The sequence below is a fragment of the Hylobates moloch genome, unplaced genomic scaffold (assembly GCF_009828535.3).
Source record: "Hylobates moloch isolate HMO894 unplaced genomic scaffold, HMol_V3 SCAFFOLD_15, whole genome shotgun sequence".
In the NCBI taxonomy this organism is placed as follows: Eukaryota; Metazoa; Chordata; class Mammalia; order Primates; family Hylobatidae; genus Hylobates; species Hylobates moloch.
In genome coordinates, this window is record NW_026652290.1 from 7,980,257 (window position 1) to 8,109,778 (window position 129,522).

At 56.8% G+C, this 129,522-nt stretch overlaps 6 protein-coding genes and 1 long non-coding RNA gene across 19 annotated transcripts in view; 1 reads left to right on the top strand and 6 right to left on the bottom strand.

The window, feature by feature from the left end:
• Positions 1-819: 819 nt before the first annotated feature.
• On the bottom strand, positions 820-16,944 carry LOC116483793 (coiled-coil domain-containing protein 57-like). Of its 5 annotated transcripts, none has more exons than XM_058428271.1 (4): positions 15,743-15,806; positions 10,755-10,897; positions 4,267-4,681; positions 820-1,329 (listed from the first exon to the last, which is right to left on the bottom strand). In XM_058428271.1, the coding sequence occupies exons 3-4, from the start codon at positions 4,671-4,673 to the stop codon at positions 942-944; spliced, it is 795 nt and encodes a 264-aa protein (XP_058284254.1). In that variant the 5' UTR covers positions 4,674-4,681; positions 10,755-10,897; positions 15,743-15,806; the 3' UTR covers positions 820-941. The 5 variants fall into 5 exon arrangements, with proteins under 5 accessions (XP_058284254.1, XP_058284252.1, XP_058284250.1 ...); XM_058428269.1 differs by having other exon boundaries at positions 10,715-10,897; XM_058428267.1 differs by lacking the exons at positions 10,755-10,897; positions 15,743-15,806 and adding an exon at positions 16,770-16,944.
• Positions 16,945-32,577: 15,633 nt separating this feature from the next.
• On the top strand, positions 32,578-43,006 carry SLC16A3 (solute carrier family 16 member 3). Of its 4 annotated transcripts, none has more exons than XM_032178401.2 (5): positions 32,578-32,876; positions 39,982-40,230; positions 40,738-40,881; positions 41,149-41,904; positions 42,729-43,006. In XM_032178401.2, exons 2-5 carry the CDS (start codon positions 40,008-40,010, stop codon positions 43,001-43,003), a joined length of 1,398 nt encoding a protein of 465 aa, XP_032034292.1. In that variant the 5' UTR covers positions 32,578-32,876; positions 39,982-40,007; the 3' UTR covers positions 43,004-43,006. The 4 variants fall into 4 exon arrangements, with proteins under 4 accessions (XP_032034292.1, XP_032034291.1, XP_032034290.1 ...); XM_032178400.2 differs by having other exon boundaries at positions 32,578-32,860; XM_032178399.3 differs by lacking the exon at positions 32,578-32,876 and adding an exon at positions 33,246-33,431.
• A 73-nt stretch (positions 43,007-43,079) lies between these two features.
• Positions 43,080-75,263, bottom strand: CSNK1D (casein kinase 1 delta). Of its 6 annotated transcripts, none has more exons than XR_004252396.2 (10): positions 74,869-75,255; positions 67,269-67,379; positions 57,866-58,014; positions 56,986-57,214; positions 56,351-56,521; positions 55,283-55,431; positions 53,384-53,555; positions 52,826-52,965; positions 43,939-44,087; positions 43,080-43,195 (listed from the first exon to the last, which is right to left on the bottom strand). XR_004252396.2 is itself a non-coding variant. In XM_032178408.2 (10 exons), the coding sequence occupies exons 1-9, from the start codon at positions 74,942-74,944 to the stop codon at positions 49,960-49,962; spliced, it is 1,230 nt and encodes a 409-aa protein (XP_032034299.1). In that variant the 5' UTR covers positions 74,945-75,255; the 3' UTR covers positions 46,631-48,787; positions 49,929-49,959. The 6 variants fall into 6 exon arrangements, 4 of the variants coding, with proteins under 4 accessions (XP_032034295.1, XP_032034299.1, XP_032034297.1 ...); XR_004252395.2 differs by lacking the exon at positions 43,080-43,195 and adding an exon at positions 43,479-43,612; XM_032178408.2 differs by lacking the exons at positions 43,080-43,195; positions 43,939-44,087 and adding exons at positions 46,631-48,787; positions 49,929-49,992.
• A 17,513-nt stretch (positions 75,264-92,776) lies between these two features.
• Positions 92,777-95,432, bottom strand: LOC131381348 (uncharacterized). The gene is made up of 2 exons (XR_009210025.1): positions 95,256-95,432; positions 92,777-93,162 (listed from the first exon to the last, which is right to left on the bottom strand). It is a non-coding gene; the product is annotated as an uncharacterized LOC131381348 (long non-coding RNA).
• Positions 95,433-116,265: 20,833 nt separating this feature from the next.
• CD7 (CD7 molecule) lies at positions 116,266-118,917 on the bottom strand. Its single transcript, XM_032177440.2, has 4 exons — positions 118,723-118,917; positions 117,985-118,299; positions 117,513-117,727; positions 116,266-116,824 (listed from the first exon to the last, which is right to left on the bottom strand). Exons 1-4 carry the CDS (start codon positions 118,802-118,804, stop codon positions 116,714-116,716), a joined length of 723 nt encoding a protein of 240 aa, XP_032033331.1. The 5' UTR covers positions 118,805-118,917; the 3' UTR covers positions 116,266-116,713.
• Positions 118,918-121,638: 2,721 nt separating this feature from the next.
• SECTM1 (secreted and transmembrane 1) lies at positions 121,639-127,223 on the bottom strand. Its single transcript, XM_032177441.2, is given in 5 exon segments — positions 121,639-122,359; positions 122,361-122,404; positions 122,916-123,049; positions 124,627-124,935; positions 127,075-127,223. Coding segments are annotated over 5 exon segments (834 nt in total). The 5' UTR covers positions 127,169-127,223; the 3' UTR covers positions 121,639-122,106.
• Positions 127,190-129,522, bottom strand: part of OGFOD3 (2-oxoglutarate and iron dependent oxygenase domain containing 3) — a 71,994-nt gene continuing 69,661 nt past the window's right edge. The window contains exon 8 of the mRNA XM_032178073.2: positions 127,190-127,230. Coding sequence (XP_032033964.1) covers positions 127,190-127,230 — 41 coding nt within the window. The remainder of the gene's footprint in view (positions 127,231-129,522) is intronic.

Consider the following 129,522-nt stretch of genomic DNA (forward strand, 5'->3'; position numbering starts at 1 on the left):
CCTGCAGAGATGCAGCCCCTCGTGACTCCTGCACCTGCAGAGATGCATCCCCTCGTGACTCCTGCAGAGATGTAGCCCCTCGTGACTCCTGCACCTGCAGAGATGCAGCCTCTCGTGACTCCTGCACGTGCAGAGATGCAGCCCTTTGTGACTCCTGCAGAGATGCAGCCCCTCATGACACCTGCACCTGCACAGCCCCTCATCACACGTAAACCTGCAGAGACGCAGCCCCTTGTCACATATGCACATAGTGGCAGTATCTCCGACTGTGGTCTCTGGATATAAATCTATAGGATATCTTTCAACAAAACCCCAGCACGGCTGAGTCTCTTGGAGGTGTAGGCTGAGTTTCAAGAACCCCGAGGAGAAATTTGGTGACTGCCACTTTTCAGTTGAAGCATCTGTTTTTAAACTTACCATAATTGAATTCCAAATTCTTTTCTATAGTAAATAATTCATGTTTTTAAAATTGTACTTTTCTAAAAACAAATTTAAAAGTTTCATCATTTCTGAGGTGTGCTGGTTAATTCCATGTGTCAAACGACTGGGCTACGGGCTGCCCAGATAGCTGGTAAAAAATTATTTCTGGGAGTGTCTGCAAGGGTGTTTCCAGAAGAGACTAGCCCTCCTACTGTGGATGGGCGTCATTCAATCCACTGAGGGCCTGAATAGAACGAAATGCAAGGAGGGGTGAACTCGCTCTCTCTGCTTGAGCTGAAACATTCGCCTTCTCCTGCCCTTGGACATTGGGCTTCTGCATCTCGGGCCTTCAGAACTGGACCAGGACTCACATCAGTGGCTCCCTGGTGCTCAGGCCTTTGCCCCTAGGCTGAATTACACCACTAGCTTCCCAGGTTTTCCAGCTTGCAGATGACAAACTGTGGGACTTCATGGCCTCCTTAACTGCATGAGTGAATTCCTACAATTTATCTCCTATATATCTACACATCTCCTATTGCCTGTTTCCCTGGAGAACCCTGACTGATCCATGAGGAAAGGAAATAAGCACACACTGTGGAGGTGGCTGCATGTAGACATCCCAGCCTGTTTCCCTGCAGACCACCCCAGAGTGGCATCTGTCCCAATGACCCCGTTTTACTCCCAAGGAGAATGCAGGCAATGAACCACATGGTTGTCTTTTCCTCAGCCCTATATGATTTCAGTTTCACAGTGGGCAGGCAGGGAAAGCACCCAGGAAGGGGCCGACCCAGAGGCTCTACCTGTCTCTGCAGAGCAAGCTCACCGTCGAGCTCCTCAAGTTTTCTCTCCAGTGTCCATTTTAGATTTTCATATTGTTCCCGGTGGTGGTCGATCTCACCATTCTTGTCACTATGGTAATAAAACAGCATTAAGAAAAGCCATACCAAATACTCAGCAAAGGTAATATATTTTCAAGGTGTACTTGACATGTGAAAGTTGGTGCTTTGCTTTTATGAAGGGGTGGCTTCAGCAGGACCCACAGGGTAGCAGAACTTCCAGCCCCACCTGGACCAGCATGCTACACCATCTATAAAAGAGGAAATTAAACAGGGCCCAGAGTCTCACAACATAAAACCCAAAATGTCCAGGATACAATAAAAAAAAAACACCTGACAACCAACAACCAGAAAGATCTGACCAGGCGCAGTGGCTCACACCTGTAATCCCAGCACCTTGGGAGGCTGAGGTGGGCGGATCACGAGGTCAGGAGATCGAGAGCATCCTGGCTCACACGGTGAAACCCTGTCTCTACTAAAAAAAATACAAAAAAAATTAGCCAGGCATGCTGGCGGGCGCCTGTAGTCCCAGCTACTCGGGAGGCTGAGGCAGGAGAATGGCGTGAACCCGGGGGACGGAGCTTGCAGCCAGCCGAGATCGCGCCACTGCACTCCAGCATGGGTGACAGAGCGAGACTCCGTCTCAAAAAAACAAAAACAAAAACGGTGTGAGACTGAAAAAGTACCTGAACATGGCTGAAAACATCCCAGGCTTGGAGAGAAGAATGAGCAAAAGACTTGAAGAGACACCTCACAACATAACGTAAAGCACTTTCCAAAGGATGCTCTAAACACTCTGGCAAACAGCTATGAGAAAGTCAGCACCCGCACGGAGGGCAAGTGGGCCTCAGCTGTCCAAGCACTGCATGCACCCGCATGGACTCGGCGCCCGGACGAGGTGCAGCCTGAGCGCCAGCCTTCATGCTGGGGACGGGAGCTTCTAGACACCGTCCCTCCACTCAGGGAGAAGCTGACCTCCAGCTCAACTCTCTAGCTCTTTCCCTGGACCCTGGGAAGGTGGCAGATGGGAGTCTACCACATTACCAAGCAGCGCTGCTTGGGTCAAATGACTGCTGACTGGCACTTTTTATCCACGCTGGGAGATGCGATAGAGGAACCATAAATACTGTGGGCTTCCCGGAAGACAGTGACTCTCAGGGTACATCTGTTCCAGGGACGGCAGACGCGATCCCTGTGGGCTGCTACAGGAGATACTGGCTGCAGAATACTGGTTGGGGCTTCTGAGCCAGAGTGGCACCGCACCCACCGATGTGGGTCTCCTCTCCTTGCACCTGACCTGCCGCAGAAGGTCTCTCTGCTGGACAGGAGCACCTGGTGTGGTCCTGTTGGCCCGTCCACACCCATCTGAGACCCTTCTGAGCAAACCAGCCCAACACACACAATAGAGGGTAGCTGGTCAGTTAAAAGGGCGCGGCAGAACCCAGTGCACTGACACAAGGGACAGACACCACAAATCAATCAGGAAGTGCTGGACGCACATTTCGGAGCAGTGTGCATGGGTGGCTCTATCTGGGGCCTGGAGACGACACAACAGATTGTCCGCGGTGGCTTTCACTTCGCCATTCCACCACAGCATCTTCTCTGAGAAATGACTTTCTATGATAAGAATAGTTTACTCCTGTGGCTTTAAAAAGCTGCTTATGGGCCGGGCGCGGTGGCTCACGCCTGTAATCCCAGCACTTTGGGAGGCCGAGGCGGGCGGATCACGAGGTCAGGAGATCGAGACTATGGTGAAACCCCATCTCTACTAAAAAATACAAAAAATTAGCCGGGCGTGGTGGCGGGCGCCTGTAGTCCCAGCTACTCGGAGAGGCTGAGGCAGGAGAATGGCGTGAACCCGGGAGGTGGAGCTTGCAGTGAGCCGAGATTGCACCACCGCACTCCAGCCTGGGAGACAGAGCAAGACTCCGTCTCAAAAAAAAAAAAAAAAAGCTGCTTATGGCCAGGCTTGGTGGCTCACGTCTATAATCCCAGCACTTTAGGAGGCCAAGGCCAGTGGATCACCTGAGGTCAGGAGTTCAAGATAAGCCTGGGCAACATGGCAAAACCCCGTCTCTACTAAAAATACAAAAGAAAAAAAAAATTAGCCGGGCATAGCGGTGGGCACCTATAGTCCCAGCTACGTGGGAGGCTGAGGCGGGAGAATCACTTGAACCCGGGAGACGGAGGTTGCAGCGAGCCGAGATCACACCACTGCAATCCAGCCTGGGCAACAGAGCGAAACTCCGTCTCAAAAAAAAAAAAAAAAGAAAAAAAAAATGCTGCTTACGTTAGAAGAATACATAAAACATAAAAAAAAGTACCCAGGATCCTGTTAAGTGTAAACGGAGCACGCAGCCGGCTCTCCTGACGTCTGTACACACGCATCACACAGGAACGGCCTCTAGCCGTTAATGTGCGATGATGAACCTGCGGTGCTTCTGAAGTGGGGGATGGAAGATCTTGTCAGAGACGTCTGTCCTCCTTCCTTCCTTCCTGTCTCCTCAAACTCTCCACAGCATGGCTGGGTGAGTGGAGCTGAGGGGAGACCAGGCATGTGGGTGAGTTCCAGGGGCCCCACCACAGGCCCCACAACAAAGACTTTAGGTTTTTATGTCGACTTGCCTTAAGTCAGCTCATTTAGTTTTGAAATTACTACAGACTTCATATTAAAATCATTATAAATTCAAATATGTATTAATATAGATTTATAATTAATGAAATAAATTCCAAATATTTAAACCAATCTCCATTAATTTCAGAGTTATATCAGAACCCAGAAAAAGACAGTCAGGGCATTCCTGGATCCATCCACATTCACTCAACAAACACATGTTCAGAGGCCACGAGGCACTCGGCCACTCAGACAGACCAGCTCCCGTGGCCTGGAATCAGCAGCGGGAGGAGGGGCAGTGAGAGTGGGCAGTGCTCGGGCAGCACAGCGGAGCAGGAGGTGTGTGGGGGCCTCTGCCAGGCGCTGCGCGGGAGGGCGCGACGGTTGGTGGCTCACCTGTGGACGCGCTCCAGCTCCAGGCGATGCTCCTGGCACGCCAGCTGCTGCTGCTGCTGCAGCTCCTCCACCTTCCTGGCCTCTTTGGCTAGCGCCTGCCTCAGCTTAGCCGCCTCTATCTTGAGCTCGCTCACCTCTGCCCGCCTGGCCTCCTCCCATTCCCTGGCCTGGGCGAAGGCAGCGTCATAGCGCTCCAGCTCGAGGTCCCGCTCCTCCAGCACCTGAAGGTTGTAGATAAAGTCCTCCTGCAGGCACCGCAGTTTCCCCTGCGCCTCCTCCAGCTGGCTCCGTGTATCCTGCAGAGCCGCCTCCTGCAGCTGGGTGCGGTGGGCCTGCAGCGCCCTCCACTCCTCCTCCTTGCGAAGCAGCAGCTCATTCAGGGCCGGCTCTGAGCCCAGTGGCAGCATGGTAGCCGCTGCAGTAAAGAGAAATCAGGTTCGGGGTGCACCGTGAGGGGCCCTAATTTTCCTACCATAGTACCCACCTCACATTCCCTATCAACAGTTACCACGGCCGGGCACAGTGGCTCACACCTGTAATCCCAGCCCTTTGGGAGGCCGAGGCAGGTGGATCACCTGAGGTAAGGAGTTCAAGATCAGCCTGGCCAACATGGCAAAAACCTGTCTCTACTAAAAATACAAAAATTAGGCCTGGGGCGGTGGCTCACACCTGTAACCCTAGCACTTTGGGAGGCCAAGGTGGATGGATCACTTGAGGTCAGGAGATCGAGACCAGCCTGGCTAACATGGTGAAACCCCGTCTCTACTAAAAATACAAAAAATTAGCCTGGTGTGGTGGCACATGCCTGTAGTCCCAGCTACTCGGGAGGCTGAGGCAGGAGAATCGCTTGAACCCAGGAGGTGAACCCAGGAACTCCTTGAACCCAGGAGAATCGCTTGAACCCAGGAGGCACTCCAGCCTGGGTGACAGAGCAAGATGCTCTCTCTCTCAAAAAAAAAAAAAAAAAAAAAAAAAAGGCCAGGCGCAGTGGCTCACTCTTGTAATCCCAGCCCCTTGGGAGGCCGAAGAGGGTGGGTCACCTGAGGTCACGAGTTTGAGACTGGCCTGGCCAACATGGTGAAACCCCTTCTCTACTAAAAATATAAAAATTAGCCACGCATGGTGGTGCATGCCTGTGATCTCAGCTACTCCGGAGGCTGAGGCAGGAGGATCACTTGAACCCAGGAGGTGGAGGTTGCAGTGAGCAGAGATCGCACCATTGCACTCCAGCCTGGGTGACACTAAGACTCTTTTCTCCAAAAATTAAAAAATTAAATAAAAAAAAGAAATCCAGAGGAAGTAAAGGAAGGAAAGATGGGAAACATGGTTTGTCCAGCTATAAGAGCTAGGTTCTATAAAATAGCTTCAACGCAGCACTCTGTCTATTTCGCGACTGAGAAAACTAAGGCTGTTAAGTGGCTACGTGAGGACTGACACCAGGTCAGTCCCTCAGAACCAACACCCCTTCCCACCCAACGCCCTGCTCCTGGAAGATTCACCACCTGATATGGTTTGGATATTTATCCCTGCCCAAACCTTGTGTGGAATTGTAATCCCCAACGCGGGAGCTGGGGCCTGGTGGGAGGTGTTTGGATCATGTGGGCGGACCCCTCGTGGCTTGGTGCCGTCTTCATGACAGTGAGTTCTGCGGAGATTTGGTCATTTCAAAGTGTGTGGTGACAATGAGTTCTGGTGAGACGTGGCATCTCTCCACCACTCACACTCCCCTCTTGCTTCGTGCCTGCTCCCCCTTCACCTTGCGCCATGAGTAAAAGTCTCCTGAGGCCTCCCCAGAAGCTGGTGCCAACGTTATGCTTCCTGTACAGCCGGGAGAACCGTGAGCCAATTAATCTCCTTTCTTTATAAATTACCCAGCATCAGGTACTTCTTTCTAGCAATGTAAGAATGGTCTAATATACCATCCAAGAGTACATTCCTTTGTTCTTTTATTTGTTCATCATGGACTGATATTTTGGTAAAACCATAAAAATAAAGTGCTACAAAAAATAAAATTTAAAAACAAAAATCACAAAACCAACAAGCTGGGCACAGTAGCTCTCGCCTGTAATCCCAAGATTTTCGGAGGCTGAGGTGGGTGGGTCATTCAAACTCAGGAGTTCCACGCTGCAGTGAGTGGTCTATTAAAAAATAAAGTTTCTTCTGGCTGGTCCTAGCTGCCCCCAACCCTTTAGGGGTCCAAGTTTGAGCTCAATTTGGACACAGAAATCCCCCACAACTCTTCTCTGGTGTCCACACAGGGGCACTGCATGGCCTAAAAGGGCCACACCCAGTTGGGGGACAAACACAAACTTCCAGCCTGGTGGGACATGGCCCGGGCGCTGCTGCCAGAGCAGCAAGAAGCCCCAGCCTGTCTCAGGGTGCCTCTGCATCTCCAGGCGCCTCTGCATCTCGGGGCGCCTCTGTATCTCGGGGCGCTTCTGCATCTCTGGGCGCCTCTGCATCTTCGGGCACCTCTGCATCTTGGGGCACCTCTGCATCTCAGGGCACAGCAATGGTTGTACAAAGTCCTAACTCCCAGAGGGAGCAGGTACAAGGGCACAGCCAGGCTGAGCACCGGCCGTGACGAAGCACAAGGAAGAGGTGAGTAAGGGGCTGCAAGACCCATGGACCCCTCCAGAAAGGGCTGGTCAGCAGAGCACACCCACTGGGGGCATGAGGGCTCCCTGGGGGTCCTGTGACGGCGCTTCTCTGACAAGGCACTGGAGCAAAGACGGTCTCCTCCAACCCACACGCTTCCCGCGACACAACCCCCCCGCCCAGACCTGCCCAGCACCCTAGGCCCATCATGCCACCTGGACCACCTCGGCCTGGCTTCTCCAAGCTGCTGCGTGCCCACCCATTGCCGGAGCTAACGGGGTCGCTACCGACCATCTCAGCACACTCCCACACTCCTGTTCCTCATCTCCCTCAGCTCCTACAGCGGCCCCAACGTCCACCCCGTGTAATGATCCTTGACCTCTCGCTGTCTCCCACCTTGTGCCCACACCTCAGCCACCACAGTGTCTTACCACAAGAGACCTCAACTGGCCTCTGCTGTGCACTCCCACTTTTTTGGCTGCCAAAGGAATCTTTTCAAAAATGCTTAACCAGGGCCGGGCGCGGTGGCTCACACCTGTAATCCCAGCACTTTGGGAGGCCAAGGCGGGTGGATCACGAGGTCAGGAGATCAAGACCATCCTGGCTAACACGGTGAAACCCCGTCTCTACTAAAAATACAAAAAATTAGCCAGGCGTGGTGGCGGCACCTGTAGTCCCAGCTACTTGGGAGGCTGAGGCAGGCGAGTGGCGTGAACTCGGGAGGCGAAGCTTGCAGTCAGCCAAGATAGCACCACTGCAGTACAGCCTGGGCAACAGAGAGAGACTCCATCTCAAAAAAAAAAAAAAAAAATGCTTAACCAGGCTTCCCATTCCACTGAGGACATCTGGACCCCAGGCTCTTGCCTGCTGCTGCCACGTGCCCTCAGAGCCTGGGATGTGTGGCAGGTGCCCCTCTGCCTGCAAGGTTCCTCCTAACCACAGGGCAGGCTCCTCCTGCCACTGGGACCTCAACCTGAACATCACTGCAGGGAAGCTTTCCTAACTTCCATCTCACATTGGCACAACGCCATCACCCCAGTGTTGGGTGTAGTGAGTCCCACTGTCTGGCACAGTCTTGGCGACTGAAACATTTTGTACATAGAGGCCATGCACACACCTGTGCATACACAGGGAAAGAACTGGAATATCAGCAAATACACATTAAATGATGGAACATCACTGTGATCTCTGATGACTCAGAACCTTTCACACAGTGCCTGTGAGTCATGACAACGGTTCTCTGCAGAGCCTGGGGTCTGCGAGGTCTACGGGCCTCTTCTCTGAGGGACTGCCTATGGCCCCCATCCTGTACCAGGTGCCCTGCCACTGGGCTTGCCTCTTTAACTCATCGATCACAGCCACCCATGGGGGTTGCTCTTCTGAGAATCTGATCATGCAATCTTATCTGGCCTCAAATCTGCCTGAGACTCCTGACCATTTTCAAAATAAAGTCCGATTTCCTTGGCACAGCGTATGAAGACAGACCGAGGACGCGGCCCAGCCTGCGTGGCTCCAGCTGCTCCCTGCAGGCCCAGAGCAGCCTTTATCTGCCAGTTCCTGCGCACGTGCTACTCCAGGCCCCCATGCCCCCATTTCCCCATTGAGTGAGGTTCCTTCCCACCAGGTCTCAGGACTCAGTGGGTCACCCTCTGTTTTCAAAAGCTTCAGGCAGCCAGGACAGGCAGATGGCATGTACCACCCCCTCTATGTGAGATGGGTGCTCCCAGGCCTCTGTGCTCTGCACAGAAGAGCAGCCTGAAAAATCCACACAGCAAGTGACTTGGTGCAGCACCCGGTGAGAGCCCAGCGTCTCCAGCGCTTTATCCATCACACTCAGGACCCACGAGAAGCCCCACGCACCAAGGGCCTGTAAGTCAGCCGGCTTCGGCTCGCCTTTCCTTCTGACCTCATCATAGAATGGCTTGCTCTGCTTCTGTACAAATCCCATCTCGGGATGATCCCCAAAGCCCCAATTAGCTTTCAAAAGCACGGATTCAGCATCTGGACGCAATCTGCCTGTTGGCCAGCAGGCGTCCCCAGCAAGCACCTGGTTTCAAGAAGGACCACACGAAGCTTCCGGGTTGGGGAGCGGCAAGAGAAGCCTCCGGGGAGGGGAGGGATCCACTGCCAAGCAGGCCTCGCCCTGCGTTCACCCTCTTTTAGGAGAACCAGTGGGGTCGGGAGGCCGGCTCCCAGCAGGGGCTGGAACAGCACGGGTGGGCATCCCATCACTTTGATTTTCTCATTTAAAAAATACTGAGCTGATCTAACGGTGATGTTGTAGGTTTACCTGTTGTGGTATAATGACACATCATGGTTTTCTTGCACAGTTCCTGGCTCATAACTCTCACACGTCACAGTCTTTTGTTGCAATGTTGGGCGTGTCAGGCCTCAGGAAACAGAATCCTTCCAGGTCTCCACTCTCACCTGACTTTCCACTGTAGGTCATAAGACCCTCCCCAGAGCTCCCACCCTCTACCCTGGGGGAAGGAATGCTGACTTCAGGAAGCCTCCCTAAAAACCCAAGAGGGCAGGGTGTGGAGAGGTTCCTGGGGAGTGGTGGGTGGGGTGTGGGGGGTCCTCCAGGAAGCCCCTTCCCCCATATCTCCCCTTACGCATCTCCTCATCTGAATCCTCTGTAATACCCTTTGTAATAACTGTTACACGTAAGTGTTTCCCTGGGTTCTGTGAGTCACTCCAGCAAATCAATCGAACCCAAAGAGGGTGTTGTGGGAACCCCAACTTGAAGCCAGTGGTCAGTCAGAAGTTCCGGAGGCCAGGACTCATGACTGGTGTCAGAAGCGGGGCAGTCTTTGAACCACCATTGCAAAATTATAACTGAGACAGTGAAAGAGATCTGACCTAACCAATTCCATCTTGCTTCTAACCTCCAAGCTCTCCTTGTTCATTCCTGGGTGTAGGCCGAACTAAGTTTGGGAGGAACTTAGTTTATAGTTTGAAACAAAGACAGTAACAGCCCTTTCCCGAAACAAACCCCCTTTTTGCCTGGGGACTAGACTGCCTTTGTAGGACTAACAAATTAGCCAAAAGATTAGAAATTATGGTTTAGGGCCAGGTGCAGTGACTGGCCCCTGTTGTCCCAGCACTTTGGGAGGTTGAGGCTGGATCACTTGAGCCCAGGAGTTCGAGATCAGCCTGGGCAACACGGCAAAATGCTGCCTCTACCAAAAATACAAAAATTAACTGGGGCGTGATGGTGCACGCTTGTAGTCTCAGCTACCAGGGAGGCTGAGGTGGGAGGATCGCTTGAGCCTATGAGGTTGAGGCTGCAGTGAGCCGTGATTGCATCACTGCACTCCAGCCTAGGTGACAGAGTGAGACCTTGTCTCAAAAATAACAATAAAAATAAAAAAAGAAATTATGGTTTAGGAGTCATGCAGCTACAGGCTACAAGATTCTGACCTTCCCCAAATTGTTCCTGGGGTAACATCACTATTGTAAAACCTAAGATCAATCAGTGCTTGAGATATTTTGCAGACCCTGTACTCCATGGATCAGCTGGCACCCCCCAGATTGATAAACTGGCTCATCCGACCTTGTGGCCCCCACCCAGGAACTGACTCGGCTCAAGAGGACACCTTCGACTCCCTACACTTTCATCTCCAACTCACTGGCCCCCTACACACCAGGTTATCCTTAAAAACTCTGATCCCCGAATGCTCGGGGAGACTGATTTGAGTTCATAATAAAACTCCGTTCTCCCGCACAGCTGGCTCTGTGTGACTCACTCTTTCTCTATCCTAATTCCCGTCTTGGTGAATCGGCTCTGCCTGGGCAGCAGGCGGGGTGGACTTGTTGGCTGGTTATGTCTTGGGGACTGAGCCCTCACCCTGTGGTGTGACCTCTCTCCAGGCAGGCAGGACACCCACCGAGTCTGCGGCAGAACTGACTGCTCACGTGCTGGTGAAAAACTCCCTCTCCCGCCACATTTGATCACAGAAGTATTCCTCTGTGCTGATGATTCTTGTGGTATGACAGTAGAGGAAAAGCAGTTTGAGTTTTCCAGAGATATCTGTGAATAAAATACACATAAAATAAAATCTACTAAAAATACACAGAGATGGGGTTTCTCCATGTTGGTCAGGCTGGTCTGGAACTCCCAAACTCAGGTGATCCACCTGCCTCAGCCTCCCAAAGGGCCAGGCGCAGGTGTGAGCCACTGCGCCCGGCCCAAATATATATATTTTTATGACCTCCATGTGTAAATATATTTAATACCCTTAACTTATTATTATTATTTTAGACAGTCTTGCTTTCTTGCCCAGGCTGGAATGCAGTGGCACAATCTTGGCTCACTGCAACCTCCGCTTCCTGGGTTCAAGCAATTTTCCTGCCTCAGCCTCCCAAGTAGCTGGGACTACAGGCGCCTGCCACCATGCCCAGCTAATTTTTGTACTTTTAGTAAAGATGGGGTTTCACCATCTTGGCCAGGCTGGTCTTAAAACTCCTGACCTCGTGATTCACCTGCCTCAGCCTCCCAAAGTGCTGGGATTACAGGCGTGAGCCACCGTGCCCAGACTAATACCCTTAACTTATAAGACACTTCCTGGGACTGGAAGGCAGGTCCAGTGTGGCTCACTCACTTTGTACTCAGGACAGAGGACTCAAACTCAGCATCTTGAGTAGCTGGGACTACAGGCAGGCACCACCATGCCCAGTTAATTTTTTTTTTTTTAATTTCTCCTAGAGATGGGGTTCCACTATGTTGTCCAGGCTGGTCTTGAACTCCTGGCCTCAAATGATCCTCTCACCTTTAAATGTATGGAATTTAGCTCTTAGGGCCCCTGTTGGATTCCAGAGAGCGCTGCTCAGCCCTCTGGGAGGCCAAATTCAGTAATCCACTCTTTTGTTTTGAAACAGAGTCTGACTCTGTCGCCCAGGATGGAGTGCAGTGGCACAATCACAGCTCACTGCAGCCTCGAATGCCCATCTAAAAGCTACAACTCAAGCGATCTTCCCACGTACTTATAGGTGTGAACCACTGCACCTGGCTTCTCATCTACTCTTTAAATAGGTCCAGGGGACAAAAACTATGTACCTGTGACCCCATGTTTTTTTTCACTTCCTCCACTGACTGCCGAAGAGTAGCCACAACCATTTTTAAAACCGAAATAAGAGAGATTGGCAGTAGGTCTTAATTCTGTCACTGGCACTTGCTGGAGAAGAGGGGCACCATCACCACGAAGGAACATGAAGGACTGTTTTCTTTGAATGTGCACTTGCCAAAAAAAAGTGAGTAAGTGAGAAATAGAAGTTGAAGTCGAAGTCTTGTAGTTGAGTTTAGACTTTGCGGACTTTTAGAACCATGTACATGTTTCATGTGCCAAAAACAAAGCACAACAAAAAACAAAAAAACTTAAAATCAGTAAGGACTCAAAATGAAGTAGAAACAGGTGAACCTAACTTGATTACAAGTGGGTAACTTGTAATAAACTCACAGGTTTTTTTGTGTTTGTTGTTTGTTGAGATGGGATCTCACTCTGTCACCCAAGCTGGAGTGCAGTGGCACGATGATAGCTCACTGCAGCCTCAAACTCCTGAGCTCAGATGGTCCTCCTACCTCAGCCTCCAGAGCAGCTGGGACTACAGGCACACGCCACCATGCCTGGCTAATTTATTTTATAATTTTTTATAGAGATGGGTGTCTCACCTTGTTGGCCAGGCTGGTTTCCAACTCCTCACCTCAAGCGATTTTCCCCCCTCAGCTTCCCAAAGTGGTGGGATTACAGGCGTGAGCCACTGTACCCAGCCGCAGTTTTTAATACATACAGAGACACAGATACACTGAAATAGATTTATATGTGTAAAGTGTATAGAAACACACGTTTCCTAGCTCTATCCATTAAGAAAGCCAAGAAGAAATGGCATCCCGGTAGCAATATGTCTATCTGGTACTGGGATCTTGGTTTCTACACACTACCTTCTAAACTAAAAGGAACCAAGGCTCCTTGGAGAAATGACTGATTCTGGGATATGTCAAGGCAAGCATAAGATGAGCCTGAATTCTGTGGTGCCAGAAAGAAAGAAAATGCTCCAGAAGGTTGGAACGTGCTATAAGGACAGAGAGGCCAACTTGAAGGGGCTCCTAACACCTCAATCTGGATAATGTAAGCAACAAAGTACGTGATAGCAATGGGTTAGAATCCATGGAATAAAAAGATGCACTAACACCGAGACCACGCCCCTGCACTCCAGCCTGGGCGACAGAGTGAGACTTGTACTAACACCGAGATCGCACCACTGCACGCCAGCCTGGGCAACAGAGTGAGACTCCATCACAAAAAAAAAAAAAAATATATATATATATATATATATATACACACACACACACACACACACACAAATGAAAATCAATAACTGAATAGAAATGATGAGAAGAGATGGTTCTTTCTTTCTTTCTTATAGGAAAATCCCAACTAATAAATGTAGGAGTAATGGAAACAGAAAAATCATTTAACAAATAGCACATTAACAGTTATTTTGGGGAAACACTCATGGGTGCTAAAATTAGTGACAGAAGTATGGTTAGAAACAAGATCTTGCTGGGCATTGTGGCTCAGACCTGTAATCCCAGCACTTTGGGAGGCCAAGGCGGGAGGATCACTTGGGGTCAGCAGTTCGAGACCAGCCTGAGCAACATGGTGAAACCCTGTCTCTACTAAAAATAGGAAAAAAAAAAAAATTAGCCGGTCATGGTGGCAGGCGCTGGTAATCCCAGCTGCTCAGGAAGCTGAGGCAGGAGAATTGCTTGAACCTGGGAGGCAGAGGTTGCAGTGAGCCGAGATCAAGCCACTGCATTCCAGCTTGGGAGAGAGAGAGAGAGACTCAGTCTCAAAAAAATAAAATTAATTAAAAAAAAAAAAAGGCCAGGTGCGGTGGCTCACACCTGTAATCCTAGCACTTTGGGAGGCCAAGGTGGTGGATCACCTGAGGTCAGAAGTTTGAGACCAGCCTGGCCAACATGACAAAACCTCGTCTCTACTAAAAATACACAGATTAGCCGGGGGTGGTGGTGAGCGGCTGTAATCCCAGCTACTTGGGAGCCTGAGGCAGGAGAATCACTTCAACCAACGAGGTGGAGGTTGCAGTGGGCCGAGATTGCACCACTGCGCTCCAGCCTGGGCGACAGAGCGAGATTCCGTCTCAAAAAAAAAAGTAGCAAAATATTTCCCCACAAAATATTTATTATTTACAAAGGGAAGGACCCTAACTTTATGGACATACTTGGCAGACACCACCTCAGCCCCCGGGACCTGACTAGCACCAACAGCCAGGGGCATCCTGTGGCTCGTAAGACGCTGGGAAGGAAACAATTTCCCTGTTGAAGTTTTCTTGCCAAAAATGAGTAATATGAAATCAATTACGATAAAACATCAGATAAACCTGAACTGGGGGGCATTTTATAAAATAGTGGACTTATCATTGGATCCTGGACCACGGTGAAGTCTCCATGAGGTAGCTGCTAAGCGAGAATAAATACTGGAGACCACCAGATCATGGGATGATACTAACATGAACGCCAGCCAGCGTCTGCATGTTGCTGAATGAACTGTGGTTCTGTAAGAGGTCAGCATTCTAGGGCCTCTGGGCAAAAGGCACACGGGAAATCTTTGTGCTCCTTTTGTATCCTTTTTCTAAGTTACAGATAATTTTTTTTTTTTTGAGACGGAGTTTCACTCTTGTCTCCCAGACTGGAGTGCAATGGCGCGATCTCGGCTCACCTCAACCTCCGCCTCTCGGTGTGATACCCTACCTTGTTTTAACCTGACTGGCTCTTAGCTGAGAGGGCTGGACAGACTCCATTTTGGTTTCTTCGCTTGCGGCCCCTTGTCCCCCTTCCTTAAGGACATAACTGGGGCAAGCTGACTCCAAGCACATCCAGGAATGCGCTTACTGAAAAGACACTGATACGAAACTGGAACAAGCTGTACCAGCAGCTCCTGGGAACGTGCTCGGTTGATGGTACCCAAAGCCCCTGCGTTTATCACTTTGTGATAATTTAAGCCCCTGCACCTGGAACTGTTTATTTTCCTGTAACTGTTTCTGTAATCATTTATCTTTTAACTTTTTGCCTATTTTGCTTCTGTAAAAAAATTGCTTCAGCTAGACTCCCCCTCCTCTATTTGGACCAAGGTATAAAAAGAAATCTAGCCCCTTCTTCGGGGCCGAGGGAATTTCCAGCTGTAGCAGTCTCTCCGTCGCTGGCAATAAAGGACTCCTGAGTTAGTCTCAGAGTGTGGCGTTCTCTCTATAACTTGCTCGGTTACAACATCGGGTTCAAGCGATTCTCCTGTTTCAGTCTTCCGAGTATCTGGGATTACAGGCGCGCACCACTACGCCCAATAATTTTTGTATTTTTAGTAGAGACGAGGTTTCACTATTTTGGCCAGGCTGGTCTTGAACTCCTGGCCTCACGCAATCTGCCCGCCTCTGCCTCCCAAAGTGCTGGGATTACAGGCGCAAGCCACCGCGCCCGGCCTTTTTTTTCCTCTTTTTTTTTTTTTTTTTAAAACTCAGATACAGTAAGGCTGCCTGGGCGCGGAGCCGTCCTTGCAGGCGGCGAAACCCGAGGAATTCTCCCGGGGCTGCGGGGCCCTGGTCGGCAGCGCCCACCGCCCCAGGTCACCCAGGGGCGACCGAGGGAACGCTCCCGCCCCACGCGGCCGCCCCGCCCCGCCGCAGCCTCCGCGAGGGGATCCCCGGTCCGGGCCTGGCCGAGCTCTGAGGGTCGACCTCGCGCTCCAGGTCCCCACCAAAGCGCTGCGTCCGACAGGACGGCAACTCCCGGGGTTTTCTACAGGAAGAGTGGTCGGAGCGGCGCCCCCCACCCCTCCCACGCAGCCCGCCGGCACCTCACCCGAACTCCCGCCTGCAGCGCAGCCCGGTCCCGCCGCGTTGCCACAGCGACCGGGTCAGTCGAGCGCGTCCGGCTGCGCTCGGTGCAGCGCTCCGGTCCCGCCGACAGGAAACGGTGTCCCTGGCGTTAGGTTCCGGCCCCTCCCGCCCCGCCGGGTTCCGCGCTGCGCCCAGGCCCGAGGGGCGCCCCGGCCGACCCGACCGCCGCCGCAGATCGAGGGAGGGAGCCCGGCCTCCTCACCGGTCAGCGGGGCGACTCCGGACGGGTCTCCGGGCTATGGGGACGGCGGGTTCCGCCGCGCGAGGCGCCCCTACCTTCGCCGCCCCCGGCCCGGCCGAGGGTCCCCAGGCGCCCGCTCCCTGAGGCCGCCCGGCTCGCGGTCCCGAAGGGTTGACTTGAGCTTTTTCCCTGAGATGAGGGGAGCACGGGGGCGGGGGAGGCCGAGGCTGCCTGTGGGGGTCTGTTCGGGCCGGGGGCGCCACGAAGTCCTGCCTGAGGGTCGGCTGCGGCCACCGGGGCACGAGTTCCCGGCGCTGCCCACGGGCTCAGAGACCGGTGGGGCCCCCGGGCCGTGCGCGCGGCCGCCTAAACCCTGATTAGGGAACTGGGGGAAGGAGGGGGGTCGGGACCGACCGAGGCCCGGAGTCGCCCCCACCATCCTGTGGGAACAACATCCTCAGGCACAGCCATTCTCAACCATTCACATTCTCAAAAAAAGGCACCTGTTCTTATCTATCTGCGGATGGATGCACAGAGCCCGGCCCCGGGACAGAGCAGCCTGATTCACCCGAACCCTCAGCCCGCAATTCTGCGTGGGAGTGGAGGGGGTGTCTGGTGTCTGGGAATTCCCCTGGTGGGGCAATAAGCCAGGGGTCTGGTGTCATCCTCCACCCACACTGTTAACACTGGATCACTCCTCTCCGTGCCGTGCCGGCAGCCCAGGCACCCTGCAGCCCGTCCTCCCCGACCTATGCGTCCCGGTGGAGCCGTCTCCCTCACCCACTGCCCTCAGTCCCGTCTCACCCACCAAACCGTCTTCTGCCTCGGGTCCTTTGCGCCAGTTGCTTCTGCCTAGACTTGGTTCCCTGGATGCCGCCTCCCCACCCCATGTGTGTTTCCGGCCCCCTGGACCCACCGCCCACCCTGTGTGTCCGGCTCCCTGGACCCACCCCCCACCCTGTGTGTCCGGCCCCCTGGACCCACCCCCCCCCCCGCGCGCCCCCCCCCCTCCGCCCCCCCCCCCCCCTCCCTGGACCCCCCACCTGGCCCATGTGTCCAACTCCCAGAACCCCCCCCACCGTGTGTCCAGCTCCCTGGTTTCCCCCACCACCCCGTGTGTTTGGCTCCCTGTCCTGCCGCCTTCTCAGTGCCTGTGCACCCCCAGCCTTATCAGACTTGTCACTCTATTAGAACAGGATGTAGGGCCTGGACTGTTGGCTCCCTGCTACCCCCACCCACAGGGCAGTGCTGGGGTCGACCCGACCTCGGCTGCACATTTGACCCCTGGATCAGCTCTAGGACTAGATGTACCCAAAAGGCTGCCCACATCCCTGCCTCAGCTCCTGCCTCTGCCCACCCAGAGAGCTGCCTTGCCCCCATGTCCACGATGCAGCCACCAGGCCTGGGTAAGCGTGGGTGTCCCAGACGGGCTGGGACACCCAGAAGAGGAGCCAGGACTTGCTGGGTCTGTATCCCGGCTCTGCGTGCCTCAGTGTACCTGCCTGTAAAGTGGGATCTATAGGAACCCACATGTGGGCCGGGCGCAGTGCTCACACCTGTAAACCCAGCACCTTGGGAGGCCAAAGGGAGGATCCTTTGAGCTCGGGAGACAGGGTCTCGCTCTGTTGCCCAGGCTGCAGTGCAGTGGCGTGAGCTCAGCTCACTGCAGCTTCTGCCTCCCAGGTTCAAGCGATTCTCCTGCCTCAGCTTTCTGAGTAACTGGGATTACAGGCACTTGCCACCATGCCCGGCTAATTTTTGTATTTTTAGTAGAGATGGGGTTTTGCCATGTTGGCCAGGCTGCTCTCGAACTCCTGACCTCAGGTGACCCGCCCTCCTCGGCCTCCCAAAGTGCTGGGATTACAGGTGTGAGCCATCATGCCTGGCCAAAAAAAATTTTTTTTTAATTAACTGGGTGTGATGGCACGTGCCTGTGGTCCCAGCTACCTGAGGCCAAGGTGGGAAGATCACTTGAACACAGCAGTTCGAGGCTGCATTGAACTATGATCACACCACTGCACTCCAGCCTGGGTGACAGAGCAAGACCCTGTCTCCAAAAAAACCCCCCTAAACCCATGTGTTATGGATAGGGCCTCTAAGAAGGTAATTAAGGTTACGTGAGTCCTAAGAGTGGGACCCTGAACTGTTGTCCTTAAACGAAGATGAAGAGACACCAGCAGTGAGCACACAGAGGAGAGGCCACCGTCTGCAAGCCATGGAGAGGCCTCAGGAGGAGCCCACCCTGCCGGCAGCCTGATCTCTGACATCCAGACTCTAGAAGTGAGACAATAAATGTCGTTGAAGCCGCCCAGGCTGTGGCGTTGAGTTATGTGGCCCTAGCAGGTCATTCGTCACGTCATGGGTATCTGGACCTAGAATCGTGTGCTGGCCCAAGTCAGCAGCATGGCACCCATGGTCACCCCTTCAGCTGAGCCACATGCCCGGGTGCCCCGGGGACAGAGCAGGGTTGCCACGGGCACTGCCTGGTTCCTGAAGCTGTGGTCCAGGCCAGTCTGGTCCCACCCGGGGCCCTCACAGCCTGTGCTCTGATTCGAGGGCCGTTCAGTTGGGTTGAGCTCCACCGTCCCAGAGTGCCCGCCATCAGCTCAGGCCCGAGGCTACACCTCACTGAATCCCCCCAGCAGCAGGTGCCTGCGTACCCCTAGATTCTCCCAAACCAAAGTGAAGGTGCTGCCCCTGGCCACACCCTTGGCCTCTGGGGACGCTTTGCCCTGCCCTGCAGCACTTCCTTTGGGGCAGAAAGATGTTTTGGAGCCCTGGACCCCCCAGCCTGAAGAAGACGGCCCCCCAGCACTGCAGCACCCCTCCCCCTCCTTCCCTGCCCCCCACACTGCAGCACCCATCCTCCCTCCCCTACAGCACCCCTCCCCCCTTCCATGCCCCCCAGCACTGCAGCACCCCTCCCCCCTTCCCTGCCTCCCAGCACTGCAGCACCCCTCCCCGTCCTTCCCTGCCCCCAGGCACTGCAGCACCCCTCCCCCTCCTTCCCTGTCCCCCATCACTGCAGCACCCCTCCCCCTCCTTCCCTGCCCAGCTCCCCAGCTGGGCTCTACCTGGGCACCCTCAGTGCGGGTGGCCAGGAGTTGGCTGAAGGAGACCACATTCACCTCACTCCTGGCCTCCAGCACCCAGCAGGACTCACAGGTGGAAGGCAGACAGGGTGTGTGCCAGGGCCTGGGGCCACCAAAACAAGGAACCCCAAACTGGTCCTTTCTTCTTTCCCAGTTCAGGAGAGCTGAGGATGTCGGCCGGGCCGTGGCCCCTCCAGAAGGCCTACGGGAGAATCCTTCCCACCTTGGCCTCAGGTAGTGGGACCACAGGCACCTAAGCCTTCCAGCCTCGGTGTCCTTGGCTGCAGCCACATAGCTCCCTCCCGCCCCCACATCCACCATCACGTGGCTTCTCCTGTGTCTTTGTCTGCGTGTGCTGCCCTTCTTAGGACGCCATCACGTTGGAGCGAGACCACCCAGCCAATTACATCCGCAATGACCCTATTCCCAAGCTGCATTCTAATGGACCAGCGGCTACGACTGGATCCTATCTCTCTGGGGACCACCATTCAGCCCTGGACCTGTGTGGGCCCAACAGCCCCCAGTGCTGGCTCCCCCAGGCCACCCTGCAACCACCCTCATAATAGATGCCACGACAGTGGAGGCCGAGAGCCCTTCCTGGTGCCCCAGTGAGTGACACGGCCAGGACCTGACCCTCCCCTGCCTCTGTGGCAGAGCAAGGTGGGTGGGGAACTGGCTGTCCTGCTCCCAGCGGCGTTCCTGGCACCTATGCCCCGCCCAGCCCACAGCAGATGTCAACACACATCTGGGTGTCAGGCAGCCCCATGTCACTGAGTGGGGTAAACAAGGGAGGGTGAGAGGAAGGTCAGAAGGCCATGGCTGAGGACGCAGGTGTGGGCTGAGGCTCTTGCTTCCCAAAACACAGACTGACCTTGGTGGCAGACCTCACCATGGGAGCCCCCAAAAGCTGCTTGCCTGAGGTCTCCAGGCCCCTTGCGGGGCCCTAAAAGTACAGGGATCCAGGACAAGAGGTGCGGGGGCCCCCGCCTGGGCACCAGCCTACATGGGCCAGAGCAAGCCACTTCCCCTCAGGTTTGGGGAATGCCCACGTCAGACTCGCAGAGGCAACTTCTCCATCTGTCTGGCTCCCAGACCCTGTGGCAGGAGAGGAGCCAAGAAATGAAAGGGCCCGGTGGATGTGGGCGGGCCCTGCTCCGATCTGGACCTGGCCAGTGCCTGTGGCACGCCCTGCTCTGTCCCTGGGGCACCCGGGTGTGTGGCTCAGCTGAAAGGGTGACCATGGGCACCATCTGCCTGGCTCCCAGGTCCTGAGGCCAGAGAGGAGCCAAGAAATGAAAGGGCCTGGTGGGTGTGGGTGGGCCCCAGTGTCTGGCTGCTCCACGAGGAGGGGGGTGGGCACTGACTCCTGGCTGACACTTGCGGGCAGGGAGGCTCCTCTGGACAGGAAGACCCTCCAGGAACAGACCAGCAAGACTGGCACCGTCCAGATGGGATCAGGAGCCGGACAGCGGTGTCAGACATGCCCCACAGCGGCCGTGACCACAGCCACTTCCCAGAGGTCAAGACCTGGAGGCAGGGCCGGTGCTGCCAGGGATCCTGGTGTGGACACGGGCAGGACCAGGGGATGCTCCCTCGAGGCTGACGTGGAACAGGCCGTGCTGCCCAGTGGGTGGGCACCCAAGGGGGTTCCAAGCCGGGCTGCCCTCCCAAGGCCAGCTTCGTCCAGAAGGAGAGGAGCCGAGGTGCCCGGGCATCCACCTTCCTCGGCTGCCCTGTCCACCGCGGGGACGGCAGCCTGTGAGCAGGAGGTGCTTTGAGGGAGCCAGGGGGGACCCTGGGGGACGCACGGCATTTCCACACTGTAACCATGTCACGTAGAGACCACAAAGTCCTCCTGTCTTGGGGTAAAAGTGAGGAAGCTGAAGCTGGGGAAGCTAAGGGGCTCATGTGGCCTCTGGAAGGGACGGGGCCAGACCCCGGCCACCGACAGTGTGGAAACGGCGGTTCCTTTGCCAGTGTTGCGGCAAGGGGCAAGGGACGGGTGCTGTCAGAAGCCCCATGCCCCTCCCCAACCCCCCAGGAAGTTCCACTGAGTTCTCAGTGCTGAGTCACTGGCTGCGGGGCCTGCGGTCCTGGCCGGACAGGAAAGTTGGGCAAGGCCTTGCCCTCCCCCTCAGGCAAGAGGCACAGATCGTGGCACATAGCCCGGCCCCCCTCCCCAGGCCCCCGGCCCCATAGGCCTCCAGCCACAGCCTGGCTGCTGTCCTCATGTCCTTGGCTCTGGCCTGGTGAAGGCCAAGGGCACTTCAGAACCTCCCTGTGCCTCCATGTGCCAGGCTGGGGCTGGGCATGAGGTCACAGCAGGGGCTGGCAGGTGGCGACCTCTGCCCCTTGACCTGGGATGCTCCAGGTTGAGACGTAGGGTAGCTGCAGTCCCAGCAATGACAAGCTCTGGGTAACCCTGGTGAGTGGACGGCCAAGGGGAGCCCAGCCTCGGTTACTGGGGGGTGGACAGCCTTGACAAACCCAGGAGGTCACTGGAGGAGGAGAAATGCAGGAAGAAGGCAGCTCTCGACAGCGCAGGGGTGCACAGAGCCCTGAAGGAGCCATGTGTAAGGTGCCGAGGGTGTGTGCAGGTGGAGCCTGGTCAGGGAGGCCGCACCAGGACCACCAAAGCAGGTGATACCTGAATGACGTTCCAGGCCAAGGAAGAGAGGACAGAGGCCCGGCCAGGGCTAGACCATAAACCAGGCTGGTGCTGACCACGGCAGAAGGGCAGAAGGTACCCTCCGGCTGTGCGTGGAGAATGGGCAGCAGGGATGAGGGCCTGGGGCCAGGCTGGTGGCACCGGCTGTTCCTGAAGCCTGTCACTCACCTGCATCTGTTCCATCCAGGCGCTGTGGTGGGCAGGACACCAGGATGCCAATGGCTCACTGAGCCGCCAGGGGCACCACTAGGGCTTGGGGACCACGGGACTTGCCGCTGGACATGGGGGTTGAGGATAAGGGAGAGAGAGGCTGAGGCAGCCCTGCATGAGCCCAGCAGGACTGAGGGTCTCGGAGGGTCTGGGCTCTAGGACATGTCCGGGTTACCGTGAGAGGAAGCTCCTTAGGACTGTGAGAGTGGATGGGGCCACCCCAGGCAGGTGTGGGCAGGGAGGAGAGGAGCAGGGATGGGGCCCATACATTGGGCTCAGGAGACGCAGGGAAGCCCCCAAGCTGCAGAAGAGGAGGACACCCAGGACCAGGCAGGGCCTGGAGGCCGGGGCAGCGATGGAGCCTTGCTGGGCCTGCAGGTCCTTGGGGGTTGGCCTGGAGGCCTAGGGAGGGGTTGTGGGGCAGCAGCACACTTTGCTGGTGCCACCTGGGAAGGTGCCCACCCATCTCCAAGGGGCGGGGGAGGAGCTAGTCTGTGCAGTGAGGGTGACACTGTCCCAGTCACCCTCCCCTAGAGAGCAGGGAAGGTCCCGTCACCCCCAGGCACTTGTAGGCCGTGGGGGCTCCCTAGGAGCCGGTGGCCGCCAGTAGGGTCTCACAGGCCAGAGGCCTTTCTCCCTTGCTCCCTGGGCCTGCTCTGTCTCTGGAGGCCCCAGCTGGCAGGGGGACCAATGGGGCCCTCCCTCACCAGCCTCCCAGGTGCTGGTGGCCACCCCTGAGCAGGGGGTTCTGGGGCCCCTGCCTGGGCTGCTCCCCCACTGCTTGGCCCTGCCTCTCAATCTTGGACTTGGGGAGGAGCAGCCAGGACAAAGGGTGCAAAGAGGGGGCTGGGGGGCTGCACTGAAAGGCGGGGGGGCTGCGCTGAGAAGGTGGGCTACAGGTGAGCACGGGCTGCGCTGTTCCCACCCAGCCTTGAGTTCCATCCTTGACTCCTCTCCTTCTACATTCCAGTCCTGCCTCCATGGCAGACCCAGGGCTGACGTGGGCTCCAAGGAGGGCAGAGGAAACCCTGACCCCCCAGCCTCCAGCTCAAGAGGAGGCAGCGGTGGGACACAGGGCAGGAGGCGTGCAGAAAGGGGAAAAACCGCACTCCAGGATGCTGGACGCTGAGGGCCGGGGGTGCTGCCTTTCACAGCAGGTTGGAGGGAACTCTCAGGGCCACACTTTGTCCAGCCTCCAAAAGGCTGAGCCGAGAGGAAAGGGCAGTGTCCCCACCCATCCAGCCACCTGCCACCCCGATCCTGGGACAGAGTTGTCTCTGTTGGCCCAGCCTGGCTTGGATGCCCTAGGCTGGGCTCCATGGCCACCAAGGCTCGGACACCCCAAAACCTTCTTGCCAAGGAAGGCTGTTCCTCCCCCAGTGCCCAGGAGAACTGCCTCCTGCTCCATGCCTACCACTGAGGCCTCCAGCTGATGACCTCCTGGCCTGCTGAGGCCTGAATGTTGGGGCCAAGGGGCTGGGGTAGGGCTCCACTCCACCCCAGGAGTGGGAAGGGGAGACCCAGAGCAACCTCTGGCTTCACAGACAGCCCCTGCCTGGCACACCCACTCCAGCTTAAACATGGAAGCAGGCTGATCACACTGATTTTTGTCCTTAGGAAAGTAACAGATTCCGGCCAGGCATGGTGGCTCATGCCTGTAATCCCAGCACTTTGGGAGGCCAAGGCAGGAGAATCACCTGAGCTCAGGAGTTCAAGACCAGCCTGGCGAATACAGTGAGATCCTGTCTCTATCTAAAAAAAAAAAAAATTTTTTAAGTAAATAAAAAAAGAAAGTAAAGATCTCTTCAACAAATTTGCTGGGACAACTGGATATCCACCTGCAAAAGAATAATGCTGGATCCCTATCTCACACCGTTTATAAGTATTAATGCAAAATAGATCAACAAACTAAACATAAGAGCTAATATCATAAAACTCAGAAGAAAGCATAATTTATTTTATTTATTTATTTATTTATTTATTTATTTATTTATCTATTTATTTATTTATCTATTTATTTACTTTTAGACAGAGTCTCACTCGGTCGCCCACCCAGGCTGGCGTGCAGTGGCGCAATCCCAGCTCATAGCAACCTTTGCCTCCCGGGTTCAAGCAATTCTCGTGCCTCGGCTTCCTGAGTAGCTGGGATTACAAGCGTGCACCACCACACCGGGCTAATTTTTGTATTTTTAGTAGAGACAGGTTTCTACTGGCCAGGCTGGTCTCAAACTCCTGGCCTCAAGTGATTTGCCCACCTTAACCTCCCAAAGTGCTGGGATTACAGGTGTGAGCCACTGTACCCGGCCCAGATTTTTGATATGATACCAAAAACACAAGCAACATAAGAAACAAAGATACAATTTTGTGCATCAAAGGAGAGTGAAGGCAGCCCACAGAATGGGGGAAAATACATATCTGCAGACCATATATCTGTTAAGAGTTTAATACCCAGAACATGTAAAACTCAACAAAGGGCCGGGCACGACAGCTCACACCTGTAATCCCAGCACTTTGGGAGGCTGAGGCAGGCGAATCACTTCAGCTCAGGAGTTCAAAGACCAGCCTGGGCAACATGGTGAAACCCTGTCTGTACAAAAACATACAAAAACATTAGCTGGGTGTGGTGGTGGTGGTGCTCGCCAGTCATCCCAGCTACTTGGGAGGCTGAGGCGGGGGAGGCTCGTGTGAGCCCGGGAGGTGAAGGCTGCAGTGAGCTGAGAATGCACCACTGCACTCCAGCCTGGGCAACAGAGTGAGACCTGTTCCAAACATAAAAGAGAATAAAACTAAATAACAACAACAACAAAAAAGACAACCCAATACCAAAGAAGATACAGAACGGCCAACGGGCTCATGAAAAGATGCTCAACGTCATCAGTCATTAGAGAAATGCAAATCCAACCCATCATGAGATACTACTTCACACCCATGAGCACGGCTTTCACGAAAAACAAACAGGCCTGGTGTGGCAGCACGGGCCTGGAGTCTCACCCAGGCAGGAGGCGGAGGCAGGAGGATCACTTGAGCCCAGGAGGTCCTGCCTGGGCAACATAAGAAGACCCTGGTCTCTGAAAAACAAACACCTCCCAGAAAACCTCCACAGAAAATAACAGGCGCTGGTGCGGATGTGGAGAGACTGGAACCCTTGAACACCCTGCTGAGAATGGAAATGGCCACAGCCTCCGTAGAGAGCAGTGTGGTGGCTCTTCATGGAGAGGAGCGTCGCCCTGGGGCCCCCAACTCCGCTCCTACGTTCATGGAGAGGAGCGTCGCCCTGGGGCCCCCAACTCCGCTCCTACGTTCATGGAGAGGAGCGTCGGCCTGGGACCCCCAACTCTGCTCCTACGTTCACACCAAAGAGAAACGAAGACATCTGTTCACACAAATGCTGGCCCCTGAATGTCCGTGGCACCACTGTTCACAACAGCCAAAAGGTGGAGACGACCCAAATGTCCGTCAACAGGTGAGTGAAGAAACGAAACATGGTCCATCCACACGAGGAAACATTATTGAGCCGTAAAAATGAATGAAGAGGCCGGGTGCGGTGGCTCACTCCTGTTATCCCAGCATTTTGAGAGGTCGAGGCAGGCGGCTCACCTGAGGTCAGGAGTTCGAGACCAGCCTGACCAACACGGTGAAACCCTGTCGCTACTAAAAATACAAAAATTAGCCAGGCGTGGTGGTGGGCACCTGTAATCCAGCTGCTCGGGAGGCTGAGGCAGGAGAATCACTTGAACCGGGGAGGCGGAGGTTGCAATGAGCTGAGATTCAAGCTACCGCACTCCAGCCTGGGCGACAAGAGCGAGACTCCGTCTCAAAAAAAAAAAAAAAGGAATGAAGCACTGATAGACCTCTCGCATGGATGAACGTGGAAGGAAGACATGATGCTCATAAAGAAGCCGGTCACAAAGGCCACACCCTGCAGGGCTCCATTCACATGAAATGTCCAGGACAGGCCAGTCCACAGACACAGAAAGCAGATGGGTGGATACCAGGGAAGGGGGGCGCTGTGGGAAGGAGGATGGGGAGCAATTACTGAGTGCAGGGTGTTTTTAAGGGGTGATGAAAGTTTTGAAACTAGACAGCTGGTGGTGGGCAACAACGTGAGCATGTCCAGTGCTGCTGAGCTGCCCTCCACAGTAACCGTGTGCTACGAGAGCTCTACCCGAATTAATTAATTATTATTATTATTATTTTTGAGACGGAGTTTCGCTCTTTGTCACCCAGGCTGGAGTACAGTGTCACGATCTCGGCTCACTGCAACCTCCGCCTCCCAGGTTCAAGCGATTTTCCTGTCTCAGTCTCCCGAGTAGCTGGGATTACAGGCGCGTGCCATGATGCCTGGCTAATTTTTATATTTTTGGTAGAGATGGGGTTTCACCCTATTGGCCAGGCTGGTCTCGAACTCCTGACCTCAGGTGATCTGCCCGCCTTGGCCTCTCAAAGTGCTAGGATTACAGGCGTGAGCCACTGTGCCTGGCCTATTTATTTATTTATTTACTTATTTATTTTTTCTTTTTTAGACAGAGTCTTGGTCTGTCACCCAGGCTGGAGTGCAGTGGTATGATCTAGGCTCACTACAGCCTCCACCTCCTGGGTTCAAGTGATTCTCCTGCCCTCCTGCCTCAGCCTCCCGAGTAGTTGGGATTACAGGTGCGCACCACCACGCCTGGCTAATTTTTTGCATTTTTTGGTAGAAATTCGGTTTCACCATGTTGGCCAGGCTGGTCTCAAACTTCTGGCCTCAAGTCATCTGCCAGCCTCAACCTCCCAAAGTGCTGAGATTACCGGTGTGAGCCACCACGCCCAGCCCAATTTATTGATTTTTGTTTTTTGAGACAGGGTCTCACTCTGTCCCAGGCTGGAGGACAGTGGCACGATCTTGGCTCACTGCAGCCTCAAAATCTCGGCCTCAAGCAATTGTCCCACCTCAGCCTCCCAAGTAGCTGGGACTACAGGTGTGCACTGTCATGCCTGGCTAATTTTTCTGTTTTTTGTTTTTGTTTTTTTTTTTTGTAGAGACAGGATTTTAATATGTTGCCCAGGCTGGCCTTGAACTCCTGGGCCCGTGTGATCCACCTGCGTTAGCTCATGAGATCCACCTGCTGAAGTGCTGGGATTACAGACATGAGCCACCGCACCCAGTCCCACCTTGATCTTTAAAAGGAGTGAACAAGTAATACAAAGTCCCTGCTGGTAAAATGGGAAATTTAGGGAAGTGTAAAGGAGGAGATCGAATACAGCCCTACCTGACCCCAGGTGGGTGTGTCCTGGTCTCTGTGCACATGTGTGTTGCCCAGGCTGGTCTCGAACTCCTGGCATCCCAAAGAGATCCTCCTGCCTTGGCCTCCCAACCTGCTGAGATTGCCAGCATGAGTTACTGTGCCAGACCTGGGGGTGATTTTGTAGGCAGCAGTAGAGGATTAACACAGTTTGCAAGTCTGTGGGGAAGGTGGGACTTTGACACCAGAACCTTTTGTCTCCAGGTACAGTAGGGGCCTCCCAGCCCAGTGTCTCCCCCAGAGCCGAGGCTTCACCTCTGCAGATCAGGGTGGGGGTGGCGGGACCTTCCGACACCACTGCCTTGGGAGAGTCCATGCGTAAGCGATAGCCGTGGCTCAGGACCTGCCCAGAATCCTCTGGCATGCTTTTGCTCCTGGCAGCCAGGTCCCACCCCCACCTGGTTACCCCATCTGGATAACAGAAGGTCCTGGAACTACACACAGATGCACCAGCCTCCCCTGGGGTCTGCAGCCCACAGGCAAATCCCTCTGTGCCCCAAGTACCCAGGGAGAGGGTACAGCCCACGCCAAGGCTTGGAGACTGAAGGAGAGCCGAGAGGAGCCACCCGGGAGTATTGTGGTCTGGACAGGCCAGGGCCCCCAGGCCGCTCTCTGGCCCTCCCTGGTCTCTTACCCGCTGTGGCTCTGCAGTCCACACCTGGGACCAGTGCTGGGGTGGCACCTCCTCCCCGTGCACCCTGTCCCTTGCTCCCCCGCCCACCCCACCCACCCTGCCCCTCACCCCCACCCACCCTGCCCACCCTGACCCTGGCCCTCCCTGGCCCACCCTGCCCCTGCCCCCCCCACCCCTGCCCCCCCGGCCCACCCTGCCCCTGCCCTCCCCCACCCACCCTGCCCCTGCCCTCCCCCACCCACCCTGCCCCTCACCCTCCCCCGCCCACCCTGACCCTGGCCCCCCTTGCCCACCCTGCCCCTGGACCTCCCCCCCACCCACCCTGCCCTTCGCCCTGCCCCAAATAGGGAAGGCCAGAGCCAAGCGTGATTGGCTGCTGAGTCTGACCTCTCTGAGGCTTCATCCTCTCATTTATGAAGAGGCAAAGGAGAGCTCCCCAAGAGTGGTCCCACGGTGTGGTGGCGGACGAGCACGGATGTGTCCCTGGTGGAGCAGTGACTCCTAGGCAGAGGCTGCCTGTCCTCAGAGCCTGTGTCCCTAAGAATTTCCCCATGGGCTGGAACCTCAGAGTCCCCACACCACACAGCCCCACACTTGCTGGCACCCACACATGGCTGTCCTGGCAGAGCTCAGTTGAGGGCACCAGGGAAGACGTCAGGAAGACAACAGAGGCCACGCCACCCGGCCCCAGGACACAGCCCACGCCTGACCCGTGGACAGCCAGGGCGTGGGGTAGAGGGAGCATGAACCTGAAGTCTAACACGAGAGCCTGGCCAGTGCTGACAGGACGACAGGAGCAGAACATGGAAGAAAATATGGTTTCTCAATGGGGTTCTGGAAGGACTCTGGGAGGTTTTCAGGGGTGCCCAGGAGGGGAGGATGCACCTAACAGGTGAGAAGGGCTAGAGTTTAAACCCTCCCAAGAGCCACCAGGTGAGCTTTGCTGCACCCACTTTACAGAGCAAGAGACTGAGGTCCGGAGAGGTCCCCACACTTCTTTCCCCACTTGATCACATTCTTGGAATGACCGCCCAGGATCCAATGAGCATTAGTTCTGAATGTTCCAGCAGCATTGACCCTGCCTCAGTTCTGTCTCCCAGTGACAGAGCGAGAGGTCACTGAGGACATCAAGAAGACCTGGCCAGCCCACGACAGCTGCTCTCATCAGACCATGCACACCTACACCCCAACACCTGTGCAGACACCCCTACACCTGTGCAGACGCACCCCTACACCTGTGCACAGACACCTGTGCAGACGCACCCCTACACCCGTGCACAGACACCTGTGCAGACACACCTCTACACCCGTGCACAGATGCACCCCAACACCTGTGCACAGACACACCCTCACTCCCCTGTACATCCCCAACCCCACATCCCGGCACACTCATAACCCTACACCATGCATCATACCCAAACCCCATGACCAACACCCACCATGGGCAGCAGTGTGGTGGGTCAGGCCCCACTGGGCGACGGTGTGGCTTCTCCTGCCCTTTTCACCTCTGCCCCCTGCCTGGGCTGCCACACCCTGGGAAGGCCCAGCAGCAGCCAGGTTAATATGTATTTTTCTGACTTTGGGAGGCCGAGGCAGGTGAATCACAGGGTCAGGAGTTCAAGACCAGCCTGGTCAACATGGTGAAACCCTGTCTCTAGTAAAAATACAAAACATTAGCTGGGCGTAGTGGCAGGTGCCGGTAATCCCAGCTACTCAGGAGGCTGAGGCAGGAGAATCGCTTGAACCTGGAAGGCAGAGGTTGCGGTGACCCAAGAGTGCGTCACTGTACTCCAGCCCGGTGACAGAGTGAGACTCTGTCAAAAAAAAAAAAAAAAAATGTATTTTTCTGTGAGCCTGGACAGGTTCTCTGGGGCGAGTGAAGGGAGGGCGCAGATTTGGGCCATGGTCCTGGGTCTAGGCTGCGTGTGGTGGAGGGCACCAGCCTCCCCTGGCACCATCCTGGCTGCATCCCCCATCCAGCCTGGGCACGTCCCACCACACGCCCCGCATGGGTCTGGAGTCTGGGGAAGGTGTGGCCACAGGTGTGGATTGACAGGCTGTGACAGTTGCGTCAACGGATCCTCTGGGAAGGGAGCTGTAAGGCAGGCAGGGTTAGGAGCTGGGCAGCCCAGGACCCCAGGGAGGCGGGGCTGTGGCTCGGCCGGAATGTCCTTCCCCGTGACTCGGCTTTCTTCCCCTGACCTGGCCAGTCCCGGCCCCAGTCCTGTCCATGGGGCGGCAACTGGTGCTGGGTGGTACGGCCAAGACTGGGGCAGGACAGGGTGGCCCTGCTGGGATCTGGAAAATGGTGTGCGGGGTTCCCAAGGACGCAGGATGTGGGCTCTGTGTGGCTCCCCCGATCCTGAAAGGTTCCCTGGGACCTGAGATCTGGCCCTGATAGGTCCGGGGGCCTGTTCTGCCACCCTCCCTGGGGCAGCGGCTGTGGTGACCCTCAGAAAAAAGCCTCTCCGAATTTCCTAGGTCATTTCAGGACACAGAGGTAGGGACCCTCGGGGCAGCCCATGGGGGAGGAAGCAGATCCCAGCTTCCCCTTCATGTCCGCCCCCTCCCACAAAGGTTGCTCTTGGAAAAGGTGGGACCATGTCCCCCAGGGAGCTTAAGCCTGCCAGGGAGCAGCGTGGGAAGGACCTGGGGGCCAGGCCCCTAGGAGGACATTCCAGGGCCTAGAGGGCCCTGTAGCTGGAAGTGGGAACAAAAGGAAGTTGGGGTAGCTAGGAGCAGGTGGGGACACCTGGGGCTGGGGGAGAAGTCAAGACTGGGGGCTGTGGGGTCACAGGGAGGCGCCCTGTGAAGCTGCTCATTGGCCAGGGTTGGTGCCACCTGTCCACAACCCCACCTCCTTTCCTGCACAAAAGCGCGGCCTGGGCCTGGGGGCTGACCCAGGGCCACTGTGGGGAGCAAGCATTGGAGCCAGGTCTGGGGTGGGTGCTCCCAACACCACCCAGAGTGGAGCTGCAGAGATGCGGACACACGTGGCCTTTCCCACCCCTTCCCGCAGCTCCAGACCCCCAGCGGGCCAGGCGATCGCACCACGGCCAGAGGTGCCTCTCCCCTGCTGCACCACCGCTGTCTCGGACACATCCAGGGTTGTTGAGGGAGGGGCACGCCCCCTCAGAAGGCACCTTACCCGAAACCTGAGTGGTATTCAGTGCCCAGGTGCCCGTGGAGCCCTGTGTCAGATGGAGCCTGGCCACCTGGGCCCTGGTGCCTGGCCTGGAATGCCCCCCGCCACCAACTGTTGGGCCTTTCTAAAAGCTGAGCACTTGGAGGTCAGGGGCACCTCATGCTACCAGAGTGCCAGAATCCTCGGAGAGGGGTCCAGGGTCTCGGAGGCTCTGGCCCCACCCCACAGCGCCCTGTTCTGTCCAGGCCCGGGGTGAGCTGTGCCAGGTGGCCTGCTTGCTAGCTGTGCTGCGCCTTTCCTCTGGGTAACAACCTGGCAGGCCCCCAGCCCCAGCCCCCAGCGGCCATCACATCACCGTGACCACTCTGTGGTCCTACAGTCCTCCCAGTCGAAGTCCACAGACTTGACCTCTCTGCTGGGAGCCAGTGCTGATGAGCCTGCCTGCTCCCCTCCCCTCTGAGGGCACGGAGGCTCCACCCCAGCTCTGGGTGGACAGTCCTGGGGCCCACACCCAGGGGAAGCCATGCCTAAGACGGGGCCAGGCCTCGGGGTCAGAGCCAAACCGCAGGTGCTCCCTGGGACCCCTGGAGGGATGAGTGGGCATCTTCCCAGCTGGGAGAAAACCTGGCCCTGGCAGGGGCGCCCCTTGTTCCTTCAGGAGGCAGGAGGGGGCAGTGAGGTCCCAGGCTCTCCGGCTCTGTCTCCCTCCCCCTGTTGCTGCTCTACGGTGGGGGTTCAGGATTCAGTGATCAGGGCCAAGCTGTAGGCAGACGTGGAAGATGTCTCGGTGGCTTCAGTGGGGGCCCCAAGCTCAGCCGGCAGGCCTGGTGACTCAACAATCCGGATGGGGAGCGCGGTGCCCTCCCTTCCCTGGCAGGCAATACCCCATGGGGGATCCATTCCTGCAGCTGTCCACGGTGCCCCGCACCCCTCTGCTGCTCTCCCTCGCCAGAAACTGACGAATCGCCTGGTGCGGGAAGATGGGAGCACCACCTGCGTCACCCAAGGTGGCTCCACCACCTGCCCTGGGCGGGAACACAGGCCAACTAAGTGCAATCTTTATCCACGAAGTCTGAGGCCCCTCACCACTTGCCGCAGGCCTGTGTTCTGCGCACAGGCGCATGCTCTCATCTTGATGTTTGGGGATGGGGGTGGTTGGGCCCCAGGTGGGGGTGAGGGCCAGACCCAGCCTCTGTGAGTGCCAGTGGGCTCGTAACATTACACAGAAAAAACAGGCGGCCTTACTGGACTTGATGTCCCGGAAGGCTGGGCTGCAGATGGAGAGCCAAGGCCCACACGGCCTCACTGCCAGGGGTGGGCCTCCCCTTGCCCTCTGGAGGGGTCCTCCACCGATACCCACTGCCTCCTTTGTGCAAAGGCACGGGCTTACCAGTGCCTCGGCCTCCTAAGCCCCTGGGTCCAGGAGGGGCCAGTTAAAGCGTTCCTGTGGCCCTGGCGGGGTGGCCCTGATTACTAGACTCCTTGGTCCAGGCCAACAAAGGCCTTACTCCCTGGAGCCATCTCAAACCTCAGCACCCAAAGCGGCCCGTTATTTCCATATTGCAAATGAGAGAAACAGGCTGGGAGAAGCGCCTCACGAGGTCCAGCGGGTGGACAGACCTCGCCTCCCCGAAGGTGGGAGCCGCCCCGGCCTCCACGTCCGGGTTCTGGGCCGCGAGAGGGGCGGGGCAGGGGCGCAGGGCTGGAGTGGGTGGCTTTGTAGGGCCCCGCAGGGCGCGGAGACACTTGGGGAAACGGAAGTTCAGGGAGGGCGAGGCCGTGCCCCAAACCCAGGCAGCGCAGGCCGCGGGCCGCTCCCCGAGCCAGGAAGAGCCGCCGTCCGCACCGGGACCGGGGAGGAAGCGGAGGTCTGAACGGGGACAGGTCGGACGTGGTCTCGGAGAGGGAGGATGCGGGCCCCGGAGCTGAGCCAGGCGGCCGGAACCCCACGGGACCCGTGCGCACCTCCCCACCAAAGGGGCCCCGGCGTTGGGGGGCGAGGGATCGCTGCCCTGGAGGACGTTGGGACCTGCCGCGCTGCGCTCCGAGGCGGGGAAAAGGAGGGAAGGAGCGGCGGGGGGGCGCGAAGCGAGCCTGGACTCCGGGGGAGGCGAGGCCGGGAGGACCCAGTCCCGAGGAGCAGAGGGGGCGGGCCAGCTCCGGGCCGGGGGCGCCGACGGGACTGATTCCGGTTGGGGGGGGGTCCCTGGGCCCGGCGGGGTTGCGGGACGCGCCGTCGGGGAGCTGCGGCCCGGGAGCCCGTCCGGAGGCGGCGCGGGGTCCGGGCGGGGCGCGCAGGGGCGGCGCCAGGCGGTGACGTGCGCGGGGGACGTGCCGCGCCAGCGACCCGAGCACTTAAAGTCGCCCCCGGCGCGGCGCCGGCCAGCAGAGGCGGGCAGAGGCAGCGAGAGGCGGGCTGAGGCGGCCCAGCCGCAGCAGGTAGGCGCGGCCGCGATGCTCGCGCGCGGGCCGGGGCCCAGGAGCTTCCCCGTGCCGGGCAAGGGGGCGGCCTCGGGGTCCGCGCTCTCACCCCCACCCCGCCCACTTTGTCCATCAGGTCCAGGGGCGCCCGTGGCATGGACTAGCTCTCTCGCCACCCGCGCGGGCCCCACCGAGGGCTCCCGAGAGCCAGCCGCGCCCCTCCGCGCCCTCGCATACCTGGCTGCCCAGTCTCCTCTCCCCCAGTCTGGCCCGGCGCCCACCCGTCGGGCTGCCCTCAGGGGCTGGGATCCGGCCAGGAGGTGGCTGCGCCGGCGGCCAAGCCCGGTCCGGCTATAAATAGCTCGGTCCGCGGCGGCGGGGGGCGCCGGCTATATTTGGTGGGGCTGTTCTAGCCCTCTATGGGTGGCCTCCCCGAGGGAGTGGGGAGCACGTGCGTTCGGGCCGTGGCGCTTTCTCCTGTTTGCACCACCCTGAACACTCCCCCGACCCATACCCGCCCTTGGGCAATGACTAACAGCCTGGGACCGTGCAGGGAAGTGGGGGACCCGCTCCAGAGCCAGGCTGGGCTCCCTGGGTTCGCCCTACCTCCACCCCTGGCCCCCAGCCCCAGCTCGTGGGAAAACCAGGCGCAGCCTTTGGTAGCCTCCTACTTCCTAACCCACGCCTCAGTTTCCCTATACGAAAAGTGGGTTGGTCAGGAGCCTCCCTGGGTGTTGGGCCAGTCAAGAGACAGGGGCCGCAGAGTGGAAGGGAAGCCCTTAGCTCCGGCCGGGGCCACCAGGGGTGGCTGGAGTCGGTAAGGGATGATGGGGGGAGCTGAGGGCCCGCTGTCTTCCTCTGTCCCAGAAGCACCGAGCTTCGTGGCCAGAAGGCCTGGGCTGAAAGGGTCCCTCTCCTGGTGATAGCCAGAGTCAGGCCTGCTGGGCGGGAAATGGCAGTTGGCCCACCCCAAGGCCCAAGGGCTTGTCCATGCTGAGTACAAGGGTGGGAGGTCTTGTGTCTGTTGGGGCCAGGGAGTCCAAGATCCCAGCTTCACTGCACAGGCCTGGGAGTCAGGTGGGTGCTGGCCTGCCCGTGCTGGAGGAGGGTCTATTCCGCCAGCGTGGTGTGGAGGAGGCTGGGCTGGACTCCCTCATGGCGGGCAGGAACTGAGGAGGTGCTAGGAGGCCGTGGGGCGGGGGGGGGGTGTCTGCCCCCAGAGAGGCTTTGAGTGCATGGGGGCTCTGCCGTGGCAGGTGCAGAGTCTTTCCTCCAGGGCTCCGTGGTGTGGACAGAGTCTGGGGTGGGCATCTGGAGGCCTGGTCTCAAGGCAGGCTTGGTAATGACCCCATGTGACCTTGGGCAGGGCCCGCCATCCAGGCCACCCAGAAAGCCATGTGGCCTGCACGATCAGGCCAGACCCCACTGACTGGAGCGGGGCACTTTACTTTGGAGGGGCAGCTACCAGAGGGCTCTATGGATCCCAGCCCAGCCATCAGGCCTGACGGGTTCCCCCCCACTGGCCTGCAGTGACCCTTATGCCAGGCTCAGCTGGCTCAGCGGTGGGTCCTGGGGGGACCTGGCAACGTGGGACAGAAGGGCCAGTGCCGCCCCCTCCAGTGAGGTGCCAAATGTGGGCTACACTCTAGGCCCCAGCGGGGGCCTTCCGGGCGGTGGCACAGAGCCATTGGAGGTGCCCGGGTCCTGGCGCAGGGGCGGGGCGGGAGCAGACAGGGCTCGGGGCGTCCTCCCAGCGTCACCTGCCTGAGTCAGTCCCATCTGTGAAATGGGCCACGCCAGGCAGCCGCACGCAACGGAACCGCCGGGCTCCTGCCCCGAGACCCGCAGTTCACGAGTCGACGCCCCCGACCCCCGAGCCGCGCCCACTCATCCCACCTCTGCAGCAAGTGGAGTCGGCCCCGCCCTGTGGCTTCGAGGCGCGGACGCCTGGCGCGGCTCCCGGGCTCCGCTGACCCCGGTGGACCCGCGCGCCGGCAATTACGGTAGCGTCCAGTAGGGCGCCTACTGCGGGCAATACGGGGGCTCCTCCCATGGCGCGGTCACGTCCCCCACGTCCCGCGGCCGGCGGGGCGGGGCGGGGCCGGGCGGAGCATCCTTCCCTCCTCCTCCCCCGGGTGGGCCCCGCCCAGCCCCGACCACCTGCGCCGACCCCCGCCCGCAGAGCCGGGACGCCGGAACCTGCAGGCGCCCTCCAGGCCTCCCTCCGGCCTGGGCGGGGGTTGCGCCGAGGAGGGGCCTCTCCTGGCGAGGGTGGAGTTTTGGGTTCCCCCCCTCCGCCCCCCACCTCCCCCTTTCCTGCCTTCTCCAGGTCTCCACCTTCCCCCCGGGTCCGCTGGGCGGCGGTGGCGCAGGGGGCGCCTCCTGACCCGAGTCCCCTTTCAGCCTTGGCCTTCGGGCACTGGCTTTAGGGTGGAGGGGCGGCCTTGCGGGGTCCAGGAGGCCTCGGAGGTGCGGGACGGCGGCTCTGGTCCAGCTCCAGCCCCCACCACCTCCCGGCCCCAGGGCGGTGATAGCCTTGCGGAGAAGGGGTCTTCAAAGCTCTGAGACCCCGCAGTGCCAGCTCAGGGCTGAAGCCTGCGGCGGCACATGCAGCCTTCCTTTCCCAAGGGGGACTTGCGCCCAGCCCCTCTTGGGGCACCAGTGGGGGCTTCTGGCCCTGGCCCTGGGTGGAAGTGGCCAATCCGCAAATAAGGCCTGTGTCTGCCCCGCCGGCCCCTGCCGTCATGATGTAAGCGGACACAGAGCGGCAGGGCACGGTCGTGCGCGGCGGTCCTGCGGGTGTCAGAGGTGGAGTGCAGGGCCCAGGCTTGGGGCAGCCCCTTGCGCAGCGTCCACCCCCTGCAAGCTCGGCCCCGACACCTTTGCAGGCGCCTGGGGCGGGGCTGCCGGGAGTTGCTCACTGCGCCTTCCTTGTTTGCACAACAGGGACTGCGGGGGAAGAAGGGAACTCAGGGAGGCCCCTCCCCCAGTGCAGCGCCCTCCCGCCCTCGGCACCCCTTGGCAGTCAGGCGCTAGCCACAGAGGGGCCGCTTTCTTGGTCCTCAGGCAGCTCCCTGGGATCTAGGAAGGAAAGGAATTATCCTTTTCCTGCCCCGCCTCCTTCTTGGGCCACAAAGGCAGGGCCAAGGCCCATCCTTCAAGGGCTGGAGTCAATTGGGTAACAGGCCAGGGGCCTGGGGCTCAGGCCACTGCACGGACCCAGGGAACGGGCTGACAGTCCAGCGGAGGCCTCAGCGAGGCGGCGGCGCTGCGCACAAACCTGAGGACCTAGGCGGGTGAGGGGTCTGCAGGTACAGACGCCCGAGGGGAAGCATACGAGGGTGTCCAGTGCCCCCCAAGGAGGTGCGCGAGGTTTCTGGAGAGGTCCCAGAGGAGCAGGCTTGGGCAGCAGGGGTCAGGTTGGGGATCCTCTGTGCATGAGTCCAGGTTGACTCTGCAGGACGGCATTTCGAGCCACCTGGCATGGCGTTCCAAGCCTGTGACGCGGCAGTGCAGGGGTCCGAACTGGCAGGCACCCAGGTCCTGAGGACTTCATGGTCGAGTCCTGGCCTAAAGCCAGGGGTCCTTGCAGACCCCTGCGCCCTGCACCCTTGAGGGAACTGCTGGCAGGAGCCCCTGGCTTGGGAGGGCACATGGCTGTGGGATGCAGGGTCTTCTGCAAGGGACTTCCCCACCCACCTGTGCCCCAGGCCTCCCGCTCAGCTTCCAGCAGCCTGGGGTCGTAGAGCCTTTGGGGGACCTGCTCTCTGGGCAGCCCCCACCTGGGAGATAAGCTTCCTCATCCCAGAGGCCAGGTTATTTCTGGGCGGGTTGGCATGCTTCCTGGGGGGTGGCGGGGGGGGGGGTTGGTAAATGTCAGGGGAAGGCCAGCCTGTGGCGTGTGCCCACGGAGAAGCCAATGCTTGGTGGCTGTGGCGTGTGCTTCAGGCAGGACAGCCCCAGGGTTGTCCCTGGAATACCAGGCAGCCTGTACCGAGTGTGGGCTGTTATTTTGTGCCCCTTCCCCGTACTCCACCTCCCGTGGAATCCCCTGCCCCAAGCTATGTGGGCAGACAGCTGGCTCCAAGTCAGCCCCTGGACACCAGGCTGGAGTGGGAACTCCTGGAGCCATTTCAGCATGGCTGGCACCCCAGGCTGGGTGAGGACAGACGATGGTGCCAGGCTGTGGTCTGGGGGCTTGTCCAAATGCCTCATCTTGACACAGAAGATGGCTCTCCCCACGTGAGCGTCATGCGGAATCCACAAGCACCTCAGGTCTCAGAACATGCTGTACCCTCCTGGCCAGTGAATCCTGGCACCGCCCCAACCCTCTGCCAGCCCTCCTTGACCCTAGTTCAGGGGCGCCGCATCTCCTGAGGGTGGCCACCGTGCCCTGCCTCCCCACACGCCCTCGCCTGTCTCTTGACCCTGGCAGGCTTCAAACGCTGGGTCTGCCTGTGTCTCCGCTCCCCCCCCGCCCCCGTGCAGCCAGGGGGACTCAGAGGCCTTAGTGCTTCTTTGTGTTTTGGAAGGGGAGCCTGGGGTACGCGAAATCTGGCTATTCCTGTTTGTTGTATACACATTTCCTTCCTTGGCCTTGCATGGCCTTTTATTTTAAAAAGTGTAAACCCACAGTCCCAAACCAGCTGGGACCCTGAGGCCGTCAACCCCTCCAGTCTCCCCTGTGACCCGCAGTCTGCGTCCTGTTCCCAGTTTCATTCCTCAAGTGCATATATTTTTAATATCTTGTAATTACCCTGCTGTATACTGTCATCTTAGGGACCTTTTAAACAATACCAGTATGAGCAGGACCTACCCTGCTGCTCAGTGACCCCAGGCAGTGTGTCCTAAGGTGGTATGTCCTCAGGCGTGCCACACTCCTCTGTCCTTCCTGTCCCAGGCACTATGGTGGGGGCATCCGGTGTCCAGGTGCATAGGCAAAAGCTGCTCCCGGGCTTCCCAGAAATGGTTCCGAGGCCTTGGCCCCAGAGAGCCAGTGCAGGTTGGGGGGGTGGACCTCTGGCTCTGTGGGGGGAGGGTCTGTTCTGCTCCAGTGGGCCGCATCTGCCTTGTCATCATCCAGACAGCCACAGCTGGCTCCTGGGTCCCCTCATCAAGCAGCATTTCCCAGTAACAATGACTTCGTGGAACACTTAGGAAGCCCTTAAAAACCATCCTCGGATCTCTGAGGTAGGGACTCCAGGGGGCACAGCACCTGTGGTGGGGATAGTCAGGCTGGATGCGGGGAAGGCCTGGGAGGAGGAGTGAGGAGCCACGCACGGAACTCCTCAGACTCTCCCTGCAAAGGTCCTGGCCCTTGGGCGTGCATTTAGTTACGTGTCTGCCTTAGAGGCAAAGATGAGCCATCGTGGGGGAGCCTCCAGGTCAGGGGTCTGCGGACACGCTTGCAGGAGGAACCCAAGGGGGCGGGGGTGGAGCCCCACAGATTGCATCGTGGGTGGGTGTGCAGCTTGCGCAGCAGGCCTGCTGCTGCCTGCCAGGGCGCTGGTTCACAGCACGGTCCCAGCAGGGAGAGGCTGAGCCGGCTGGACTAGACCACCCAAGATCTCAGGTTGCAATTCCTTGGTGAGGAGAGGACAAGGTGACTTCTGAGTTGGGTGGGGCATGAAGATGGAAGTCTGACTTCGGGTTCCAACTTGACTCAAAACGAGCCGAGCTCCTGGAGTTTACAAAAGGGACGCCAGCTTCAGACATCGTGGGGGCTGGCATGGTTTGCTCTGGTGGGCTGGATGGGAGCCTCCCCAGCCCCTCCTGATTTCAGGCTGCAGCCTGTGGGGTCACTCCAGGCACAGGTGGGGTGAGTCTCTTCTCACTGGAGGAGTCACTGAGCAAACGGGCCGGTGGGAGGCAAGGGGGCAACCAGGGACAAGGGGCCAGCTCTGCCCCCACCCCCACCCCACCCACTCTAATACTGCAGCCCCTGTGCTTCCAACTGCTCCCTCCAGCCTGGTGCCCAGCCCCTCACTGCCAGAGACTGCCCACCGCCTCTTGTGCAAGCTCCTGGCGGGCTCCACTGAAGCCAAAGTGGGCCCTTGGGGGCAGGGGAGCCAGAGCAAGGCACACTCCACCTAGGTTTAGACAGGGAGAGACCTGGAGGACGCCACCCCCAGAGGTCCCGGGGCGAGCTCAGTGCTGGGGACCGGAGGTGGAGTCTGCTGCCAGAATCATGGTGTGCGTGGTCCCTGCCCAGCACTGGTCAGCCAGAGCAAGCCAGGGCAGAAATGACGGCCAGGCCGATGTTCCTGCCGGGGGCTGCTTGTCCCAGGAGGTAATCTGAGTCCTGGCCGAGCCCAAAAAAGCCACTGCCCTTTAGAGCCAGCTGTGTGGGTGCAGGAGGCAGTGTGGAGGGAGTGGGACCCACAGCTGCTAGTCTCCCTCCAAATCCTCCTGCCTCCACCAAGCACCAGGTCAGGGGGCCTCAAGTGCGGGCGCCGGGCAGCTGCCCCTCAGCTGAGCTGCCGGGCCACCCAGCTCGTGTCCCTCCCCTGCCGGGCTGCAGCTGGAATGGTCACCCGGGCAGTCTGAGTCAGCCTGCTTCCTCTCACAGGTGAGGCGGAACCAACCCTCCTGGCCATGGGAGGGGCCGTGGTGGACGAGGGCCCCACAGGCGTCAAGGCCCCCGATGGCGGCTGGGGCTGGGCCGTGCTCTTCGGCTGCTTCATCATCACCGGCTTCTCCTATGCCTTCCCCAAGGCCGTCAGTGTCTTCTTCAAGGAGCTCATGCAGGAGTTTGGGATCGGCTACAGCGACACAGCCTGGATCTCCTCCATCCTGCTGGCCATGCTCTACGGGACAGGTGAGGGTGGCCTCACACCGGGCCCCCTGTCCGGGGCTCTGCCGGCGGATCCTACTGGGTGCAGGAGCCCATGTGTGACTGGGCTCAGCAACAGGGCCTTCCGCCTGCTCCCCAGGGAACCCTGGAGGGAAGCCCTTGGGGCCGGGATCCTGCTGGGCAGCAACATGCTCTCCACCAGGCCAACCCGGGCAGGGCGCGAAGTCCATCCTGGCCCCTGTCCAAACGGGTCGGCTGTATTTATAGACAGTCCCAGAGGACACGGCTCCGGACAGCCGTTCCTGAAAAGATGGCTGTTCCTGAGCTGCAGGGACCCACGGGGCCCAGCAGGCGGCGCTCGCGTGTCATTATGTCCTGCGCTCGGGAGCCTGCCCACAGGGTGCCTCTGGTGCCCCGCGGAGGGAGGGGTGGTGTGGGAAGGGGAGGCCGGCTCCAGGCTGTGAGCTCAGTGGGCTGGCCGGGGCAGAGCTGGCTGCAGGCCCCGCTCCTCTCAGCTGCTGCCCTCCCCAGGTCCGCTCTGCAGCGTGTGCGTGAACCGCTTTGGCTGCCGGCCCGTCATGCTTGTGGGGGGCCTCTTTGCGTCGCTGGGCATGGTGGCTGCGTCCTTTTGCCGGAGCATCATCCAGGTCTACCTCACCACTGGGGTCATCACTGGTGAGTGGGGCCGGCCGGTGGGCTGCAGATGCCAGGAAGGGCAGGGGCCGTGCACTTCTGCTCCTGGGTCCGGGCCTCTGGAGGACAGCAGGATGGGTGGCTGCGGGGTGTCCCGGCCCCACCTCGTTGTCCCCCTCTCGAGTGGGTGGGTGGCAGGGACTCTGCACACTGGGAGCCCGAGCCTGTGGGAACCTGGGGGGCAGAGACGAGGGTCTCGGGCTTTGGGGGCAGCCTTGGGGGGCTCTCACCACATTCCCTTTCCTCCAGGGTTGGGTTTGGCGCTTAACTTCCAGCCCTCGCTTATCATGCTGAACCGCTACTTCAGCAAGCGGCGCCCCATGGCCAACGGGCTGGCGGCAGCAGGTAGCCCCGTCTTCCTGTGTGCCCTGAGCCCGCTGGGGCAGCTGCTGCAGGACCTCTACGGCTGGCGGGGCGGCTTCCTCATTCTGGGCGGCCTGCTGCTCAACTGCTGCGTGTGTGCCGCACTCATGAGGCCCCTGGTGGCCGTGGCCCAGCCGGGCTCGGGGCTGCCGCGATCCTCCCGGCGCCTGCTAGACCTGAGTGTCTTCCGGGACCGCGGCTTCGTGCTGTACGCCGTGGCCGCCTCGGTGATGGTGCTGGGGCTCTTCGTCCCGCCCGTGTTCGTGGTGAGCTACGCCAAGGACCTGGGCGTGCCCGACACCAAGGCCGCCTTCCTGCTCACCGTCCTGGGCTTCATCGACATCTTTGCGCGGCCGGCTGCGGGCTTCGTGGCGGGGCTTGGGAAGGTGCGGCCCTACTCCGTCTACCTCTTCAGCTTCTCCATGTTCTTCAACGGCCTCGCGGACCTGGCGGGCTCTACAGCGGGCGACTACGGCGGCCTCGTGGTCTTCTGCATCTTCTTCGGCATCTCCTACGGCATGGTGGGTGCCCTGCAGTTCGAGGTGCTTATGGCTATTGTGGGCACCCACAAGTTCTCCAGTGCCATAGGTCTGGTGCTGCTGATGGAAGCGGTGGCCGTGCTCATCGGGCCCCCGTCGGGAGGTGAGCGCTGCGCCCCCAGGCAGTTCCCCAAGCCTGCCCTTCCCGTCAAACGCCCGCTTTGCGAGGCAGGGACGCGCACCCCTTGGCAGCCATCCACAGTGTGGGACTCGGAGCTGTAGGGGTGTGCACTGTGCTGGACTGACCCTGATTGTGCTGGGGCCAGCGGGTCTCCATTAGGAGTGGGGTGCTCGGCCGGCACAGTGTGCCCCAGATAGGCAGGGGGCAGCTAGGGGCTGGACCCAGGAGATGGGCAGCTCCTCCAGGCTCTGCCTGGGCACCACGTGGCAGCTCCGGGCAACCCCACAGCCGGTTTTTGTATTTTGGGGCTTCTCCTTTTTGAAGGTTGAGCTAACACGTGAGGGAAATTTCTGATTGGAGCAGCCTTGCCCAGGCTCTGGCTGTCTGGCGAGGGTGTCCTGGGCTTGGGGAGGGCTCCTGTCTTGGAGTCCGCGGTGGCCAGGGCACAGGGCTGGTGCTGAACACAGTAGGGCTTCTGGGGCTGCCAACTGAAAGCCTCAGGGGGACTCTGTGGGGACCAGCGTGACTACTGCCACCAACCAAAGCCCAAACTCCGCAAAGCCACTGCTATTTTTAGCCTCTTAAGTCTTGGTTCCCCTAGGGAGGAGGGAGGGGAGGCTGAGGAGGGAGGATGCCCCCAGCTGGAACACATGGAGGGGAGAGAACACCTCCCAGCCCCACAAGCTCAGAGGCAGACAGGGTGACCCTTGTGTGCTGAGACACGGAGGAGACACAGGCTTGGGTGGAACCCTGGGCCCTGGGGGCAGCCTGCATGAGCGGCTGAGACTGATGGGGTCTTCCTGCAGGCAAGCTCCTGGATGCGACCCACGTCTACAAGTACGTGTTCATCCTGGCGGGGGCCGAGGTGCTCACCTCCTCCCTGATTTTGCTGCTGGGCAACTTCTTCTGCATTAGGAAGAAGCCCAAAGAGCCACAGCCCGAGGTGGCGGCCTCAGAGGAGGAGAAGCTCCACAAGCCTCCTGCAGACTCGGGGGTGGACTTGCGGGAGGTGGAACATTTCCTGAAGGCTGAGCCTGAGAAAAACGGGGAGTTGGTTCACACCCCGGAAACGAGTGTCTGAGTGGCTGGGCGGGGCCAACAGGCACAGGGAGGAGTTACGGAAGCCGGCAACGCTTGCTATTTATTTTACAAACTGGAGTGGCTCAGGCATGGCCACGGCTGGGCTCCAGCTGCCGGCCCAGCGGATCGTCGCCCGATCAGTGTTTTGGGGGGGAAGGTGGTGGGGTGGGAACCGTGTCATTCCAGAGTGGATCTGCGGTGAAGCCAAGCCGCAAGGTTACAAGGCATCCTCACTAGGGGCCCCGCCTGCTGCTCCCAAGCGGCCTGCGGCCACTGCTATGCTCAAGGACCTGGAAACTCATGCCGCGAGATGTGACTTTAATGGGAGGGTGGGTGGGCCTGGGACAGGCTGGCAGGGCAGGTGCTGCGTGGGGCCCTCTCCAGCCCGTCCTACCCTGGGCTCACATGGGGCCTGTGCCCACCCCTCTGAGTGTCTTGGGGACAGCTCCTTCCACCCCTGGAAGATGGAAATAAACCTGTGTGTGGCTGGAGCATCAGGACCAACGGTTTCCTAGGAGTATGTGGTTTTGCTGTGTGGCCTGTGTCCTGACTCTCACGTCTGCTGATGGCCTGGCTGTTCCTACGGTGGCTCCGTCCTCGCCAGCTTTCCCTGCAGTGGCAGCGCATTCGTAGCAGGGGCAGGCACTGCATGGAGGGGGGTGCAGGGCGGGTGCCTGGAGGCTGCTGTGCCAGGGTGGCCTCTGCAATATGCCAGGGAGCCCCTAAGTGGTGGTTAGATGGGAGCTGAGGTGGAACAAGCCACTTTATTCACTACTGTGTGTTTAAGAAACAGGACCTTCCTGCCTTCCCTTTTTCGCCCCTCTGGCTGGCTGGCAGCGTGCGCGGTGTGATCAGTGCCCAGGGCTGGTCTTTGTGCCCTGTCTTCCATCCAGCCCGGCCCAGTGCTTGGGCTTGTCCTGGACACCTAACACCCACCTGCCCTCGTGGCCAGCAGTGGCCTGCGTGGCTGGGAGCCCGGTCAGAGGCCGCCGGGGCCCTCAGTAGGTGCGTCGTGGGCGCTGGGGACGGCAGCGGGTGCCCTGGCGGGCCGCGTGCAGCCGGAGAGACGCCATGTCCCTGCTCCTCTGCAATGAAAAGCAAGCGAAAAGTGCACATCTCAGGTCCAGCTGCCCCCATCTGCCCCTGGCCTTGCCCCAGCTGGGCTTGAGCTCTTGCAGCCCAGGCTCCTGCCTGCAGCCTCAGGGCTGTGGAGGCCTCTAGCAGGGCTCAGGCTGGTGGGCAGTGCCAGCAGCTGCAAGGATCAAGGTCAAACTCTGCACAGCCACGCCCATGTGTCTTGTCAGAGTCCACCAGTCCCACCCAAGCAGCTGAAGAGAGAAGGACGAGGAGGTGGGGAGCAGGCAGCCTGGGCCTCAGAGGACACATGGCCTTCCCCCGCCGGCACCCCCACATCAGGGCCACCTGGAGACTGCTCAGACCCAGGGGTTGCTGCCTCTGGACCTGGCTATCCCTGGTTCTGCTGACCTCAGGAGTGACCTGGGCTTACAGAGGTACTGGCAGGGAGGTCATGGGCCAGGTGAGAGGTGCTCGCTCCTGGAACCCTGTTTCCAGGTATCTCGGGCCCTCACCCTCCCCTAGGCAGGAAGCAGGCCCTCTAACTCAACTGTCACCCCTCGTCTGCCCCACTCTGGTCTCCACACCCACAGCACACAGCAGAGGCCCAACACAAAGTAGCCAGGCAGTGCTGCTCCTGGACAGACATGCCTGAGGGACCGTGCTCAGTGATTTAGAAGTGGTCCAGATGTGGGAAGGTGGCCACGCTTGGTTGGGGGCACAGGATGCCTGGGGGCTGTGGTCTCTGTGCCGCAGGGTGGGCGTGAGTTCGCGTTGAGTTCTACCACCCCCTCCCTCAGCTGGTGCCTTTAAAGGACAGAAACCATGGGGTCGTGGGTCTGCTCTGACCCGACAGGCAGCAGTGAAGGGGAAGGAAGGGGAAGCTTGGAGCCCACTGGAGGAAGCTGGGGGCCGAGGTCTGGTGCGTGGGCTGCACAGAGCTATTCCCCAACCCCAGCGACAGATTCTGGTGCCAAAAGTGGTTCAGGTCTACCGTGTTGTGAAGACCAGAGACATGTCCGTCCAGAACCCACTGCTACTTGGAGTTAGGGTGGGGGGCAGAGGGCGCACAGACTTCTTTACATGATCCCAGATCAGAGGGAGAAGGGAGGTGTCCACCCGGCCTGGGCCTTCCCAGAGAACAGCCCTGGAACAGATGTGTGCAAGGCCTCTGCTGGGGGAGGTGGCGAGGGAGGCGCAGGGGACCCAGAAAGGGCCTGGTGGCCCCGGACGCTGCCGTCCCTCAGCCTTCCGAGGGGTCTATGGTGAAGCTCCCGGGAAGCGCTGCCCAGTACCTGGAGGGCCTGCTCTTTTCAGCGTCTAAACCATGTCTGAGGACACAGACCCAGCCAGACTCAGGTTCAGAGAACAAGCCCTCTAACTCTGTCCGCTCATGCCCTTGCAGGTGAGATGCAGCAGGCCCTGAGGACATGTAGCCCCTGCTCCCTCTCAGGGCAGGGAACCCCAGGAGGGAGGCTGCAGGCCTGGGAACATCACACAGGAACTGGAACTTCAGTCTTGCCATTTTCTGGCTGGGGCCGGTAAGCGGGAGAGGGGCTCGGTGTCTCAGTCTGGGGCAGCAAGAGGGAACCATGTGAGGCGGCCTGGAGATGGGGAAGGCCCGGAAGCCAGCTCAGATGCCCAGGGCACAGCCAGAATGGCTGAGAGGAAGGGCCTGGGAAGAGGCAAAGTCTGGGCAGGAGGGGCTGGCAGAGCTCCAGGCCGTGGGCATCCCCAGGGTCAGGGCAGGAGTGCGTCACAGGCAGAGTCGGCAGGACAGCCCCAGAACCCCCTCAGCACATACCCACGTGGGGCTCAGAAAGCTACACCATTCTTAGAGCAACCTCCAGGCAAGTGACCCGAAGTCCTTGTGCTTTTTCACTACAAACAAAAATATCCTCATCTTAGGCAGCATGACCCTGGCCAAGGGGCCAAGGGAGTGGCCTGGAGTGGGGAGTGGAGAGTATGGGGTGGAGGTGGGGGTGGGAGGGGAGGCGGCCTAGCCAGGCTGAGCTCACCCACACACAAGCACAGGTCAGGAGTTGGTGCAGACCTCCCTGCTCCGGCAGCCTGACAGCCCCTGCAGGCCTTGGATAGGGGCTGCTGCTATGTGCTCTGGAGGGGAAGAGGAACCCTATCTCCTTGTGCCTGTGCAGGGCCATCAGGGGCAGCTCCTGGGCTTCAACAGCTCAAGCAACGGGGATCCCTGAGCACCACGGCCCTATGGCGGGGGGAAGGGACATGTGCTCACCCCAGGCGGCTGGAGTGCGGCTGCCGGTTCCACCCCAGAGGGCAGGGACTCTCCAGAACCGTCACACAGAACATGCGTGGACTTCTGTGTGCATAACAGAGCCCAAGGGCGAGGAGTAGTTGCCACCCCTCCCTGCCCAGCAGGAGGCCCAGGGGGCAGCTCTCCTTCTGCTCTGCCAGCTCCCAGACACCCACAGGCTGAGAAAGAACAAACAGCCATCTTGAAAAAGTATTTTCACATAGTTCACCTTAACACATCAAAAACTCTCAAGCTGATGAAATAAAGACCACATGGAAAGAGGAGGGAAGAAAGGTAGAAGTCATTGTGAATTTATTATTTACACAATTGTTAAAGTACACAAATACAGTGGCGATACAAACGCACAGCTCAGAGACTGGCCGCCAGTGCACAGCTGACACGACGTCCTACCTACGTTTCCTGCACGGGGCGACGGGGACTAGATACTGGGCAAGGACTGTCACAAGCACACTCCAAAGATGCAACCCGGCAAGGCTCGGGCTGGAACCCGGGCGCAGAGCTGCCTCGCACAAACGTTCTGGGCACTACATCGGGACCACGGGTATTTACAAAGCAAGCTTGCGTCACTTCAGGCCACAGCCTCAACATCTCTCCGGGCGGGGGACGTCTGCCTTCAAGAAAGGGTCCAGCAACAAAGAAAATCTCTTAACTCGGCTCTGACCCACCCCGACCTCCCTTTGTACTTCAACACACAGCTCCCACCCGCTCAAGGCCCCGTACTCCAAAATGCTTACACAGCAACCAGCCTAGATTCAGAAAGCATCAACAGGCTCGGGCAGACGGTCAGCCAGCTGCGGGGTTAACAACTGTGTTCTGGGACGCCAGCCAGCTATGGCGTCCGGGGAACTCTGGGGAGAAAGAAGAACCAGGGTGCACACCTTCGGAGCCCTAGAGTCCAAAGGGAACATCGCCCATCGTGATGGGGTCCAGCCGAAGTGCCCACGAACACAGACTGCACTGCGCATCGGGGTTGGGAGCACGTGGCCACTGGCTGCCGCCCAAGTGCTGCAGAGTGAGAGGCGAGAAGGCATCTTGGGAACCTCAGGGCACAGCAGCATGGAGTCTCGGGCAGCACCAGCTCACGGAGGCCACCTGCCTTCTGGTGGGACTCGGCCCGACGCACGCTGCTTCACTTCTGACCAACAGACACGCACCCAACAAAGTCACAGAGCGCAGACTCTACTTCCTGGCCATGAAGGTTCTGGGTTGGGAGAGTCACCTGCTCCTTGGCACCTCAGCGTGGGTCCTTCTGGCCTGCCGGCTTTTCTGAGCTAGTCTTGGCACCTGGCAAGGACAGCCCCGCTCCTGGTTTTAAGCACAGCATTCACACAGACCGAGTGCCAATCCGCACAGGAGCATTGAGTGTTGAGAAAATGGACCGAGTGCAAAGGCAGCAAGGCAACAAACACTATAGTAACCACTTCTCGGTTCACAATCCTCTCCCAAAGGTCCAGAAACGCATCTTCCACCTTGAATCCTGGGACTCCCAATTGTCCTGCTAGGGTCTCAAAGCCTCTGCTTCCAAGCTCTCAGCTGCCTGCCCACCTCCTGGGGAAGAAGCACGCAGTGCTTTGCCTGGTAACACCCACTGCACCCCTGCCCCGCGGCAGCCTGCGGTCCCTAACTGCTCTCCGAGGGCCTCAAGAGTTCCTGACAGCAGGCATGTCAGTTACGGGAGGAGGGAGGGTGAGACGCCAAAATCAGGTTGAAGAGGTCCCACCACACACGGGCACGCACACACACCACAGACTTCTGATGAGAAATCTCCTCTCCAAAGTGGACAATAAAACACTGCAAAACAAACACAGCACACAACCTTGAGATCCGCCTGCACCCTCTCCCTGCCTGACTCCACCTCGTACACAAACTCCAAGCCAGCATCTGTCTCAGAATTCCTTAGAGTCAACATTTTTTTGTAAGACCGCAAAAACAGACAAGAAACAATAAAAAGATTTTCTTTACACAGATTTAAGCCAATAATTTTTAGCAAAATGATACAAAACTGTCTTAACCAAGTAGAAGATTGGTAGTTACAGTGGAATCGTCAGGGAGTACAGGGCGGCCACCACTGGAGGGAGCTGAGGCCCTGGAAAGGGAGTCTGATTCCTGCAACTCTCTCCCTGCTTTTCTTCCCAGCCCCGTTACAACCGAGTTCACGTGGGGGGCCGCAGTGCAGCCCCAGCGGTGGCAGCTCTTGGAGTCTGTCCGTTTAGTATGTTTCCCCCATGAGCGTCGCTGGGTGAGTGGCCTGGAGAGCTCCCGGTGTTAACATTCAGATCCTAGACCGGGGGACGCGTCACTAGTAAAGCCATTGGTAACAGAGTAGATCAGCCATGCATTGTCTGCCCTTCACAGCAATAAGGAGAGTTCTCATCGGTGCACGACAGACTGAAGACCACTGGAAGCCACCCGACCAGGAATCTGTCAGAGCCAAACCACAGGAGAAGGTCAGCATGGGGCTGGGGGAGCCAGCCAGGCAGATACCACAGTGACGGTGCTGGGCAGGGAGGGGACGCACCGCCACCGCCTAGCCCCAGTCTAGACGCCTGCGTCCCTCGCCACGCACAGGGGCCTCTGTGGCCGGGACACGTGCTCAGCAGAACGAGTGACAGGAAGACGGCAAGGAGGAAGAGGCATGCAAGCAAGGTGCCCGCGGAGCCGGGCTCAGCAGGGTCGGAGGATCCAAGTGGAGCGGAGACAGGTGCTCCTGCCTCCCTTCCTGGAAAGGAACCTGGTGTTTGAAAATGGGTACCCCTCTCGGGGAAGACGTGAAAAGCAGTTCCTGTCAACACATTTCCAGAGTGTGCACAGTGTGAAAACTGCAGCGGGTCTCCCAGCGGCACAGACCCGACAGAAGCGCAAGCCCCTGCTGGAAGGAGCTGCCGAGCGCACGTGGCCGCCGAGGAGGGAGCACAGCGTGGACGCCGGCCATGCACCGACGGCAGGGAGTGAGTGGGCTGCGGCTGGAGGAGTTAATACAGACGAAGCTGCGTGGACAAGACGGCTGGGCAGAGACCAAGTGTGAAAAGAAACACAAAACAAGGACAGAGATAAATGAGACAGGAAGAGAGAGGCGACTAGAAAAGCCGGCATGGCAGAGACCGCCAGGAGTGTGGCGCAGCAAGAGCTTAGGAGCCCCCAACACCAAGCGTGGAGCCACTCAGCTGAGCAGGACACAGACGCCCCTCCAGGCACGGCCGACCCCAGACAAGGCAACTCAAGTGCTCGGGGCACCCGCCTTGCCGCTCCTGCCTCACGGGTGGGCACCCAGGACAGGAGGGGAGCAACGGCACACGGAACGCAGTCACGGGGAGGCCACAGGCCAACAGGATGGTCTCCTGGGGTCACTCTGTTCCAAAGCTCTCTGTGGACAGCCTCCCCCCAAGACTGGGCAGCGGACTGCCGCCACTCTGCACCCCACAAGAACAGAGCAGAAGAAGCCTCACTCTACCTCCAGCACCTGGCATGCAAGCCCAGCCCACCTGCAAGCTCCCATGGGCGGGGCATGGTGGCTCCCACCCACCTGGCGCTGCTGCCTGGCGCCCGCCACGCACACACTCACCCAGTGCTGCCTTCCGATGGGAGACGAGCAGCTACTTGCCGTGGTGTTCGAAAGGAATGCTATTCTGAGGTGGGGAAAAGACAGCTGTTGGTAAGCGTCCCGCCGGCCCCCTGACTACCTGTGTCGGCTCCATGTCCAGATGGGTGTCCTTGCCTCAGCCAGGTCCACAGACCGACAGGTGCCGCCTGGGGGAGCCCAGGCACGGAGCACAGCCTCACTTGCCTCTCAGGACGAGCCTCTGGGTGAGAGTGGCGCCCACTCCTCTTCTGGTATCACTTGCTCTTAAGGCCAACAAGGGTACGGGACAGGCCCTCCTGAGTCTTCTCAAGCACTAAGAAAACCTGACTCCCAGCAGGATGGCAGGTGCTGGGCAGCCCCACAACTGGGTCCCAGGGCACAGCCTGCAAGCAGGGGAGACGCACATCCTCGCCGGTACGACGACAGGGCTCAGGCCTAGTCCTGGGCAGGGGTTGATCAAAGCGAGTCATGGACTGTTGGAATGACGAAGCCTTCTTCTCACAAAGTAAAAACCCCACACAGACTCAGCAACTAGATGGCCTTTAGGGCCCAGGCTACTGTGGCCAAAGAGCCCTGGCCGAACACCAACAGCCGAGAAGAGGGGGCGAAGAGGGAACAGACCCAGGCAGAGTCCAGGCCGGGGCGGGGTCCTACCACTGTGGGGACCTGTGTGACCCACAGACAGGCTGCCACGGGGTCCTCCACCCATCCACACCCAGCCATGGCCAGCAAGCCCTGAGAGACCTTCCTGCTGCCTCCTCCCATCTCCACGGGGCGCAAGGTCTCCGCAAGGTCTCCTGAGAGGAGCAGAAAGAATAGGGAAGAGCGATGGCCCGAGGAGGAAGACTGGCCGGGGATGAGTCACTGCCCACGGTGACTGTCTCTCCAGCTCACCTGAGCGAACAGGTGAGACGCTCAGAGCAATTGAGCCTCCTGTATTCCCCCTTGGGATTCAAAACGGGGGCTGCCGGTCACAGCCACCACGTGTCCTGGTGCTGGCAGAGTCTGGCAGGAAGCGGACACAGCCAAAGCCTTCCAGTGAGATGGTGATGAAGGAGGGGGCCCGCCCTGGAGGTGGGGAGCCCTCAACATGCCTCTCAGGAAGGCCCCCCAGGGTGTCCAGGAGCAGAGGCCAAGAGGCTTCTTTTGGAGAGAACACACCCCCAAACCAGCTCTCTCTGGAGACTCCTCCCTGCTGTTAGAGCCCATATGGTATTTCCTCATATGGAAAACGAGGGCCTAAGAGCCAGCTGTGGGTTCCTGCCACAGCTCACCATGGAAGGAAACACTACTCACGGCCACCTTGGGGGCTGGTGGCTACAACGGCCACACCCAGGTGCCGCCAGGGCCGTGTACCGAGAAGAGGCAGCTGGACTCAGGGCTGTGGCTGCTCAGCCCGATCAGGACACCTTCACTGCCCACAAAGATCCCAAACCACTAGACACTTTACTTTCTTTAAAACAAACAAGAAGCACTCAGGCCCCTTCCCTAGTCTTTGTTGGCCAAGCGCTGGGGCCGAGGCCGTCCAAGTCCAGTCAGCGCCCAGCACAGGGAGCACTCTTGGCTCCCGCACCATGGTTCAGGGGCTACAGAGCCAGCCGCGTGTCAGACACGAGGGCATGGGCAGACCCTCCTGGGACCTGCTCACGGTAACTGATGCACAAGTGCCAGGCTCGTGGAAAGAAGCCAGTTAAACCCTTTCTGTGTCTGGAAGTGACAGCAGGGCTGTGCACACACACGTAAGGGACCCACTCTCGTGACACAGCCCAGACCCCTCGAGCCCAATTCATATAACCACAAAGTCAAAATAACCGCGAAGTCAAAATAACCACGAAGCCAAAATCCTTGCATCTTTGGTCTCTTTGAAAGGTCCGTTTCTAGTGAAATTATTAGTGAATTAGAAACGTGCAGTAACCCCAATCATTAAAAGACGGCAAGTGGTCAAGAGTGCTCCCCACTCCGGCATGTTCCTGGCTAGCCAGCTACATCCAGTCCCGATCGCGGCAGCAGGCCTGGCTCCATCCTGTGACCCCAACAAACACCTCCCCACAAGCCCAGAGCCAGGCTCCAGGGCGTTTCTGAACTGAGTTCCTGCTCATCCGGAAGACCCGTGGGGGATCTGGACACGCCCCAGGATGCCTGCTGGTGAAACCCTGCCCCTGTTGGCAAACAACCCAGAAAACTATTTGAAGAAATACAATGGATCCATATGGAGAAAGCTGTTCTGGTTCAAAGAGCACATTAGCAAATGCAAAAGACAACAGAAGCCAGAGCGAGGAGAGGAGAGGCCGCTGCAGGATGCTGAAGAGGCGGCGGCCGTGGCCAGGCCTGGGCTGCGCAACAGGGTACTTCAGTCGTCCAAGGGAAGACAGGCGAGTCCGTCAAAAGAAGGGAAGCCTCGTCGCAGGGCATGCCACTGCGGGGGGGGTCTCACAGGAAGCCCGTGGAGGTCCCTACGGGCCTCCATCCCTGGCCAGTGGCAAGAATAAGGAAGAATGAGGAAGGTTCCCTTAGGCGGGGGCACCCACGATGGGGCGCAAGCAGGCGAGTGGTGTCAGCTGCCTGGGGATGGCTGCGGGCAGCGGGCAGCGGGGCACTCAAACAGCAGGAGAAAGCCCCCACGGCTTGCTGGCCTCAGGCACCTGAGACTGGTCACCTGCGACCAGGAGACAAGCCCCGTGATGGCCTAGCTTATCTCCCAGGCCCTCCCGAGAAGCCTCATCTGCAACCAAGACACCACACCCTGGCGAGATTAAAAACTCTCAAAAATGGGGGGAAGAAAGGAAAGAAGGAAAGAAGCCCTGGAGAAACCACAACCCGCTCTTGGCTCGGACGGGGTAGCCTGAGGCCCAGCGCCCGCCTAGGAGCTCTGCACTTACCTGTGAGGTGGACATGCGAGAGGTATCTTGTCGGCCTGTGAGGTCGGACGAGGAGATGTTGACGGGGGCCCCGCGGTGCAACCGCATACTCACTTTCCGCTCTCTCTCCATGCCAGAGACGGGCCGGGGGGAGGTGTTAGCTGAGGACAGGGAGAGAAACGGAGTGGGCCGCCCCCATCTGCTGCCTCCCGCTTGGGGCTTCCTGTGAGAGGCTGTGGCCGGAGAGGACCCTGGGCTGCCTGGACGGTCAGGACCTGGCTGCGGCCGATGGCCACCAACACTCAGATCCGGCCGGACAGACACAAAGGGACATGGGAGCGAGGTCGAGGGGCTCACAGGGGAGGAATGTGAGATGCGGGAGGAATCACGCACACCAGCAGGTGCCTGCATTTCTAAAGGCGCCTAGGCAGCCTGGCTCATCCACCCTCGGGAGCGAGCATCACCTGACACAGGGCACTTACAGCGTCCACCACCAAGTGCCCTGTTGTCCCCACCAACCCCGAGACACAGGAAGTCACCCCAGAGCCAGCCCCAGAGCGCTGGGAGGGGGGTACTCACCTGTGTGTGAGGTAGGGGTGAGGGGTGTGGGGGGAGCCACTTCCTGCGTCCCCCGCAGGCGGCCAGAGGCTGTGGAAGGGAGGCCTCGGGTAGCCGGGTTCCGCGAGTGTCTCAGCCGCTCCTCTCGGTCCCTGCGCTCCCGCTCGGCGTCGTCGGCGGCCCGGCTGGCACCCTGAGGAGGCAGGAGGTGAGGGAGGAATGGAACCAGCTTTGGCAGAAAGCAACCCTAGGTCTTAGGCTGCCCTGGCCACATGAGAAAATACCTACCAAAGGGCCCTGGGACGAGACCGCCTGCGAAGCCCCCCACACGGGGTCGGAGCCAGGCCTCTCAGCTCCCCCAACAATCGAAAAAACCCCACTCGCCACGGCATTTCCCTGTGGGCTCAGAACTTCCTTAAACTTCAAAACGGGCAGTAGCTGGCCCCCTGCTCCTCTGTGAACATGCTCATTGACACGTGCAGGGAGAGGAGAGGGACAGGAACCATCGGAGGCCAAAGACAGGCCCCAAATGGTGACAGCTGGGGAGGAAAGCGGGGTGGGGATGAGAGTGTTTGGTTGGACGAGGAGTCCACTCAGGGTCCAGACCCTGCGGCCTCCAACAGCCTGTGCAGGTGTGGTGGCGCGGTCGGCAGCCGGGTCTGTGCTGCACTATCCAGATGCATGGGGGTGGGGAGGTCAGATTTTAAGCCGAGACAGCAGCCTATGAAAGAGCAGATTCTAACTGCCAATGCTGTGCAGCAGGAGCCTGCAAACTACAGCCCGGGGCCAAACCCAGGTGCCATCTCTTCCTGCAAGTACAGCTCACTGGACACAGCCACGTTCACCAGGCAACACACAGCCCGACACGCCTGTGGCTGCAGCACCGTGTGGCCAGCACCGCCCAGACTCCTCATGCTGTCACTTATGGAAAACGCTGGCCTAGCCTGCTCTGAGGGCCAGGTGACTCCAACGCCGCAGGAGAGTCGCTCTGATGCCTCCCAAGGCAGCACAGCCCCGGCAGAGGGACTGATCTGCCCTGCTGAGCGCACCTCTCCCGGCAACTGGGGCCCCATGGCTCGGGCCTGCCTCGCCTGCCATCTCTCCAGGGCCTCCAAGTACTCCCCATGCTGATGGGCACTTGGCAAGTAAGTCAAGATGAACAGTGCACCCCTCCCAGCACCTGGAGACCCCGCCCCTCCCTGGCCCCTGCATGACTATTGAACAAGGCCATTTTTGTTCCCTCCCAAGAGGCAGTTCTGCTCTCCATCAGACTGCCACCTGGAAAGGCTCCAAATTCTATTTAAAACTGACAACTAAACAGTAAGTTTTTAATGAAAGAACACAAGAGTTCCACAGGAGCTTCAATTCTGACAGCGGTGTCTGAATAGTAATTCAGCTCAGACATAGACCCAGGGCTGGGCTGCCTGTTTTAGAGGCTCCACAGCATGCTCAAACTGCATCAAGAAAGCCACAGGGAAAACCAGCTCACGACAGGGTCAGTCAGGCTGGACGGGTAGCACCTCACCAGGCCCCAACCCCACTCATCTCGTGGGCACCACGACCATCTGGCACAGTGAATGGGAATGCGAACCCCCAGCCCCCAGCCCCCACCCTCTGCCCCCAGGGCATGCTCTGGGCCCTAGCTCCGCTTGGTTACAGGGAGGGAGGGGGCCTCCTGCTGTCCACACCTGGGAATTCCACAGACCCCTCTGCGTTCCCTAATGGGGTCTTACTTCTTGGCACCTCTTTCTGGCAGGTAGACACCCACTCAGTCCAGGTCCTGCCCACTACACACTCGCCCTTTACAACCAGAGACACTCCCTATATGGTACAGCCCCTCAACAAGACGGCCGCCGGCCTCTCACTGACAAGTCATCCCCGCACACCACATTAAGCGAATGTGCTGGCAGTGCGACTTACAAATTTGAGCATGTTCCAGTCGAACACGTAGTCATAGGAGAAGCCCTGGCGATGGAACAGATTCCGGAAAAGCTGCCTCAGGTACGAGTAGTCAGGCTTGTCGTCAAAACGCAAGGAACGGCAGAAATTCAGATATGTGGCAAATTCAGCTACAAAACAAGAAACTCAAAGCTAAATCACGAAACCCAACTGCGACTCAAGGTGTCTCTGCCAACATTGCTGTCTGCCTCCCACTGCTGCACACTCAAGGGGAGAAGGACAGATGCAAAACACCTGTCAGATTTTTAAGACTCGAAGCCTTAAGAAAACATTGAAAAGCATTCAAGTCATGGCCGGGCGCTGTGGCTCACGCCTGTAATCCCAGCACTTTGGGAGGCTGAGGAGGGCGGATCACGAGGTCAGGAGATCAAGACCATCCTGGCTAACACAGTGAAACCCCATCTCCACTAAAAATAAAAAAAAATTAGCTGGGCATGGTGGCTGGCGCCTATAGTTCCAGCTACTGGGGAGGCTGAGACAGGAGAATGGTATGAACCTGGGTGGCGGAGTTTGCAGTGAGCCGAGATCGCGCCACTGCACTCCAGCCTGGGTGACAGAGCGAGACTCTGTCTTAGAAAAGAAAAAGAATTGAAGTCATAAAGCACAATTTAGTTTCATTTGAGGTGTGTATCCTGGGGCAATCCTACAAATGCAAAGGAAATCTCCCGAGCTCCTGGAAGGGGCCAGAGAGGGCAGCCAGTGCAGAGAGAGGCCCCACCACTGCCTGTCCATCCCTTTCCAGCCACTTGGGGCCCCGAGGCTCGGGCCTGCCTCGCCTGCCATCTCTCCAGGGCCTCCAAGTACTCCCCACGCTGATGGGCACTTGGCAAGTAAGTCAAGATGAACAGGAGGGCAGGCTGTTACCTCCATAAACAAAAGCACCCCTCTTTCCTGCCACCACCCCTTTGGAAGGTGAGCAACTCTTCTGACAAAACCCAGGCTGAGCCGTCTCAGCACACCCAAGGCGGGCCCGACGCACGTGCAACCCCCGTGAGCAGCTCCACTAAGAAGAGGCCTCTGGACACTTACAAGGGTAGCCTTTACACAACACTTCGATGGGGGTGGACATTTTCTTCTCGCTAATCCTTTCATATTTCTGTCTCTTGGTGGCGGCCTTCAGCCCCTGCCAGGGGAGAGAGCCCAGGTTGAAGTACATTAGCACGTAGCCCAGAGACTCCAAGTCATCTCTTCGGGACTGTTCTGAAAAGAAAAGGGAAAGGCGTGAAGAACGGCACTTGCGTGCTCACATCAAAGCAAAAGACCCGGCTGGCCCTTCCAGTGGAGACAAGCCTCAGACACACATGCCCGGATCACTCCAGCTGGCACTTCCAGTGGAGACAAGCCTCAGACACACATGCCCGGATCGCTCCAGCTGGCACTTCCAGTGGAGACAAACCTCAGACACACATGCCCGGATCACTCTCACCCAGAGCTGCCCCTCATGCATACTAAGGAAATTCCCAAACACATCACAGGTGACTCAGAAATGTCCCAGCATCCACCTGCCCCCATACACCTGGCAGTCACGAGCCAGCCTGTCTGCTGCAAAGGTCTGATGACACGCTCGTGCCCCCAGCTCTCCGAGAGGCTGGCCTCTCCCTGGGCTGAGGCATGGACACGCCCAAAGGCACCCCCGGTCAGTGACCTCACGCCCAGGGGCTCACCAATTCCAAGGTGCGTGTTGATGGAGGCGTACCGCGCCGTCCCTGTGAGGTTCTTGTTCTCACGATAGGGGATGTGCTGGTGGGTGCGTGCGTCCCGGTACTTCTTGGCCAGCCCGAAGTCGATGATGTATACCAGGTTGCCCTTCTTCCCTAGGCCCATGAGGAAGTTGTCTGGCTTCACATCCCGGTGGATGAAGTTCTTTGAATGAATGTATTCGATGCGACTGATCTGCGAGCAGAGTAAGGGCGCGAGATGGCACCCCAGGGCAGTCTTGGGGAGGGACTGCTCAGCTGTGGGACACCACGCTGGTGGCTGCGTTGTTCCTACCCCTCAGCCACAGCAGAGTAGTTTAACAATTAGCGAGGGGGATGCCGAACTGACCAAATTGTTCCCCAGGTGCCTGCAGCAACCCTCCACCCTCCACAGGCCTAGGCGCTTTGCCTTCAGCTCCCACAAAACAGACAGATGAGGCGACAGAGAGGGGACAACCAGCCACTAGACATTGGTCTCTCCCAGCACTGTTCTCTGCACAGACCACACACCAGGATTAGCAGAGGAACTGCACGGAGGTGCTTAGGAATCACGTGTGTTCCTGAGAGACTGAGGGGCCCACCGAATGGAAATGTGCTATGCTGGTACCGAGACGGTGGCCTCCAAGCCAGTGAGCTGAGCCACCAGAGCCTCGAGAAGCCAGTGAGCTGAGCCGCCGGAGCCTCGAGAAGCCAGTGAGCTGAGCCGCCAGAGCCTCAAGGCTGAGGCTCAGCACATTTCCATTTCCTCTGTGAATTAACGGCCATAATAATGGCAAGAACAGCACAAGCGAGTGGCTGATTCTATCAGACGGCAAGTGTGTGCCAACTGTCAGGAAACAGTCCTTACCATTTGGTCAGCAAGCAGCAGGACGGTTTTGAGGCTGAATTTCCTGGAGCAGAAGTTGAAGAGGTCCTCCAGGCTTGGCCCCAGCAGCTCCATCACCATGACGTTGTAGTCCCCCTCTGCCCCGCACCATCTGATGGTGGGGATGCCCACTAGGTGAGGAAATCAGACACAGTGTTTCAGTCCAGGCCCTGCCTCAGCTCCACACTAAGTCTGCACTGTGCACACCAAGGGGTCATGGTGACAACCCTGAACGAGAGAGGGGTGGCGGAGGCAGAAGACCCCGGCAACGCCGCCCCTCAGGGACCCATCCTTGAGATTAGGCCCCATCTGTTAGCAAATGGCCTGAGGCAGACATTGGATGAGGGCCAAGCAGGCAGGAGCTGTAAGGGGGACAAGGAGGGGATCGAAGCCCCACCTTCCTGACTCCCACCTTCTACGGCAGGGGGGCAGGAGACGCAGGAAGCAGCCACGATGCGGGAAAGAAAGAGCTCAGGCAGAAAGGACCAGCAGAGCCCGCCAGAGATGTCACACTGGAGAGGGGAGGAGGAGAGAAAGCAGCTATCGTGGGTTAGGTCAGAGAAGAAAATATGTTCAATTACTCTGATGTTGGTAGAAGTATTTGACTGGATAAGAGAAAAGCAAAAGCGATGAAAACTTTTTGGGGATTTACACAGTAACCCAGGCTTGAAATATACAAATCAGGGAAGTGAAAATAAAGACACAATAGATTCAACAGGAAGAATTTAAAGATGGCTGCATAGTATCAGTGCTGAAGGCATAATCAACACTATAAAGGCACACGGGCCGGGTGCAGTAGCTCATGCCTGTAATCCTAGCACTTTGGGAGGCTGAAACGGGAGGACTGCTTGAGCTCAGAAGTTCGACACCAGCCTGGATAACGTAGGGAGACCCTTGTCTCTGCAAAAAAATTCTGGAAATGAGGTGGGTGTGGTGGCACACTTCTGTGGTCCCAGCTACTTGGGAGGCTGAGGCAGGAGGATCACTTGAGCCCAGCAAATGGAGGCTGCAGTGAGCCGTGATGGCACCACTGCACTCCAGCCTGGGCCACAGAGCAAGACCCTGTCTTAAAACAAACAAACAAACAAAATCCACTTTAGAAAAAATGGGTGAAAGACCTGGACACTTCACCTAAGACGTTACGTATGAAAAGTTAACAACCACAAGAAGATGCTCGGAGAGACGGAAAACACATGCTGGTAAAAACGTGCGCAGGAACGCGCACCGCAGCCTCACGCCAGAGTCAAATTCAAACGCTGCAGCAACAGGCGGGTTTCTCAAAATGCCACCCCCAAAACACGTCCTTTGGTCCTATTTTTTTTTTTCTCATAACCACAAGAACGTGTTTTTTCGGTATGTTTTCACAGCACTGGATCCTTAACTATACACATGGCTCTACACACATACGGCTTGTGAACAGCCTGGATAAACCTTTTATGTCCTTCCATGGCAAGACAGATTTTTAGTTTAGTCTTAAAGCAAGTTTTGGTACCAATAGGGAAATTCACTTATTTAAAAAATAGTTTCATTATTTTATTGTTTTGAGGCGAGGTCTCGCTGTCACTCAGGCTGGAGTGCAGTGGTGCCATCTCGGCTCACGGCAACCTCCGCCTCCTGGGTTCAAGTAATTCTCCTGCCTCAGCCTCCTGAGTAGGTGGGACTACAGGTGGGTGCCACTGTGCCCAGCTCATTTTACTGGCCACATGTATCTCCTCTCCTCTGAAGGCATGTATTTTTTTTTTGGCTAAGTTTTTCTGTCATGGTATCTTTTTCCTATTTATAGTTCTTTATAACTTCTAGATACTAAACCATTGCAGGTTTTTTGTGAGGCAAGTATCTCTCAGTTAATGGCACGTTTTTTATTTTCTTCTGGAGTTTCTTGATGAAAAGACTTCTCATGAATATGAATGCCTCAATCTTTTGCTTTATGAGTGCTTTCAGTATCTTATATTAAAAAATAGTTTCTGCCCTCAGCATCAAAAAGAGATGCTATTGTTTTTTTTTTAAAGTGTAAAAGTTACTCCTACTTCTAACAAAAACAGTAATAGGGGACTGATTCGCCCTCACACCTTAAGTAACTAAGGGAAAAAACAAAACACACAGCCTCACACATCACAGGGTGGTTTCCACAATGCTAGGCCCGGCCAATGACTGACAGCCATGCCAGCCAATGACAGCCATGCCTGAGGGCGGGAAGGAGCGTGAGAGGGCGCCCTGGGCTGTCCCCTGCACTGCTGGGAGCATAAGCACAAACACCAGACTGAACAGATCCACGGAACCCAACCTTATCCCAGAAGAGAGCTGAGGAGGAGCCTGCAGAACGTGGAAGAGCACGCATGCATGACATTCTCAATATCCGGCATCCAAAGTGGAAAACAAACCTGGAGTAAGAGGTCAACTGAGCGGACCCGGATGTTCAAATCAGCAGAGAAAGCCATGAAAGGTTACTACAGATTTTGACTGTATTCCACACGTCGAAAAGTTTTTTAACTGGCCAGGCTCAGGCCTATAATCCCAGCACGTTGGAGGTGGAAGTGGGAGGATCACTTAAGTCCAAATTTGAGACCAGAAAGAAACATAGTGAGACCGCCCTCTACAAAAAAATTTTAAAAATTAGCTAGGCATGGTGCTGTGTGCCTACAGTCCCAGCTACTCGGGAGGCTAAGGTGCGAGGATAGCTTAGGCCCAGGATGTCGAGACTGCAGTGAGCCATGATTGCACCACTGCACTCTAGCCTGGGTGACAGAATGAGACTGCCTCAAAAAAAAAAAAAAAAAAAAGGTTAAAGGCAGGAGGCATATACAAATATATGTGCATTTGTTTCTCGGTCTTTTATATATATGTATATATTTATATAAAAAACATAAATGAATATATAAACCTGAAAATATGTATGAGACATATATATATATATGCAAATACATATCTACTTCGAGATTTTGGAGTAGTTGCATTCTACGTCACCGCTGAGCATCCTTAATCTGAAAATCCGAACTGCCCCCATTAGCATCTCCTTTGAGCATCATGTTAGCACTCATAAAACTTCCGATTTTGGGTGTTTCAGATACTCAAACTTATTACGGATTTGTGAATTCTTTTCTCTCCCTAGATGCAGCATTACGGATTCCCAAATTCCCTTTCTCCACTCCAATGAGTCACAGTTCCTTCTTCTTAATACTCATTTTGAAGTTTTCACTGTCCCAAATTTAGGCAACAGATAACCTTTCAAGTTTTTTCCCGTACTCTCACAACAAATGCCTGTCGTTCTTTTCTTTCTGCCATGTGTTCCAGATTCACTTTCCTTCTTCCTGCCCCAGCCCTGGAATCAGCTGCTTCTCCAAGCACTCAGGACTCCTCTTAACAGAGAGCGATAAATACTTAGAAACCCCTGAGGCCTGGTGTGCTCACTGTTCTAGGCTGTCCTCCTTCTAAGCCCTTCTCGTGGCCAGAACTACACAAAGTTTCATCGCGACAGCTTGATAGTAAGTGCTGGTGTTTGCAGGGCAAATGGCCCTCTTCTTCACAAGTGTTTTAATTAATCCTGGCCTTGCACCCTTCTCAGTGAATTCTAGTCACCTTGTCAGGAAAGAGAAGTGGCTGGATGTCAATGGGAACGTCAATGAATGTTAAGAGCAACTTTGGGAGACCTGACTGACACCTGGCATCTTCCTTTCTCTGAACATAGAGGAGAATTAGGCAAATCTTACTTAAATGTCCTTCAATAAAGTTTATATATTTTCTGCATACAGATCTTATCTGTCTTAAAATTTATCCCTAGATACCTTTTTGCTACTGTAAGCAGTACTTTTTAAATTACATTTTGTAACCAATTAAATTGTTGGTTTAACAAAATGAATTGATTTTATATTTTGATCTTAAATTTGCTAAACTCTCTAATCTGTTCTGAGATCCCTATGTAGGAAATTACATCACATCATATGCCAGTAACAGCAGTTTTATTTCTGCCTTTTTCACCCTCTGCCCTGCTGAAAACAGTGTTGTCAGGCTGAGGATGATGTGGGTTACACAAAACTTGGCTGCACTGCAGGGGGGAATGGAAATCTGCATAACCACCTTGGAAAAATCGATACGTATCAATATGCGGACGTCTGCGTTACCTCGCAGAACTGGACGTTTGCACATGCCAAGCGACAGCCACTGCACTTTCAGACATAGGTGCTGGCACGTGTGCCCCAGACACATGGACAAGATGTGCACAAAAGCACTGTCCCTAAGAGCAAATGTTAGAAGCTCCCCAGGGCTCAACGCAGAATGAGTAAGAGGAAGCTACTTTATACAGCTACGTGGATGATCCAACAATGAAAATCAATTACCTAGAGCTGCAATCGATGGGGAAGAATCTCAGGAATACTCTGGGTCAAAGAAAGGTACAGAATACAGACTGCATCACGTAACACTAAAACTTTCATGTATTCAAAAGACTATGTGGCATGGACTCATGATCCATCTGAACTGATGGTGTACTGACTGATGTGACTGATGGTGTACTGACTGATGGTGTTGATGGTGTACCGACTGATGTGACTGATGATGTATTTACTATTTACTGACACCATCTTTCTTTAACAGGGGTCCTGCTATCACCCAGGCTGGAAGGCAGTGGCACCATCACAGCTCACTGCAGCCTTAACCTCCCGAACTCAAGCCATCCTCCTGCCTCAGCCTCCAGAGTAGCTGAGACTACAGGTGTAGGCCACTGCACCTGGCCTGTTTCTTTTTCCTCCCTACCCTCCAAATGTCTCAGCAGAATCACCCCTTTTGTTAGCTGTAACAATGTGCCCCATCATCCATGGCATTAGAGAATGGATAAAATATAGTAAAAGCACACGCTCTTGCCTCTCGATGCACTTGTGCTCAATGGACTTACTGCTACTGGTGTTTTTGCAGAACAGGTGAAGCCAATGGGTTTGAAAAGAGACCCAAGGCTGCCTGCGCCCAAGTGTGCCAGTCATCCACGGCCACCCTGCTGCCCTGCCCAGGTGCTGTCATGGTGGGAAGCGGCCACTCATGCTGCTATTTGTCGTCTCAACACTTTTCCCTCATGGTGCCCAAAGGTAGCTAAACATATGCGTAGGGATAAAAAACCGGGGGGACAAGGCCAGATACATGAAGACATGCTCCACTCTGATCTGTGAAAAGTTTCAATATAAATGTGGGGACTGAGCATTAATGCAAATAGAAATTTTCATGAAGTTTTTAGCAATTCAACCCTAAAATGATTTATATAACTAAAATGTTTCTAGATAATTTCATTATTTGGATTTTGAAAAAAGTTTCTTGTAGGATGACAAAGAAACAAAAACTTACAAACACGTGAGCGAGGGCCTGGCACAGACATGGGGCTGGGCGGGCGAATGGGCTCCACAGGGAGTGCTCCCTCTCAGGTGGGCAGGGCAGGGTCCTGGGTGTTGATTTTAAAGTCCTCGATACCATACGTGTTACATACATTCTTTGGTGTTGTACAGTATTTCACAATAAAAAGATGATGGCAGACAGTCGCCCACCCTCAGCCACAGAACCTTCACCCACTGGCCCGGGTTCTACACACGCACTCCCCTCTTCCCTCCCCCAAACCATGCCTACCATCTCAGCCTTGACCAAAAGCAGCTGTGAACTAAGTAAATGTCCTTTGCTGAGGGGTTCCCTAAAGAGGGAGTGAGCTAAAGCTGCTTTTGGGGGATGTTAGGATTGGAAAGAGCAGTTACAACTGTCCCCGGGTTTTGTCCACTGATCCAGTCGGTTTTGATAAAAACTAGGTGTCTATCCAAGTCTTCCACCAACATAGCTACTTTTAGTTTCTACTATTTCAGGTATTGAATCTATTGTCCCAACCAGATTTGGGACAGGTGGGAGCATCTGGGGCACATTCCTGACAGCTGAAGGCCACGTAGGGTGGCCATTTCCTTCTCTGGGAGCAGACAGCTGCTTCAGCAGTAGCCTGGGGGGCTAGAACGCCCAAGTTCAAGTCTGTCCTCTGTGAAGTTACAAAGCCTTCTAAACCCAGTTTCCTCATTTGCAACATAAGGCTGAAGAGCTCAGTACCCACTGCCCAGAGCTGCTATGGGCAGTGACTGGTGTGTTTTTAAGGCTCATTCTTCCCAAGCTGCAGAGAACAGAATGGACTCGCCGTGGAGCTTTCTCCTGGAAGGCAGCCTCCATCAAGCAAACGTAAAGATCAGAACCTGGCACCACCACTTGACACTCACGTGAAAGGAAGGAAAACTGCAATGAGTGGTGCTTGCTGCCCCTTTTTTCAGAGATAGCAGGATAATCTGGACCACCCACAGCAGACACAGCACAAGGGGACAATCTGTACCACCCATTAACAGGACAATCTGCACAAAGGGACAATCTGCATCACCCATAGCAGACACTGCACAAGAACGGCAGCAGCAAGATCTGGTGGCTTCTGCATGAAACAATTTCTTCCCATTATTTGTCAACTCCCTGGTTTAGTCTCAAAGTGAATTCAAGAACCACCACCAGAATTAGGTCTTTTGCCTTCCCGGACTCCATTTGTTTTCTAAAATGCAGATCTTTAGGTCTTTACAGCATCTGGATGGGCGCAGTGGCTCACGCCTATAATCCCAGCACTTTGGGAGGCCAAGGTGGGCAGATCGCCTGAGATCAGGAGTTCAAAACCAGCCTGGCCAATGTGGTGAAGCCCTGTCTCTACTAAAAATACAAAAATGAGCCAGGCGAGGTGGCTCACGCCTGTAATCCCAGCTACTCCAGAGGCTGAGGCAGGAGAATGGCCTGAACTCAGGAGGCGGAGGTTGCAGTGGGCCAAGATTGCGCCATTGCACTCCAGCCTGGGCAGGGGAGTGAGGCTCTGTCTCCAAAAAAAAAACCTTGACAGTATCCACCAGGTGTGTGTGCATTTAACACAGAAGACCTCACCTACATTTTGGAATGGTCAGGACATGGCAATGCGCTCAAAGCCCAAATGGGAGAAAATCCATTTCTGAAATCCTATTTGGTTTCCAGGATCCTAGAGAAGGTGCATGGGCAGGAACAGTAAGGTGCAGGCTTCTTTACTCTCTTAAGCCAGCGGCCACAGGGGAAGCAACTTTCCCTGCCAGGCGCCTTCAGCACTGTCTGAAAAAAGTTTTGAGTATGACAACTGGGGGCAGGGGTGCTGCCAACATCTACCATGCAGAGAACGCACCACTACAAATGGCACTAGTGCCAGGTGCAGAAGTCCTGTTCGGGAACCACGTAGCTACTTTTTAGTTCAGGGCTGGCTTCCCCAGTGACCATGCCGGGCTTCTAAGGACTGGCTTTCTCCCCTTTGCCCTTGTGTACCCCTGGCTTGCAAGTTCTCCTGGAGACATCTCTCGTAAAAACTTAAGGTGTTTTTTAAGCTTGCAGGTTTTACTCGACCCCAGCACCAGGCTCCCGCAGGCCAAGGCCACACCCCGCATGACCCTGCTCCATTGGCTCGTCACACCTTCAAGGCAATGCAGGCTCCAGGCCCTTGAGAAGCCAGTCTACCACCAAGGGCCGCCAGACAGGCTCCCAGGGCGGAGTCTCTGCTGAGCTTTCCCTGGGTTGGTGATGGGATTTTTCATTCCTGTGGGCTCCTCTGGTCATGTGAGGCCCGTGATGGGACACACTGGATGCCCCTCTCTGTAACGGCTTCCCCAGGACCACAGGTGCTGCCAAAGATATTGTGTCACAGAAACCTAGAAACGTCGGTTTCTTGTAGTAGCACAGATTACGCTGCTTGTGCTGAGAAAAGATGTCAAAGAATCAAATCAACAGTCCTCCCTTTCCCGTGACAAAAGGGCTAACAGAGGCCCTGAACAGGTTTTCCTTTGGCCAGTTGCCCAAGGGGACTCACCCAACCATCCACCTACAAATGTGCCGTGGAGGCTTCTGACTGGGAGGGCTCCACAGACGTGGCACAGCCACTCTTCAGGAAAAAAAGCCCTGTTCCCAAAGAGGGCTCCTGCCAGACGAAGCTCCGCTGCTGAGACGCACGCTTCATGGCCCTGAAACCCCCGCATAGAATGCCCTCCTGCTCCATCAGCCGAACCGTCTAAAAGTCCAGGGAACTCGCAAGAACTGGACTCTGAAGTCAGGACGGGAGCGCTCTGCTCCATACCTGGCCCACCGTGGAACACCAGGTACCTAAGGCCCTGGGCTGAGGGCTCGCAGAACTGGGACAGTAACTGAACTGCAAGAGGTCATGATGGTCGCCAAGTTCAAAACCCTTGTTTTCCTCAGGAGAAAACGAGCCCAGAGAGTGTGAAGGGACGTCCCCCAAGCTATAAGCAAAGCATGCGAAGGAGCAGAGGCCTCACCCAGGGATCACACATCAGGAAGGCCCCATTGCGCAACACACGTGCCACTAGCAACAACTCCAGCGACCACTGAGGGGCACACGACACCATGGGGAGCATGCATTAAAATTCACACAAGCTCCTTTTTTTGAGACGGAGTCTCGCTCTTTTGTACAGGCCAGACTGCAGTGGGCTCTGCCTCCCGGGTTCACGCCATTCTCCTGCCTCAGCCTCCCAAGTAGCTGGGACTACAGGCGCCCACCACCACGACCGGCTAATTGTTTTTGTATTTTTAGTAGAGACCGGGTTTCACCGTGTTAGCCAGGATGGTCTCGAGCTCCTGACCTCGTGATCCGCCCGCCCCGGCCTCCCACAGTGCTGGGACTGCAGGCGTGAGCCACCGTGCCCAGCCGGTCTTGATCTCCTGACTTTGGGATCCGCCTGCCTCGGCCTCCCACAGTGCTGGGATTGCAGGCGTGAGCCACCGCACCCGGCCTATTCACACAAACTCTTGATTTCGGACACCATGACCCAATATGAAGCAAAATTTAAACAAACAGACAAGGTGGTTTGTTTCCTTTTTTTTTTTTGGGACAGGGTCTCACTCTGTCGCCCAGGCTGGAGTGCAGTGGCGCGATCTCAGCTCACTGCAACCTCCGCCTCCCAAGCTCAGGCGATTCTCCTGCCTCAGCCTCCCAAATAGCTGGGATTACAGGCACCTGCCACCACACTCGGCTGATTTTTGTATTTTTAGTAGAGACGGGGTTTCGCTACGTTGGCCAGGCTAGTCTCAAACTGCTGAACTCAAATGATCCACCTGTCTTGGCCTCCCAGAGTGCGGGGATTCCAGGCGTGAGCCACCACGCCCGGCCCGTAAGATGTTCTTTGTGTTGAGGGAGGGTCTCTGGACCCGAGACTGTCTGAAGGAGGCTGTGGCCGCCTCGTCAGGGTGTGGGGAACACTTCCCTCCCTTCTGCCCAGAACCAGTTTTGGGTTTATTTTAACCAGCGATGCTGAGTTGCTGTTCTCCCTTATCAGACAGAACCCTGGTGTTCCTCTGCGACTGGTAAAGGACCTACCTCCTCCCTGCATCATCTTGTAGATTTTGCTCTCAATGTGGAGCTGAGGGTGTTTGGTTTTGACACATTCAAGCTTGATGGCAACCTCTTCTCCTGCAGCAATGTCCGTACCTTGGCAAAGAAAGAAAACCACAACAGGAATTACCTGGTGTCCACCAAATAACCCAACATGCTGGAGAAACGACAAGCACTATGTGAGTTTTCCACGAAAGACCAAGTGAGGGATGTGTTCTCCTTCCTAGCATAGTAAGGCGGGCTCATCGGCAGACACATCTCTGGGGGAAGTTATCCTTATTCCCATTTTCACAACGGGACGAATTTGAACTGCACAGAAAGTTGATGTGGCTTCCATCACCCGCCTACCAGTCTCCAGGTGCTGCAGCTCCCTCTCCACAGTGGCCCTTCTGGTCTGCATCCTCCCATCAGCCCTGCCCAGGGCCCCTGCACTTGCCCGCCCCAGACAGCCCGTGGTGGAGCTCCAGGGTGCCACTCCCTTTTCTCCATGCTGCCTGATAGGCCTCTGAGGGGGTGTTTGAATTTCCCCCTGAGGAAGGGCTAGGTTTTTACCCAATAGCCACAGCCCCAGTCCACCCAGGCCTGGCATCGCAGGCAGCGGGAGTCATCTCCAGCCAACCTATTGCAGGCAAACACCCTCCACCAGGCGAAGGGAGGCCCTTCTCCCTTCCTGGGGACACAAAGCCAGAAGAATCGCCTGTTTTCAAAGCCCTAAACGTACCATCTACCAACACGCACCGGTCACACATCTTTCATCAGTCTACGGCTAAAACCAGTGACACATCTAATACCATGACAATTGGACTATGAGTTTGGAGGCAAAATTACACTTTTTATCTAGAAATGTTCCATCTCTGCTTTACTCCAATAAATGACAAATGTGACAACCACCATCCCTCTCAGGTTCACCCACAAATGCTCCTGAGTTTGAATCTGGCCCAAAGCCTTCCCCAAATCTACTGCATGAGGCATCCAAGAAGCTTTAACCGAAGAGAGAAAAAGAAGCTGCACATAGCACATACCCAGCTCTCTCCTCTTCCCTCACAGGTCCCTTCAGAGTATAAGACCCTGGAATCGGCTGGGCACGGTGGCTCATGCCTGTAATCCCAGCACTTTGGGAGGCCGAGGCGGGCGGATCACAAGGTCAGGAGATCGAGACTATCCTGGCTAACACAGTTAAACCCCATCTCTACTAAAAATACAAAAAATTAGCTGGGCATGGTGGTGGGCGCCTGTAGTTCCAGCTACTTGGGAGGCTGAGGCAGGAGAATGGCGTGAACCCGGGAGGCGGAGCTTGCAGTGAGCCGAGATCGTGCCACTTCACTCCAGCCTGGGTGAGAGCGAGACTCCGTCTCAAAAAAAAAAAAAAAAAAAAAGACACTGGAATCCTTCCCAACAGCGTGGCTATGTGCAAAAGAATTCACACTAGCTTCAGCAGCCCAGACAGAGCCCTGGGAGACTTCCTTCTCTGAGAGACTGTGGTGCTGGGCAAAGCAACCTGGCTAGTTCTTAGTAACTCAGTTTCTCTTGTCAATGGAGATCAGTGGTGAGGTCTGACGTTTGTTTCCTGAGAGTTGTGGAGATGAATGGGTTAACAGTTTCTCATACCGCTCTTTAAGATTCCCTGATGAAAAGCAGAGTCAGGTCAAGTGAGCACTAGAGCAGTCTGCTGAGATCCACACACATCCACTGAACACCCAGGAACCCCCTCGTCTGCCCCAATGGTGGCATGAGATGTGCCCCTTCCAGCCTGGGCCCCAAACCCCTTGCCACTGCTGCGTTCCACAGGAATCGCCACCATCAGGTCACTGCCAGTGACCATTCTAGATTTAAGAACGTCACTTACTATCAACAGACGCTCTTCAGAGTACTCGAGGTAACAAATTTTGTTCTTGCTGCCTACAGTTGGGACAGTCTATTCAATTACAAGAGAAATGACTTCATCGAAAAATGGACTGTGCAAATGAAAAACGAACTCTGAGTTCTTTTAAGGACCTGGACTCTGAACTCAACTCGCCAGCCGGGAGGGAGGGTGACTCATCCCACCAGTTACGTCAGCAGCTCCCTGCACCCCCAAGCAGGCGCAGTGCAGCCTCGGACAGCACCGCCACCCTCGCCAGCTGGCAGCCCAGTGACCCCATGGCCTGGGGCCGATGGCTTGGGGCCACACAGTCTGCTGACTAGCACCTCTCACTCCACTTCCCTGGAGCTGATAAAGCTAACGTGTGCCAGTCACACCTGCAACACTGACTGTCGTGGGGCAAAGGTCATCACCAGCCACTCTGGCACACAACACAAATCACACCCTACCATGGGGCCGGGACCTCTCGCCGTGCAAGCCCACAGATGTGCAAGCACACAGAGCCAACCCTCCTGTGGAACCGACACCAAGGTCGCCCCGAGTCTCTACAGGGGAGCAGCTGGATGCAGGCCCTGTACACAGATGTGAGGATGGCAACTCTCTGGGGCCTGCAGCAGGGACCTCGTCACCTACTGGGCAGAAGCATCAAGCAGCAGAACACCAAGGTCTGTCCATTCCACGGGCACCACCTGCCTCAAGGTCGCTGAGCACTGCTCAGATCCCCTGGCCTGCAGCCCTGTCCCACCTCGCCCACCGGGGGCACCCCCACACTCTACCAGCCGTGCTGCTCAAAGTCAGGTCCTCAAGCTGCCATCAGTCCACAAGGCAGCACGGAGGCGCTAAGTAACTGTGGTGGCAATCTAGCATTGCTGCAGCATTTTGACCTTAATATACACAAGTTTTGGTGTGCAACAGGTTGAAAATTACAAGCCTGGTTCTTCACCACAGGTTAAACCTGAGAAGCACTACTAAAAGGGGAATGAGAATTTGAAAGACCCTGAGCCCTGGGTGTCAGATTGAAAACAAACCAAAACCTGGTGACACGCAGATCACCAGGTTGTCTGGGTTGTGTTTATACAAAGGACATTCTATCAACAAAACAACCTCAACTCTTCCCTGCAGCTCAACAATCCTGGTCTGCTGTGAGATAGGGCTTTCCTCAGTCCATGTTTGGGTATCAGTTAATGTTAGTCCTACAAAAACAAAATTATGTCCCTCAAGTTCAGCAGCCAAAAGCAGATGGTGGCCGGGTGTGGTGGTTCACGACTGTAATCCCAGCACTTTGGGAGGCTGAGGCTGATGGATCACTTGAGGTCAGGCATTCAAGACCAGCCTGGCCCACATGGTGAAACTCCGTCTCTACTATAAATACAAAAAAATTAGCCAGGCGTGGTGGTGTGCGCCTGTAACCCCAGCTACTCAGGAGGTTGAGGCAGAAGAACTGCTTGAACCCAGGAGGCAGGGGTTGCGGTGAGCTGAGATCGCGCCACTGCATCCCAGCCTGGGCAATGGAATGATACTTTGTCTTAAAAAAAAAAAAAAAAAAGCAGATGGTGAATTAACTGAACCTAACCAGAGTGTGGCCCTGTCCTGGCACAGGAGGGTAATTCTGAATTACCAGCCTGGATGCTGGCAACTCCCATTAAGGATTGTCTTGTCAACAAAAAAAACAGGGAGACGCCTTGAGCAGCAGGACAAAGGTCACCTCACCTCGCCAGGCAGCGATCAGCAGTACCACTTCTCATTACAGATGCTTGAGTTAAGCAGAGTCCAAGGTCAACAGAGGCCACAGCCCTCAACACTGCAGTGAGGAGACCCCGGAAGCTACAGCAAGAACAGGTGGTTGCTCTCCTCTCACAGCTGGTCAGCATCTTGGGACCCTACTGCATGCCAGGCACCCTGCAGGCTGCCTCTTGAGAAATCAGTCAGTGAGGGGAAAAACGTGTGCTTCAGAGATGAAGCAGTTAGCTCCCGAAAGATGCTTGTGCACATTATGAAGTCCGTCCATCCAGGTAACAGGTGGACAAATGGAAGCCCTGACATGGTGCGATGGGATCAAGTCCAGATGCCAACAGATGCATCTGTCCAGCCCACCAGCCAGGTAATCCAGTCCTGCCACTAACCTCCAGAACATACTACGGGCGAGAACAGAGGCAGAACCAGCTGGGCTCTCACTGCCTCTCTGCATGGGCCTCCTGCAGGGTGAACACACCAGGCCTCTCCCTCTAGCCTGGCCCAGCTGAACACTCTTCTTCTCCCAGGCACCCCTGTGGTTCTGGGGCTGGGAACTCATGGTCCACATTAAGGACACTGGCTGTTTTCAAATGTTATCAAGTTTATTTTCAGTGGTACTCTGCCAGCATAAGTGAAAGAACTTCTGGTTTATGGCCACACCACATGGACATGGATGCGGAGGGCGGCACAGGGCCAGGGCCAGGTCACACAACAGGCTGCCAAGGTGTGCACTCCACAGGTGTGTGTGGGCTGTGGTGCCTCCCAGCCTGCCCTCCTGAAGGGCCTTGCGGATCTGGCAATCTCAGACTGAAGACAGATTGTTCTTTTTGGGTCCCACTTTCCAAAGCCTGGGCATTCAAGAAATAGCCCCAAAATACTGCCCCCTTTGAAGGGGCAATTTTGGAACACGACAACCTGGCGGCGCCCTGCAGTGAGCACCTGCCCTCCAACTGTCACAGCAGGGTCAGGACAGGCAGGCCCACACCACGCTTCTAGCCCACAGGCACTCCACTGAAGCACAGCCTTCCCCCCTTCCTGGTCTCAAACATCTGAAAGCACAGAAAGTCCCCAGTAGAAAAACAAAAACCCAAAAGCCAGGCTCAAAGCAAAGTGAACCCCACCTGGAGGATACCAGTGACAACAGTAGGAATGGTCTTAACGATACTCATACGAGAATACACACGACGCGCAAAGGTCAAGATGAAGACCTAGTTCCTCGATTTATGTGTAACTGGCTGCCCAAACAAAACTATGGTGGGGATGACCGATTCATCTCATGGTCTTCAGATCAGCCATCTTTGACTCTGCAATTCTGCTCAGACTCACGCTTCTTCCAAACTGCCTTAGTCCGGCTAACATGACCACCTCGCCTTTCCTCAGTGGGGTCGTCTGAAAGGACCACAGTGTAGGCCAGGAGCCAATGCTGATGGGAAAAAAAAAATCAGCTGTGCCCAACCCCACTCAAGTAACTGGACGTGTACCCTGATGGGTGGCTGTCTGGGACGGCTGTCTGGGGGCTCTAACCCCAGGGTGTCAGAGCCACAGCCGCCCAAAATCCCGTATCCGGCAAGACTGTATGCCCAGCGCAAGGTGAGGCCTGCAGGGTGGAACGCTGAGTGAGGAGACAGCCTTCCACACTCCACCTCTGGAATTACTTGGTGACAACCACACCAAAATTTGTCTGAATCTATCTTCGGAAAGCACAAAGTTGTTTGACAAGGTCTCAGAGGAGAGAACAGATAGTTTCAAAGTACTTTTTTTTTTTTGAGACAGTGTCTCACTCCGTCGCCCAGGCTGGAGTGCAGTGGTGTGATCTTGGCTCACTGCAACCTCTGCCTCCCAGGTTCAAGCAATTCTCGTGCCTCAGCCTCCTAAGTAGCTGGAATTACAGGCAGCCACCACCACGCCTGGCCAATTTTTGTATTTTTAGTAGAGACGGGGTTTCGCCACGTTGGCCAGGCTGGTCTGGAACTCCTGACCTCAAGTGACCCGCCCGCCTCAGCTTCCCAAAGTGCTGGGATTACAGACGTGAGCCAACCACACCCAGCCCAAAATACTCCTTTTTGATGCCTGCCTAAAGGTGGTTAATGGACTGGCTTTGCAGTGTAACTCAGATCCTGGGGTTAAAACTTTCGCCAAAATCTATTGTTCTATAAATAAGCCAAACGACTTCCACTGACCAAGCACTCTGACTTCCCAAACACTGCCAAGAACACATCCAGCTGACCACCTGGTATAAATGTTTAATAGTCAAACCCAAATGTCTAAAGCCTGCTTACTCAGCAGGCCACTAAGACATATGTACAGGTTCAAAAGCAACAATATGGCATGTAACAGGGTTACCTGGCAGGTTAGCCAGGCACCGAAAGTATGAGCCACCCATATGTGTGGATTCTTCCTAACACTGTCAGCCCACCGGGTCCTGAGTCCTCTCTCTGGTGACAAGTGGGAAGAGTGTGAGAACAGGGGACTTGTCCACATGTGGCTTCATCTAAAAGGTATGACCAGAGGCATTACTGACATCTCAGGGGATTCCTGACCCTGGCTGACAGGTGCCTCAGTTAAAACACACCCCAAAGCTAGGACTGCTGGAACAGAAAACAGCTCCCCTCAAAGGTCTGCAGCAGCCCCTCTGCATGCATACCGCCTCAGGCTACATACCCTCAAATTCAGGGGGTCTTGGAATAACTCGTGCATTGCACAATCCCACTGACAAGTGCGGAAAATTAAGTTACTTTAAAATTACAAACTTGGGCCAGGCGCGGTGGCTTCCCAGCACTTTGGGAGGCCGAAGTGGGAGGATCACTTGAGGTCGGGAGTTCGAGACCCGCCTGACCAACATGAAGAAACTCCGTCTCTACTAAAAATACAAAATTAGCCAGGCGTGGTGGCATGCGCCTGTAATCCCAGCTTTTCGGGAGGCTGAGGCAGGAGAATCGCTTGAACTTGGGAGGCGGAGGTTGCGGTGAGCCGAGATCGCACCATTGCACTCCAACCTGGGCAACAAGAGCAAAACCCCGTCTCAGAAAAGAAAAAAAAAATTACAAACTTGAAGATTTAAGCCAACCTTTCATCACACTTGTGTTCACGTGCATATTTTTCCATTGTAAATATGACACAACCCAGAACGTTCTAATCCCATTGTTTTTGAAATCTACCTTGAGACTGTTACAGTCTAAAGGACACCTCATGAGTACAACTACTTCATCTGCCTCTCATTTTGCCAGCAACTTAACCCTGTGTGACTTTCTCTACATTCACCTAAACTTAACCCTTGCTCATTTGCACTCAGTCACCGCTCCAAGGCCAAGGGGCACAGTTCAGAGAGAACTCCCAACGGGAGGGCAAGCCCCGCTCCTAGCCGGCCACTCCTCCCCCCCCATCCACACGGCATTTGGGTCTTTCTGACATTTTCCCCCACGAATGCAAGACGCAGGAGCAGCCTCTAAGGAGCGAGACAGACAGCCCCGGACCGGGCTGCGGAAGAAAGAGCGTGGCCTTTATTTACTGCGGTGACCTTAGGCGTGGAGGAAGCCGACGCCCGCTCCGCGGCACCAGCCCTGCCCCCTCCCCTCCCACGGCCCACTGCCCCCACCCCCGCCCTGCCCCTCCCCCAGGCCCGCCTCTCCACGCCCCACCCAGCCCTTCCCGAGTCCGCTCCCCACGACCCTACCCCTACCCGGGTCGGCTCCCCAGAGACCATGCCCCACCCCGGGTCAGCTCCCCTATCCCCTCCTCCGCCAACCCTCCCCTCTCCAGACCCTGCTCTTCCAACCTGGCCCTGCCCCTCCCCCACGGCCGCTCCTCACTGCCCTCCCCACCCCTGGCCGCGCTAGCCTAGTGGCTGTTGGGTTCTGGCCACGACCCGGCGGTGCCGGGACTTGCACGGAGACCCCGCGGGGACCACCACTTCCTTCCGTGGTCGCGCTTGGTCTTGGCAGCCGCAGGGCCTGGGTCTTCGAACGGCAGGCGGGGGCGGCGGGGCCTCACCGAGATAGATGTCTCCGAAGGAGCCGCTGCCGATCTTCCGGCCCAGCCGGTACCTGTTCCCGACTCTCAGCTCCATGGCGGCAGCGGCCCGATTCGCTCCTGCCCTCCCGGCCGCTTCCTGGGTCTGAACTCCGGGAGGCGGCGCCGCTGCTGCCGCTACTGCGGGTCCGGCTGCCGGCTCCGCCCCCCTCACGGCCCCGATTTCACCATCGCTTTCCCGCCGCCCCGCCACTCCCAGCGCCTCAATACGGGGCGGATGGGACAGTCCGAGCGCCGCCGCCGCTGCTCCGGCCCCTGCCGGTCCCGCTTGCCCTCTCCCCGCCGCGGATGGACTCGGATCTTCCGGGCCTGAATCCCCTTTCAGCTGCCTAAAGGAGGCGCCGCCATCGCGCTGTGACGTCACTTCCCCTAGCAACCCGGCGGGGCGGGGCCGCGGCGCTCCAGGGGCGGGGCCTGGCCCTCGGGGGCGGGGCCGGGCGGGGCGAGCGCTCCAGGCCTCCTCCCGACCCTGCGCCGTGCCCAGCCCCTCTGCCCTCCCATTACCCCCGGACCTCGGGCCACCAGCCGCTTCCACGTGCAGGCTCCTACTGCTCTCGCGGGGGCTTTTCGTGTGTCCCCCGAGATGTCGAGGAAGCCAGGTGAGTTCCTCGCGACAGGCGGTGCCCTTTGCAGGAGGGGACAGGTAGCTGAGGCGTGGACAGAGTGACAGGCCAGGCTCAGGGGACACAGGTGAGACCCCCTCACTGGGCTGCCAGTTCCGGGGCTTGGGGCATCCCAGGACGTTAGCATCTGCGGCCTTACCTCCTGACACCTAAGGCCAGAGACAGAGCAGGCCCGCGCCCTGGGAGGTCCTGATGTCCAGCCTGAAGGTTGAGGGCAAAGCCACCACCTTTCACAAAACGAGGCCAGACCACCTGCCTCCCTCCAGTCCCTGCGGCCTGGAGACCGAGTCAACATTCTTATCTGTGTTGGATCTGAATGTTCCTCCTTGCAAAAGAAAACAAGGAGTGGACGTTCAGGCTGATGGCCAGCTTCAAAGATCGGGGCCTTTGATTCCCACCACTGGGAAGAAAGCCCTTTAGACAAGCCCCCCCCCAGGCTGCAGGTGCATGCGGACCTTGAAGAACCTGTTCCTATGGTCCCACGTCCATGTGTCTCGAGACCTGTCACATCCTCGCTGAAACTCAAGAACGTGAAACAGGTGAAGGTGTGTTTTGACGCATTAGCATACCTGGGCTGTGGTGTGGGCACCGCAGCGTGAGTGAGACAGCAGCCTCGTCGAGGTCACTGCAGAAGAGGAAAACAGGCCCCACAGTGGTGTCCGCCTTTCTCCACCCCCAAGTCTTTCCTCTCCACCCCTCAGCTCCAAACAGCTGGAGGTCAGGTCGGGGAGGCGGGCATCCATTCCCGAAATTACATAGCAGGGCCTGGAGACAGGAGATGCCGCCGGTCAGACCACCATCAGTCACTAATGAGGGACGGGCAGTCAGAACTGCCCAGTTTCTGAGTTACAGAAGCCGGGGGTGGGGGGCTGCCAGACGAATAAAACTGACCTTGTTGGCGGAATCGCTCATGGCTTTTCTGTTGATGAACAGAGTCCAGCTCTCCCACAGGTGGCTGTGATCCTTCTTCCTGGGGAGTCCTGCTGTCCCTGACCAGGGGCACCTGCCCACCTGTCAGCTGCTCCTCCCTTGGCGGGTCCTCCTGGGCTCTGATGGCCCCAACATTTCTAGCTCTTTTCACCCATAGTGCCCCAAGCTTCATGCAGCTGCAGCAGATACTGTGCCCGTCTGCCTGGCTGTTGTGTGTTTGTGTCTTGACTCTATAACCCGTGCACACGGACAGGGCTGTGGTGTAGTGGGGATGGCAAGGAGCCCTGGGAACATACGGGTTGGGCAAGGTGAGGCAGGCTGATTGCTGTGGCTCCCCCACCACCAGCCCCAGCCACAACAAACTGACAAAGGAAGAGGACAATGGTGCCCTGGAGCCCCAGTGTCAAAGAGAGGAGGACAAAGCAGGTGTGTAGCCCAGGGTATGACACCACCCCTTCCGAGAAGACAGAGAGGGCGCAGACATGGCATGAACAGGACATCCTGCAGCCAGAGCCAGGTTCTGAGCTAGAAAACTGTCAGCAGGGGGCTGAAGCCAAGGATGGTCATTGCCAAGGAACAGCCTCCGTCACAGAGGAGACACTTGCACAGATGTGGTGACGAGGGAGGGATGAGGGGCTGTTGACTGCTGGGAACAGGCGTGTGAGGCAGAGTCCCCAGGCATGATCTGTGGGGTGGTTTGATGATACCAGGACATCTCGGCGTAGAAGGGCGTCCTGACCTGCAGACTAGAAAGTCCCCTGAGCTTCCGGCAGGACATATGAGGGCCAGCCCACACCCGGGCCCGTCCTGATACAACTCCTGAACGCCACAGTGTCTTAGCTCCTTTACTGTTGCTATCAAGAAATACCTGAGCCTGGGCAATTTATGGAGAATCATGATGTAATTTGTATATTTGTCCCCACTAAACCTCACGTTGAATTGTAAACCCCAAGGCTGGAAGTGGCTGGGTCATGGGGGTGGATTTCTCAGGAATGTTTAGCACCATCGCCTTGCTACTGTCCTTGAGATAGTGAGTTCTCCTGAGATCTGGTTATTTAACAGTGTGGGGCACCTCTCTCGCTCACTCGCTCGCTCGCTCGCTCCTACTCTGGCCATGTGACGTGCCTGCTCCCCCATTGCCTTTCACCATGATCGGAAGCTTCCGGAGGCCTCCCCAGAATGTGAGCAGAGGCCAGCACCATGCCTCCTGTAAAGCCTGCAGAACCAGGAGCCAAGTAAACCTCTTTTCATTATGTATTTATTTATTTATTTATTTATTTATTTTGACACAGGGTCTCGCTCTGTTGCCCAGGCTGGAGTGCAGTGGCGTGATCTCAGCTCACTGCAACCTCTGCCTCCAGGGCTCAGGTGATCCTCCCACCTCACCTTCCTGAGTAGCTGGGACTACAGACACACGCCACCATGCCTGGCTAATTTTTCATATTTTTTGTAGACATGGGGTCTTACTGTTGCCCAGACTGGTCTCAAACTCCTGAGCTCAAGTGATCCATCCACCTCGGCCTTCCAGAGTGCTGGGATCACAGGCATGAGCTACTGTGCCTGGCCCTCTTTTCTTTTAAGATTGCCCAGTCCTAAGTATTTCTTTATAGCAAGGCAACCACAGCCTAACACAGCTGATGATGCTGAGGACTCGAAAGTTCAAGATCAGGCGTCTGTCTCTGGTGAGGGCCTTGCTGCCGCTGCCTCCACTCATGGCAGAAGGTGAAGGGGAGCTGGAGTGTGTGGAGACGGTGTGCGAGAGGGAGCCGGAGTGTGTGGAGGCCGTGTGTGAGAGGGAGCTGGAGGAGTGGGGAAGTACAGGCCTTTCTTTTTTTTTTTAAGATGGAGTCTCGCTCTGTCACCCATGCTGGAGCACAATAGTGCGATGCCGGCTCACTGCAACCTCTGCCTCCCGGGTTCAAGCGATTCTCCTGCCTCAGCCTCCTGAGTATCTGGGATTAGAAGCACGCGCCACTATGCCTGGCTATTTTTTGTATTTTTATAGAGACGGGGTTTCACCATGTTGGTCAGGCTGATCTTGAACTTCTGACCTCGTGATCCGCCCGCCTCGACCTCCCAAAGTGCTGAGATTACAGGCGTGAGGCACCGCGCTTGGCCGTGCAGGCGTTTTTAAAAGCACCTCTTGCTGGAACTAGTAAGAGTGAAAACTCACTAATTACCAAGAGGACAGCACCAAACCATTCGTGAGGAATCCGCCCCCGTGACCCAGACACCTCCAACACTGGGGCTCAAATTTTAACCTGAGGTTTGAAGGGGACCAACACCCAAACTATAGCAACAGGGAAGGAGGAAAGTTTATGGATACTCATTTAGAATCTGCTAACAAAGGGAAAGAATCAGGCTGGGCGCGGTGGCTCACGCCTGTAATCCTAGCACTTTGGGAGGCCGAGGCAGGAGGATCACCTGAGGTCAGGAGTTTGAGACCAGCCTGGCCAACATGTGAAACCCTGTCTCTACTAAAAACGCAAACATTAGCCAGGCGTAGTGACGTGCACCTGTAGTCCCAGCTACCCAGAAGGCCAGGCAAGAGAATTGCTGGAATCTGTGAGGCAGAGGTTGCAGTGAGCCAAGATCCTGCCACTGCACTCCAACCCAGGCAACAAGAGCGAGACTCTGTCTCAAAAACAACCAACCAACCAACCAACAACAACAACAAAAGGAAAGAATCAGACTGGCGTGGGGCTCTGCTGTCACCTCCCCGTGACCTCCCAAAAGCGTGTGTTAGAAACTGACCTGCCTAGTGCGTCAGTGGAGGGGGCACTTTGGAGAGGGGCTTGGATCGTGAGGCCCCGCCCTCATGAATGGCTCAGTGCCTTGTGAAAGGGCTTGATGGAGGGAGTTTGGTCCCTTTTCCCCTTTTGTCTCTGCCATGTGAGGACACCACATTCCTCCCCTCTGGAGGACACAGTAACAAGCTGTCATCTCGGGAGGAGACACCAGGCCCTGACCAGACGCCGAACCTGCCAGCACCTTCATCTTGGACTTTTCAGCCCCCAGAACTGTGAGAAATAAATTTCTGTTCTTTATAAGTACCTAGTCCATGGTGTTTTGTTACAGCAGCATGAACAGACTGAGACAGCAGCTTACATGTAACTGGAAGCTGCAGAAAAACATCTTCAGACAGCTGAGACGGCTCCCAGGACTAATGGCTGGCACAGACGCCATCTGCCTGGCAGGGCGAAGAAAGGTGTCTGTGGGTGTGAGAGGATTCCGAGTCTAACACCCTGAGCCCAGCCAGGAAGGGGCCAGCAAGGCCTCCTTGTGAACAACAAATGAAACAGAACCCAGATCTCAGACAGGGTGGGGAAGGGGAGGGGTACCATGTCAAGCAGCACTCTGCGTAAGTCGGCACTTGCGCACACTTGCATGCACACGTGTGTATTGTGCGTGTATGGACATGTTAGAAATGGATGTGTGCATGTGTCTGCATATGTTTGTGCATTTATGCACACACCCTACACAGGTGCACATACATCATGTACGTATAGTAAGTCGGCACCTGCGCACACTTGCATGCATACGTCTGTATTGTGCGTGTATGGACATGTTAGAAATGGATGTGTGCATGTGTCTGCATGTGTGTGTGCATTTATGCACACACCCTACACAGGTGCACACACGTATGTATAGTAAGTCGGCACCTGTGCACACTTGCATGCACACGTGTGTATTGTGCGTGTATGGACATGTTAGAAATGGATGTGTGAATTTGTCTGCATGTGTTTGTGCATTTATGCACACACACTACACAGGGGCACGCACATCATGTACGTATATGTTTGCATATGTGCACATGTGTGTACGTGCACACAGCATGCGTGTGTGTGTATACTTGCATGCATGCTAACATATGGTGGAGAATAAATAATGATCACCTCTCTGGAACTGGGGAAAGTAAGTGTTAAACAGATTTTCAACAGGAAATGCTGCTGCAAGGAATTCATCCGTAAGCTAGCACTACAGCCTTGAGGCTGGCGGCAGGGAGCAGTGGGGAGTGGAAATCTTCCCAGAGCTCTCATCAGGAGTGAGGAAGGCTGGATACAGTGGTTCACGCCAGTAATCCCAGCACTTTGGGAGGCAAAGGCAGGAGGATCACTTGAGCTCAGGAGTTTGAGACCAGCCTGGGCAACTTAGCAAGACCTTGTCTTCAAAAAAAAAATTTTTTTTTTACAAGGAACTACACAGACGGCAAAACTGTAAAAAAAAAAAAAAAAAAAAAGTGGGAAGAGGGGAGAAAGGGAGATCAATGTCTTCTACAGATTTCATCTTGTTGGGTGGAGAGTGTGAGGAGTAGAGCCACGTGGTGGGGAGACTGTCGGTGTCTTGTTTGCGAATGAGTTTGGAACAAAGACCACCTGACAAGCACAATTAAGGAATGAAAACGCACAGGGACTTCCCAGGGAGCCAGGAGGACACTGGGGGAGCAGGAACACGATCAAACCGGCAAGCGCAGGAGCGGAGCGAGGCAGGAGCGGGTGCAAGCCCAGGCAGCAGCAGCTGCGTTGTTCTCCCCCCGTGGTGTTCAAACCAGCCTGGGGAGCTGCCCCTCCAGAGGCATCCATGGTTTTCTGGTCACTTCAGTTACTAAATTCACGTCCTGTGGGGTAATCAAGGCCCACTTTTGGTATTCCAGCCCCAGCCTCCCTCCTGGCCCAGATGGCTAAGGGCTCAGAAGAGGAAGGGGCGTGGGGCACAGACAGCCCCTGATCGTTCACACCTGCCTTTCCCATGGGGCCCCGATGTGTCCAGCCCCCTACTTCATGTCTGAGCCACGTGCTCTCTGGCTGACCTCCTGGGACTCGCACCCGGCCCCCACTTGGTATCTGAACCACGTGCTTCCCGGCTGACCTCCCACAACCTGAAGCCTACTCTCGCTCCCTTCCAGGCCACTGTCCCCACTGCAGCCACAGAGGTGTTTTATAGTTCAAATCCTGCCCAGGCACCGTCCTGCCTAAAGGCAGCCCTGAGCCTGAATCTGTGCGCTTTGCTGATGGGTCTGTAAAATGGCGCAGTCACTTTTGAAACAGTCTGGCAGTTCCTAAAAAGCTTAAACATAGACTTACCACATACCCAGCAATTCCATGCCCAGGCTCTGCCCCAAGAGAATTGAAAACATCTATCCACACAGAAACTTGTACGCAAATGTTCACAGTTGCACTATTCATCATCATCAGGATGCCTATAATTGATGAACAGATGAACAAATTGTGCTATATCCATATAATGAAATATTATTCAGTCATAAAAAAGAACGAGGCCGGGTGCGGTGGCTCGCGCCTGTAATCCCAGCACTTTGGGAGGCCGAAGCGGGCGGATCACGAGGTCAGGAGATCGAGACCATCCTGACTAACACGGTGAAGCCCCGTCTCTACTAAAAATACAAAAAGAAATTAGCCGGGCATAGTGGCGGGCACCTGTAGTCCCAGCTACTCGGGAGGCTGAGGCAGGAGAACGGCATGAACCCAGGAGGCGGAGCTTGCAGTGAGCCGAGATTGCGCCACTGCACTCCAGCCTGGGTTACAGAACGAGACTCCCATCTCAAAAAAAAAAAAAAGGATGTCCAAACAGAAAGTCTCAAACATAAACCTGTGTCCGTGTTACATGGGATGTCCAAAATGGGAGATGAATCGAATGATGGTGAAAATGTTTCAGAACTAGGCAGAGGTGAGGGTTACATAATATTGCGAATGTACTAAAATTAACTGAATTGTACACTTTTAAATAGTTAAAATGATGAATTTTGTTGTTTTGTTACATTAAAAAATGTAAATGTTTTTACAAAAAAAAGATGAATTTTGTTATTTTTTGTTACATTAAAAAAAAAAAAAAAGGCCATGCGCAGTGGCTTACGCCTGTAATCCCAGCACTTTGGGAGGCCGAGGCGTGTGGATAACAAGGTCAGGAGTTCGAGACCAGCCTGGTCAACATGGTGAAACCCCATCTCTACTAAAAAATATATAAATTAGTCTGGTGTGGTGGTGCGCACCTGTAGTCCCAGCTATCGGGAGGCTGAGGCCGGAGAATCGCTGGAACCTGGGAGGCAGAGGTTGCAGTGAGCCAAGATTTTGCCCACTGCACTCCAGGCTGGGCGACAGAGTGAGACTCCATCTCAAAAAAATTGATTAATTAAATTAAATTAAAAAAAAACCCAACCTAGGCAACTAGTGAGACCTTGTCTCTACAAAAAAAATTAAAAATTAGCCAGATGTGGTGGCTCACGCCTTAGTTCAAGCTACTTAGGAGGCTGAGGCAGGAGGATGGCTTGACTACAGGAGTTTGAGACCAGCCTGGGCAATATTTGCGAAACCCCATCTCTACAAAGAACACAAAACTTAGCCCAGCATGGTGGCGCGTGCGTGTGATCCCAGCTACTCTGGAGGCTGAAGTGGGAGGACTGCTTGAGCCCTGGAGTTTGAGGCTTCAGTGAGCTGAGACTGCATCACTGCACTCAAGCCTGGGCCAGAGCAAGACCCTGTCTCAAAAACAACAAAAACAAGAGGCTGGGCACAGTGGCTCATGCCTGTAATGGCAGCTACTTGGGAGGCAGAGGCAGGAAAATTCCTTGAGCCTGGGAGGCGGAGGTTGCGTTGAGCTGAATTCACGCCACTGCACTCCAGCCCGGGTGACAGAGTGCAGAGCGAGACTCTGTCTCAAATAATAAACCAAAACAAAACTTAGAAACAAAAACCACCACCAAAACCCACCAAGCAGCCCTGAGTACCAGAGCCAACTTCCTTGCTGGGTTAGAGGTCCTCGCCTCCCACCCTCCCCGCAGGAACCACTTGCAGCTTCCTGAAGGCATCAATGTCACCCTGCCCCTGAGCCTGGGGGTGATGAAGGTGGACAAGCCAGCCCTGCACAGGTGAAGGCCACTGACAGCTGCACAAGGGGGGCTGTGGTTTGCAGCTTCCAGCAGCTTCCAGGGGGAGGGGACCTCAGCCCGATGAAGGATGCCAGCGTGGAGGTTCCCAGGTGGGACCTAGGGGTGGTATTCCAGGAACTAGAGGCAATATGTGTTCCTGCGTGTGTGCGTGCATGTATGCGTGTGGGCATACAAGTGTACGTGTGTGCACGTGTGCATGTGTGCCCGTATATGTGTGTGTGTACATGTGTCCATGTCAGTGTATGTGTCCGTGTATGCATGTGTGTCTGTGTGTAAGCATGTGTGCCTGTGTGTCCGTATGTGTGCATGTGTGCCTGTGTGTTCCTGTGGGTGCATGTGTGTCCGTGTGTGAACATGTGTGCCTGTGTGTCCGTATGTGTGCATGTGTGCCCGTGTGTGTGCCTGTGTGTGCATGTGTCCATGTGTGAGCATGTGTGCCTGTGTGTATGCCTGTGTGTGCATGTGTCCGTGTGTGAGCATGTGTGCCTGTGTGTCCGTATGTGTGCATATGTGCCCGTGTGTGCCTGTGTGTACCTGTTTGTGCTGTGTGTGCGTGCATGTGTGTCCACGTGCATGTGTGTATGGGTGTCCATGTGCACGTGTGTTCACGTGTGTGCGTGCATGCGTGTGTGTGCATGTGTGTGTGTTGGGCAAACCTATCACCCACCTGCTGGCCAAGGGTAACTCCAGGAAGTGCTGGGATCACCCAGGGCTCAGGTTAGACGTATGCACAGGTAGAGCTGAGGAAATCAGCCCTTCAGGTTCCCAGGGCTCCTAGCCAGCCCTGGTAACTAATTGGGCAGAGGCGAGCAATGCCCAGCCCACGCCAGGAAGGAACGGAAGTGAATTCATGTCCCACCTCCCACGACTTAGCCCAGGCACAGACGAGGCCACCACGAAGGCTGGGACTGTAATGAGGTTGCCCTAGAGGTGCCCTGTGCAACGCGGCAGCCGCCAACCACATGTGGTTATTTAAATTAAATAAAAGTAAAAAGCAGTTCCTCGGGCTCCTAAGCCACATTTCAAGTGCTCAGTGATACTCGCAGTGGTCAGGGCTGCTGAGACCAGTGGTCTGGACCAGAGGTGATTTCGTTCCCCAGGGGGTATGTGGCTGCCGCCAGAGAATGGCCTGGCCATGAGTCAGTAGGGCTGAGGTGGAGACCTCTTACCCCCTGCCCCAGACCCAGCCCTGATTCGTGCCCCTGGCAGCATCCAGGGTAACAGCTGGCTAGGAGGGAGAGCTTTCCATGCACGCGGCTTCTGCCATGGCTGGTTTACCTGGTCAGGTGAGGGTGTGAGGCTTGAAGAAGCCAGGTGGGAGCAGGGTTTGGTTGCACTGGCCCTGGGTAGGGCTAAGGGTGGCCCATGTCTGTGGTCATTGCACGGCAGGGGGCTGCATGCCCCTGACAGAGTTGGTTCCCATCAGACATTTTGAGTCCTGAGCTGGGAACCTGTTGGGGGTGGACCCTGCCCCGTACCTGGACCCTCACACCTTCCCCCGCCTAGCCCATGAGGTGATGGGCCACCTGGGTTGGGTGCTGCCGCAGTTTTTGTGTCCAGAGGTTTTCCAGGATTCCCAGGCCCAGCCCTGCATCCCTGACTCAGGAGGACCCTCCCCCAGCCCTGGGGCCTGTCCTTAGTGCGGCAGCCCTAGGCAAATCGTGTATCCCCTAGTCAGCTTCTCCAGGGTGACCGGCAGTGACTGAAGTCCCTGTTCCCTGTTCCGCCCTCCCTGCACAGGGCTGGGCACACAGGGCGCCATCAGTACACTGTCTGCAATGGCCGAGAAGGCAGCGCTCCATGCAGGAGGAACGATGTGTCCTTGCTGCCACCCTCATTTATGACTTGGGACAGCCACTCCCAGCAGGATGGTGTCCTTTCCTCCAGAGCCAGGGGAGGAGTGAGGCTTGGTGCCTGGGAGGTACCTGCCTCACCCAGGTCACAGAGAGCTGTTCCTCGGCCGCCTCTGCCACTGGAGGTGTGGGCAGGTGGTGGGGTGATGCCCACAGGAGTGCAGTGGATGCGGCCCGGCCCAGCCTGCAGGAAGTCAGAGGGGTCCCCATTAGGGCTGGGGCTGCTGCCCCCCATTCCCCTCCCACCAATGAGTCCTGGCTGCTGGCTGGTGAGGGCAAAACTGGAAGGGTCATGCCTGTCCCCGGCTCCTGGAGGTCTCGTTTCTCTCTCGTGGCTGGCACAGAGCCAGCAGAGAGGCCCAGCCTGCATGCTCTTCAGCGCCCCAGGCACCATCCCAGTCGGCTGGGGAGCGTCCGTGCCCAGATGCCCTCGACATCCCTCTTCTCTGCATCTCACAGCTGTGCGGGGTGACTAGGCATGAGTCATCAGCCGCTGAGGCCTCCCACCTGCCCCAAGTGAGCACGGCCTCTGCAGGGGCCACCCAGTGAATCGGCAGCCATGGGAACTTCCCTAGCACCTCCTCCCCAGGGTGTCCACCCAGGCCACCTCCTTTCTCTGCCACCTCCTCCAGACAGGACATCCCACTCAACTTAGCTGGCAGAGCTCTAGAGGTCAGGCTGAGTGACCAGGTAACACAGGGTAGCCCTGGCCAGTCCCAAGCATGTTCCCTGGGGAGGCCACTGGGAGGTATGTCCCTGGGGCTGGAGCAGGCTGAGGGCATTCTGGGTCAAATTAAGGCAAGATTTGGGACCTCTGAAACAGAGCTCTGAGCACATGCTTGGAAGTTGGGGGCGGGTAGAGAAGCCACTGTGAGGGCCCAGCACAGTGCGGGATGCAGGATGCGGGATGCTCAAGGAGGGACAGCTGCACAACTGTTAGAGTTGTGATGACGTCGAGGAACGGGGAGGTATTGAAGGCAGCTGACTCCAGACCACCTCTGTCTGCTGTAATGCAGCATTGAAGCATCCATGCAAGGCAGGCAACTCAGGTCAGAGCAGACCCAATGGAACAAAGAAGAAAAAAATTAAAAAGGCAGAAAGCAGGCTGGGCGTGGTGGCTCACACCTGTAATCCCAGCACTTTGGGAGGCCGAGGCGGGCGGATCACGAGGTCAGGAGATCGAGACCATCCTGGCTAACATGGTGAAACCCTGTCTCTACTAAAAATACGAAAAATTAGCCGGGCATCACGGCGGGCGCCTGTGGTCCCAGCTACTCGGGAGGCTGAGGCAGGAGAATGGTGTGAACCTGGGAGGCGGAGGTTGCAGTGAGCTGAGATCGTGCCATTGCACTCCAGCCTGGGCGACAGAGCAAGACTCCCTCTCTCGACCAAAAAAAAAAAAAAAAAGGCCGGGCGCAGTGGCTCATGCCTGTAATCCCAGCACTTTGGGAGGCTGAGGCGAGTGGATCACGAGGTCAGGAGATTGAGACCACGGTGAAACCCCGTCTCTACTAAAAATACAAAAAAAAAATTAGCCGGGCACGGTGGCGGGCGCCTGTAGTCCCAGCTACTCCGGAGGCTGAGGCAGGAGAATGGCGTGAACCCGGGAGGCGGAGCTTGCAGTGAGCCGAGATTGCGCCACTGCACTCCAGCCTGAGTGACAGAACGAGACTCCTGTCTAAAAAAAAAAAAAAAAAAAAAAAAAAAGGCAGAAAGCAGTGAGGGAGGAAGGGAAGAGAGAGAGATGGAAGAATGAGGATTAAAAACCCAAGAACTGGACCGGGTGCGGTGGCTCACCCCTGTAATCCCAGCACTTTGGGAGGCTGAGGCGGGCAGATCACCTGAGGTCAGGAGTTCGAGACCAGCCTGGCCAACATGGAGAAACCCAGTCTCTACTAAAAATACAAAATTAGCCGGGCATGGTGATGCACGCCTGTAATCCCAGCTACTCGGGAGGCTGAGGCAAGAGAATCACTTGAAGGGGGCGGGGGTGGGGGTGGAGATTGTGGTGAGCCAAGATTGTGCCATTGCACTCCAGCCTGGGCAAAAAGAGCGAAACTCCATCTGAAAAAAATAAAAATAAAAAATAAAAATAAATAAATACAAAAATTAGCTGGGCCTGTAGTCCCAGCTACTTGGGAGGATGAGGCAGGAGAATCGCTTGAACTCGGGAGGCAGAGGTTGCAGTGAGCTGAGATTGTGCCACTGCACTCCAGCCTGGGCGACAGAGCGAGACTCTGTCTCAAAAAACAAAACAAAAAAAACCCTAAAAGCTGGGTCATGGGAGGAATGATCCCGTGAAAACACCCTGCAGGAATGAAGAAAGGAAAATGCAAGACAGCACAAACAAAACACAAGAAAGGAAGGGACTGCAGAGTTTTAAATAATAGAATTGGAAACACTTACAAACCAATAACATTGAAAACCGACATGAAGTTGCTAAATTCCTAGAAAACTATAAAATGAGAAAAACAAAACAAAGGCAAAAAACTGAATAGATTAAAAGTGTTTGTTGGGGCCCTCCCCTCCTCCAGCATGGGGCCTAGGCTGCTGTTTGAGTGAGTTCCACTCAGATTCCCGGGGCCAGTTAATTCCTGTCTTGGACAAAATGTTCCAGAAAGTCAAAAGAGTGGGATGTGTCCAGCCCACTTTATAAGGCTAGGATGATAGCAACTCCAAACCAACAAGAACAGACAAAAGCAAATATGAGAGGCCCGCTTCACTCCGGATTTTAGGTGCAAAAAATACGAAATAAAATATTAGGGGCCAGGTGAAGTGGCACATGCCTGTAATCCCAGCACTTTGGCAGGCTGAAAGGGCGGGGATCACTTGAGCCCAGGAGTTCAAGACTAGCCTGGGACATATGGTGAGACCCTGTCTCTACTTAAAAAAAAAAAAAAAATTAAAAATTAAGCCCGGGCAAAACATAGTGAGACTTTGTCGCCATGAAAAAATAAAAAAATGAGCCAACGTGGTGTGCACCTGCAGTCCTCGCTACTTGAGTTGCTGATTTCAGGAACATCACTTGAGCCCGGGAGTTCACTGAGCCGTGATCGTGCCACTGTACTCCAGCCTGGATGACAGAGTGAGCTCCTCTCTCTAAAAAAAAAAAAAAAAAGAAAGAAAAAAGAAAAAAATTGAAATAAAATATTGGCTAGCTGGACCTCACGGTCTGAGTTTCTCTAGTTTAATATCAGACAATATCAGTGCAATTTGTTCCGCCAATATGCTACAGAAGAACTCTAACTCAGGCATAGAAAAGCATTAGATGGAATATAATTGATTTCACCTACTTCGTTTATGATTAAAAAGCTCTTAGCACAATAGACATACTTTTCAATGGTAGAGGTTAGACACCCATGTCCACAACAACCATGTATGTGATGGAGAAACTTCAGTGGCTGAGCCTATGACCAGGACAAAATGCCCAATGACGTGCTCCTGGCTCACACGGCCTCAGAGACACACGATCCAGCAATCGTGCTCTTTGGCATTTACTCAGCTGGGTTGAAAACTTATGCCTGTACAAAAATCTTCATGTGAATGTTTATAGCGTCTTTATTCATCATTGTCCACAACTGTCCAAACTGGAAGCAACCGAGATATCCTTTCTTTGCTATCAGTACATCCAGTCAATGACATAAGATAGAAGGTGCCAGCAGGCCACACCAAGGCATGCGTGAATTGTGAATGAGGGTGAAAGAACCCATTTGGAAGCCGGGCATGGTGGCTCATGTCTGTGATCCCAGCACTTTGGGAGGCCAAGGCGGATGGATCACCTGATGTCAGGAGTTTGAGATCAGCCTGGCCAACATGATGAAACCCTGTCTCTACTAAAAAAAAAAAAAAAGTTAGCCGGGCGTGGTGCCAGGCACCTGTAATCCCAGCTACTTGGGAGGCTGAGGGAAGAGAATTGCTTGGACCCAGGAGGCAGAGGTTGCCGTGAGCCGAGATTGCACCACTGCACTCCAGCCTCGGTGACAGAGTGGGACCTTGTCTCAAAAAAAAAAAAAAGAGGAGGCCGGGCGCGGTGGCTCACGCCTGTAATCCCAGCACTTTGGGAGGCCGAGGGGGGCGGATCACGAGGTCAGGAGATCGAGACCATCCTGGCTAACACGGTGAAACCCTGTCTCTATAAAAATACAAAAAATTAGCTGGGCGAGGTGGCGGGCGCCTGTAGCCCCAGCTACTCGGGAGGCTGAGGCAGGAGAATGGCGGGGGGCAGGGCCTGCAGTAAGCTGAGATCGCACCACTGCACTCCAGGTCTCAAAAAAAAAAAAAAAAAAAAAAAAAAAGAGGAGAGAGGAGGTGAAAGGTGAACACAGAGTTTTAGGACATGAAGATTCATGGAGGATCCCAGGATGGAATTCAGACTGTGACAAGGGACTCTAACTGCATTACAGATGCATGAGTGCACGGTCTGTAATGGCTGAGAAGCCAGTGCTCCATGCAGGAGGACTGATGTGTCCTTGCCACTGCCCTTATTTGTGACTTGGACAGCCACTCCTAGCAGGATGGTGTCCTTTCCTCCAGAGCCAGAGGAGGAGTTAGGCCTGATGCCTGGGCGGTACCTGCCTCATCCAGGTCGCAGAGAGCCTCACGGAAGGGTGCCGACCTAAGTAACTTTGGACACACGTGGGGTCTGTAGGACTAAAGATAGAGGATGTCAACACTTCCTCTAGTTGATAAAGGCATTTCCCACGGGGATACCAGCTAATAATTCTGAAACCACTATACATCTACTCTGGAAGTGAACAATTGAGTACGTGGTGGTAGATGGTAGGGGTCAGGTTTCTCACTATGGGAATGGGAGCTTACAGATAAACAAATGGAAAGGCTAGAATGATCCATGTGGTAATAGAATTAGAGACACTGGTATAATCTCATGCTTAATGTAGCTACTTCTGGATATGTGTACAAACAAATGTGTATATACACAGCTTCGTATACACACATCTATCTCTTTGTTCTGTCAGCTGAGAAGCAATGAGCACACTTAGCCTTCAGATCTTGGTCTCTAAGACCTTTCTTAGGTCCTTGGCTAAGTGGCTGATTCAAGGATTGGAATAGCAAATACACAAGATGATCCTGGAGTGCCTCGCAGTGCTAGTGTTATGGACTGAATTTCTTTGTCCCCAAATTACAAGTGGAAGCCCTAGCCCCTGATGTGACTACATTTGGAGATGGAGCCTTTGAGGAAATGATTAAGGTTCAGTGAGGTCATGAGGGTCAAGGGCCCTGATCTGATTAGATTGGTGTCTTGTTTTTTGTTTTTTTTTTTTCAGTAGAGGCAGGGTCCCACTATATCGCCCAGGCTGGTCTTGAACTCCTGGACTCAAGTGATCCTCCCACTTTGGCCTCCCAAAGTGCTGGGATTACGAGCGTGAGCCACCACACCCAGCCAAGACTGTTGTCCTTATGAAAAGAGGAAGAGACACCAGGAGTGAGCACGCAGGGGAGGCCACGTGAGGACACAGGGAGAGGCCACGTGAGCATGCAGGGAGAGGCCACGTGAGGACACAGGGAGAGGCCACATGAGCACACAGAGAGGCCACATGAGCACACAGAGGAGAGGCCACATGAAGATGCAGGGAGAGGCCACGTGAGCACACAAGGAGGCCACGTGAGCATGCAGGGGAGGCCACATAAGCACACACAGGAGAGGCCACATGAGGACACAGGGAAAGGTCACGTGAGGACGCAGGGAGAGGCCACGTGAGCATGCAGACAGGCTATGTGAGAATTCAGGGAGTGGCCACATGAGGATGCAGGGATAGGCCACGTGAGCACGCAGGGGCGCTGTCTGCAAGCCACAGAGAGGCCTCAGGAGGAACCCACCCTGCCGGCAGCCTGATCTCAGACGTCCAGACTCCATAACTGTGAGAAGAGAAACACCTGTTGTTTAAGCAGCCCAGGCTGTGGCATTTAGCTGTGGCAGCCCTGGCAATATGGTTAGAAGGTGAAGAAGTGATCAAAAAACAAAACCAGCACCGTGTTGGCTCGTAACTTGCAGCATAAATCTCCACAAGTCCGTACCGATATAAGGAAATGACTGAGTAAATAAATAAGTGGGGAGGAGAGATGAGTCACAAAGGAATTCCAAGTAGTTCATGTAGACGCTCTGCCCCTAGGGAGGGGAGCCTAACCCCCACGCCTTCCTTGGGAGCTGCAAATAGTGACTTCCCCACCAAGGGCACCATGTGGAAAGGGGGACTTCGTGGTGGAGAAACCTGACAGGCTCCGAGTCAGCCAGATGACCCAGGCCAGCCCCACCTGTGACCTGGCAGGTGGGGAGCATACACCCTTGATAGGCTGGGATGAGGACGGGACTTCAACCCTGCAGTCTTCCTCCCAAAACCCATATCCCCTGTCTAACCAGGAGAAAGATATCAGACCAATCCCAAAAGAAGGACACCCTACAAAACACCTGGCCAGCGCTCCTCAAAACTGCCAAGGTCATCAAACATGAGAGAAGCCGAGAGGAGCCTGAGACCCGAGGACTGAGTGTCCTGTGGGGTCCGGGATGGGCTCCTGGGACAGGAAAAGGACAGCAGGTGAAACCGAGGCAATAGGAATCAAGTGCTCACCTTAGTCAATTACAATGTGTCAGTATTGGCTCATTAATTACATAACAACCACCAAACTATTGTCAGATGTTAACAAGAGTGCCCCCTATCTATCTTCACATCTTATGTGGAAATCCAGATCTATGCTCAAATAAAACGTTTATCTAAAAAAGGAAAAAGTTGCTGTAAGTTCCTGATTGCTCCCATAGCAGGTTGAGGCTCTCCCCCGTCGTTCCTAGCTTGCTAATAGTGGTAACAAGAATGAGCATTTAAATCTATCATCTCGAGATGGAAAAAACACATGTACACAAAACGCAGTGAAAGGGCTGGCTACCAGTCAGAGGAAGGAGAGCGAGGATGGCTGAGTAACAAAGAAACAGACGAAGTCAGAGGGGCCTTGTCTGTTCTGACCACATTCTACACCTGGAACCCTCTTCGGGAGGCCCAGCCAAAGAAAGAAAGAAGGGCCAGGTGCAGTGGCTCACACCCGTAATCCCAGCACTCTGGGAGGCCGAGGCAGATGGATCACCTGAGGTCAGGAGTTCGAGACCAGCCTGGCCAACGTGGTAAAACCCCATCTCTACTAAAAACACAAAAATTAACTGGCTGTAATCCCAGCTGCTCAGGAAGCTGAGGCAGGAGAATCGCTTGAACCTGAGAGGCAAAGGTTGTAGTAAGCAGAGATCACTCCACTACACTCCAGCCTGGGGGACAGAGCAAGACTCCGTCTCGAAAAAAATAAATAAAAATAAAAAAGAAGGAAACCGGCTGTGGATTGTGTTAAGTTAAAAATCACAAGATCTATACATTCAGAAAGGAGAATTTACTTCTTATAAAGGCTTATAGCCTGTAAGGTGGCCATTCTGACAGGCTGGGAAGTGTGGCCTCCAGCCTAAGGCCAGAGACAGGCACTTGGAGGGAGGGTGGGGTGAGACAGGAATGTAAGCCGAATGGGTTGGTCGGGTATACATACTCAACAAGTTACAGGAGGCGTTGTGAATATGCATGCATGTTTATTTGGACACGTGTGCTGGATAAACATGTATGTTACATATGACCCACATTCACCTTGGGGTGGAGGCAACATGTAAATGTATTACAATTAGGTCATATACCTCAAAAGGTCTTTTCAGGACATGAAGGCACATGAGGGCGCAATCTCTGTAAACCAGCCAGAACCTGTCTATGGTCAGGGTCTCTTATCAGGGAAAAGTTACTGAAATGAGTCTCTTATCCAAGGAAAGCTCTAGTATGGCTGGTGGAGCAGGGGGTGCGGCGCCAGGGTCGGCGGGTGGAGCAGGGGTGCGGGGCCAGGGTCGGCTGGTGGAGGAGCTGCGGTTTCAATGCTGCTTATCTTGAGGCTAGTGCTTGTTTAGCTGCTAGAGAAAAAGAGAAACCTGCGGACTTTAGAACAGAGGTGATTCTTCATGTGCAGGGATGTACAACTTACTTTTGCCAGGCCTGGCCTGAGGTCCTGTTTATAATTTGGTATCTTATTGCCACAGAGCCTGTTCTTAGTCTTACGATCTCTATTTTAACATGAACACTGGTCAATTCTGTCTAAACCACACAAGGGAGGGGGTAGAATGAGGTGCCTCTGACCTACCATCCTGTCACGGCTGGAAACTGTTTTTTGGCTTTTTTTTTTTGAGACAGAGTCTCACTCTGTTTGTTGCCCAGGCTGGATGGAGTGCAGTGGTGCGATCTCGGCTCACTGAAACGGATTCAAGCAATTTTCCTGCCTCAGTCTCCTGAGTCGCTGAAATTACAGGCATCCACCACCACACCCGGCTAATTTTTTTGTATTTTTAGTAGAGACGGAGTTTTGCCATGTTGGCCAGGCTGGTCTCGAACTCCTGACCTCAGGTGATCCACCCGCCTTGGCCTCCCAAAGTGCTGGGATTACAGGTGTGAGCCACCACGCCTGGCTGGAAACTCGGTTTTTAAGGTGTCTCTGGGACCCCTTGGCCAAGAGGGGTCTTTTCAGTAGTTGGGGGGCTTAGGATTTTTTTTCTTTTTGAGATGGAGTCTTACTGTCACCCAGGCTGGAGTGCAGTGGCATGATTTCAGCTCACTGCAACCTCTGCCTCCCAGGTTCAAGCAATTCTCCTGCCTCAGCCTCCTGAGTAGCTGGAATTACAGGTATGTGCCACCACGCCCGGCTAATTTTTATGTATTTTTAGTAGAGACAGGGTTTTGCCATGTTGGCCAGGCTGGTCTCGAACCCCTGACCTCAGGTGATCCACCTGCCTCCGCCTCCCAAAGTGCGGAGATTACAGGCATGAGCCACCGCGCCTGGCCAAGATTTTATCTTTAGTTTACAACTGGAAGGCTAGTGGGCCGGTGCAGAATCTCGCTGACTTTTGGGTGAGCGTGTTGAGGGCCCCCTGCGTCAGCTGCTCTTCTGTTGAACGGTGCAGGGTGGAGAGGCCTGGGCTGCACTGGCCACACAGTCCCCTCAAGAAGATCTTCTACGTGAAACAAAGGAGCACTGAGCGAGGGGAGCTCTGCTCAGAAAGGACCATCTTGCATCACTGAAATTGTGGGAAATGATGAAAAACAACAAATTGAAATGTCGTGAAGAAAGCACCAATAAGACTATTTTTAAATATACAGAGGAAGCTAGAAAATACGGAAAGAGGAACCATTCGGAGAAGATACTCAGGAAATACCCAGGATTATTATACCTAAAACAGCCCTCACTGCCCCACTCCTGGCAGCGCCCTTGAGCCCGGAACCTGCCAGGGACAGCTCTGAGGAGCCAGGCAGGGCCAGGGATGGGCTCTGAGGGGCCAGGCAGGGCCAGGGATGGACTCTCGTGCCTGCCTGCTTCCTTGAGGCTTCCTTGGTCAGAGCCAGCGATGCCACCCTTAGGATGGCCAGAATTAGCAAATAAAAATATGGGATGCCGATAAATCTGTACTTCAGATAAACAATAATTTTTAGTACATGCCCAACGCGGTAGAGGTAAATCTATAGGGGCTGCAGCAGATTTGCGGGGCTGTGGGCAGGGTCGGGAGTGACCGCTCACTGGCACGGGGTTTCTTTCTGGGGCAACAGAAACAGTGTCACATGAGATAGTGAGCATGGCCGCACATCTCCGAATATACGGCAAAGCTGTAAGCTTTCAATAAGTGAATTTCACAGTAAGTGCATTATATTTCAACAAATCTGTTTTAAAATCTTAACTGAGCCGGGCGTGCTGTCTCAGGCCTCTAGTCCCAGCTACTCAGGAGGCCGAGGCGGGAGGATCGCTTGAGGCGAGTTCAAGACCAGCCTGGGCAACATAGCGAGACCCCATCTCTACAAAAAACACGTTAAACAAAAACGTTAACTGGGCGTTCCGTGTTGTATCCAGCAATCCTAACCGCCCTCCGTCCCCGCGAACCCCAGTCCTTCCCCTGCGGCTGGGCTGGGTCCCCCGTCCCACAGAGCTGGGCTTCCGTGGCTGCAACCCCAACCCCAGCGCCACCTGGTACGGCCCAGCCCGCGGGTCCCTCCAGGTCAGGACGCAGACGCGCCCGCGGCGGTAACCGGGGGCCTCGGGCCCATCCCAGCCAGACTCTGGGGAGAAGCGCAGGGCACTGCCCGCGCCACGATTGCGCTGAGGTTTCGGATCCTCCGGGCGTCCTCTGGGAGACTCATTCGCAGCTGACGTTGCGGAGGCGCAGGAAACTGGCAGTCAGGTGCCCCCGGGGCAACCGGCCGTAGCGCGCCACGACACCGCCTCCAGCCGAAGACCGCGCTCCGGCTCCACCATAAATAGAAACGGGTGGGTTCTAATTGGCCTAGCTGTGGTCACGTGCTCCAGATGGCCCAATCACTAAGGCTGGACAATGCTGCACTGTGAATGGCCAGGCCCGGGTCATGTGCCCGGAGAGGGCACCCAACCACCTGCCAGCTGCTGGCTGCCCCTCCCTCCCTCCTTTCCACCCCCTTCAGCCTCCTCTTCCTCCTCCCATCCTTCCTTCCCTTCCCCCCTTCCCCCCTTCCCCCAGCGCCCCACGAAGCTAGTTTTAGAATGGCTTTTTGGAGCAGTTATGTTGTAAGGATTGGTGGCTCATGAGTTTAATATTCTTATGGGTCTTCCAAAGTGCAAAGAGAACACAAAGTTACTTTTGCTTTTCTAATAGAGTAAAACGCATCCTATCCTGACCTCAGATGCACAAATCAACCCATCTTGTCAGGCAGATAAACATCTCAGAAACCCGTAAAACGTATGACTTAGATATCCCAGTGGTCCTATCTTTCCTATCACGAGATGTCTGCTAGTCCATCATCCTAGGAATTATCACGCATCCGTGGCTCCCAGCTATGCCACAATGACTGCAATCCTAGGATTGGGCATCCAGAAGGGTGACCCAACACTGTGCCACCCTGCAGCTTTGCTGCAAGCTGCACTGGGTCCTGCATCCTCTTCGAGGTGGAATGAGAACTCAGGATCTTCCAACTGCTGCCCACAGTGGCAAAAAGAAACCTGGTGGGAGAAGATGAGTCAGACGGAGCTAGAAGCCCGCGGCCGGTGACGCCAGCGGTGGGGAAAACACAGTGTCCTGGACGGTGATCGGTGAGCGAGCGGACGGTAGATTTCTCCTGCAGTTGGTGGCAGGAAGGATGTCATCACGCGCTATTTCGTGACCAGACCCTGGACCACAACTCACGTGAGCAGAAGGGCTTTCTTCTTTGCTTAGGACGTCTGTGCTTGCAAACTTACTGGCCACAGGTACAAGGAGGTTTTCTGTGCTTACATTCATATTAAACATGTTAATAAAGGTTTTTCTTATTGTCCTTGTTTTTACATTTATAAATTATTCATAAGCTGACGAACTAGAAAACAGAGACTCATCTCCGGTTCCCGGTACAGTGAGGTGAGAGCTGCTGTGCTGGGTGCGGGAAGCGCCTGGCCCCAGGTTCCTCCTGGACAGAGGCCAGAAGGGTTGAGCAAGAGCCAGCGAGGCTGGAGAGGAGGAGGAGGCGCTGGAACAGGAATGGCCGGCCGGGAGGGGCGAGGCTGGGGGACAGTCATGCAGGACTGAGGTGGGCGCGTGGTGCGGGAGCGTGTGTGCGCGGGAAGCTTGTGTGTGTGCGTGTGGGGAGCAGGTCTGGTGAGGGCTCAATTGGGCCTGAGCCCCTTCCAGCCCCTCGTGTTTGCTGGAGGCTGTGTGTGCTATGTCCCCACCTTAGATGCTTGCCCTGAGGGGCAGGTTTCCATCAAACACCCCGATTGTCTCCTTCAGTCCTTCAGTAAGCCCCCGGCACCATCTACCCAGAAGTCGTGGGCTGGGAGGGATGACATGCCCTGGGGACCGTGAGCAGTGGAAACCACGTCATTGCAAGGAAATGATGACACAAACACCAGCTCGGCAAAGTGGAACCTTTGCCAAACCTCAGAGCTGCAGCGAGCGGCTGGGCAACCTTCCTGAGGACGGTGCCCCCTTGCCCAGCTCCAAGCTCCTCCCTGTCCCCACAGGGCATCCCTGGACCTGGCGGGTCACTCTAGCCAGAGCAGCCTTCCACAGTCCTCGAGGGGCAGAGCTACAGTTGAGGACCCCGTAGGTGGTGGAGGTGCCCGGGGCCAGGCTCTGGGGCTGGCAGAGGCAATGTGAGCGCCTGCCGCCTGTGATGTGGCCAGGGGACTTGGGGCTGAGCAAGGGTACAGAGGGGAGAGTGTGGCATGAGGGAGAGACGGGACCCCACAGAGGCTCCCACACCTTCCAAGGCAGCAGAGGAGAGGGAGAGGCTACCAGCAGCCAGAGCAGGGCTCCGGGGGGCGGGGGAGGGGGTGGCAGGGGGCCCAGGGAGCTCTGGGAAACGGGACAGCCACTGTCCACCTGCAGAACGCTGGCTCAAGCCTTGCAGACAGGCCCAGTGGGCCGGGCTGTGATTTTCACTCCTGAGGGGCCTGGGGTGACAAGCCGGAGGTCTGGGAGATGGGACTGGAGACCGTGTTCAGAAGGAGGAGCTCTCCACTCTGTTGGCAAAAGCCCTGGAGCCCCAGGCATCCACAGTGACCGAATGTTGGTAAAGTCTCAGAGGACGGGACCCAGGGCACGCCCCTCACTGGACGGTGGCCTCGGGCCCTGCAGGGCGTTGAATGTGGGGTCATGAAGATCTCAGAATTGCATCTGAGGAGGCAGGTGGGCACACGTGGTGCAGGGAGACGCCATGCACCAGGGTGGGTTCAGAGTGGCAGAAGCTCTAGGGGGAACCTACAGGTTTCTATAAAATGGGAGATTTAAGGGGCCTTGGCCTCCTGCGACTGTGGGGCTGGCTGAGGAGTCTCTGGGAAGCCACACGGGAGCTGGAGGTCACAGGGCAGGCCGGCGGGAGGGCAGCGGGACAGGGATTTGGGCCCCGTCTCCAACACTGAGCCTGGGCCAGGTGCATAAAGTCCCCACAATTGCTGTGGAAAGAGCCAAGTGAATGCCTAATTTCCTGCCAGCCTTCCAGGAGTAACTCAGTAAAACAAAACCAACCAACCAACAAACCCAGAAGAGGCCCGAGGTCCATGGTAAAAATTCAAGAGGTGGAAGGGGCTGGACGATGGGACCAAGGTCAGGTCTCTCTCCTTCGCCAGACCAATGGGTGGCCAGGCTCTGAGGCTGCGAGGTCCCCGACACGATGAGGGGCACGCCCGAGTCCCAGCCTCTGCGTCTCCTCAGACACCTCCCACTTTTCTGGTGGGTTGCTATTTTCCTTTCCTTTTCTTTTCTTTTTTTTTTTTGAGATGGAGTCTCACTCTGCCGCACAGGCTGGAATGCAGTGGTGCGATCTCAGCTCACTGCAACCTCTGCCTCCCTGGGTTCAAGCAATTCTCCTTGCCTCAGCCTCCTGAGTAGCTGGGACTACAGGCGCCCGACACCACGCCCAGCTAATTTTTGTATTTTAAGTAGGGACAGGGTTTCACCACGTTGGCCAGGCTGGTCTTGAACTCCTGACTTCAAATGATCTTCCCACCTCGGCCTCCCAAAGGGCTGGGATTATAGGCATGAGCCAACACGCCCAGACTTCTTTTCTTTTTCTTTTTTTTTTAGGCAGGGTCTCACTCTGTCACCCAGGCTGGAGAGCAGCGGCAGAATCATAGCTCATTGCAGCCTCAACTTCCTGGAGCTCAAGTGATCCTCCTGCCTCAGCCCCCAGTGAGTAGCTGGGATTACAGGTGCTTGCCACCACGCCCAGTGAATTTTTGTATTTTTAGTAGAGACGGGGTTTCGCCATGTTAGCCAGGCTGGTCTTGAACTCTCGGGCTCAAGGTATCCTCCCGCCTCTGCCTCCCACAGTGCTGGGGTTACAGGCTGGGTCCAATGCTGGCCAGATTGCTATTCTCTTCTTGTGTTGTGTGCATTCCTCTTCTATTCTGTGAACAAAACCTGGTGCAGGAGACTGTCTGTGTTCCCACACTGTCATCAATACTGGACTATGGATTTTTGAAGCTTACAATTTCATGGGTGAAAATTGCACTTTGCATTTCTGTAACAATGAGTGCAGTTGGGCATTTTCACATGTATCTAAGCTGTTATCTTGTTTGAGACCGGACCGTGCATTCTTCTCTTCCTTACTGGCTTCGGGAGCTCTCTGTGTGCTGAGAAGATGGGCTGCTTGTCCGCTGTCCCCTAAAGTTCCACATGCCCTGCTGCTCCCAACAAACCCTAGCTCTCAGGCTGGCTCTTAAAGTCCCACACTCTGGGCCGGGCGCGGTGGCTCACACCTGTAATCCCACTTTGGGAGGCTGAGGCAGGCGGATCACGAGGTCAGGAGATCAAGACCCTCCTGGCCAATGTGGTGAAACCCTGTCTCTACTAAAAATACAAAATTTAGCTGGGTGTGGTGCTGCGTGCCTGTAATCCCAGCTACTCGGACTGCTGAGGCAGGAGAATCGCTTGAACCAGGGAGTCAGAGGTTGCAGTGAGCCAAGATCATGCCATTGCACTCCAGCCTGGCGACAGAGCGAGACTCCATCTCAAAAAAAAAAAAAATCCCATACTCTGGGCTTCCTAACCCTGGACTCTCCCCAAATCATGCAGAACGTGTGGGATGTACATTTCTCTGTGAGAGGGCGACAGCCCTGGGGGGACCTTCCCATTGGTCCATGACCGCCCAGCCCACTGGGAATTTACCTTGAGGTGCCCTGGTGGGGAGGGGAGGCTCCATCTCTTGTCAAAAGTCTCTGCTACCTCTGGGCCTCAGTTTCCCCACCTGTTAGTCCAACTCCCTTGCAGGCCAGGAAGCGCCGGCAGGTGGTCTCCCGCCCATGCCCTGTCCCACCACCAGAGGGCAGGCAGTCCTTCTCGGCTGGGGCCAGCCTGGCGCAGCTGGCGTTTCTCCTGCAGGATGCCATGGCCCACCGAGCTGGGAGGCCATATGCTGGAGCCGCCTTCGGGCAATAGAGGCCTCAGAGGCAGGCCCATCCCGGGTCAGGGCGGGCCGGGGCTGGCCCAGAAGATTTCAGCAGAGAGGAGGGGTTCCAGGCGGGCCTCGGGGGAGGTGTGCAGGGCATGTATGAAGAAAGCTGCCCCCTGGGCCTCTCTCTTGCCCCCTGACTTGGAGAAGCCTCAGGCCCCACAAACCCAGATGTGCCCAGAAAGGAGGTCCGGGTGGCACTGAGGTGGCCAGGCTGATAGGCCGAGGTGGGGAAAGGGTTAGGAGGGGTGAGCTGGGCAGGAGGGGAATCACTGAAGTGCCTCCCTGGGGACCCCTGGCCACCGTGCGCTGGATGGCTGGGTGGGCAGTCGGGTTCAGCCCAGACACCAGGGAGCAGGGCCGGGGGGCACGGCAGTGTAGGCTGAGCTCGGAGCTCTCCCAGGGAGGAGGGAGAAGGTGATTTGGGCTTTCTCATCAGGGTGTTGAGGGCAGGCATAGGGGTGGCTCATGATGGTGGGAAAGGGGCAGGGGCCTTGGAGCCCTGGGTTGGTGAGGAGAGAGGGCCCAGGCAGGGGTCCCTGCGTGCTTGAGAGCCATCCCTGGGGTGCACACAATGTCCTTCCTGGCAGCTATGGGGACAATGTGACTGGCCACTTCGTCCGTCTTAAGGCCCCCCACTGTGCCGTCTCAAGGCCCCCTGCACAGAGCCTGGTGACCAGGACCAGGGGGTGCATGTCCGTGCTGGGGCCCCAGAGCTGGTCCTGGAGATGGCAGGAGTGCAGGAGCTTCCACGGTGGACCCCTGCTCTCTGGCCCATGGTCCCCTAGCCGGGCAAGTGACAGCCCTCAGCAGGGAGGTTGGGGCCCATGGAGCTGGGAGAGCAGCAGGGGGCCTGTGCAGACTAGCCCGGTCCCCAGCCACCACCCCCAGGTGTGGGAAAGGCAGGCACCTGGGGGATCTGAGGTCTTGGTCCTGCCCCGCTGAGGGTGTGGGAGGAACCGTAGAGGACGCTGAGGGTCAAGGTGGTCTCTCCTGGGAGTGCCAGGGAGGGCCTGGACCTTCTCACATCTGGATGAGAAGGGGGCTACTCCACACGCCCTGTACTCCACTTTGCAGTCCTCTGTCTCCCCCGCAGGGACCCCAATTTCTGCCCCCACCACTGCTCTTCCTGGACCCCTCTTGTCTTCAAGGAGAGGTTGGGTGGGGCTGGCTTGCCGGGAAGCTAAGCAGCAGCTGGCACAGGGCCTCCGCTGCACGGTAGGAAGTGGTGTCTGCGCTGGTGGGAACGTGGTTTACCCGCCCACGCGGGCTGCTCGGCCCTTTCTCCGAGTGTGAGGTGTGCTCAGAGAGGCCAGCGGCCGAGTGGCCAGGCCCAAGGCCTTGATGAGAAGTGGGTCTCTTCAGCTTCCCAGGCGGGGACTTTGAAGACCAGAAAACGTGAAATTAGGGCCCGCCACAGGGAGAGGGAGTTGGAAAAGCCCAGGTCCCTTTGCAGATCACTCCCTTGTACTGAGGTTTCTGAAGCTTGGGGTGAGGGCAGACGCAGGGAGCGGGGCAGCCTGGTCCCAGAGCCTGGGGTCTCAGCCAGGCAGGACCGGCAGTGACCATCTCCTGGTGCTGCCCCAGGACCTGGCTCCCAGCTGCTGCTCCTGGGAGGGAGACTGGGGAGGGTGAGGGGATGCAGCCGCCGACCTGAGCAAAACCACTTCCATGGGGCTTGGGGCCCCTCTGCAGAGAAGCCCTCTTCCAAGTCACCCACCAGCGTAAGGACCCAGGAGGCCTGAGGCAGGCGGGGCGACCTCCATCTGGGTGGCCCTCTCCTGGCCTGCACTGTGGGGCTGGGAGCGGCTGGGCCCAAAGCTGAAGGCGGTTTTTCAGGTGCTGAGCCTTTAGCAGGGCTGGGAAGTTCCATCCTTCATGACAGGGGCCATCAGGGGCTGCTGGGGTAGAAACCCAGGCAGGGGTCTTATTAGGACAGGGAGTCCTGTCATGGATGGAGGTGTCCCAGGTAGCTAGGGCGCCTGCCGGAGGCCCCAGGCCAGGGGCAGGTGGTGGTTTGGAGCCCTGCTCCGGGGGTGAATGCTGTGGCAGAAGAGAGAGGCAGGATACCACCTCCACGACCACCGTGAGAATCAGGAAGCTCAGCCCCCAGCGGTGTCAGCCCTGGCCCGAGTCTCAGCTTGACCTTGCTGAGCAGCTGGGGGCGTGGGTCTGGCCGGCTCCACACCTCTACACCATGGCTTTCCCTCCGTGGCCATGGATGGCCAGGCGCTCCAGCCTCTGGGAGCCAGTTCCCAAATCTTCCACAGCAGCCCCCAGTCTGTGGGTGAGGAAGGAAAGGGGCAGCTGTGTGGCCAGCGCCCACAGCGTCCTCACCCTCCCCCGGTTTCTGGCATCTTCCTCCGTGGTCTAGGGTGGACTTTGATCTTCAACTCAGGAAGCACCAAGAGTTTGTGCACAGGACGGCGCTTCTGTTGCCCCCAAAGCTAGGGAGGGGTACCCACTGTGTGGTCTCATGGTGTGGAGCACCTGGGGTAGGCAGGCAGAGTGTGGGAACGGCCCCGGCCATTGGCGGTGGCCCTGGCCTCTGGGGCCCGTGTCCCTGTGTCAGGGGGCACCGTGTCCTGTGGTCTTTGCACCGCACTGAGCCCCTCCTTCACCCTGCACAGCTCCTGAAGAGCTCATCCAGCTGTGGCCACAGGCCCTGGTGACGACTCCCTACTTCTGCGGGGCGGGGGAGGTTGAGGTCTCTCCGGAGGGGAACTCTCCTTCCCCATCATTGTTACCTGGGGCAGGCGGGTGCCCCTCACACCTCGCTGTCCTGACTTGGGCCTCCTCCTCCTGGCTCAGGCTTGGTTTTATTACAGGAGAGGCCGGGTCTCCCTGGCTCCCTGTGAGCCCATGAAGATTAAATGCATTAAACAATGGGGTGAAGCTGATGGCTTGAACCTGAGGGAGAGGCGGATGTGCTCGGGGGGCACCTGAGGAGCCCCAGGCCCAGGGGTGTCTCCAAGCAGGCCAGCCACCTGCCACAGCCTGGAGACCAGGAGGCTTGAGGGTCCCGGAGGCTTCCCACCGGACGCAGGGCAGCTTGAGAGTCTCAGCGAGACAGCAGCTCCCGGCCTGGCGGCCGTCCTTCCGTCAGCCAACCCCACTATCCTTCACCACTCAAGCAAGTGGAGGGGCTGAGGGGGCCCCTGGGGCTGGGGGTGGGAAGGAGAAGGAGCCCTGGGGGAGAGGGGCTTGTCGGGCGAGAGAAGGGGAGGGGAGTGGAGGAAGGGAGGAGAGAGGAGCAGATGCGACCTGGCCCTGTCACGGGGAGGTTAGGGCCCCTCTACGTGGCTCCTGCCCTTCTTCCAGCTGCCCTCTGAGGCCCTCTGGCCTCTGAGCACCAAGAGCCCCCGCCTCCAGGCTGCTGGGTTCTGGCTGACCCACCCTGGTGGGAGCCGACACGTGTTCTCCCTGCTGACTCTGCGAGCCTGGGGGTGGCCCGGCCCCATCCATCCCCTCCCCTCCCCCTGCTCCCCGCCCCTCCGCTCCTTGCCCCCTTATCTCCTTCCCTCTCCCTCCTCCCTTCCTCTCTTCCCCATGTCCACCACCAGCTTCTGGGCTCCACTCCAGCTGCCCCAGGCCACAGCGATTCCCTGTCCTGTCCTCTGAGGCCATTTTCCCAACAGCATTGGCAACCCCTTTCCACCAGGCAGAGGCTGACAGTAGACAAGCGGAAAATGAAGAGAATGGGTGACCCCCGCCTGTGACCCCCACATATGGCCCCCACCTGTGAGCCCCCAACCTGTGACTCCCGCCTGTAACCCCCAGCTGTGACCCCCACCTGTGACACCCCAGCTGTGACCCAGAGAGAGACAGGGTCTCTCTCTGTTGCCTGGGCTGGAGTGCAGTGGTGTGATCACAGCTCACTGCAGCCTCCACCTCCTGGGCTCAAGTGATCCTCCTGCCTCAGTGACCCCTCACCAGTGACCCCTCACCAGTGACCCCCGCCTCTAACCCCCACCTGTGACCTCCACCTGTGACCCCCCGCCTGTGACCCCACATGTGATCCCCCACCTGTAACCCCTGCCTGTGACCCCTGCCTGTGACCCCCCACCTGTAACCCCCACGTGTGACCCCCCTGCCTGTGATCCCCCACCTGTAACCCCCACGTGTGACCGCCCTGCCTGTAACCCCTGCCTATGACCCCCCACCTGTGACCCCCCTGCCTGTGACCCCTGCCTGTTACCCCTGCTTTGGGAGGCCCCTGCCTGCATGGTGCTGCCCCAGGGGCCTGGCTTTCAGGCAGCCTTGGACATTCGTCCCTTTGCCGTTGTGTGGTGGCAGTGGCGGGGAAGGGAGCATTTTGCACACCCACAGGTACCTGATTCAGGAGCATGATGGCCCAAGCAGGTGCTTCCCCCGCCTTGCCCTGCTAACCTCATCCAGGATGGAACCCATTCTCTGGGCCCAGGACCCTGGAACCCAGTGCCCAGAAAATGACGAACAGGGCCCTGGCTGTGCTCCAAGCCCTCAGGGCCATCTGCACAGACCTGAAGCTTTCTCTCACCTCCCCCAGAGAGAAAGCGTGGCCCAGTTTCCCACCTCACCTACCTGTCTCACCTGTCCCAGGCGACCACCTGATCCACCTGACCCACCTCACCCATCTGTCCCACCTCATCCACCTGACCCACCTGACCCATTTGATCCACCTGACCCACCTGTCCCACCGAACCCACCCGACCCACCCAACCCATCTGACCCACTTGACACACCTGACCCACCTCATCCACCCGACCCACCTGACCCACCTGACCCACCTCATCCACCTCATCCACCTGACCCATCTGTCCTACCTCATCCACCTCATCCACCTGACCCACCTGACACCTCATCCACCTCATCCACCTGACCCACCTGACCCACCTGACCCACCTCGTCCAGCTCATCCACCTCATCCACCTGACCCACCTGACCCACCTCGTCCACCTCATCCACCTGACCCACCTGACCCACCTCATCCACCTGACCCATCTGTCCTACCTCATCCACCTCATCCACCTGACCCACCTGACCCACCTGACCCACCTCGTCCACCTCATCCACCTCATCCACCTGACCCACCTGACCCACCTCGTCCACCTCATCCACCTGACCCACCTGACCCACCTGACCCACCTCGTCCAGCTCATCCACCTCATCCACCTGACCCACCTGACCCACCTCACCCACCTCATCCACCTGACCCACCTGACCCACCTGATCCACCTCATCCACCTCATCCACCTGACCCACCTGACCCACCTGACCCACCTCATCCACCTGACCCACCTGACCCACCTGTCCCACCTCCCCTTCTTGCATTTGTGCCTCCAACCAGTTCAGCAAACACACTGTGAGCTCCCACGCTAGTACCTCGGCCCGCCTGTCCCTCTCCTGGACACGGCCCTGGTGCTCCCAGGCTGGCCCCTGGCTTGGGCCCTGGCATTGCGCCCTCCCCTCCTCCCAACCTCTCAAAGCTCTCCTGCTGTCTTCTCATCAGCTCCCTTGCTGCCCAGCACCTCAGATGCTACCTTACGGATGTCACTTATTGTCCTGCCTCCCCCAGGGCCCTGGGACAAGACCCCGAGTTTGTTTATTCTCTGCTGTATCCCCAGCACCTAGACCACCATCCTGGGCAAAGCAGCCACTGAGTCAATATTTGTTGAATGAGGCTGGGTACAGTGGCTCACACGTGTAATCCCAGCACTTTTGGAGGCTGAGGCGGGCGGATTGCTTGAGCACAGGAGTTTGAGATCAGCCTGGGCAACATGGAGAGACCGTATCTCCACCAAAGAAAAAAAATTAGCCTGGTGTGGTGATGTGCACCTGTCGTCCTAGCTGTTTGGGAGGCTGAGGCAGGAGGATCACTTGAGCCCAGGAGGTGGAGGCTGCAGTGAGCTGTGATCACACCACTGCACTCCAGCCCAGGCAACAGAGAGAGACCCTGTCTCAAAAAAAAAAAAAAAAAAAAGTTGACTGAGTGTAAAAGTCACTTATTCTGAGGAACAAGAACCTACTCCTGGCTCTAGCTTTGCTCCTAACCTGGCATTTGGTTTTGAGGATGTTACTCAGGCCCGGGGCTCCCATTGCCACTCAACTGGGCATCCTCGTGCCTGGGGAGGCCCAGCACTGGCTCTAGGGCAAATGGGTCACGTGGAAGGCTGGGGGCTGGAAATTCCTGCCATGGGGCTCAGGGGTGGTCTCAGGCCTGCCCCTGAGCTCCCGGTCCACCCTTAGAGAAGCTGCGGCAGATGGGATCTCTGACATAGGATCGGTGCTGGCGCCCTCCCTCCTGCAACACAGAACTAACAACCCCACCTTCGGGGCCTTTCATGCTGTGCACACACCACCGGCTCCGCGAGGCAGCCTGTCTGGCTGGACCTGGCTGGGGCCTATTCACCCTGAAGCACCTGACCGCAGACCTCAGCCCTCTTAAGGCCCTGGAGGAGGCCTGGCAATGTCCTCACCCCGCTGGGGTTGTATACAATTTGCTCAAGCTGTTTTGACAGCAGCTGGTCCAGACTGCCGTCTCCTCTGGCATCAGGTGCCCAGAGCATTTCTGGGGCCCGGCTGAGGGACACTGAGCTGGGGTGTTTAGCTGGGCTTAGCTGAGTGGGGTATGTTGATGGCTGTGCAGTTGCTCTGAGACTGAGGATGTTGTTTCCAGCTGTCTGAGAGAGGGACGTTGCCCTGGATTGAATGGTGTCCCCTGAAATCCGTGTCCGCCTGGAACCTCTGAACAGGGCCTTATTTGGAGACAGGGTCTTGGCAGATGTCATCCAGTTGAGGTTACTGGATGGCCCTGAATCCCACATGGCTGGTGTCCTGATGTGAAGAGAGAAACCACAGGCCTGGGAGAAGGCCACGTGACGACGGAGGCAGAGACTGGAGCGGTGCAGCCACAAGCCAGGAACACCAGGGCCGCCGGCAGTCCCAGGAGCTGGGAGAGGCCTGGAGCCCGTTCTCCCTCAGAGCCTCCAGAGGGAAACAAATGATGTCACGACACTGTGGCCACCTGAAGAGGCGGCCAGAGAGCAGGCAGCAAGACGAAGCAGCAAAAATACAATTTGTGGCGCCCGTTAACTTAAAAATACTGTTATTTCCTGGATATTGTTGATGCTTTTTAAAAATCTGAGATTTTCTCATTCTAAATAAATATTCGCTTGTGTACATAATTTTATATTTCTAATTTTTTGTTTATTTTCGTAGCCAGCCCCCTCAATTTGTAGAGGCTGAGGCTCCGCTCTGCTGAGTGGCTGCTCCCCCCGACCCTCTGTGCTGCCCTGCATGCGGGCTTCCGTTACCACACCGTGTGCGAGCCCCCAGAGGCAGCTTCCTGCCTGTCTGTGTGGTCAGGTATGGTTATCTTTGGGTGTGGAGGCATTAAGAATTTTTATTCTCTTCTTCTTCTTCACCCAGGCTGGAGTGCAGTGGCGCAATCTCGGCTCACTGCAACTTCAAACCCTGGGCTCAAGAGGTCCCGCCACCTCAGCCTCCCGAGTAGCTGGGATTACAGGCACGCGTCACCACGCCCAGTTAATTTTTGTATTTTTTGTAGAGACTGGGTTTCGCCATGTTGCCCAGCTGGTCTGGAGCTCCTGGGCTCAAGTGATCCACTCACCTCGGCCTCCCAAAGTGCTGCGATGACAGTCGTGAGCCACTGCGCCCAGCCTGGTTCTCATTTTCTTGCTTAGTTCCCGATGACAGTAAATGAGCATTTAAACAAGGTTTCATGTACACTGACGCTAGTGTCTGTTTTCTGTTTCACAAGCGTAGAGGTCCATGTTAACTAATTTCGTGACTTAGAGCTGAAGTAGCACATTAAAAGCTTGGGCTTAAATGGGTGATGTATCTGTTTTTCTCTGTGGTTACATCATTCCTGGTTTGCATATTTTGTCTTTATTTTTAGTTTCACCTGTGTTCATACTGGTTGTATCTTATTCTATTGTTCCATTTTGTCAGAACATAAGATTGATAACTTTTGTTTTCTTCTGGTTCCCATCTGCCTCATAAGTTCTCTATCCTTTTATTTCCAATCTGTTGGTGTCCTTTTGTTTCAAGTGTGTTTACAGGTGTGGTGGCTCATGCTTGTAATCATAGCACTTTGGGAGGCTGCGGTGGGAGGATCACTTGAGGCCAGGAGTTTGAGATCAGCCTGGGCAACACAGTGAGACCCATCTCTACAAATAATTCAAAAAAATTAACTGGGTGTGGTGGTGCACACCTGTAGTCTCAGCTACTCAGGAGGCTGAGGGAGGGAGGAGGATTGCTTAAGCCTGGGAGGTCGAGGCTGCACAGAGCTGTGATCGAGCCACTGCACACCAGCCTGGGCAACAGAGTGGGACCTTGTCTCAAAAAGAAAGAAAAGAAAAGAAAAGAGAGGCTGGGAGTGGTGGCTCATGCCTGTAATCCCAGCACTTTGGGGGGCCAAGGCAGGTGGATCACGAGGTCAGGAGATTGAGACCATCCTGGCTAACACAGTGAAACCTCGTCTCTACTAAAAATACAAAAAATTAGCCAGATGTGGTGGCGGGCACCTGTAGTCCCAGCTACTTGGGAGGCTGAGGCAGGAAAATGGTGTGAACCCGGGAGGCGGAGCTTGCAGTGAGCAGAGATCGGACACTGCACTCCAGCCAGTGAGACAGAGCAAGACTCCATCTCCAAAAAAAAAAAAAAAGAGAAAGAAAGAAAAGAAAAAAATAGGTATCTTCTGTAGACAATATATTGTTGAATCTTTACATTTATTTATTTATTTATTTAGAGACAGGGTCTCATTCTGTCGCCCAGGCTGGAGTGCAATGGCATGATCTTGGTTCACTGCAACCTCCACCTCCTGGGTTCAAGTGATTCTCCCACCTCAGCCTCTCAAGTAGCTGGGATTACAGGCACCTGCCACCACGCCTGGCTAATTTTTGTATTTTTTAGTAGAGACTGGGGTTTCACCATGTTGGTCAGGCTTGTCTCAGACTCCTGACCTCAAGTGATCCACCCACCTCGGCCTCCCAAAGCCCTGGGATTATAGGTGTGAGCCACGGCGCCCGGCCACCCAGCTTGATTTCTAAACCTCGTCTTCATCTACATCTTGTTTCTGACAGGAGAAGTGTCTCCACATGTTGCCACGTCCCTCGGTCTCCACCTCCCTCTCTCCATGACGTTGGTATTATCTAGAATTTTAGTTCTAGATTGTTATGTAGATTGAACATACATTGTAGATTCTGTGCTTTTTTTTTTTTTTGTCATTGCTTTTTCTTTTTTGAACAAAATAAACTCTGATTGCTTCTTATTTCTCTTGTAAGGATCTTCCAGTTTCGGTTTCTTCTTACTTGGATCCTGCCTCCAAGAGGGGTTTCAAAGTCAACTTCTCAGATGTGTCTTAAGACCTTATATACAGCTGGGCACGGTGGCTCACGCCTATAATCCCAGCACTGTGGGAGGCGGACGGATCACTTGAGGTCAGGAGTTTGAGGTTAGCCTGGCCAACATGGTGAAACCCTGTCTCTACTAAAAATAAAAATACAAAAATTGGCCCGGCGCAATAGCACATGCCTGTCATCCCAGCTACCCAGGAGGCTGAGGTGGGAGCATAACTTGACTCCAGGAGGTGGAGGTTGCAGTGAGCCAAGATTGCACCACTGCACTCCAGCCTAGGTGACAGAGTGAGACTCTGTCTCAAACAAAACAAAACAAAACAAAACAAAAACCCTTATATGCCTGAGAATATCTTTATTATATACTTAAATTTTATGATAGTTTAGTTAGAGGCGACATTCCAGGTACAAACTTCTTTTCTTTCCGTACTGACGCATATTTTTTCCATTGTCTCCTTGAACCCAGAGTTGTCATTGAGAATTCTGAGACCATGTGAGTTTGAGGATTCTCTCTCTGCTTTTGACGTTCTAGTCCCTTGAATGTGTCCAGCAGTGTTTCCTGCTCTCTCCTGTGTGGCCCTCGATGCGCTGCTGTGATATGAGCGCTCTCTCTTCTCTGCTTCTGCGAGATTTATCATCATTCTCCCTCTCTTTCTCATCCCTTTATTGGATATGTTTTCTCTTCCGTTATCTGTGTCTCTTAGCTTTTTCTTCTTCTCTCTCTATTTTTTCCTTCTGGGAGACTTCCTCAGCTGGATCTTGCCCCTCTCTAACGCGGCTTTCCTGTTGCTCATTCCATCCGCGGTTTCACTGGGTCAGGGATTCTGCCTTTCACCCCTGGCGTGCCGCGTGGGTGTTGACAGCTTTTTCTTCCTGCTCCCGTCCTTTGAGAGTGTGCCTTTTGCTGGCCGTGACGGGTGCAGCTCTGCCCTGGCTCCCTGAGGTGCCTGTGGCCCTTGTGGCCGTCTGCTTCCTGGACAGAGCGCCCGCCTCAGGATGCCAGCTCTCAGGCCATGAGTCTCAAGGACACCCAGATCTGGTCCAGGCTTTGGGGCTGGGCCAAGCCTGGAGTGGGAGGGGCGAGCCCCTGGGTGGCACAGGCCCTGCCCCTCAGAGTCCTCTGCCCTCCTTGCCAACCCCCTCCCTGTCAGCCACTGTTCCTTGGCCAGCACCTCCTGTTGGGAGCTTCGTTTTTTTCTTTGAGATGGAGTCTCACTCTGTCGCCCAGGCTGGAGTGCAGTGGCACGATCTCGGCTCACTGCAACCTCTGCCTCCCCTGTTCAAGTGATCCTCCTGCCTCAGCCTCCCGAGTAGCTGGGATCACAGGCATGAGCCACCAGGCCTAGCTAATTTTTTGTGTTTTTAGCAGAGACAGGGTTTCACCATGTCAATCAAGATGGTCTCGACCTCCTGGCCTCGTGATCTCCTGGCCTCGTGATCTGCCCGCCTCGGCCTCCCGAAGTGCTGGGATTACAGGCGTGAGCCACCGTGCCCGGCCGGGAGCTTAGCTTTAAGAGCTTGAAGTAGGGGCTCAATGGCCACCCTCGGGCTTTGGGGTGAGGGGTGAATGCTCCACACTGGGGGTTTCCACCACTCCCCAAAGCACAGGGCTGCCCTGGGCTGGTGCTTACTCTGTTTCTCCAAGTCTGAAAGGTTTCCCCTCATGGTCAAGGGCCTTACTTTCTGTCTCCTGCGGTGTCCAGCCAAGCCCGTACAGTTGGGGAGCGTTTGCTCTGACAAGTATTGTCTTGTCCCCATTTTACGAATAAGAAAACCAAGCCCAGAGAGGCTCAGTCCCAGAAATAGACGGTGGGGGAAACAGGACTCAGGCAGAGAGCGTGATCTTTGTTACGAGAAGAATTCGACTGGTGTGCACATCGACCCGACACGCCCAGGACACAGCGTGCTCAGTCACGGGCCCTTTACACCTGAGCCTGGGTGGGGGTGGGGACACATCATGAAGGACCCTCCCTGTCCTCCAGGTCCTTGCAGTCTGGCTGTGGACAGAGAAGTGGAGAGATGATTATGGGCACTGAGATGAGCGGTGGAGGCTGGATGGAATCAGGAGGAGGGGAGAAGGACCTTGCGGAGAACGGCCCTGAGCACAAAGGCGATTAAGGAAGAGGAGGACCTCGGCCCTGAGCATGGAGGGGATTAAGGGAGAGGAGGACCTTGGGGAGCACGGCCCTGAGCATGGAGAGGATTGGGGAGAGGAGAAGGACCTTGGGGAGCACGGCCTGTCCCTGCATGGCCTCTGGTCCCTGGGGTGGGGTCAGGCTGCGGGGGATGCCTCTAAAGACAAGAGCTCTGCCAATGGGCTCATGGTGCTCTCTGCTTATCAGGGACGAGAGGACAGGGGACGTGGAGACAGCACTCTGGTGGGAGCTGAGGGTCAGGGTGTGGGCAGGCTGGCCAGCACAGCCTGGAAACCAGAGTCCTGCCATCGAGGAGAGCACGAACCCACCTCCCTCATTTACAGACGGCAAATGAAGGCCCAGAGGGGCAGTGACTTGTCCAAGGCCGCCAGGCTGTCTCTCGTATTGGCGGAGGTCCCCTGTGTGGAGTGCCTGGGTTCTTGGAACCTTGAGCCCCAGCCCCTTATCCCTGCGTCCCCTTAGCTTTTCCCGGGTCACTGTCTGGGTCCCAGCCGTCAGTGCTGGACGCACAGGAACCAGCATGAACTGGGCAGGCACACAGCTGCTGGCGAACGGGTCCCAGGGGCTCCCCAAATGCGGGTACCTCAGTGACTTATCCATGTTTACAGACGAGTTTGGTGGTCTCCTGGTGCCGAGGGCCCGAGTGTCAGGTGCAGAGAGAGCAGCAGCGGCTGTGGACACCGCAGAGGCCACCATGAGGGCCCTGGGACAGTGAGACACTGCTGGCTGCAGCCCTGGGAACCCGTGAGAACTGGGGGAGCGTGTCCTGGAATGCCAAGCCCGTCCTGTCTGGCGACTCCCTGCCCCGGCTAACACACCATTGTCAAATACAAATACTGAGAAAGAAGAAACTAAACCCACAGCTCATCACCCAGAAAGAACCATCGTTAGCACCTTGTAAGTCTATTCCATTATTTTAGTCATGCAGAAATAAACATACATACAGGTGTAGCCATGCTTAACATAAAGACGTTTTGGTCAGCCGGGCGCGGTGGCTCATGCCTGTGGTCCCAGCACTTTGGGAGGCCGAGGCGGGTGGATCACAAGGTCAGCAGATCGAGACCATCCCAGCTAACATGGTGAAACCCTGTCTCTACTACAAATACAAAAAAAAAAAAGATGTTTTGGTCAACATGGCTGCACATGCCATGGTGGTCCCATACGATGACAGCAGCTCCACCAGGAAGCCTGGGTGTGGCCTGGGTGTGGCCTGGGCTCTAAGTCTAGGTCACGCGAGCGCACTCGGTGACAGTCACACAATGATGACACTGCCTAGCGATGCATTTCTCAGAACGCGTCCCTGTAAGCAACACGTACACCATCTATATTGTAATAAATGTTCCTCATACGTCTATTCTGCAACCATCTGTGTGGCTTCACTGGGTCATGTGAAGGTCCTAGGGTGAAGTCACAGATTTTTCCATGGTGCCCTTTTATTTTTTAAGTATTATTATTATTATTATTATTATTGTTTTGAGATGTAGTCTCGCCTTGTTGCCCAGGTTGGAGTGCAGTGGCGTGATCTCAGCTCGCTACAACCTCCGCCTCCCGGATTCAAGCAATTCTCCTGCCTCACCCACCCGAGTAACTGGGATTATAGGCACCCGCCATCATGCCTGGATAGTTTTTGTATTTTTACTGGAGACAGGGTTTCACCATGATGTCAGGCTGGTCTCGAACTCCTGACCTTAAGTGATCCACCCACCTCGGCCTCCCAAAGTGCTGGGATGACAGGCGTGAGCCACCGCGCCGGGCCCATGGGGCCCTTTTACCACATGCTGCATGTGCCATAATCACTATAACAAAATTCTCCTGCTTGGAGACTTACATCCTTCCTTAGTTGTTATATCCATTTTTAAGATAGGGTCTCAGCTGGGTATGGTGGCTCACATCTGTAATCCCAGCAGCACTTTGGGAGGCCAACAGATTTGAGACCACCTGAGCAACATGGCAAAACCTGTCTTATTAAAAATTAAAAAAATTAAAACATAAAATAGGCCGGGCGGTGACTCCGTCTCAAAAAAAAAAAAAAAACCATAAAAAATAAAAATACTCACGAGGTCAGGAGATCGAGACCACCCTGGTCAACATGGTGAAACCTCGTCTCTACTAAACATACAAAAAATTAGCCGGGCGTGGTGGTGGGCGCCTGTAGTCCCAGCTACTCAGGAGGCTGAGGCAGGAGAATTGCTTGAACCAGGAAATGAGAGGTTGCAGTGAGCTGAGATCACACCACTGCACTCCAGCCTGGTGACAGTGAGACTCCATCTCAGAGCGAGACTCCATCTCAAAAAAAAAAATATATATATATATGTATATATATGTGTGTATATATATATATGTATATATATGTGTATATATATGTGTGTATATATATGTATATATATGTGTGTGTATATATATGTGTGTGTATATATATATGATAAAGATAAAGATGGGATCTTGCTCTGCCACCCAGGCTGGAGTGCTGTGGCACAGTCACAGCTCACTGCAGCCTCGAACTCCTGGGCTCAAGTGGTCCTCTCACCTTGGCCTCCCAAGTAGCTGGACCACAGGTGCACACCATGGTACCCGGCTTCAGTTGTTAATTTTTTAATTGAAAGTTACATTGCAATGAATATCACTATACCTCTAAACTTGTTTCTGTGCCTAAAGATTATTTCCCAAAGAAACTTTTATAGAAGTGGAATTTCCAAGTAAAAGGGGCATTATATTTTATTGCTTTTGTTTTTTGTTTTTTTTTTTTTTTTGAGATGGAGTCTTGCTCTGTCACCAGGCTGGTGTGTAGTGGTGCGATCTCTGCTCACTGCAACCTCCGTCTCCAGGGTTCAAGCAATTCTCCTGTCTCAGCCTCCCGAGTAGCTGGGACTACAGGCGCACGCTGCCACACTCGGCTAATTTTGTTTTTTGTATTTTAGTAGAGACGGGGTTTCACCATGTTGCCCAAGCTGGTCTCCAACTCCTGAGCTCAGGCAGTCCACCCGCCTCGGCCTCCCAAAGTGCTAGGATTAGAGGCATGAGCCACCTCACCCAGCCGCATTATATTTTAATGACATTTACATATTTGCAAACCCAGTTGGCGAAAGGTTACCTCATTTCAACTGGTGTTGCGTTGACACCTAGCAATGGGAAGGGTTCCTGTGTTTATTGCTCATTTTTGGTACTTGCGTATTTTTAGTTGGTGTTTTCTTCCTGTGGATTGATACGGCTCTGTATGAATTAAACATACTGACCTTTGATCTGTAGTTTACTTGTCAAATATTTCACCCTGATTTGTAGACGTTTGTTGTTTATTTTTGTTTGCAGTGTTTTTATAGAGAGTTTAATAGTTCCCACTGTGCAGTTGATTGCATCAGTTTTTTGTCTTTGTGACCTCGAAGGATGATTTGATGGTGACTGCGGTCAGGGGTTCAGGAGCCTCTGGGTCTGCAGCTGTCTTCTCAGCCAGGCACTCTCTCGTATTGACGGAGGTCCTCTGTGTGCAGGGCCGAGGAGACCACCGTGGCCAAGGTGGACCACCAGCTGAACGTGGCTGGGATGCTAGCAGCCCCCAACCCTGCAGGCCTGGGATGAGGGCAGCCTGGGGAGGGAGGGGACTCTGATTTCTCCTCCTGACGGTGGGCCTGGATGGGCTGGAGAGGACTTGGGCCTCGGCCCAGAAGCTACTCCAGGTGTCACAGAGACCACATTCAAGGTTGGAGGCCGGCCCGGGCTGCCCATGTGAAGCTAGGGGTGCTGACCAGAGGCCGGGTCCTGGACATGAGTCCTGGACACCAGGACAGTGGCCTACAGCCTGCACAGAGGCAGCCGGATGAGGCTGTGGGGCGCATCCTGCGCAAGGAGGACCCCGGGTTAACGTGCCAGTGCAGCAGGAGGAAGGGCTTGAGGCGTGGGTGTGGGGTGGGTGAGGGGCAGGTGTGAAGGGTGGGTGAGGGGCCTGCACATAAGGCCCCACCTTTGCTCCCCACCTGTGTCACAGGAGGCAATGAAGTGCAGTGTGTGGGGCCCTAGCGGCTCCCCAGGCAGTGGCTGAGGGCCAGTGCCTGTTTCCCCCGGGAATGGGCGAATGGTGGCTCCCGTCCCCACGTGCAGCATGGGAGCTGCGCTGGCCTGGGAAGGTCTGGAGAGTCCGGCTGCGTCTCCCCCGGGGCCTCTGAGAACGAGGAGGAGGCACCTTGCAAGTCGGGGCAGGGAGGGGAAGCGCTCAGGCTGCTCGGGTGAGGCAGCCTTGTGCTCAGCTTGCTGGTCCCGGTGTGCCCTGGGGTCGGCCTCGGAGGCCTCGGGAGGCTGTGTTGCTGGAGTGGGGGTGGGGGGGATGGGGGGCCATCCTGAGGCTCCTGAAGGGCCCCGGGGTCCGGCCTCCACCTGGACAGGTGGATGTGCTTCTTCTCAAGGGTCAGAGGCCCCCCAGGGCTCCTTTCAGGGCTGAGGTGAGGAAGTGATCCCTTCCCCACCTTCAAGGCCACAGCTGCAAAGCCCCAGGTGGAGGCTTGGGAAGGGTCTGCAGTGTCAGCCACCTCCCTCCCTGGCTCCTGGTGGCTGAGAAATAAATGCAGAAGTCAGAAAAGGAAGCATAGAAGCCTTTATTTCTGGTATGGCTGGGTGGGGGACTGGTCTCCTCCCGTCCTCTGCCGGGCTGCCTGGGGGTTGGGGGCCTGCTGGTGGGTAGGCCGGCACTGACAGGAGAGGGCCGCTTGCCCAGGCCCAACCCACAGAGAAGCCCTCCTTGGCCGTGGTCGGGAGACGCAGCGAAAGGACAGTCAGGCTTCCTCCAGGTGGCAGCGTGGGCTGGGCAGGGAAGGCTTCCCGGAGGATGCGTCGTTGTCCACTGAGAAGCACCGTGGGGCCTGGCCACTGCCTGTGTGTCTGCTTGGAGCTGGGCAGGGCTGGGCCCTTCGAACTCTGCTGCAGCTGCGGGAGGACAGCAGGGTGAGGGGTGTGGCAGGGTGGGGGGCATGGTGGGGCAGGGAAGGTGCTGGGGGGACCACAGGCGGGACGTGGCGGGGCCCACTGGGTCACTGGTACTGGTTGGGGGAGGACAGCGTGTTGCAGCGGCTGTGCGACATGTCCTCGTACACCACACACGCCGCCGAATTCTTATCCCGCCACGAGCACAGTTTCTTCATCTGAAAGATAGAACCGTCGTCTCCAACCAGTGGCCAGCGTGGTGTCCTGGACCCCATGCCACACCGGTCAGCTTTCTAATTTTAACACGAGACCCCCACGGGGCTCCTCTGGGCTGGCCCCCAGGTCTCCTGAGCCCCAGGGCTTCCCAGCAGAGCCTTCCCCAGACAGCGCCGGGTCGGACCGCGGGGGCCTCTGAAGAAGGAGAGTGGAAGCGGTTTGGACCCCTCCACCAAGTCCAAGCCAAGCGGGGCCCCCACTCCAGCCCCAGACAAACAGCAGGGGCCGAGGGCAGTGGCCACGCCTAGACTCTGTGTCTGTCTGAGGCCCCCTCCCCTTCCCACGGCCACATAGCACGCCCGCACACTCCAACATGCACGCACAGTCCTCAGAGACCCCCCCACACACGCTCACACTTGCACACGTGCACACGCGGGCCCAGAGCCTGGGCACTCCCTCCCTCTCAGGACGCGGGCCCAGAGCCTGGGCACTCCCTCCCCCTCAGGTCGCTTTGGTGCTGGTTTCCCTCCCTCCCCGCTGAGGCCACTTCCACCCTGAGAGTTCCAGAGCCTGCAGAGGAGGTGGCGGGTACCCGGGTTTCCCTCTGGGGCTTTGGCGCCCCCCCCCATGCTGCTCTCAGGAGAGGGAACAATCTGTGGGGTGCAGGTGGCAGCTGGGGCTCACACTGACCTGTGTCCTCGCCAGCACACACGCCACCCCCAGGCCCAGCCCGAGGAGGAAGGAGATCACCACCAGAGCCGCAGGGAGGGCAGAGGCTGTCGGCGGGTCAGGGAGGGCAGAGGCTGTCGGTGGGTCAGGGAGGGCAGAGGCTGTTGGCAGGGCAGGGAGGGCAGAGGCTCTCAGCAGGGCATCTGAGCATCTGTGCAATCCTTGGGACTGTTCCTCTGCGAAGGAAAAAAGAAGGAAGGGATTCTCCCGGTGGAGAACCTGTTAGAGCCCCCGGGGTTTGGGGTTCGGGGCAGGAAAAGGCTGTGGAGGGGAGGAGGGGCAGCTATCTCAGAGGCTGCTGGGGGCGGTGGGCTGGGAGCTGGAACAGTTCAGGCATGTGTAGGAGGGAGGGTCCCACGACAAGGGCCGGGGGAGCAGAGCCTGGCCAGCAGCCGGGGTCAGGAGGGGGGTCTGGGATGGGCGCATTCCCTACCTGTCACCAGGACCAGGGTGCCGGAGCCGTAGACGTTGACCTCCGTGATGGCCTGGCAGGTGTAGGTGCCAGTGTCCGACAGCTGCAGGCGGTGCACGGTGATAGTCAGGTTGTCCTGGGACCCCGAGAAGTCAATGCGGCCTCGGAACCGTTTGTCCGTAGTGGGCATCACCCCATCCTCGTAGTAAATGATGTCTTGGGGCTGTGGCCCGAACTGCTTCAGGTAGATCCCGTGCAGGCCCCCGCTGGTGGAGCAGGTGATGTTGACGGAGCCTCCCACGGGGATGGTCGTGCAGTGGGGAGACTGCTGCACCTCTGGGGAGGACCTGGGCTGTCACCATCAGTCTGGCCAGAAGGACAGAGAATGTCCTCCCTGCGGGGGACAGTGGTGGGGATGGTGGGGCCCTGAGACAGCCCAGGGCTGACATGTCGCCAAAGACACGGTGCCTTATGGGGCATAGAGCAGATCTGGGCACCAGCGGTGGTGTTCGGGGAGGCGCTGTCCTCGTGTTCCGAGACTGTGGGGCTTCTTCCTCCCAAAGCAGCGGCCCTGCCTGGACAGCCCCGGCCACTCCCCACCCTTTTTCCTTCTCTTAAATGAGTCCTCAGACACTGGAGGCCACTCAGCACCCCACCTGCTTCCTGGGGGCTGTGCTGTGGCTCAGGCTGGGGGCGCTGAGCTCATGGGGCAGGGAGAGCTCCGGAGCTGTGGCCATGGAGAGCCTGGGAAGCTCTTACCTTGTGCAGCCAGGGCCCCAGGCAGGCCGCGAGCCAGCGCCAGAAGGAGGGGCAGCAGCAGGAGCCTCGGGGGCCTGGCCATGTTCCCCGCACCGAGCTCTCCCAGCCGGGCGAGTGCAGCTGAGCCTCTCTGGGTCTACAGGACCCCACAGAGAGCAGCATACAGGAGACCGCAGGCGCTCAGAGCTTAGAGAGGGCTTCCTGGAGGCGGTGCTTCAGACCAGGGTGGTGCTGTGGGCCCGGTGGGAGGGGCAGTCTCACCTACCCCTCCCCAGCACTGCTTCCCCGAGAGCCACCCTGAGAGCAGGGCGTCCCTGTATCCCCCCCTGCCCCTGCATTTCCACAGGGAGGAGGTCAAGGCCTGGGACCAGGCAGACCAGAGGACAGAGAAGGGACTCCCTGGCGGGGGACAGGTGGCAGGGTCTGGAGGTGAGCGGCAGAGCTGCCCCCCAGCCTGCCTGGTCCTCTGGGGTACTTTCTGCTGGGACCCAATTTATGCCCAGAAATCTGGAGCCACCCGTGAGTCACCCACACAGTGCAGAGGAGTGCAGGGCAGGCCAGAATTGGCACCCCCTGGTTTGGCCGTGGGGAAGGAGCCTGGGGCTGCACCTGCGCCCAACGCTGCAGCCGACCAGCCGACTGTGGCTCTGCGTTCCGTGTCCTGGAGGCGGGAGGTCTCAGCTATGGTCCAGGCCTGAGGTTCCCCCACCTCCCTGGGAGGAGTGCGTCAGGCCGCAGTGCCCAGCGTCAGGGGCTGAGGGAGACCTGTGCCGGGCCTCTGACCCCACGGGGACTGAGTCCTCTGGGAGGGGGCACTCTCTGTCCTGAGGGCCTCCTGCCACAATGACGAAGCGTTGACGTCGGTGCCCAAAGCCAGTAGGTGCAGCACATGAGCAGGAGTGTGTGGACACGTGTGTGTGCAGAGACGGGTGCGTGTGGACACTTGTGTGTTCAGAGACGGGTGCGCGTGACTCCATGCGTGTGTGCAGAGATGGGTGCGTGTGGACACGCGTGTGCAGAGACGAGTGCGTGTGGACACGTGTGCAGAGATGGGTGCGCATGACTCCACGCGTGTGTGCAGAGACAGGTGCTTGTGGACACCTGTGTGTGCAGATGGGTGCACGTGACTCCACACGTGTGTGCAGAGATGGGTGTGCATGACTCCACGTGTGCGTGCAGAGACGGGTGCATGTGACTCACGCGTGTGTGCAGAGATGTGTGCCCGTGACTCACATGCGGACCTGCAGCCCTGAGCACCTTCTCCAGAAGTCCCAGCCACAGCAGCCGATACGGAGACACAGGTGGGGCTGTGGGGTGGTGCAGGTTTTCTGCTGGGCTGAGGGTCCTGGGGGAGCTGGTTTCCCTCCCCCAGACTCTCCATAAACGAGAGACAGAGGGTTTGGGGGCAGAATCTTGCGCAGAGGCCCTGGAGCACCCTAGCAAGGCTGTGGCGCGAGGCGGTGGGTAATGGCGCTTTCCGGAGCAGCCTCTCCTCTGGCCTTTGCTCCATGTATGCACTGGGTCACCAATGCTCACTGGGCGTCTTTATGCCAGCCTCTGTGCCAGGAGCAGGGGGCAGTGTGGACCAGGGGCCCTCCCACGTGGAGCTGACCTCAGGGAGGCCAGGTGGACAGCCAGCAGGACACAGGGTGTGGGTGTGGCCCTCAAAGGCCAACCCAGGAAGGGGCCGTAGGTGAAACCAACTGGGGCCCCGGGGAACAGCATTCCACCCAGAGGGATCAGCAGGGCGGAATCCCTGAGGCCAGAACGTGCCCGGTGTGTCTGAGGACAGCATGGGGCCAGGTGGGGTTGGGGGCTGCAGAGGGAGACACAGACTCCCACACACGGAGGAGGAAGGCAGCGTGAGGACCAGCACTAAATCCCAGTAGGGAAAACAGAAACAGAGATAAGCCACCAGGAAAAGATGAAAATCCTCACGGACTCCAGCCCCAGGCTCTCCTCCTGGGTTTCCTGCCTGGGTGCACAGGGGACATGGCGACCACCATGTGCCCCACCCACACTACCGATTTCAAAATGACTTTGAGGCTGGGCTCAGGGGCTCATGCCAACACTTTGGGAGGCCAGAGTGGGAGAATCGCTTGAGCCCAGGAGGTCGAGCGGTAATCGCGACCCTGCACTCCAGCCTGGGCCTCAGATCTAGACCCTATCTCCAAAAAAAAGAAAAAAGAGAAAAACTTTGACCTGAAGACACGCCAATGCTCTTCAGCCTGTGTAGGCAGGTGTGGCCCCTGTGCGGGGGTCCCTGCCGCACGGGGGTCCCGGGCGCTGTGCCCGCAGAACAGGATCTGACCCAGCAGGGCCCCGGACCCAGCACGCGGACGGGAACCATATTTTAACCCGAGACACAAACGCGCCCCTTCTGGACCCTGGCTCCGGCCTGACCCTCAGGGCGACCGGCTCTGCGAGGCCTCGGTCACCGGGCGCCGCTGCGTCCCTGCGGCGTCTCCACCTGGCTGGGGCTCCCACGTGTCTTCATCTCGAGGATGCCTTAGGGACGTTTTGGGGCTTAAAGACACTAAAGACGTTTTAGATTTTTGTTTTCCATTTTAAAAATTGCATTTGGAGCTACTTGGAGGTTTGTGAGTCAGTTTTTCTTCATTTCAGAGATTCGAGTCATGGAACTTTTTCAAAGAACTGAAGGGGGTTCCCGGTTATTTTTTCACCTGACACATATCAAGACATCAAAGGGCTCTGCCGCAGTGATGAAGACAAAAGCATGAACAGATCTGGGTCCAAGGAGGCTCGGCAGCCGCAGTGGGCACGAGGGAGCGACCTCCCGGGTGGCCGAGGGACTGAGGGATGCACGTCCGGCCCCAGAGGGCAGCGTCCACCCGACCCCCGAGCCCGAGCCCGAGCCGCCGCCGCCGCCGCCTCCTCCCGGCCCGGCCTGCGCTGCCCCCTGGCGGTGGGGCCAGGAGCCATCCTAGCCTCTAACCCCTCCACCCCACCTTGGCCCCTGGGGCTGCCGCGGAAGGGCCCCCAAAGCCTGCCCTTCTTGCTCATGGGCGAGGGACAGCTATGTGGCCAAGTCCCCCTACAGCCCTGAACTGGAGTGTGTCTGAGGTTCCGGCAGGGGCCCCCTCACTTGGGCGCGGAGCCCTGGGAGTGGAGAGAGCAGACCCCACACCTAGGGCTGGACTCAGCCTGGGGTGGCAGAAAGGGAGCCCGAGTCTGTGGGTTTGATGAGGGCGGAGGGAGGGGCATGGGTCCTGGTAGGTCGGGTGCTGCGGCGGTGAGGTGGTCCCATTTTTGAAACTGAGGAAGCAGAGCTTGGAAGACCTGGGGGGTGGAGGGGAAGGGTCTGCACCCGCCCAGGAGTCGGTGACACAGAGGCCCAGCCTGCCAAGCAAGGCGGTGTCCGAGCTATCCAGGTGGGACGAGAGGCCCAGGCATCGCCACCCAAGTTCGGCACTCAGGGCTGGCTCTCCTGTGTCCTCTCTGCCTTGCAGGCGGCTGTGGGTCTGTGGCATCTGGAAACAAGGGTTGGGGAGACAGCAGCTCCAGGGCTCCAAGTGCTGAGGGTTTGAACACCAGTGCCAGTGGCCTTGGGGTGGGCTTGGAGTCTGGGGTCCACAGGTCAGGGGAGGCTCTGCTCAGGCCCTGCTGGGTTCCTGCTGAGGGCTCTGACCTTCATCTGGGGTTCTAGGAGGAGGAACTTCTTCTGCGGGGGGAGAAAGGAGGTGCCTGTGTGAGCCGCGCGTCCCCGTGCCCACAGCTTTGCCCTCGGGCGTGCGCTCACACTCACGGGCATGCCTGCGTGCACATGCACACCCCCACCCCCAGGCACACTCCCAGCCTTCGCCTGGGTTCTGAACCTGCTGGAGGTCGAACCCACTCCCCACGGCACCCTCAGCAAGAGGCTCCCTTGGCTCAGAAACTCCAAGTTCCATCCCTGATGGAGACCACACGCCCTGCCATGCTGCCCTCCAGGGAGTCCTGGGGACAGTGAGAGCTTGCAGGAAGGGCAGGGCGGGTCTGGGTGGGGAGCCTGGCTCTGTGTTCTTGACCATAGCCGGCTGGGCCCCTGGCGGGAACTGGCTCTCTAGGACCTGTTCTCCCCCAACCCTCTCCTGGAGCCCCGGCAGGTGCAGGACAGTAACGCTGACCTCAGCCTGGGGCGGCCCCACCCGAGACTCCCCACCCCGCACACACTGGGTTACAAGGCCTCCTACCTCCCGGCACTGCTAGGAACAGCGGCACCTGTACCAGGCGAACATGACCAGAGCGACCAAGAGGATGAAGATGGCAGTGACCACTGCTGGCACAGGCCAGGACCCAGCATCTGGGGCGGACTGGGGTTCTGCACCTGAAGGAGGCAGTTCAGGGGTGGACAGGTGGGCTGGGCATCCCCCACCCCCCACCTCCTCCGTGTAGCTCCCAGCCTCCTCCTCCTACGCACCCCCTGGGGTGAGAATGAGCCCTGGAGGACGGCACCACCATTGCCCAGGAGGTACAGGAGTGGGAGGGAGCCAGGAGGAGAGGGGGCACAGGACCACAGAGGTGGAAGGAGACCCAGGGCGCAGGTGTCTCAGGGCAGCGAGGGAAACATCTACCCCTGGATGTGCCAGGTTCCAGGAGCTGCACGCTGGCCCCGTCCTTCAGGCCTTGGGGTTCTGGGGAAGAGATGCAAGGGCAGGGGAGGGGCCTGCCCTGTTGTGGCCCACCCAGGGCCAGGTATCTGAGGAGCCACATGCCTGAGCCCAGGAAGGGCTCACCAGATGCCCTGGGGGTGGAGAGCAAAGCGGAACCCAATTTGGGTGACCCGGGTAGGTCGGAACTGGGTGTGGTGAAGGTGGGAGGGCTGGGAGGGCTGGGAGGGGCCGTGGAGGCTCCCGAGCTTTGCAGGAAAGGGAGGGGAGGGGTGGGGAGTGGGTTTGGTGACTAGAGGGGTCAGTGGCCCTGCATGGTAGGGTGGCTGCTCAGGGCCCAGGGAGCAGGTGGGAAGGGCTTGGAGGGCAGAACAGAGGGCCCGGGGGGTGCTCTGCTGGCCACCACTGCTTTCTGGTTGAACCAGATAAGTAGCTGGTGGTGAAGGCTGTGGGCCCTGAGTCGGGGGAGAAGAGGCAGAGGGAGCAGTGGGCTGGGCGAGTGGGGACATGAGTGGGTGGTGGTCATGCCTGTGTCGGGGGAGCTGAGGCAGAGAGTGGGGCAGCGAGCATCCCCTGAGGGCAGGAGGAGAGGGGTGGGGACAGGGAAGGGTGGGGGTGGTACCAGCCCTGAAGACAGGAGGGGCGAGGACAGGTTTGGTCTAGGCTCTTGTCGAGGTGGACAGCATGAGAGTGGGAGGGGCGGGGCAGGACCATGGCAGCCTGGGAGGCCCCGTTCATGGTCACTAAGGGTGCTGGGCGGGCGACCTTGAGCACCTCTGGGTGACCCCAGTAAAGGGAAGGCAGGTGCCTCGAAGCCGGGTGCTGCGGGTCTGGAGGGCCTCTCAGACCACAGGCATTTGGGGGTGCAGTTTCCCCACACAGCCGGGGTGGGGGTGGCAGGGAGGCGGGGGGTGCCTGGGCTTCCTGGCTGCAGGGTAGAGCCCCTGCCCCCCACAGGCAGACGGGGCTCCTTTGAGGAGCAGAAGCTTTGTGTTCTGTGTTGTTTGTGGGGCTCCGGCTGCCCTCTGTGGGTCCCACCCCACTGTGGGGTCTGTGCCCCCTGAGCCTCCTGCCTGACCCCTGCCCCTCCCAAAGGGAGAACTGTCCCAGGAGGTTAAGAGGTCTCCATCCCGACTCTCCACCCGCCAACCCTGTCTCCTGGCAGCCCCGCTCATGCCTGCTCTTCCTCCTCCTCCTTCCCTCTCAGTCTCAGCCCTCCCCCTCCCCAGGCCCCCTCCCCTCCCCATGTCCCCTCTCACTCCCCTCCCCCTTGCTTCCCTGAGCCTCCCCTCACCTGAAACCTCCAGTGTGACTTGTCTGTTATTTCTCTGGTGTCCCACGAGGTGCCACATGTACAGCCCAGCGTGGGAGTCCCGGGCGCCTTTGATCACCAGCTGGGCCACGCCTCCCTGAACCTGGAGCTGCCAGCCGTCCCGGGAGAAGTAGCCTGGAGCCACCTCATTGAAGATGGCGCTCTCCTGCCCGTGGGCATGCAGCTTGATGTTGACATGGGAGAAGGCGTTGGAGATGTTGCAGGACATGACGGCGTTCTCGCCCCAAGACACAGAGACTACCCCCTCCGTGCAGATGGGGCTATCCCAGCCTGTGGGGCCAGACAGGGGCACACACGGATCAGGGCTGGACCTCAGGGCATTGGCTGGCTGCTGTGCCCAGGGCCAGGGCCAGGGCAGGAGACAGGGCCTCTAAGGGACACAATGAACTATGTATACATCCACCTGACCCAATCAGCACATATGTCTTGTGTGGGAAGAATAAAATAGCAACAAAAAAGATGGGTGGCTCTGTGTGTGTATGTGTGCGTGCGCTCACACCCATGTCTGTTCCTTGGGGTGTGTCAGCTTGGACGAAGGCATTTCCTATCAACTCCCTCCCCTGTACATTTCCACTGGGGTGGGCGAAGCCAGACCCTCAGGCGTGTGTGCTGGGCGGCTGCACTGTGGCAGGAGTGCTGCTGCTGACCTGCCGAATCACCCTCTTCATGGGAAGCAGTGGCCAGGCCCCACCTCCCCCAGCTCCCTCCTGTTTCTCCAAGGCCTAGGCCAGGTGCAGGTGCTCAGCTGCGTGAGGAAGGGCAGGGCTTCTGCAGACACCCACAGGCCAGCCTCAGAGGCAAGCAGAGCAGACATGGGTTCCAGCCTGTCCTTGTGGGGCCCAGCCTGCTTGTGCTGCCCCCAACATCCCCTTTTCCCTCCCGGCCACCCGCTTAGCTCCAGGTTGCCGGGCCAGCTCCACACACAGCTCCACAGTCCTGGGAGGTCAAGTCCTTGTAACAAGCCGGTGTGTCCGTCTCTCTCTCTCCTGCCTCCTGGGTGAACCCTGCCCCTTAGCAACCGTGCAGCTGCTTCCCTCAGAGAGTCCGGGGCCTTTGCCCCAGCAGCCAGCTCAAGGATGCCTGAGATTCAGGCCATGGGGCCCGATCATGGTACCAGCCTGGGGTCTTGGTGCTGCTACTATCCCTGCTGCGTCAGCGTCCACCAGTGACTGGACACGGACGGATGGACGGACAGACAGACGGCAGAGTGAGCTCTCAGGGAGCACACAGCATGCTGGTTGGAGCTACCATTTGGCCACATTTCACCAAATACAAAACCACATGCCAGGGGCCTTGGTGCCCATGGGAGGAGGTGGGCTTCAGGGGCACCTGGCCTTCGGGCTGGACTGTTTCCTCTGACGAGCAGGCTGGCTGCCTGCCTGGACACTCTGAGTGTTCAGGGACCGCAGGGCCTCTAACGCTACCGCACAAATTCACACCATCCCGAGGGCAGAGGGCGGCTGTCCAGGGGGTGCCCCAGCCCAGTTACACTTTGGAACCACTGTTGGGGGGTGGGGGCAGGATCTCCTGAAACCAGGGTTCCTCCACCTGGGATTCTTTCCTTTCAGTTTTGTTTTTTGTTTGTTCTTAGGATTCTGACTGAACTGCTTTGGGATGTGGTTTGGGATGTGGCTGAGCTCTGACATCTTTCAAAAGCCCCTCGGGTGGCGCAGTGGCTCACGCCTGTAATCCCAGCACTTTGGGAGGCCGAGGTGGGAGGATCACTTGAGCCCAGAAGTTTGAGACCAGCCTGAGCAACATGGCAAAACCCCATCTCTACAAAAAATACACAATTTAGCCAGGTATGGTGTGCATGCCTGTGGTCCTCGGGAGGCTGAGGTGGGAGGATCACCTGAGCCCAGGAGGTCGAGGCTGCAGTGAGCTGTGGTTGCACCACTGCAGTCCTCAGGTGACTTTGCTGCACAGGTTGGGGGTCTAGAGAGCTGGGGAGGATCTCACTGGGGGACCCTGTTCAAATGCAGATCCACTCCTGGCAGGCCTGTGGTGTGCCTGACTAAGGAGCCCCCAGGCCAGGGCTGCTGTCTGTTCCCTGGCCACGGCACAGGTCGTAACTGACCCAGACCCTCTCCCTTGGAAACTGGTGATCTTGGTCCTTCCCCACAATTGCTCTGACAGCGACCACCAGGTGCCACAGCGGGCACCACCGCCCGCCGTCCACGGCAGGACACGGCCCGCTCACCACCGCCCTCCATCCATAGCGGGACACGGCCCACTCACCACCGCCTGGGGCAGCCCAGCTCCACATGGTCAGGCCCTGGGTCTGCAGAGTCAGTCATTATCGGGGGCCTGGTGACATCTGGACCCAACCTCAGTTCACCCCTCCTGCCCCTGTCATGCCCCCACCGGGCCCCCTTTTCCCCAGCAGAGAGGCGGGGCCCCGAGACCTACCTTCATTCTGAGCACTCAAGGAGGCAGCCAGGAAGAAGAGGGCCCCAAGGGCCCGGGAAACGGGGCCAGGGAACGCCAGGGGGCAGGTCTGCATGGCTGGTGGGACTTGGGCAGCCTAGGGCCCCTGGTCCTTGTCACTGGCTCTTGAAACACTCCCTGGAGGAAGGAAAGCCCATGGGTCAGAGCCCCCTGCGGCTGCCGAAGGGGACAGTGGGAGCGGCTGTCGCCTGGCGGGGGCTGGGAGGCTGGGGGTCCCCGCACTCTTCTCTGACCGGCTGTGCCTGGGATGCCAGAGCCCCGCCCCCTTCCCTTCCCTGTGCCTGTAGAGGGTGTGCGATGCTGGCCTCGTGAAACAAAGAAGACACGCGGGGGCGGGATACAGAGTCGCCCACAGCACGGCGGGGACCCCATCTGCCTTGCGGGTCAGCCCTTTTGTTTTACAATGTATTACTCGTAACTGTGCCTGAGCGTGTTTCCTATAGAAATGGGTCAGGACAGGTGGAATCCTTGGTAGCCGTGTCTGACCTAACACTATGCTAAGACCAGCCTCCAGCCCCAGCCCCTCACCAACGCTAAGCACGAAACCAATTTTCCATCTACTTAGGAGCATGTGTTTGACATCACTGCACGTCCAGGGCACAGAGCTTCATCATTACAATCCTCGGAGCGTCTCCTCGTGGGTCCTGTCCAGACCTCCAGTCACTCACAGAGACCCTTACGTGACCAGCACCCACGGTCCACCTCCCCCAGCCAAGCCTGGCGCTGACCACAACCTGCAGCCAGCGGCCCCCCCAGCCCGTCCACCGCAGCCCCCCCGTCCACTGGCCCCCCCACCCTGCCCGTCCACCAACCTCCCCCACCTGTCCATCGGCCTCCCTGGCCTGTCCACCGGCCCCCTCCCCCAACCCCGACCGTCCACCGGCCTCCCCGGTCTGTCCACCAGCTCCCCCCGCCACCACCCCGCCTGCCCACAGGCCCCCCCCAACCCTACCCGTCCACCGGCCCCTGTCCCAGGGCAGCACTCAGTTGCGTTCCTTTTGAATCCATCGTTTACACCTCTGTGTGTTCCTAACGCACAAGTCAGCTTTACCTCTGCTGCTCTCACTGGCAAGGCAGGCTGCTGGGCAGCTTCCAGCAGGCGAGCCTCCTTGTGCCATCTTGTCTCGGGCCTGCAAACGCTAGGGGCCCCCTAGCTGCGTGGCTCCTCTCCTTCCAGGCAGAGGTGCCTCCAGTGCACACATGCACGGTGCCGGGGGAGGGGCCAGACTGGCAGGGATGAGCCTCTCAGGGACCCCAGCGAGGTCGCTGCTTCTGTGCTTCCCACAGGGTCCCCACTCATGCCCTGCATACAGGAGGTGCTGGATCCATGTGGACCTGGATCCCCTGAGAGCGGCTGGGGGATGAGGGTCCCTGTGTGGAAGCCCCACAAAGCCCCACCTGCCCCCATGCAGGAGCTCAGCTTTGCACAGGAGAGTACCCTAACCTAACCCTAACCCTAACCCAGTCAGTCCCACTGGTGGGGTCTGGGCCGATGCCTGGGCTGGTCAAAGGTCAGGCCCTCACCTGGACCAGGTGACGTGCTTTTGCATGAACCTGCTGATGTGCCTGCTGGACTTTGATAGGGACCAGGGAAGGGAAAGTGAGGGGAGGCGGCTTGGGTCTGTTCCAGGTGGGGCAGCGGGTGAGGCCCAGCAGGAGTCCTGGCAGGACACGCCTTTCAGCCGAGAGAACTCCGCCTTCAAAGAAGGCTGGGGCAAGGGTTCCTGGCCAGGCTGCCCTGCCTCTCGGGTGCCCGCACCCCTGCTGGGAAAAGTCCCTAGGTAGGGCGGCAACTCCAGCCCTGCCTCTCCCAGCTCCCAGTGCTGCGGCCCACACACCACAGTGCAGATGACCTGCAGGGAACTCCCATGAGGGAACTCTGTAAAGCGACCTTCAGATGTGCTATTTATAGATTTATAGATGTGTGTTTCTCCAAACAAATAAACCACCAGAAAGTGTCACAGCAGGACATGTCACCAACCCCAGGGACCCCATGTTACCAGGGGTCCTCCCGGAGCCTGGAGTCTGGGCCTGCTGAGGACCTGGCTTGCAGACGGGCTCCAGCCTTCTCGTCCCATTGCCCCAAGCGCTCCAGTCCCCTCTGAACCTGCCTCGTCATCCCTGGGCCCTGCACAGCCACAGGCAGCCACCCGGTCATTCGCATGCTCTCACCATGGTCCTGCCTCCACGTGGAAGACCCTGCCAGCCCCAGAGTGCAGGTGTGGGGACACTGTCACTGCTGGGGGGCACATCAGCAACCCTGAGGTGCTGCTGAGGCTCAGGGATGGTCCCACATTGGCGTAGGCTGCGGGTGCCGTGTCCTGAGGTCTGGGTTCCCCACTCCAGGGGGCCACTATGCTCAGTACAAGTCCAGTCCCTTCTGTTGGAAACCCCGCCCCACCCTGTCGG

What these genes read in the sequence shown, in the direction of transcription:
- LOC116483793 (XM_058428267.1), bottom strand. Translation starts at nt 16,851, where the DNA reads ATGGGGTGGGGAGGCGGCATCCAGGGAACCAAGTCTAGGCAGAAGCAA. An exon ending in CCGAGGCAGAAGACGGTTTG is followed by an intron (nt 4,682 to 16,769) that starts GTGGGTGAGACG and finishes TCTTTACTGCAG; the next exon opens with CGGCTACCATGCTGCCACTG. An exon ending in GAGCTGGAGCGCGTCCACAG is followed by an intron (nt 1,330 to 4,266) that starts GTGAGCCACCAA and finishes TTATTACCATAG; the next exon opens with TGACAAGAATGGTGAGATCG.
- SLC16A3 (XM_032178401.2), top strand. Translation starts at nt 40,008, where the DNA reads ATGGGAGGGGCCGTGGTGGACGAGGGCCCCACAGGCGTCAAGGCCCCC. An exon ending in GGCCATGCTCTACGGGACAG is followed by an intron (nt 40,231 to 40,737) that starts GTGAGGGTGGCC and finishes TGCCCTCCCCAG; the next exon opens with GTCCGCTCTGCAGCGTGTGC. An exon ending in CATCGGGCCCCCGTCGGGAG is followed by an intron (nt 41,905 to 42,728) that starts GTGAGCGCTGCG and finishes GTCTTCCTGCAG; the next exon opens with GCAAGCTCCTGGATGCGACC.
- CSNK1D (XM_032178404.2), bottom strand. Translation starts at nt 74,944, where the DNA reads ATGGAGCTGAGAGTCGGGAACAGGTACCGGCTGGGCCGGAAGATCGGC. An exon ending in ACTGGAACATGCTCAAATTT is followed by an intron (nt 53,556 to 55,282) that starts GTAAGTCGCACT and finishes CTGCCTCCTCAG; the next exon opens with GGTGCCAGCCGGGCCGCCGA. An exon ending in CACCCCTACCTCACACACAG is followed by an intron (nt 52,966 to 53,383) that starts GTGAGTACCCCC and finishes CCCTGTCCTCAG; the next exon opens with CTAACACCTCCCCCCGGCCC.
- CD7 (XM_032177440.2), bottom strand. Translation starts at nt 118,804, where the DNA reads ATGGCCAGGCCCCCGAGGCTCCTGCTGCTGCCCCTCCTTCTGGCGCTG. An exon ending in TGGGGCCCTGGCTGCACAAG is followed by an intron (nt 118,300 to 118,722) that starts GTAAGAGCTTCC and finishes GGTCCTCCCCAG; the next exon opens with AGGTGCAGCAGTCTCCCCAC. An exon ending in GTGTGCTGGCGAGGACACAG is followed by an intron (nt 116,825 to 117,512) that starts GTCAGTGTGAGC and finishes TCTATCTTTCAG; the next exon opens with ATGAAGAAACTGTGCTCGTG.